The sequence below is a fragment of the Ptychodera flava genome, chromosome 13 (assembly GCF_041260155.1).
Source record: "Ptychodera flava strain L36383 chromosome 13, AS_Pfla_20210202, whole genome shotgun sequence".
Lineage (NCBI taxonomy): Eukaryota > Metazoa > Hemichordata > Enteropneusta > Ptychoderidae > Ptychodera > Ptychodera flava.
In genome coordinates, this window is record NC_091940.1 from 36030204 (window position 1) to 36141823 (window position 111620).

The 111620-nt window shown below is 36.6% G+C and overlaps 6 protein-coding genes and 2 long non-coding RNA genes across 10 annotated transcripts in view; 3 read left to right on the plus strand and 5 right to left on the minus strand.

Annotated features, from left to right (window-relative positions):
* Positions 1–251, plus strand: part of LOC139148772 (uncharacterized) — a 22193-nt gene extending 21942 nt beyond the window's left edge. The window contains exon 3 of the long non-coding RNA XR_011556005.1: positions 1–251. This exon is cut by the window's left edge and continues 280 nt beyond it. This is a non-coding gene — a long non-coding RNA (uncharacterized lncRNA).
* A 24541-nt stretch (positions 252–24792) lies between these two features.
* LOC139148304 (oxidative stress-induced growth inhibitor 1-like) lies at positions 24793–47763 on the minus strand. Of its 3 annotated transcripts, none has more exons than XM_070719673.1 (6): positions 47326–47763; positions 42722–42913; positions 36538–36671; positions 33178–33369; positions 32161–32252; positions 24793–31275 (listed from the first exon to the last, which is right to left on the minus strand). In XM_070719673.1, the coding sequence occupies exons 2-6, from the start codon at positions 42873–42875 to the stop codon at positions 30276–30278; spliced, it is 1572 nt and encodes a 523-aa protein (XP_070575774.1). In that variant the 5' UTR covers positions 42876–42913; positions 47326–47763; the 3' UTR covers positions 24793–30275. The 3 variants fall into 3 exon arrangements, with proteins under 3 accessions (XP_070575774.1, XP_070575775.1, XP_070575773.1); XM_070719674.1 differs by having other exon boundaries at positions 28330–31275; positions 47353–47730; XM_070719672.1 differs by lacking the exon at positions 47326–47763 and adding an exon at positions 43438–43544 and having other exon boundaries at positions 28330–31275.
* A 1965-nt stretch (positions 47764–49728) lies between these two features.
* On the minus strand, positions 49729–78814 carry LOC139148306 (cysteine desulfurase-like). Its single transcript, XM_070719676.1, has 13 exons — positions 78570–78814; positions 72252–72322; positions 71932–72048; positions 71314–71451; positions 67584–67682; positions 66914–67007; positions 64686–64820; positions 63869–64026; positions 61661–61766; positions 60905–60986; positions 51358–51441; positions 50975–51064; positions 49729–50822 (listed from the first exon to the last, which is right to left on the minus strand). The coding sequence occupies exons 1-13, from the start codon at positions 78673–78675 to the stop codon at positions 50759–50761; spliced, it is 1344 nt and encodes a 447-aa protein (XP_070575777.1). The 5' UTR covers positions 78676–78814; the 3' UTR covers positions 49729–50758.
* A 227-nt stretch (positions 78815–79041) lies between these two features.
* Positions 79042–80984, plus strand: LOC139148305 (pyruvate dehydrogenase [acetyl-transferring]-phosphatase 1, mitochondrial-like). Its single transcript, XM_070719675.1, has one exon. It carries the CDS (start codon positions 79304–79306, stop codon positions 80795–80797), a length of 1494 nt encoding a protein of 497 aa, XP_070575776.1. The 5' UTR covers positions 79042–79303; the 3' UTR covers positions 80798–80984.
* A 2110-nt stretch (positions 80985–83094) lies between these two features.
* LOC139148773 (testis-specific serine/threonine-protein kinase 4-like) lies at positions 83095–84298 on the plus strand. Its single transcript, XM_070720227.1, has one exon. It carries the CDS (start codon positions 83132–83134, stop codon positions 84077–84079), a length of 948 nt encoding a protein of 315 aa, XP_070576328.1. The 5' UTR covers positions 83095–83131; the 3' UTR covers positions 84080–84298.
* An 875-nt stretch (positions 84299–85173) lies between these two features.
* LOC139148308 (charged multivesicular body protein 1a-like) lies at positions 85174–94933 on the minus strand. Its single transcript, XM_070719677.1, has 8 exons — positions 94738–94933; positions 91869–91888; positions 91125–91202; positions 90666–90812; positions 89830–89898; positions 89247–89306; positions 88134–88324; positions 85174–87411 (listed from the first exon to the last, which is right to left on the minus strand). Exons 1-8 carry the CDS (start codon positions 94751–94753, stop codon positions 87390–87392), a joined length of 603 nt encoding a protein of 200 aa, XP_070575778.1. The 5' UTR covers positions 94754–94933; the 3' UTR covers positions 85174–87389.
* A 2418-nt stretch (positions 94934–97351) lies between these two features.
* Positions 97352–110937, minus strand: LOC139148309 (RNA-binding protein 39-like). The gene is made up of 13 exons (XM_070719678.1): positions 110752–110937; positions 109636–109727; positions 106660–106703; positions 105745–105801; positions 103630–103860; positions 103204–103324; positions 102514–102606; positions 101784–101981; positions 101532–101597; positions 100846–101050; positions 100259–100505; positions 99635–99819; positions 97352–99218 (listed from the first exon to the last, which is right to left on the minus strand). Exons 2-13 carry the CDS (start codon positions 109702–109704, stop codon positions 99115–99117), a joined length of 1620 nt encoding a protein of 539 aa, XP_070575779.1. The 5' UTR covers positions 109705–109727; positions 110752–110937; the 3' UTR covers positions 97352–99114.
* LOC139148310 (uncharacterized) lies at positions 107088–107741 on the minus strand. The gene is made up of 2 exons (XR_011555909.1): positions 107594–107741; positions 107088–107203 (listed from the first exon to the last, which is right to left on the minus strand). It is a non-coding gene; the product is annotated as an uncharacterized lncRNA (long non-coding RNA).
* Positions 110938–111620: the final 683 nt, after the last annotated feature.

Consider the following 111620-nt stretch of genomic DNA (forward strand, 5'->3'; position numbering starts at 1 on the left):
CGTCTTTTTTGCACTTTTGGTATTAAGGAAATATAATCAGCTTCAACTCTCTTTTTCTATAATTCACGTTATTAGAGCAATAAATACTGTTATAAAATACTGTGTCAGTGTTTAACATCAAATCGAGTAATTACCAGTGTGGTAGTGTTCAAATCAAGTTTTAACGGACATTGTCTGTGTGCTTCAGTGCAATCATGGGATCATGCCGTTTCACGTTGTAGCTTCATAGTACACAGCAATTCAAGAGTAGTCACCCCTATGCATGCTAGACTGGCCCCAGTCGCTTGCTTTTCTCGGTATTACTGACTGGGCCATCGTGTTACTGTAACCCAACGATCTACGCAACAGCTTACCACTAACGCGACAGTCTGCAGAGTTTCCTTCAATTATCCAGTTTTGATATTTATGTGCCCACAGATTTGGGGTAAGTCTGTAAACATGGCCCGGATACATGCATAATTTTCCGATTTCGGCGTAGTGAACATTTTGGTCATGTGTCATGATTCGAGCCCCAAATAGCGATATAAACAAGAATTCTGATCATTCATCTACGGTAAACCTACACATTCACTCCAAAAGAAATATCAAAATGATTCAATACGTCTAGTTCCGGACCCTCAGGCCGTGCAAGGATTACAAAAAACTGATGTAGGGAAAATGGCACGTCTTTCCAGAAAATCGATAGCGATAGGTGTCTTTGGCAGAAGTCGGACATCGAGAGTTGTATTATATCAAACATTTTGATCATACCACACCAACCAATTCTGAAGAGGAAATACTAAGCATTCATATCTTTTTGTCATAAGTCGAGCTAATGTGATAGTGTTAGGCTGCGCTCACAAAAAACAGGAGGGGCTGGAGGAATTCAGGGGGATTCGAAAATTTCGGGGGTAGTAGGGGGGAACTTGAAAGTTTTGCGCTGCCTATAGGGGGACCTGAAAGTTTTTTGATTCCCTTCCTTTACGATTCCAAGGTTTGATGGGTAATTCAATAAACATTGAATAACATTTCGATAGCATCCAATTGTTCAAATGTTAGTAATAATTAAACAAGATCTAGAACCATTTTGTCTATTTCGTTACCTTTGTCTATAAAAAAATTAAAAATTTATGAATTTTAGTAAAACAAACAAACAAGTTGGCCTAGTATCGCCGCAGAAGCTGCAACTGTTAATATTTCTATGCAGTATATCAAATACAGTTCATGCTGTCGCCCTACAGCATGCTTGAAACACACAATATTCAGTTTGTCGCAAAAAGCCTGCATGTATGTATATTGGTTGATAATTGCATGATAATTGATAATTGATAATTGAATTGATAATTGAGTCCAGACTGAAAGTCACTTGTCAATGATACAAATGCGGCGTACATATTCACAGGCTGTGATAGCAAGCTGAACACTGTACAGTTGAACACGCTTAGGAAGTCATTTAGCACCACATGATCGTCACGTGATCCTAACTTTTCATCAGCTACTTTAATAGCCAGAGCTATCTCTGTCACTGCTAGTATGCAGTGAGAGTGACACTGCCCGCATGGACAGTAGCTGTATTAACTTTGATAATTTTGACAATAAGTTTGTTCAGTTTATACAATTGAATTCTTGTTCTACAGTGAAACTTTCTTGTTCACAAGATCGGGCTTGAAAACGACACATTGAAGACCAGGAGTCTTGAAAGTTATCGGATATTTTTGAATTCTTGCATGTGAGAATAATCAAATATTAAAGAAAAAAGATAGGGGTAACCCTGCTTGATTTTCTAAATTTTCACATCTCATCGTAAAATAACACAAAAGTAAAACTTTGTATAGTAAAGACTCTAATTTAAATGAAAAAATGTGTGACTAAATGGAATTATTTTCATTTTACCAAATTTACCATTCTTACACCAAAAATGTAGCCAGGAACTCACAATTTGCATTCTCTCTCATGATCGTCATTTTGTGTGCTCGTCAACAGGTGCCATTGACCTGGCCAGAGTTGGATAAACTCAAGTCGACTGAGACTGATAAATCAAAAATGTCCACTGATGTGTTTAAAAATGAATCAATTTAAGAACTTGCCTTAGGAATATGGCTCTACAAACTGCTAATAACAGGTAGTGTTGAACATCTACGAGCAAAGCTGCACAATACGTGTTTATTTTTTTCTTTGCGTGCATCCCTAATAAATATGCGGCTATAATAATTGGGGGGGAGGAGACTTGAACATTTTTGATCATATAGATGGGGGACTTGAAAACTTATTAGGGTATCGAGGGGGGATCTGAGAAAAAATAAGATTTCAATCGCGATTTCTCAAGCCCCACCCCTAACCGTTATTTGTGAACGCAGCCTTAGCAATATCATATTAGCGGAATTGGTTTACCTTTCAAATTCCAAAGACCGATAAGACCCCACATAACTGTTATACCCCTGCTAGTGCGTTCGTTGTTCACTTTGTCAAAGTTAATCCGGTGATAATCTGGTAACAGCGCCCACAGATTAGTAACTTACTCTTGCTTGCTTTGGGCATAAGTTAATCAAACGCAGCAGATAGTAGACGCAACACAGTGATAAAATTTCGCGTAAGGTTTTCAAGGGAAAAATACATGACACAGTGAAGGAGAAAAAGAAATCTTTACAAAATCAGTGCTAACATGAGACCAAGACACCAAAGGTTGGTAGTATAAATCTTTATTGGCAATATCATAGTCCAAAGTATGAAAATAAAATAAACAATAGCAACAAGAAACTTTTACTTAGACCAAGACACGCCTATCCCTGCCCCCACCCCTGGGGCCGGACATGTAAACTATTCATAAATGGTACATGGCGAGATGTTGACCAATTGATTTAATCCCTTGATAAGGTCAACACGGTAGCTCATCAGGCAATGTTTACAAACAAGTAGCGGTGCATGGTCAACCAATCAAAGATTAAAGGAAGATGAGACCATTGATAAAAAATACACTTCTTTATTTGAAATATCACAGGTATCACCAAAAAGATATATGGACCGCATCTATTGTTTTATTGTTCTCTTCAATGTTTGAATCTTTTCACAGGACCAACATCACAGAGTAGGATTAGATACATACCTGGAGATTCACGTTGTGGTTTGCACGGCAATTTAAAGGGGCAATCACCTTTTGAAAGTAAGGATATATATTTGAATTTACATTACCAAAATTGATGAAACTTGCTATTTACATTAAAGATACTATGATAGAACATTATTAAATGTCATTCAGCATTTTTACATCAGCCATTCCTAATTTGCATATTTTATGAACGTTCCTAATTAGGGGTATTTATCTGAATTGATGAGACCAAAGTTGACGAAACTGGCTATGTACATTAAAGATACTATGATAGAACATTATTGAAAGTCATTAAGCATTTGAAGTTTAGCCAATTCCTTATTTATTTGCATAGTTAATGAACTTTCATAATCAGGATATTTATCTGTATTGACTAGACTAAAGTTGACGAAACTTGCTATGTACATAAAGATACTATGATACGACGTTACTGAAAGTCATTAAGCATTTTTACTTCATCCAGCTCCTAATTTGCATATTTAATGAATTTTTGAAAATGAGGGACATATATTTGAATGACATGACCAAAACTGATGAATCTTGCTATGTACATTAAGATACTATTATGTAGGCTAACATTATTGAAAGGCATTAAGCATTTTTGCTTCAGCCATTCCTAATTTGTGTATTTAATGAACTTTCCTAATTAGGGATATATACTTGGATTTATTGATCAAACTTGGCATAACATGCTATGTAAATTGATGATTATACCAGGTTAAAACAATATCAAAAGTCATTTCACATTTTCATGTCAGCTAATTTATAATTTGCATATCTAATGAGCTTTCACAGCTCTGCATTATGGCTTTAAGGACATGACCAACGCCAATTTTGAAAGTCATTTCGCACTTAAGGTTTCGTGTCAGCTAATTTATAGTTTGCATATCTAATGAGCTTTCAAAGTTTGGAATATATAGTTTGAAGGACTTGACCAAAGGCAATTACACTTGCTATATAAAGTGGTGATACAATGACAGCAGTCAAAGAAATTAACTATTTCAATTTCAGCTAATTGCGTATTTGAATACTTAATGACCTATAAAGTTAATCTGTAGTGAATATTGTTCATTATGTTGATCATAATACTTTTCAATGAAGTTGCAAACATGTGGCAAAGGTTCAAATTTACACATAACTTCAATATATAATGAAACGCGTGAGCATTTACAGTTATACTGGTTGACATTGACTGTTCATGCGATTTGAATCTTTTATCTTCTTTGAAAGGGGTGTACAGTTTGTCAATTTGCTCAGAGATGCAGCTGATAAAAACCCACCCCCTTTACCGTCAAACTTTTCAAACCAAATCGATGGAAAGTGTATCTAAAGCGTGCCAGACTTCAAAACTAAGCGCTGTAATCGAGCGTTGATGTATATAAGATGACGACAACCTTAGTTTTTGTAATTTTCAAATCATTTTTACAAAACACCTAGATTATGCAATATTGAATGCCCAGTCACTGCAGGTGTACTTGAAAAATATTTAATGGAAACAATATCAAATATTGTTTGCAAGAAATGCATTCACTGCTGTATATAATCAAACAATAAGAACATATTTACTGATCGATAACTTTGGATATTATAATACGGTAATTGTGCAATTAATACAAAAAATCCTAATTGACAAAAACAAAGGGATCAATTTGTTTTTGTTTTGTTTATTTTTTTACTTTTGAAAACTCACCACCAATAAAAAGATCTAAAGTATTAGCAACATCTGTTTCATTGCTCTCTGTCACAGTGCACAACCCCACTGTATCGACAAAAACAATTGTCTACACTTTGAATAGACCTAGGGCACTCCGGGTCATCAGCCTCTCAAGTTCACCAGAGTTAAAACAGTTTTAATGCATGACATGCTTTGCTGATTTTCTTGGCTTAAAGTTTTCCCAGGTGTGGAGGCTTTTCATCCAAAAAATGACCTACAAAACGGCTATCGCACGAATATGTCAGAGCTAAGTCTGCGATAAAAGGTCATTTGAAATTCAGGGCAAAACACAATTTTGAAACTTAAGTTTGGTGACCAGGGGTGACCTAAGGTCATCAACCTTTTTGGACTCATTTGGTTTCGTGAGAGTACCAGTACTATTTTGATCATAAATCTTAATGTTGGTAATAGAAATTGTAAATGTGGTACTCAACCCTGTAAAAATTAAACCTTCGGGGTTCCGACCCTCCCCGAACCCCGCCTTCCGCCGACGAAAGGTAATATGACCTCGATATTTGAAATTTACGATATATAGCAGCGTGATTGTCATTGTTTTATCACAAATATGACCTTTTCTGAGCTGAAAATTACATGTCATTGACAACGATTAGAGTGCGAAAAAAGTAGTGCTGCCAGAGACCGACAACCAACCTGTTTACTTAGTTTAAGCTCAAAGGTCAAACATGTTCAAGTTGGAAAATACATGACTTGCTTCCATCGACAGTGAGTCTGAGGAATGAGACCGCCTCGCCTCAGAGATTTCTGCAAAGAATAGTCGTCTAATATACAAGAACCACCCTCATGTTAAAGCATAGACAGTGGAGAAACTAAGTCAACGGGATTTCTAAACCTTGAGGGCGCACTTTTAATGTGATTTTCTTTGACGTATATTGCGATCCTATCCGCTGTGATTGACATTTTATTAATCAAATCTTAGGCCCAATTACTCACTTTTTGACGCCGAGGAATAGCCAAGAAACGTCTCTATAACATACATCAAATCTTCTCTTCTTTATTTTTCATAGCTAAACTGATAGCATTACCCTGTAAGGTTATTACATCGATCAATCATTTTGCCATGCCTTACGCTCAGATAACAATTAAAAGTCTAGCAATGTCGAATTCATGTACACACCAGTTTACTTCATTCATTGTCATCTCAACAAATAATGTAATGTCGGAATTTTTGATATTTTAGTGACAACGCATCAGCAATAATATAAGTGATAGGCATCTACCCTGTATTATAAATTGAGATTAGATATGTATATCTGTATATGTATATACTCTTGTATGTACATGTATAAATAATTATAAATTATTTTAGATCTCTGCAAAAGATGTATAAATTATTAGATGTATAAATTATTTTAAATCCTTTACGTCCAGAAAAATCTATAAATCAATGCATTATAGATGTTTAAAAATAAATATGTCTTCTGAGTATAGACTATAGTTTGCCTTTTCCTATAAAGAAAAAGAAAATGGCGGTAACGGAATTGATGTTCTCCGAAGATCTCGCACCCCATGAGGGTGTTACCGCCGGCAGGGAGGGGAAAGACTGCTCCTAGTCTAATGCCAAACCCCTTCTCCAGGGCAAAGCCTGGTAGCCCCAGCACGAGACCTGTCAGGACGCGCCTGGGATACGCCTGACTATCGCACAACTTCTAGTAAGTAACTCATCTGTATTAAAATCACCATGTGAACAGCTTAAACTCTATCTCCAGTTTCTGTAATATCATGGCCTAAACCGACGATGATACACTATATAAAACGCTGAAGAAATTGTCTCTCGCGATATGTAACTTGTGTCTACGCATGGAAAGTAGACAGGAAGAACACAGAACGCATAGAAAATATTCGTGGTCATGTAGAATCAGGAAGTTTTGTTCTAAATCTTCTTGTGCAGCGTTCAACATTAACATTGGACCTTTGCATAAATCTGCATGGCTAATTAGTCCCAAATTTAGCTGAGACACTTACACACTGCATACCTAACACCGAATTAATTAACACCTTGAACGGACACGGACACCTTCAAATGTGTCAGTGTAGTGCACAGTGAACTAATTCTGTACGTTTTTCTTTTCACAGATCACGACATCAAAGGAAAGTAATATTTCTATAACAAGACAACGAGCAGTCACCTCTCCATAAAAGAGTTTTATTCTTTCGTAAAATTCGATTGGAAGGAAGACGCTTTTCGACCTTCGTTGTTTGAATGAGAAGACGACGTGTAATATGCTCTTGAGTCACACAGCAACGATTGAAGTTTAAATACAACGTGTTTGCCGATGAGAATGAAGGCAGAAAATAAAACGATAACAGTTTGGCAGGAAAGAGATTCGTAAATTCCATTAGCATTTGGATTGGTGTATACTGCAGAATTGTTTTTTCGTTGCAAAATGGTTTAAGTAAGAGTTACACTTCGCCTTTCGATAATATCATTGCTTACATGGGTTTTGTCTGCAAAATTAATACTTGGCATTTGCTTTAATTGAAAATGTACTTCTTTATAAGAGAAGAAAAATAATTAATAACATATTCGAAAAGTTTCACCCAAAACGTTTTACTCAGTAAACTTGAGAGGCTGATGACCCAGAGTGACCCGTGGTCAATCCAAATTGCTGATAATTGTATCTTTCCTTGTCTTCTTTTCGTAGCCTGCCTAAACTTTTTTCCACTATCCATGAACCTTTGTGGAGATTAGTTCAACGTCAAGCAGAGTGCTTTGTTTACCCAAGAAAATAGTTACAAGCATACTATAGGCGATATGCAAAACAAAGTGTAGATGACCCTTGCTATAATTTATGCAGGCTTGTGATCTGTGTCAAATTTTTCGTAATAAAAAAACAATTGACGTATTTCCCAACCTTTGAAATAATGGGAACGATGTAGGGTCTAACTCTTGCTATGCGAAACCGTACAGGTTTGATGACCCGGGGTGATTTAAGGTCATCAACTTTATTGGACTCATTTTATTTCGTAAGACTTCTGGTAATATTTTGATCAGAAATCCCTAATAATTGGTAATATAAATTGGAAAATGTCTTTAACTCGTGTGGGACCCAACCTTATGAAAAGCTTCGGGATTTCCGACTCTCCCCCAAAACCCCTCCCGCGGATGAATAGTAATATAACCTCGATATTCATCACTACTACCCGATTAGTATAGTTAGGAAACATAGTTTTTCATGTAAGGCTAATCCTCTTACCATTAAATATAGATGTTACAATAATTTTGAGCAAGTTTCCTTGTAGATTTAGAGGAAATACCGTGGTCTGTGTTGGATATTTATGATGACCCAAACGATAGTCTAGATGCTTGGTGTAAATTATACCAGGATGTTTTAGACAAGCACGCCCCTTGGAAAGAGAAAAGGGTTAAAAGGGCGGTGCAACCTGAATGGCTCACAGAGGATATTGTTCAGGCCATTCAACAGCGTGACAAGGTTAAGTCTCAAAAGAAATATGATGATATGTGCAGAAATAGGGTGAATCAACTTATTAAGTCATCAAAGAAAGATTATTACAAATACTTATAGAAGAAAACAAACACAATACTGATAAGCTTTGGAAGTATTTAAGAGAGTAAACAGGTGTAAAAAGTTCTTCGCAGTCAACTATATTAAAAGTAAACAACACAGAACTTACTGACCCTGAGGCCATTGCAAATGCATTTAATGACTTTTTGTGAATGTTTCAAAGAATTATGTCTCTTCTGATAATATAAATAATCAAAGTATGGATGATAAACATATGAAGTCAAAATATCATGTATATGAACACTTTCAGCAAGTAAATAATTTTGAAATAACATATATGAAACCAGAATTTGTAACTAAGTGTTTGAAGGAATTATGCAATAGTAAGGCGACTGGGTTAGACAATCTGAGTGCTAAAATGCTTAAAATTATGCAAAATGTTCAATCATAGTATAAAATCTGGTATATTTCCTGATCAATGGAAAGAAGCCCGAGCTGTTCCCTTGTTCAGGGCTGGTTCAAAGCAAGACCTAGGTAATTACAGACCAGTTTCGATACTACCAATTATCTCCAAAATTATTGAAAAGCATGTGCACATTCAGTGTACAAGCATATCAAGCCGCTATTGAACAATTCAAGAATTTAGAGAGCATCATTCGTGCGAAACAGCCTTAATTAAACTTAGCAACATGTGGCTAAAAGCAGTGGAGAATGGAAATATTAATGGAGTAGTGTTTCTGAATCTTAAGAAGGCTTTTGATCTGGTTGATCATCGTGTATTGTTAGAAAAATTATCAATTTACAAGTGCGATGGTACATCTCTACGGTGGTTTAAGTCTTACATCTAAAATCGCATGCAATTGGTTCAATTTAGACATTTTTTACTCTACAAAGCAACATATTTTGACTGGCATTCCCAAAGGTAGTATACTTGGGCCTTTATTGTTCATCATTTACATAAATGATTTGCCACTTAATATTGGTAATAACATCGACATGTACGCAGATAATTCAACCATAACTACCAGTGCAAAATGTATTCAAGAAATTGAGACAACCTTGAACTCTGACTTAAATAATGTTAATAATTGATGTAAGAATAATAGAATGGCCATTAATTGCGACAAGACAAAGACAATGATTGTAACAACACAACAAAAACGTGGATATTTGAATAAACAAACTTTAGACTGTAATCTTGGTGAAACGGAATTGCAAGCAGTACACTGTGAAAAGATTCTTGGTACGCTTGTCGATGAAAATCTGTCATGGAAGCAGCACTGTGACAAGATTTTTATAAAAGTAAATAGTAATATCGCTTTGCTCAAGAGAATAAGACATTTTTTACGTACAATTACAAGAAAACTTTTTTACAATAGCTACATTTTACCACACTTGGATTACTGTTGTCATTTATGGGGAGCATCGCCATTTATGAAAGGGTTGCATAAGATTCAGAAACGTGTTATCAGAGTGATGTGTGATGCAAGGTATAATGCTTCGACCAAGCATTTATTTAAAACAATGTATACAGTGCCATTACCGGATAGAATAGTTTATAGGAATGTTTGTATGGTTTTTAAATGTTTAAATAATCTTGCACCGCAATATATGACAAGACTTTTTATAGGGAAATTGATCATAAAAGAGTTACAAGATCCAAGATGCAAAATCGTTAATGGTTCCTGCAACAAATAATGATTTCTATCGAAGAGGGTTTACTGCAAATAGTGCAAATCAGTTGAATAATGTTGATTTAAATATAAGATCTAGTAAATTATTGAGTAGTTTTAAAACTGCTTACCTAGCTTATCGGGAATAATTGTTGTGTTTTGAGTTTAGTTTTCTTGTCAAATTGTTTTAGTCATTAAGTGTGACTATGCATTCATTTTTCTCTTGTGTGCTGGTTCACTCCTGGCCACTTTTTTCTGTTCATTGTATTGTGCTAGCTTTGTTTGTCATGTTTCATGTTGTTCTGCTTTGTATCAGTTTGTATGTTCATCTAAGGGCCCTGGGGAAGATAAGCATCTTTACTGAAGCTTACCAGGCTACCCTCGTTAAACAAGGGTTAATAAAATAATAAAATAATAAAATATTCGCAATTTCAGGTAGCAGCGTGATTGTCATTTTTAACACAAACAGGACCTTTTCTGAGCTGAAAATTACTTGCCATTGGCAACGATAAGAGAGCGAAATAGTAGTGCTGCCAGAGACAGACAACCAACCTGTTTGCCTAGTTTAATGTCAAAGGTCAAACATGTTCAAGTTGGAAAAATCATGACTTGCATTTGTCTGAGGAGAGAGACCGAGTCGCCTCAGAGATTTCTGCAAATAATAGTCGTCTAATATACAAGCATAGACAGTAAAAAAACTAAGTCAACTGGATTGTCTCAACTTGAGGGCGCACTTTAAATCTGAATTTCTCAACGTAAATTGCTCCGATGAACATTTTATTAATCAAATCTTCAGCCAAATTACTCGTTTTTATGTGTCGAGTAATTAGCTCAACGCTACGATCGCGGAGAGCGGAGAAATGAACTAGCGGGTCTCTTTAAGCATACAAAAGACGATATGAAATAGACGTGTATATGACGCTTGATGTAATTTTCAGGCTTTTGATTTGTATCCAAATTTTCGTAAATGAAAAAAGTAATTGACTTGTCTTCCGAACCTTAGAAATAATTGAAACCACGTCGGGCGCGCCTTTCGCTATGCGAAACAATATACGTTTGGCGCAGTCGTAAGTTTGAAGAGCCAGGGTGACCTAAGGTTATCAACATTGTTGCACTCAATTGGTTTTGGTAAGATTACTAGTAATACTTTGATGAGAAATCCCTAATAATTGGTAATATAAATAGTAAATGTCTTGCTTGTGGTACCCAACCTGCCAAAACCTTCGAAATTTCCCGCTGTGTCATGCCACCCTGACCCAAAACCTCCCTCCGCCGACGAAAGCAATATGACCTTGATTTTTGCAATTTAAGGTAGAGGCTTTATTCACAGTTTTATCACAACTAGCAACTTTTCTCAGCTGTAATTGACGACGGTAATGCGAAAGGAAATTTAAAATAGTGCTGCAAGAGACCTACAGCCAACGGCCACCCTGTTTGCGAAGTTTAATCTCTAAGGTCAAAAATTTTCAAGTTGGAAAAATCATTGCCTCCTTTCGTCGATATTTAGTCTGAGGAGAGTGACCGCCTCGCCTCACAGTTTTTCCGCTATGGATAATTGAGGAGTTACCGCCAGAAAATGTAGTCCCTCTCAATGAAGCTTAGTCGAGTACTCGGCCGTGTGAGGGCGTTCTTGGCTACCCCAACTTAAAAAAGTCCATCGCAGCGCACAAAGTTCCTAAATTGGCCTAATTTCCCCCATTTTTTCCTTGAATTAAAATGAATAAACTTGCATTCCACATTTAGCTTATATTTTAGCATTTAATTGAGCTTTTTCAGACAGCCGTCTAGTAGTCCATTTTTTGGATGAAAAGCCTCCACACCTAGGAAAGCTTTACTCCAATAAAAAACTTTGAGCATTACATTTTTTTTACTGGAAGACATTTAGCTATGAAACAATCGGGCCTCGGCTAAACTTTGTCCCCAGATTTATCGCAACCAAACAACAGCAAAGTATGGCATGCATACAACTCTTTTTCTCCGGTGAACTTGAGAGGGTTGATAACCCTGAGTGACCTGAGGTCAATCCAAAGTGCAGACAATTGCTTTTGTTTTTGTAGCCTGTCTATACTTTTTCCACTATCCGTGAAACCTTTGTGGAGATTAGTCCACCGTCACGCGGTGTGCTTCGTTTACCTAAGAAAATAGTTATAAGGATACTATAGACGATATGCAGAAAAAAACTGTAGATGACCCTTGCTATAATTTATGCAGGCTTCTGATCTGTATCAAATATTTCGTTAATGAAAAGATAAGTAACTTATCTCCTACTGTTTTAAATAATTGAAATTATGTCGGCTTGGCCTTTTGCTATGCGAAACAATATACTGGAAAAAAACTATGAATTAGCTGCATGCTTTTTTAGCAATTTTGAATTTTCATCACCGGGTTTTTTATTTCCCCGAGAAGACATCTTTGACCATAGTAAATATGGGGAAAAGTTTAAATTCGCGGCATATTAAATGAGCGAATCTAAAGAATTTACTAAATTAGCTAAAAAAGGATGGTAGCTAAAAAGACTTGTTACACAGTATATTAAAGCTTACGTTTGGTGTAGTCATAAGCCTTGATGACCCGGGGTGACTTAATAACTGAAAGGTCAAAACATGTTGAAGTTGGAAAAATAATGGCCTGCTTCCATCGATATTGAATCTAAGGAGAGAGACGCCTCGTCTCATAGTTTTCTTCCATGGATCGTTGAGGAATTAGCGCCAGAAAATATGATCCCTCTCGGAGAAGCTGAGTCGAGTACTCGGTCGTGTGAGGGCGTTCTTTGACACCCCTAATAATAAAAAAAATCTGCCGGAGCGTATAAATTTCCCAAGTTGGCTGCATTTTGCCGGTTTTCCCTTGAAATTAAAATGAATAAACTGCATTCCAGACTTAGTGTATATTCAAGCATATAGTTTACCTTTTTCATCAAACAGACGACCAATGAGTCACTTTTGAGATGAAAAGCCTCTACACCTAAGCAAATTTTAATTCAATAAAAATTTGATTATTCCTTCCAGAAGAAATTAAGCTATGGACATAATAGGGCATCGGCTAAATTTTTCTGTATATTATTCAGAACCAAAAAAAACCAGCAAACCATGGCATACATGAAACTCTTTTAGTCCGGTGAACTTGAAAGGTTGATGACCCTGGGTGATCCGAGGTCAATCCAAATTGCAGACAATTGTTTCTTTCCCTGTCTTCTTTTTGTAGCCTGTCTAAACTTTTTCCACTATCCTTGAAACCTTTGTGGAGATTAGTTCACCGTCAAGCGTAGTGATATGTTTATCCAAAAAGATAGTTATACGCATTCCATAGACGATATGCTAAAAAAGTTTAGATGAATAATAGTATCATTTATGCAGGTTTCTGATTTTATCAAAATGTGCGTGAATGGAAACATGCCAGCCTCTGAAAGTATTGCAATCACGTTGGGCCCGCCTTTCGCTCTGCGAAACAACGATTTGGCGCAGACCTTAGTTCGATTACCTTTTTGAACTCATTCGGATCCGTATTGTAATATTTTGATCAGAAATCCCCAATAATTGGTAATATAAATGGGCAAGTGTCTGTAACTTGTGTGGTACACAACCCTGTGATATCATAGATATCATAAATAGTAATCTTTCTAAGCTCAAAATAACTTGGCATAGACGAAGATAGCGCAAAATAAAAGTGGCTCTACCACAGACAAATAGCTGCCCTGTTTCCCAATTTTAATGTCAAAGGTCAAACATGTGAGTCTGAGGAGAGAGAGACCACCTCGACTAAGAGATTTCTGCAAATAATAGTGGTCTAATATACTTGTCAAGAACCATCCTCATGTTAAAGCATAGACCTGATACAGTGGAGAAAATGAGTCAACGGGATTTCTAAAACTTGAGGGCGCACTTTTAATCTGATTCTCTGAACGTACATTGGCCATCCTAATCGCTCCGATTAACATTCTATTAACCAAATCTTGGGCGGAACATAGACCCTCGATAAAAATGTTTTCTCAAGGGTTTATTGGCCGAATCACTCACTTTTAGTTTGCTAATAAATTGCACATCGCTAGGATCGCAGAAGGCGGAGAAATGTACTGAAAAAATCTCTATAACCATACAATAGAATGCAAAAAAGTGTAGATGACCTTTGCTATAGGTTATGCACGGTTCTGATTTGTATCAAAACTTTCGTTTATCAAATAATAATTGACTTATCTCCGTACCTTTAAAATAATTGGAATTACGTTAGGCCCGCCCTTCCCTGTACGAAACAATATATACGTTTGGTGCGTTCTTACGTTTAATGACCGGGGCTGACCCATTTACATCGCGAGATGCAGTCTGTTTTGGTGTTTTGTCGTAGGTGAACGAAACTGCAGGTAGAATTTTGCTGTTTTTGCTGTGATTAAATACAGAGGAGCTTTTGCATGAACTTTGCGATGGTCAGACGTATCACAGGCGCGTCCTGACAATCTTGTATCGGGGCTACAAGACTTTGCCCTAAAGATAGGATTTGACCCTTCTCTGACGGTTGTATCACCCTCATAGAGTGCGACATCTTCGACGTCACATCAACTCCGTTATCGCCCGTGGTCAAACGCTTTTTTCTTCAAAGAAAAGACAAATTGATTTAAAATAGTAAAAGAAGAAACTAAAGATATATAATAAATAGCGGCAGTAAAATAACATATACCTTCTCTTCTCCTCTTTAATTTTGAATAGATAAACTGATGGCATTACTCTGTAAGGTTATTACATCGATTAATCAATATGCCATGGCTTACGCTCAGATAACTACTAAAAGTCTAGCAATGTCAATTCATCAGTTTACTTCATTCATTGTCATCTCAACAGATAATGTAATGCCGGAAGTTTGGACATTAGTTACAACGCATCAACAATAATATGTAAAGTGATAGGCATCTAACCTTTATTATAAACTGAGTTATTTTAGATATGTATATACTCTTCCGTGTGTATATAAGTAATTATTTTAGATCTTTTGTGGCCACAGAAGTCTACAAATTGCGTTATAGACGTTTAAAAGAAAAAAAAAATGTATAAATTATTTTAGATCCTTTAGGCCACGCCCAGAAAAATATATTGATTATAAACTGCGTTATAGACGTTTAAAAATATACATATCTTCCTATAAAGAAAAAGAAAATGGCGGTAACGGAATTGATGTTCTCCGAAGATCTCGCACCCCATGAGGGTGTTACCGCCGGCAGGGAGGGGAAAGACTGCTCCTAGTCTAATGCCAAACCCCTTCTCCAGGGCAAAGCCTGGTAGCCCCAGCACGAGACCTGTCAGGACGCGCCTGGGATACGCCTGACTATCGCACAACTCCTAGTAAGTAACTCATCTGTATTAAAATCACCATGTGAACAGCTAAACTCTATCTTCAGTTTCTTTAGCATCAGGGCCTAAACCGACGATAGTACGCTGAAGAAACTGTCTCTCGCGATATGTAACTTCTGTCTACGCATTGATAGTAGACAGGAAGAACGCAGAACGCTTAGAAAATATTCGTGGTCATTTTCTTTTGCAGCGTTCAACATTAAAATTGGACCTTTGCATAAATCTGCATGGCTAATTAGTCCCAAATTTAGCTAAGACACTTACACACTGCATACCTAACGCCGAATAATTAACACCTTGAATAGACACTTTCAAATGTGTCACTAAATCTTCTATAACAAGACCACGTACAGTCACTTCTCCATTTGCATTGTAGCGCAAAATAATACCATCAGTGGCCATCGTTTTGTTTTATCTACTAAATAGATTAATAATTTGAAAAGTGTTTCATTCGAACAATTCGCTGAAAATGATTGAAGGAAGAAACTTGTCGACCTTCGTTGCTGGAATGAGAGGACGACGTGTAATATGCTGATGAGTAAAACAGCAACCATGGAAGTTTAAATACAACGTGTTTGTCGATGAGAATGAAGGCAGAAAAAATAAAGTCATGACAAGAGATTCGTAATTTCCATTAGCATTTTGATTGGTATGTACTGCATAATTGCTTTTTTTCTTTTCGATAAAATAACACAATTATATTGCAAAATGGTTTAAGTAAGGGTTACACTTCGCCTATGGATATCATTGATAACATTGGTTCTGTCTGCAAGATTAACACTTGACATTTGCTTGAATTGAAGATGTACTCCTTTATAAGAGAAGAAAAGTAATTGCAACATATTCAAAAATTTTACTCACTGAACTTGAGAAGTTGGTGACCCTGGGTGACCCGAGATCAATCCAAATTGCAGACAATTGTTTCTGTAGTTGTTTTATTTTTGAAGCCTGTCTAAAACTTTTCAACTATCCATGAATTTGAAACCTTTGTGGAGATTAGTTCACCGTCACGCGAAGTGTTTCGTTTACCCATAGACAGTGGAGGGGCACTGTCTATGGTTTACCCAAGAAGATACCATAGACCATATGCCAAAAAAGCAGGCTTCTGATCTCTGTCAATTTTTTCGTAAATAAGAAGATAATTGACTTATCTCCCAACCTTTGAAATAATTGGAATGATGTCGGGTCCAGTTTTTGCTATGCGAAACCGTACAGGTTTGAAGCAGTCGTAAGTTTGATGACAGGGGTGACTTAAGGTCATCAGTCTTTTCGGACTCATTTGGTTTCATAAGATTACTTGTAATATTTTGATGAGAAATCCCTAATAATTTGTAATATAAATGGGTAAAGTCGTGTGGTACCCAACCCTGCCAACAAAAAGTTTCAAAAATTTTCCATAGAGTCACAGGAAGCTTGGCCAAAACTCTTAATTTGAGTGATGCGAAAAGACATATTTGTGGCCAAGAAGAAACACTGGAACACATCTTATTTGAGTGTAAATATGTAAAAGAAATCTGGCAGAAATGTACTTCTTTCTTTGTCAGAAAACACAACTTTGATAACAATATCAATTTTAAAAGATTGGCAATCGCAGGAATCGAAAATGATAATAATGCAACATCGGATATAAAGGAAGTAAAAACACAGTTTGAAATATTCGAAATTAGGTTACTCTTGAGTTTCCCTTCAATCCTGTGTTATGCAATTAAAATGTCATCTTTCCTCATGGATGAATACATTATATTTCACTTTATAAGATAATGAACAAAGCTGATGATTTTATCACAAGGTTTTCAAGCCTTGTAAGACTTGATGGAGAAGAATGCATCCTGAATGCATTTATATGATGATCTTTTAGTTCAATGACTGATTTTTTTGTCTTTCAGACAAGTTGCATTGTAATTTTGACGCATTCATAGTTATGTAGATTTGTCTTATTTGCCACTTTGTTGGAATAAAGTTATCTTTTTCAAAAAACAAAAAAGGTCCATCGGAGCGCACAAAGTTCTTAAATTGGCCGAATTTCCCCCATTTTTCCCTTTAAAATTCAAATTAATAAACTTACATTGCAGATTTAGCCTATATTTAAGCATATTATTCGACTTTTCCATCAGACAATCGTCTTGTAGTTATTTTTCGGATGAAAAATCTCCACACCCAGGCCAACTTTACTTTTAGCTATGAAACAATCGGGCATCGGCCAAATTTTGTCCCAACATTAATCGCAACCAAAAAACAGCAAAGTGTGGCATGAATAAAACTCTTTTCATTCGGTGAGCATAAGAGGTTGATAACCCTGAGTGACCTGAGGTCAATCCAAATTTGCAGACAATTGTTTCTGTCGTTCTTTTGTTTTTCGAAGCCTATCTATACATTTTCCACTATACCGAAACCTTTGTGGAGATAAGTCCACCGTTTACACAAGAAAAAACTCTATAAGCATATTATAGACGATATGCCAAAAAAGTGTTGATCACCCTTGCTATAATTTTTGCAGGCTTCTGGTCTGTATCAGATTTTTCGTAAATAAAAAGATAATTAACCTGTCTCCAAACCTTTGAAATAATTGAAATTATGTCGGGTTGGCCTTTTGCTATGCGGAACAATATACTGGAAAACACTATTTTCGTATATCTAGAGTTGGTCCAAAACATTCAAATCATTGTTCCCAAAACGACTTAGATATATTGCTCTGAGGGGCGATAGACCTCCACTAGAAATCGATCTCAGGACTCTCCCTCACGCAAACAGACTCGACCCTCATACCATGTCATCCAAGATTCAATCCATTCGTGTCCTTAAGAGTGTAGTGTGGACTTTGTTTTCACTCTTAACTACACGTAAATTCTGGAAAATTCATTGTTAGGATGATGCATGTTTGGTACGTTATCGAGGCGTAATAAGGGACTGGTCAGTTTCTTCGGCCCCCGGGGGGGGGGGGCAGTGGAATATTTTTTGCCGACGTCAAAAAGTGGCTGACACCCCATTCCAACTTTCGAAAACAGGGTGACCACCCTCCTGTGTGCAACAAAGGTAAAACAAAAGGTGGAATATAAATTCAATAAATCAGGATATATATATATATATATATATATATATATATATATATATATATATATATATATATATGTATGTGTGTGTGTGTGTGTGTGTGTGTGTGTGTGTGTATATTGGGGGTATATTTTAAACATTCTGTCATTCTGTGTTTTAATCAAATTGTTGTCATGTCAGTTGTAAGATGGGAACTTAAAAGTATCAATTCTAAAGTTTGAATTCAGTATTTTGAATGAGCTGTGAATGTATTCCACACTTTTTATAACAAAAATGTGATTGTGAAATTTTAGTGCATGATGCTTTCTGATACTGAATTCTCATAGAGGAAACAGAAAAGTATCAGGAACTTGTCATGCTTTTCATATAACTGCAGATTTCATAATGATTAGTACACTTTGCAAAACAGACTTTCAATTTACAGACATCAAGATATTTCTGACATATATCTCTGATATATTAAAATACTGCTTACCAAAAGATATTAAACATCCAGATATCTCTGATATATACATCTCATATGAAAGTCATGTGGATGAAGGGCATGCTGAAAAATATGTTTGATATTTTAAAATAACGCACCCAAAGGGCGCCCCGAAAAATTTGAAACTTACAGATATCTCTGATATATATATGTCTGATATATTTAAGTTTTGTGCTTGGAGGGGCTCTGAAATATATGTCTTATTGTTATTAAAGTTATGTGCCCAAAGGGCGCGCCAAAAAATGGCTGGCACGATGTGGCTGGCACGATGCATTTTAGGCAAGTATGAGCCCATGTTGAAATTCAAAAACACACTGACCCCCTATTGGGTATTTCAAAAACATGGTGACCTCCCCCTACCATCAATGTCAAAAACAGGGTAACCCCCCATGAATCCACCACGCCACCCACCCCCCCCCCCCCCCCCACCCCCCCCCCCCCCCCCGAGCCGAAGAAACTGACCAGTCCCTATAGTGACAAAAGCAAAATTAAAATTCTTTAAATGTTTTCTTTGGTATTCAATATGATGTGTCTTCTTTGCCTTTCAGCCTTTACTAAAGCATAAAGCTTCATTCAACATTGAGTAATTTCCTGTTCCTGTCAGATTTCGCCCTCAAGAGAGATTACATCAATCAATCAATAAGTTATTGCTTACACTCAGGAAACTACAAAGCATATGGGTTGTCACCATCAAGTCTAGAAAAACTCAAACTCCTATATTCTAAAACTCAAAACTCACCAATTATTTCATTTGTTGTCATCTTAACAGAAAAATAGCGTCAATGACACTTAGCTCCCATCCTGGACTATTTAGTGTTTGTTCTCTGGTCAGATATTTGAACGTGTGAAAGGGATAAAGTGCATGAAGTGAAAATACTTAAATGTAATGTACTGGAGACAGTGAAACATGTTTAATGTATTTATTCAGAATATAAAATGGAAAAAATACAGAATTAGAAATATCGAATACTGTGACACAACCATTAACTCAACAAGTCATTGACAATGACATAGTCCCCACTTGTAATAGGAGTATTAGTCTTGATGGGGCAGGGAAATGTGGTCATTAAGAAGTATCACTGGAGTGTATATGTTGAGATCTATGGGTACATAGGTCTATGTCATTGTTCCCAATTTGAAACACATGAGGCATGTCTAAGTTATGGTTCTAAATCGGGAAAAAAGATTAGACCTCTAGCAGTATTGGCCAGCAAAGAAATACATATGTGCATAATAAATGAGGTACAAGATGTGACATCTTAAGGTCTAATATCCTATCAAAATTGGAGGGTATAGAACTTGTGGTTACTGAGATATGCATATATATGTATAATCAAGGTCAAAGGTCATCGAGGTCACTTGACATTTTGAAAACAAAATTACATTGCTAATTAATCCTTATATGCCAAAAAATCAGACCTCTAGCTCTATTCGCTTGTCAAGAATTAGATGTGTGCATAATTAATGAGGTAAAGTGTGTGTTGTCATAAGGTCTCCCATCCTACTAAAAACAAAGGACATAGCACTTGTGGTTACTTATTTATTGACATAAACATATATTTTAGGTAAAAGGTCATCGAGGTCATGTGACATTTGGTCAAACAATTTCCCTCCGATAGTTATCCCTATATACCAACCAGATATGAACTGTAAATGCTCACGTGTTTCATTATACATGTATATTGCAGTTATGTGTAAATTTGAATCTTGCCACATGTTTGCAACTTCATTTAAAGTATTATGATCAACATAATAAACAATATTCACAACAGATTAACTCTATAGGTCATTAAGTATTCAAATATGTACCGGTAATTAGCTGAAATGAAAATAATTAATTGCTTTGACTGCTATCATTGTATCACCACTTTATATAGCAAGTGTATTGCCTTTGGTCAAGTCCTTCAAACTATAACTTTGAAAGCTCATTAGATGTGCAAAACTGCAAGCTATAAATTAGCTGACATGAAAACTTAAGTGCGAACTGACTTCCAATATTGGTATAACCTGGTATAATCATCAATGTACATAGCATGTTATGCCAACTTTGATCAAATAAATCCAAGTATATATCCGTAATTAGGAAAGTTAATTAAATACACACATTAGGAATTGGCTGAAGCAAAAATGCTTAATGCCTTTCAATAATGTTAGCCTACATAATTGTATCTTTAATGTACATAGCAAGTTTCATCAATTTTGGTCATGTAAATTCAAATACATATCCCTAATTTCAAAAATTCATTAAATATGCAAATTAGGAGCTGGATGAAGTAAAAATGCTTAATGACTTTCTTCAATGTCGTATCATAGCATCTTTAATGTACATAGCAAGTTTTGTCAACTTTGGTTTAGTCAATACAGATAATTATCATATACCTATATTCACGTGCCCGTGTAAATCTATGGGAGAAAGCGCCCTCAGATCCGTGCATTTTTTTTACGTATCACGCCCCGGCCCAGTGCCCAAATATGGGCAATCGTGTGCATTTCTGAACTATCTCGATTCTGGTTACTACGCGCGTTGCTATCCGCAAACGTTGCATTCGTACACAAAGCCATCGCGAGATTGGAAAACGTCTGCTCGCTCAGATCGTAGTTGCGCGTGGCGACAGTGGAGCCGTGCCAGTAACATCGGCTTTTATTTTCTTAATTCTAGTGAAATCCTGAGTATACTAAGTGCGAGCCTGTTCAGTATAAATTACAAGAAACTGACATCACGCTTTTGTCCTTCTTACACCTTGATTTCAGCCTCGATCTCTGTTTGTCAAGTATTGCTTTTGCGCGTTCTAGAATTCTGCAGGTAAACAAATTACGTCATTATGTATGTCAATCCGCGACGGGAAGCGGCCATCGTATTTATGAAAAACTGACACAAATGGCGATGAATTTTTGATATCGCACGCATTTTTATCTCCTAAACAATGTTGAATATTATGTAAACTACACATTTATCATTCCATAAGGTATATGATAAAACCTTCACGGCCCTGATACGGCTTTTGCGGCCCTTGGTCGTACGGCGTACGGGCCCTCGCACGCTCGGGCCCTTCCGCTGTACGACCTCGGGCCGCAAAAGCCGTATCAGGGCCGTAAAGATTAATATCCCTGATTATGAAAGTTCATTGAATATGCAAATAAGGAATTGGCTAAAGTTCAAATGCTTAGTGACTTTCAATAATGTTCTATCATAGTATCTTTAATGTACATAGCCAGTTTCATCAACTTTGGTCTCGTTAATTCAGATAAATACCCCTAATAAGGAAAGTTCATAAAATATGCAAATTAGGAATTGGCTGTAGTAAAAATGCTGAATGACATTTAATAATGTTCTATCATAGTATCTTTAATAGACATAGCAAGTTTCATCAATTTTGGTCATGTAACTTCAAATATATATCCTTAATTTCAAAAATTCATTAAATATGCAAATTAGGATTTGGATGAAGTAAAAATGCTTAATGACTTTCAATAAGGTTAAATCATAGTATCTTCAATATGCATACCAAGTTTCGTCAATTTTGATCAAGTAAATTCAGATATATACTCCTAATTAGGAAATTTCATTAAACATGCAAATTAGTAATTATCTTTCACGTCACCCCTTAATATCTTTCAAAGCTGATATATCTTGGTGTGATCAACATTTGTAGCAAATCTCATCAAATTATGTGCAGTCGTTGTCAATATATATCAGTTTTTTCAAAAATCATTAATTATGCAAATGAGCAAAAAGTAAGCAAGCCACACCCACCAAAAACTACTCAGTTCTTGCCATTTGCAAACTGAATCTATGTACCAGATTTGAATCTGATCTGATGAGCCGTTTTTGAGATATTGAGTACACAGACAGACAGACAGACAGACAGACAGACAGACAGACAGACAGACAGACATCGCTGCGACATATGCTCACGTGTGTCAACACGTGAGCAAAAAATCAGACATCCAGCTCTATTGGCTTGCTCAGAATGAGATATGCGCATAATTAAGGAGGTACAATATGTGGCGTCATAAGGTGTCCCATCATACCAGATATGAAGGGTGGTAGCACTTGTGGTTACTGAGTTATGGACAAATATGTATATTTGAGGTCAAAGGTCATCGAGGTCACATGACATTTTGTCAAAATATCCGAGATATCTGCGTGAACGGATGGACTCACGGATGGACAAACAGACGGACAAGACCCAATCTATAAGCCCACTGGACTTCATCCGTGGGGACTAAAAATTGTGTCACCGCATCCTTTTTGCAATATGAATACGATGAGAAACTAAATTTTTATTTTTCGTGGCCTTATACATGGGAGTCTATGGGGATCTGCCATATACATGGGAGTCTATGAACGTGGTAAACTAAAAATATGCAAATTTCACCACGATTTGCCAAAATTTGGGAAAGGTCACTCCTATGCACTTCCATACTAAGTTTCAAATCAATCGGACTTGTGGTTTCAGAGAAGAAGATTTTTTGACCAAAAACGGGAGAAAATTACAAAAAAATTCATGAAAAATAGCAAGTCCAACATACTGACCCAAGATGTGCATAATCATTTCAGGTCAGCCAAAAGTACTTACATGCTAATTTTTCATGTAATCTGCTCAGTAGTTATTGAGTTTTTCAATTTTGACTGTTTTTACATTTTTTCACTTAATTTGCATATTTTTGGCAATGACAACTTCATTTGAACAAAATCTCATCTACAGCCCATCATCCATGTACACACCAAATATCAAGATGAAATGTGCAGCGGTTTTGGAGTTTTTGATGTTGACGGACAGACATACAGACATACATACAGACATTTCCCTAGCCTATAAGAATAGCTTCCATTGCCATATATACATATGGCTATGGGAGCTAAAAATGACAGGATAATTGTTGATGGAGTGATCTAAGGGTTGTGTCATTTTGTGAAATAATGGTTGTCTAATACATGTCATACACAGTTTGATTTCCATAGAAATCCACTAAACCCCATGTCAAGAGAGAATTTAAAAGGCTTGTATGTAGATATGCAGACGAACCTGTCTTTGAGGTATATCCTGTACATAATAGTGTCGTCACCTTGTGGAGGTCCCATAAAATTTTACAAATTAAATGCCCTCTACTGAACACCCATCTCTCTTAAACTGGGCAAGTAATGCTTACTTTTGACGATTTTTTTACTATTTTTGTTTTCAATGTCACCTAATTTCTTGCTTTACTCCCCAAAACATGTTGATATACACAGTATTCAGCTTGACTCAGCCTGTACTTGTGTAAACTGTGCTGTTATTGTTGACAAAAGAATTCTAGAATTCAAAAGTAAACAATAACTATGCATTTTACACATATAGACGCTACGTTGACGAGCTAACTAGTGGATGGTCCACTATTCTGTTTGGAGAAGGATAAGAACTTGCAACAAGGATATTGCTGTATCTTTTCCGAAATTAAATTCACCACAAAGAAACACCATGCTTACCCAAAGTTACGCCACAGCCACCCTTCCTAATAAGGCAACCTCCATGTGTGACCACAATACACAGGTTTGACTGTAATCTAATAATTTCACTGGAAGGGCAGAAATGAAATAAGACCATCACACAGAACTCAGGAGTTTTGGGGACTCCATGGCCAATCAAACAATGTTTATGTTGTTTCAGTAGTTTCAGTAGTGTTATAATTGTTATCGCTTATATATGAACATTGTATTAAATCTGTTTGCCTAACATCACCTCTGTCACTTCATCACATCCTCAGAAGCTTTGCCACAGTTGGTAAAACAGTTATTCATTGTACCCTTAAAAGGGAGAACGGATTTGAAAGACTCATTTGCATATGCTCCGTGACCTCCTTGAAACACTAAGGTCACAGAGTCCATGCTCACAAGTGAGTGTTTAATTCTAGAATAGAACTACATCTGACGCTGATAAGATATAACTTTCTTGAACAGATACTGCATTAGAGATCATATCACTTGAATTCCACATTTTTATTACAGCCGAAAATTAAATCAGTGAACTGAGTTCAAAAAAATAACCATTTCCCATTTCATCATTTCAATAGATACAACAAACTACGAAAACTTTCCAATGTTGAACATCACCAAAACGTGTCAGTGAAGATGTTCTGTCTTAACATCAACAAAAATGACAATGATAAGACAGTCAATAACTGATCATCACTAAGGCTCTATTTATTTAAAGCCTTCCTTCTGTTGTGGAGAAATCTTTGAATCCTGTTCATATGGAAACAATGCTTTTTCTTTGTCATTGTTGCTTTTGATCACATGACAGTATCCATTTCAATCTCTTTCAGGGTTCTGAAAAACAGTGCCTTATTAAGTCAAATTGTTCACTGTATTCAAAAAGCTATTGATCAAATAAGGGAAGGTATACCATATCTGAACAGTTGATGACTGGACTGTCTCTAATGCTGAAACTTTTTTGTGACTAGAATTTCGTATATTTACAGAGCTTAAAAACAGCCTAAAAGTAAACTAAAATACTTACATCTACACTTTCCCTCCTGATTTCAGAATAAGTATATACATACCAAAAATGTCCTTAAACAACGTACAAAAAGTTACAATATTTGATATTCATGTGGATAAGGCTCTGTTTTAAAAGATCTTGAAAAAGTTTACTGTACTTTACATTATCCATAATTGAATTTGATGGATACAGAAAGATACGGTTTCTTGGTGAATTTGAAACATAAAGAAATTTTGGGAGTTGTATTAATTTTGAATATGCAGATTCGGATCCCCATTTTGTCTCATTGCTTGTTCTGACCATATGAAATGAAATGAAATGATGATTGGCCGTGGGAAGTGTAGCATTTTGTGACATTTTCAAATGATTTCATTGACAGCCCTACAGGATGGTTCCAGATGGAAAGAACAATTCTGACTGCACGTAACAACAATGGGTACATGTGATATCCTAACACGAGAAATATTCTCTCATCAACATCTTGCAAAAAGTCAAAGCATAATGTAAAAGCTCTGATTAACATTGATTTTTGTTCTTGAACATGCTCCTTCTGAGCATCCAGCTGCAATTTGAGGATAAACTTTGATAAAAATCTGTAAAGCAGAACAAGTTATCAGAATATGAATATCAATCTGTACAAATATTATAACTTTGAGGTAATCTGTAGCACTGCAATAACTTGGATAAAAATCATTGTGTCCCATACAAATATAAGTAACCACTGGTTGCAAAAGACTAAATGCAGGCTACTTAATTACAAATATGGCTATTATCCTATTGTCTACTTTTTTATCTTCAAAATGGATTCAATTATTTTGAAATCGGCACAAAAAGCACATGACAGGTTACAAATTGCATATCTCTGTGTGCAGTTAAGAAATCGGTACACTAGCAAAATTCTCTTTATTTGATAGTTGGTGGTTTATGATCACACAAAATGTAACTTCATGATCTAGGAAAGTTGGACAAATGGATATGAAATTTTTCTTACATTTATTATACCGTCAAAGCTTGAATAAAAGGACTATGTGCACATAGAAAGTAATACACAAACGCTAAAATATTATTCCATTTCCATCAAGATTACAGATGTCAATGATAGACAATTTAACAAATTAGCTTTTTCATTATTTAAAAATATAAGCTGTGACATTGTGTAAATGACATAAGCATCTAATCCATTAACGCAAAAAATACATATCTGAAAATTCTAGAGCGCAGGAAAAGATGACACACCTAGCAGATAGTATTGATACTGACAAAATATAACAATCCAGATTGGAAGATAGATCTGGACTCATAATTTTGCAACAGGAAGAGACTAGACTTAGCTAAGATTAAAACATTTGATGAGTCATTGCCATCTTGGACACATTTACTGTCAGTGTGCCTTCTAACAAACATGGATTACCGGAAACTGCACAAATTTTAGGAATTTTGCAATTTTCTTTGCATGGACCCTTTAGGTTCACATGTAAACCAAATCATTTACTTGCACCAAAGACAATTGTGCCATGGCATGCCATATTGGCTTAGAGGACAATCTGTTAGTTCTGAATCTTGTCACCCCATTACCTGTTCACAGATGCAGCCTCACAATTGAACAAACTCATCCAATAAGGTAAAAGGACAAAACCACAGGCCCTACAGAAAACTATGACTAAACAGGCCAGCACAACCAATGCTAAAACAATTGCATCTCTTGAATAATACTAATCTCTTTACGTTTTTCACAACCAGTGTTTTCTAATTCAACAAGCAGGTAAAATACCAGTAAATTGTAGCACACGTTTTTCTCTGAAAATTCACACATTTGTTTGGAGTCAGCATATGCATCATGATATCTTCCCTTTCTTTCACAAGTTTGTTCAACATCAATGTCACAATAGTATTCCTAACAACATGCAGAACATAAAAATTATTGATTTATGATATCATATCACTAAAATTGACTGCCTGTAAGGGCTAAATCTGCTCAGCAGCCTTGCCCCCATACCCTTAATATGCATAAAGCACCACTAGCTGCAAGAATTATTCATGATTTTTCTCATTATTTGTTGTTTTTAATGTCAGCAACTGTTTCTTATTATACTCCCATGAACATGTTGAGATAACAGAGTATTCAGCTTGTAAATTCTGCTTGTTCATGTGCTGACTGTATTGCTATCGTTTGCAAGGGAATTTAGTGTGGACTAAAATTCAAGTGTAAACAATAACTGTTCTTTACACATATGTGCCTTGTGCTGACAAGCTGAGTAGCGGGTATTTCAACATGCTTTGGGAAACAGAACAACAATTGGCAGTTGGTATACAAAATAAAAAGTTGAACAATCATCAAAATCCAAGCTAATGTCTTTCTAGAAGAAATATGAAGTAGCTTGTGTTCAGTTATGTGAATACAAAATGATTCCTAAAAAAGGAAAGTAAAAAAAACTTGTATCACCTCAGAATTTTCACTCAATGTCATGGAAAAGATACCATATATTTTGAAATCCTAAACTGTACATTTTTCGATGAATCAGTCAGTTAAAGCAAGGCCTTCTCTCATATAACACTTTGCACTTCATACGACACTTTATCCCTGACAGCATGACTACAATAATTCTGATGGGCTAATTCTGAGTAAGTGTTACAGGAATGCTGATTTCAAGGTTACGCTGATCATTTCATAAAAGGTTTATGAAATAAACCTGTACACTCTGAAACCATGATATATGATCAGATGATAAAAACAATTTTAGGATAAAACTCACTTGTGATAAAAACGGGAAACATTCATGTGACAGACATAATTCTTCACTTCATGACTCCTTACAGTTTCTAAAGTAAATACAATACTTCAAATTCTAACTTATCAGTTTATCTATCGTTCTCCAATAATTATTCTCTTAAAATATTTTCCATTTTTTTTTTGCTTACAAGTGTACACTTTTTATTTTCTAACAAGGACTGCAATATACCAGAAAACAGAGAGATTTACCTGTTTGGTCAAATGAAATCAAAGTCAATCGGAAAGTTTAAAATTAGAAATGTTAGGATATTTAATTCAATACTGGGTATAAAAATAATATTTTCTTATATTTATAGACTAGTAAATTCAATATACATTGTTAGTTAAGTATAAAAATCTGTGCCTTGTGCGTTGAATTATCGCTTGAACCGTTTCATCTTACGCTTCCTGTAAACCTCAACGATTGTCTTTGTACTCAGTACCATGAGACAGGCTGCAGGCTTTGTTCCAAAATTATGTAAATAAATGATGATACCGTACACATATCATTCTAATATGGTGTCTGTACACTAGATAAAAAGATGTGATGTCTCACCAGTATCACTGTTATAAAATCATCTCCATCCATAAGAATATTTGTTATTGGATGACATCGTGTAGGTAATATGAAATAGATTTCATCATCAAAAACAGAATGACGGAAATGAACAAGAAATGGCAGTACAAAAAGGTTAAATCAAAGCCTTGACATAAAAGACAAGCCCACACCATAGATATTGCTTTTTGGACAGTTTGGTGAAAGACAGTCTGGTGAATTTCTGAGTACAACAGAAAACAAGATTAAAAAGTGACTATTTGCTATTTCATCTCATGGTTACGGGAGAAATATACATGGCATGGCTGACTTGTTGCCAGTAACAGTAAAACACCGGGATAGGGTGATTAAATGAGAAAGAAATTCTTCACAGAGATGATGAAATACGCTTCAGTGTGTGTGAGATTGGAAGTGCAGTGTGGACAGGGTCTTGTGGAGGGAGTCCAGTACTTGGGCAGAAAGGTAGATAGGACACCTTATCTTCCATCGATCTATCCCTTCCAATGTACTAGTATCAATTTCAAGGTTATGAATGGTCAAACTAGCAACCATTTCAAACTAAGTGTATGCAGTGTCACAGAAAAGTAAACAAACACTGCTTTGTGACGACAGTGAAACAAATATGACAAAAATTACATAAAAATGCAGCAAAAAGTATTCAGCAAATAAATCATCAATATATAACTTGAAACTGAACAATTAAACATTCAAAACCTTTATATAAACCTGAGTAAAATTAATAGTTCTTGTTATTTCTCTGGTCGTCTGAGAAAAAATCACTTTAAGAAGTTACCTATCCTATCAATAAGAAGTGTTCGTTGTACATTTTTCCTGCCAAAGACTACTTTCGTTACTGAATTTCTTTCATTGAAATCAATTGCTGTGATTTGATCTCTTGGAAAGCTGCACTGACCTCCATGCTCTTTTCAAGTACCCAAAAATCGTGTTTGAGTTTTATCTCAGGCCAATCAGAACATCTAAACCTTTACTGCTAAACCTCCTTGTTTTAATCTAAAGAGTTTAAGCTAAACATTGGCTTGTTTAAAAGAGCATCAAGGGTTAGAGTAAACACTACAGTACCTGTAACTTTTGACAACTTTTTCCAGAAAACTTCAAAGAGCATTTCGATGTACACAGTATTTGGTTTGTCAATGCTGCATGTCAGTGTATCATGTGTATTGTAATTGTATACAACTGAATTCAAGTTCAGATCTGAACTTGAGTATTGTCAATAATAATGCAGGACACACATGCATAGTGTATGTTGACATGCTGAGAACTGGGTATTTCAACACGCTGCAGGAAGTACAAGAACCTGTTGCTGACATATGCAATGAAAAACTGACAAAGTTACTGGGCGTTTGACAAGAGCTGAACTTTGGGAAGTTAAGTGTCATTAGAGAGGGACTGCGCAAATTGTGTCTGCCTTGCAAGTCAACAAGAGTAGTACTTTTGATGCTCAGCAGCTACAGATCAACTCACACATTGGAGCGTCTGTGTCTGTAGATTTGGAAACAGTAGGTTGGACAGCATCACTGCATTAAGTAAAATGACACAGTCTGCTTGGCAGTGTTGACACCTAAATGCCTGCTCAGTTCTAGTGCCCACTTCACAGTACATGTCATAGCAACAAACATTAGTCTTCTGATCGCATCTTCTGCAAGTACCCATATTTGGTCAGATGGCTTACTATTGCAAGAGCACCTCCTGTCAGGAATCGTACAAAGTTACTTCCAACCAAAGCCCCCATGCCATAGATCCCAGGGGACACAATGCTCTCATTTGTGTACTGATCAGTGACAATAGGGTTGTTCTTTGAGATTGGCTGTTTTGGGTTCATGCCTAGGGACTGTCCATTGCAACAGAGGTAAGACAGGTTTGGTCTGGCACCAATCATCACCATGACCATTGAGGTTTTGATGGACATGCTGTGGCCAGCATTCGTGATGACAACTGTCTTGCCTTCTTGTATCTCTGTCACTTCACTGTTGTCATAACATTGATATCCACGCGCTGGGTCACCGCCTGTTTTCATCATTTCATACACTTCATGATACTCTGGGTACACAGCTGATGGCAGCTGTTTCAGTATGATTGCCTGGTCGTGGACGCTCCTCCTAACCACGTGTATGACTGGTACCCCTTTCTGACGGGCATACAGAACCACGTCTGCAGCACTGAGTCCAGCACCGACTACCACGATGGGATCAGAGGATGTTGTAATCTCCCCATCAGCGATAGCCTGCTCCAGATCATTGAGCTGGTATCTGACAAAAGGTAAATTTTCTCCAGGCACTTCTAGTTTGTTCGGTAGATCAGATATGCCACTTGCTAACACCACATTCTTTGCATGGATCTTGAAATCATAAGGCTGGCCTTCTCCCTCATTGCCATGCTGACAAATCACCTCAAACAAAGTATTCTCCAGTCCAGCCTGCTCTACGTCAGAGAAGCCTTCATTTTCTCCACTTTCACAATTGATATTTCTCCCTTTGATGCGTCTCACTGACTTCACATGAACATGGGACAGAAAGTTGTCCTTGATATTGGCAGCTTCTACAAAGTCTGTGTAATATTTGGAAACATCACTGAAACTAGCTCTTGTATCATCAGTGCCATCATCTGAAACTTCTTTCCTGCAAGATGAAAAAACCAACACCAATGATGACATTAACCCTTTCAGGCCTGACTTTCTGGTAATTTACCAGAACTACCTCTATATACAGGGATTTAGGCCTGAAAGGGTTAAAATATGACGTTTAAAAATTAAATATGTAGGGGTAATGTAAGGTATGTATTTCATTCTCTTCTGTTTTCATATAAACTTGACAATCTGTATCATTGTTAACACTGACAACAATGTTTTGTTTGTGGACTTAATGTTGTACAGGATACAGACAACAACTTTTTGATATGCGCATCTCAATAGGTCAGGTTTAAAAGCAGCAAAATATTAAAACTACATACTAGGTTTGTTGCCACTGGGGGCGCTGTTCTGAAACCCGACTTGATCACAGCTATATACACAGCATTTCCTTTGTGAAATGTCCCGATATATGAATTAACTATCATCTCATTATTTAATTGTAGTTTTGTTGGCTTGCAAGGGTGCAAACACTTGGAGCATATCATTGATTACACAAGGAAATATGCCAAACTATGTGCAACATGTTACGTATTATCTTGGTGCAATACCAGTACATTCTGTTGCTTGATCTGTAGACCCACCTGCTACTTGTATGCACTGTTGATTTTGGCAAGCTTCTGTAATTCACCTTTTTTTTCACTTTAATTAACAAACATATTTCCTTTCAAGAACTTGTTCTTTGACACTGACTTTGCTTACATCGTAAGCTATAAGCATGACTACAGGATTTTAGCTTTGATAAGTAATAATTCAAATTCCAAAATGTTATGTACTGAAGCAGTACTTTGTTTAAACTGCATCATTGTGATTTCACATGTCTGGGAACAGATTTCGTGAAAGTAGACCTATGGTAATTTTTAGAAAAATATCTTACTGGTGGTTTTCTTGCAACCATTCTGTGAAACTCAATCCTGGCATCTCCATCCAATTCCGAAGGCTGAGAGTCAACTTGGAATTCTTCATATCCTGCAATCATAAAGAAACCAAAAATCACAAAAAATAAACCATGTGCTTGTAAAAACATACAATATGGCCGCCATACAAACCTGATGATACAGATCTGCTCTGAACAAGCAGTGTCCAAAGTCCTTGATTTGTCAGACTTCTACTGATTTGAAGGAATCACAGTGTGCAAACCTTGAACTTATGAAGTACACATGTGAATAACACTTTTGCAGATGGATTATGAAATTTTTTTGAAAATTTGACTTGCACAAAATATCACTGAAAACTTTGCATTTCTGTTCAGATAGACTGTTTAGGAAGCAACCTTAATATACTATAGCTAAGCTGAACAATAAAGTAGTCTTTGGTAAAATTCTGCTGTATTATCATGTAATGTAAAATTGAGAGATTGAGAGAATCATGTAGATGTAGTTGTGATATTTCATAACTGGATTAGCATGCGCTATTTAAATATGAAAAAGATGTGTTTTTTCCAACTTTAACACTTGTATATCATTCACACAGGTGATGCGCTTGTCTTGTTTTTTTAATCTGATGTTTGGGATGACCTCTTTTGTGGAGGAGGGGAAGTTGCCAGGCTACATGTTAAGAATCACTGTGTTTAAAGAAGAAAACTGGACTAAGTACGCCTTAACACATCAGCAAAAAATTGCCATGATTAAACCTTGTCAGAAAGAATTGACCTCTTTCCAGAGGCGTTACCACTTGAGTTTTGCAGGAGTAAAGCCCTGGCTGGCAAGAATGTGATTCAAATTCAAATTAACAGATTCCACTGTGAGATAACGCAGCCCCAAGTTTTACACAGAGTGGAAACTAACCCACTTGTCAGTGTGATGTTGTTTCCATGTTGACGATTTTCGACATACAAATATACCTAAACAAATTTAAATCAGTAAATTAAATTTGTGTAGGATTTCGTATTTACCTGCCAAGCTCCTCCTGGAAGTCCCTTTCCCAATACAACATGAGGAATTTTATTCCTTGGATTATATCTCCATTCCAGGCAAGTCGGTTCACTGCATCCTAAGTCTGCATTGGGATGATGTAATGCATCAAATAGAAGCGACACAGGATTTGAAGATCGGCCTTCCAGTCCGTCGCTAAGATATTCCAAATCCTACATGCAATACAGATATCAACATATTTATGAAATAAATTTGCTTAAATCCAACAGTGCAGAAGAGATCTTATCACAATATTTATGAAATAAACTGGGTCATATCTTAGCCACATATGAAATAAATAACATGTACTATGGCCATTGAACTAAAGCATTCTTAATGTCACTGCGCAGAAAGACCATTGCTGTAGTAGTTTCTGTTTGATAGACTATCTGCAGTAAATTCTTTTACTAGTAAATAAATGGTTCAAGAGAAAATACACATTGTTACTCAAATTCTTCAATACATGCTGTCAGTAAGCTCATGTAGGCACTGAATATAGCAAACTCCACAGATACGCAAAGACACACACTGATGAAAAAAATCTGGTTCAGTCTACTTTTATTCAAACTAATTATTACCAAGTGGAGAACCAGAAATAATTTACACCAGAAAGGAACAAAGAAAGAAATTTAGCAAACAGTAAAGACTGGCTTGTTAAAAATGTTAAAATATTCAATACGATATTTTCTCACAACATACCCGATAACAACTTTTTTTACTTGGATAATGATTACAGCTTTGAAATTATTGCCTTATCATTGTTTATTTTACCTGCCAGAGATACTATTGGCGATGACAATCTGTTAAATTAATGTGTTTTCCTCGTGACTCACAGAATTTTCCAAACAAGATTGGAGTATCAGTGAGAACTTTGCCTTCCTAAATCTGAGACATTTACACCATCATAGGGTACATTTTAAGCCTTGGAAAAGAGTTTCACCCTTCAAAGATGGTTTATACCCTCAGAATAGATGGTTTCACCACATCCATTCTAAGGGTATAAACCATCTCTTTCACCACAATCCCTTCACTATGGTTTCACCCTTGAAAGAGATGGTTTATATCCTTAGAATGGATGGTTTCACCACAATCCCTCCCCTCACTATAGTTTCACCCTTGAAAGAGATGGTTTATACCCTTAGAATGGATGGTTTCACCACAATCCCTCCCTTCACTATGGTTTCATCCTTGAAAGAGATGCTTTATACCCTTAGAATGGATGGTTTCACCACAGTCCCTCCCCTCACTATGGTTTCACCCTTGAAAGAGATGCTTTATACCCTTAGAATGGATGGTTTCACCACAGTCCCTCCCGTCACTATGGTTTCACCCTTGAAAGAGATGCTTTATACCCTTAGAATGGATGGTTTCACCACAGTCCCTCCCCTAACTATGGTTTCACCCTTGCATGAGACCACTTCACTAGGCTTGACTCCACTCAAAAGTTTCACTCTATCTATAGCATTATGTTTCATTGAATGTAGTGTCTGTCTATGACAACAAAGTTGTCATTTTAGTGAGTATGACTTCATCTCATTACTGCTGTTTTTCCATGAACTTGACAACAGTACCCAACAACGAGAATCTGCTCCATTGACCAGTAAGTTTGCTATACGGAATATGCAAACTATCGGAAAAAGGTTGCAGAGACGCAGACATGGCTAAGAATGTGAAATTTTGTCCACGTAAAGTTAGTAACTTAACAGACACTTAATCATCCAGGAATGGAATCAACATAAAGCATCCACAAATGAAATTCAAAAGATATCTGACAGATACTTTTATATAAAATTTACACAATCATTGAAAAAAAAAATTAAGTCTAAAAGTACGAACATACATACATACATGTACATACAGACAGACAGATATACACCAAGTAATTCTGACAGCTCTTCTGCTGTCCCTAATACATGGAAATGGTAGCTATAGATAGACTCTAAAGAGTGATACTCTGAAATATTTCAGATTTAATTCTTACACAAAATACTATTTTTCACTGCTGAAGATGCTGTCCAAGTACACATTTACTTGAGATTATTCTCAATGTTCCACATACCTACATCAAATAGACACCTACAAGGGTGACTCAACACTTCTCAACATACCAACACACATACCAACACAAATACCAACACACATACCAACACACTCTAAAATGGGCAGGTAAACACTGCATGCAAAAACACTGCATAGAGTAGCCAACATTGAATAGCTTTACATACATACAACCACACAGCCTAAAACGTTTCATGAAAAAGACATTGGTATTAAACAATACAAAAGAACAATGCCAAGCATGCAGCTAAAAAGAAAGTTTGAGAAACTGCTTTGTTGCAACGTGTAAACAAGTGTCCAGTACTTCAAAGAAAACTGTTGATAGAGTTGTTTACTGAGTGAAGAGGAGGAACTGAATGATGTACATGTGTGTATGGTACAAATGGTGACAGTCACTGAATGATGTACATGTGTGTATGGTACAAATGGTGACAGTCACTGAATGATGTACATGTGTGTATGGTACAAATAGTGACAGTCACTGAATGATGTACATGTGTGTATGGTACAAATGGTGACAGTCACTGAATGATGTACATGTGTGTATGGTACAAATGGTGACAGTCACTGAATGATGTACATGTGTGTATGGTACAAATGGTGACAGTCACTGAATGATGTACATGTGTGTATGGTACAAATGGTGACAGTCACTGAATGATGTACATGTGTGTATGGTACAAATGGTGACAGTCACTGAATGATGTACATGTGTGTATGGTACAAATGGTGACAGTCACTGAATGATGTACATGTGTGTATGGTACAAATGGTGACAGTCACTGAATGATGTACATGTGTGTATGGTACAAATGGTGACAGTCACTGAATGATGTACATGTGTGTATGGTACAAATGGTGACAGTCACTGAATGATGTACATGTGTGTATGGTACAAATGGTGACAGTCACTGAATGATGTACATGTGTGTATGGTACAAATGGTGACAGTCACTGAATGATGTACATGTGTGTATGGTACAAATGGTGACAGTCACTGAATGATGTACATGTGTGTATGGTACAAATGGTGACAGTCACTGAATGGAGGCTGCATAGTGAAGAGATATTTTCTCATTGGAAACCTTCCCTTTTCAATGTGTAACTGCTTGCAAAGATTTTCTACTTCCAGAATATACATGTGAATGTGTCTGTCTGATTCTTAACATAAAGAAAAGACATTTTTTCACAGATAAATATGGTTTTTATCATCATTTTTGATAATTCAAAGAAAATTTTAATTTTTCGCATGATAACTTTCGACATTGTGAAGGAAATCTCACCTGTTCAAGTATCGACAATTCTGCTTGTTCTTTCAACCTCTGGTGGAGATACTGATTGGGATGATGCTTGCCATTGAAATACGGCCAGTGGCCAGACAGCATGTATGACAGGCAGATACCTGATGGTCCATTTCCTGTTGAATTGGTAAAATGAAGGAAAGAATGAAATATTGTTCATCTTCACTGCAATCATGTTGAGTACATGTACATCCAATCACCAAAGTTCACGCTCTAGTAGGTTTTATGTTTTTGTTTCTACCAGCTTAATAGACCAATGAATTATTTAGCTGAGAACTGAAATATTGACTAGTAGGCAGGTGGAACCAAGTCTGCATTATGGATCTTCTTTGGACACTGAGGGGTTGGGGATGGTAGGCAAGCGCATCTGAAAATGACTTGATCCTCAAACAGATAATGTCACCTTTGAGAACCATTCGTGTAGCTGAGAAATGAACAAAACACTAGATACTGAGACAAGGAATGAAATCTGAAATCCTTGATGGTAATCTTTGTATGTCAATCACCCATAGAACACTATCAGGCGCCACGACACATACATGTATACATCCTGAGCATATTACTACATCAATGACATTCTAAATTTAAATCAAAGAAATACGAGAGGATATTTTAATGTCATTCATGACATTTCCTGCATCTCCTCAGAACGACAAGTCAGTTGTTCCAGGTGTAACTACACACCTGTCCAACCGTGGAACCTACAACATGTGGTCTCACACTCATGTATTTTCTATCAACACAGAAAGGTGAGTTGGTAGGGAAATGTAGAAAAATTATTTTTGTCTGTTTCAGTAGGTACATGTGGACTGCACTTCTGTTAAATTTCAGTTCAGAATTATTTTGAGCAAGCCAGTGCTAAGGCAATGAAGCTTAGAGAATTTGTAAAATTGTGAATGTTTATTGGTTATATAATTGTACATGATTCTTATTGACCAATCTCATATCAGCCTGAGTGAGCTGTTATCCTATAGACAATGACATCTGCTGTATGTTGGTACAGCCTAAATTTACTTCTCACCATAAACCATCAGGTGCCATGGATTCCCCAGGCACTGTCCATAACAATAGATGACCTAGTTTCTGAATGGCCTTTGGTGATCACAAAAGATAAGTCATTCAGTAAACTCTTCCATGAAAACACTCCACACTTTTCCCACTCTATAGCATCTTTCCATGTCTTCCATGTTCCATATGTGATGGTTTGTGTAAGTTGATGGATCGTTAAATATTTTGGAGGGTAAAAGTTCAGTAGGAATGTTGGGTGAAACCCTTCCTGAAGTCAAAGAAAACCTGTACAACTTGTCACCCTAGGGGAAATAACCTTCCCTGCTACGCTCTGTGGGAAAATATGTCACATACACTTAACCCTTTCACCACCATGGTTTGTCCCAAATCCATTGTTTTCTATGGTAAAGTTGGACCTGTATACAGGGAACTGGGGGTGAAAGGGTTACACTAATAACAACTGCAGGAATCACTGGCCTCTTGCTTGTGCTGTGCATAATATTTTTACACATAACAATCAAGCCCTGTCCTCTTACAGGCTTGTATGTCACTGTCAGATTGTCTTGCAGGGAAATATACTTATAAGATTACAATTTCAATGGAAAACAAAAGACTATAACACTCCATAATCCTCTTCCAGACTAAAACAAACTTGATCCCGGGATCAAGTCCCTGGCCTTTAATAGCAATAGCTGGAGATGTTAATTAATACAAGAGTATGTCAAGATTTGTAAGTATTGATTTTAGGAATTTTATGTTGGTTGATGCCAATGTTACACAGTGTGGCCTCTGATAGACTCATACGTAGTATTTCTAAAAACTTTGTATGAATCTGAAGAATTGTAGGAATTTCTTTGCGTCAATCCTGTATCTTAACATGTTAACCAAGAAATTTGCTTAGTCACGGTCAATTTGTTTGCATAGTGGAATGTCATATTGGCTTTTGGGGCACACTGCCAATGTGGTTGATTCAAATGTGGTTCTTGGCGAGCTTTGTGGAGCAGAAATAAAGCCCTGACTCACAAGAATGACTTTATGAAACCTTAGGAATAAGGGCTGTCAATTTCACTACAACACTCACTGCAATGTATAATTGTAAATTTTAAATTCTGTTTGGTTGGAGAAAATCTTGCTGTTACATTTAATATTCATGTCTCTGGAAAACTAGACAGAAGCATGTGATCAAAAGAAGAGTTTTGAAGAGGTGTACAGGGTGCGTCACATTCGGGACAAAGTACCTGATGGACAACTCAGATAGTAACTAACAAAATACCATTTACACATAGTATAGTGCCAGAAAGACTGAAGTTGGCTGTGCAGTCTCCCTGGCTACCAGAGTTTTACAAAACAACGTATGGGTTCAGAATGACACCATTAAGTTGATGCTACATGATCTAGTGTGTCATGTTTGCCTGGTAATTTCTGAGGGCCAACTCTAAAGATCTCCTGTTATCTCTGGAATTACAAACCATGTGACTCAGGGGTCACAGCAGCCTTGATTTTCTCAGTAAATAATAATCAGCCTTGCCCTCTTTACTTTTATAATGAATGTTGCTCAAAAAATTCCAAAAAACTGACCAATATGCTAATTCTTTCACTCAGTATTGCTGATGTCATGACTTTCATAAACTTTTAAAATCTCACACAGGCATTATTTTGGACCATAAAATATAAAATACATGTCAATTGGGTAAAAAATGTTTTGAAAAGGTTCTTTGACCAAACCTGCCACAAAGTTACTTCTCAAATTTAAATTTATAACTTATGAGTATTTAAAATTTTCCACACAAATGGACAAACAAACGTTAAAGCAATCAAAAAAGTGATTTCAACAGTGATTATTTCAATAAACATGACGATGACAAAATTGCCAATTTCAACATTTTTTGAGGCAAATTCAAAACCACTCCAGTGGATCTATGACACAGAACATATGTCATACCACGTGTTGCTTCTGAATAAATCTTTCACCAGACATGACAAAAAAATTCCAATATAATGCCAAGATCTTTTCTCTGTTTGAGCATTTCTGAGTGAGACAATCCCTATATGCACCTAGTGACCAAATATCCTACAGCATTGACTAGTTTCTTTGGAAAAGACGCAGAAAACTGACGTACATCAGAACATGAACAATCCCTTTTTTGATAAGTTCAACAAACTGTGGACAATAATGTTATAATCTACATTTAATATAGCTGGTAGAACTTCCATGATCAGACTAGGGAAATGACAACAATTAAATGACAAATTAGCAAGAAAATTCAAAATCCCTGAATTAACTTTTTTGACAGTCTTGAAATTAAGAGAACATGAAACTCTTTGATATTTCAAATCTGTGTCCTGATCAGTTGAAATGTAGTTCACATTGTAAATAAGTATTCTGCGAGTGATCAATAAAACGGAGTGAGTTATTTATTAGGTATATTTATCATCTTGCTGCCCCTTTATTTGTTTCCCTGGGAAATCTTTAACTATAAAAAGCATGACCCTGCTGGTTCATAACCTGGATGTTATGAACTTTGGATCTGGAGTGTCAATTGTTCTACAAACAAAACATTCCTTGTTACATGAGACTTCAAATCAAGCTGACTCACTGTGACTTGTTTATAATATTTCTATTGTACTGCTACGATAAAAATGGCATATATTTATGTAAAATTTAAAAGGACATGTATCTTTTCACACTGAAAGAAAGCCTAAAATCATGCGCGCAACCAACCATATGCATCTATAAAGATAGAAATCCCTGCAACGTAGCATTTTTCACATATGTTCTCTGTCCTTGGACATTTTTGAGTAAAAGAGGCAGATGGTTTCAAATTAATAATTATGATAATTTGCAATGTGCACTTATGGTGCAGAAAAGGAGATCTGGTTTGGAATATTTTTTTTTTCTGTAAGTTGATCATTGATAAAGAATTCGTGATCTAACTTGATACCTCTGTGACCTCAATTACATGCATCAGTATTACACCATCTCTGACCATAGGGACATCATATCAAACCACTTCAATTGTGTTAAAATATTGGTACACAAAATTCAATTACAGCACTGTGGACAGAGTTTTTGAAGCGCAATTTAATAGTGAGGCATTTATTTTGCTGCGTTGTCTGTGAAAATTCAGAGGAACTTGCTGGCCCTTGCAGTTTATTGACCTCACCTGGTACTCTCCTCTTAGAAAATCACCAACATACTGTATGTACTAATCACCACAGTCACCACTATTGTGTAGAATGTACTTACAGAGGCAAACAGGCTATAGTGTCACTGCCATGATCATGATAAAACAAAAAGGTAAATTGAATGAATTATTCTAACAGCCACTTCGACTTAACTTGCATACAATAGAATAAGTTATCTATGAACAATCAAGGGTAAGCTCTCTGATAATATAAACCTGAAAACTATTGTTGATTTGCAGCATATATAACAGTCATGTAGAAAACAAAAACTTTTCATGGGAGGTTTACAAAAGATGTTGTTCAAAAAGCAGTGCATGCTGGTCCTTAAAGCAAATTCGCAAAGTTCATTCTTTCCATTTCTATATCATTGGATACATGTACACAATGAGACTGCCCTACAAGTTACATTAGTACAATGTGACATCACAGCGTATGAAATCCTGACATGCAAATATGGCAGATCACAGCTGACCTGCACACCAGCAAAGTGTAAATCAATCATGGAGGTACCACAACAGTTTGAAAATCACGAAATTTCACATTCTTGTTCAGACAGAATATATCTCTTCATTTTAATGATGCGTTCTGAAGGTGTTTATACTCATGGTAAGCTGGATAACAACAATGTTGATTATTAAAACGTTAAATGTCATTTAGTAAAAGTTGAGCTGAGATTGACTATTGGATGTAGCACATTTTCAATTCTTGAAGCTAATTCCACTACTCAAAATACTCAAGATATCATGTTAACTTCAATTTTCATTTATTTCATGTACTGACAAAATTAAAATACACATTTCTGATATGTCTTTGTTTGTTTTATCAGATCACTGATAATGCCATTTTTAAAGCAAAATTATCCACCAATATCTGGAATGATGAAGCACTGTGTATATGAGTAAACAGAATATTTCTATAAGCCATTCGTCCACACGGCACCAAAGATTTGTGACCTCCAAGTAGGAGTCCTTGCATAGCTAACATTGATGTTTTACACTTCATCAGTTTCACTTTTCAAATGGTCATGGCCATCACTGAAGGTCAACCATTACTGTCACATTAGCAACTGAAAAGACTTCAAGAACTAACCATAACAAAATCTTCTTTCAAGATGCAAATTTGAAAGAAAATATTACCTTATTTGGTATACACACACAAGCCATATTCATGTCACTTTTCACATCCAGCATATTTTGCCATCATGCAAAAACCAGTAGAATGAGTTGAGAACATGATCAAGTGGATTAATGGGACTGTATACAATTTTATAAATCAAAATGCAAGAGTTAATTTGCAATCCAAATGGGGCTGAGCATATCTAGTACAGGTAAAAGGCCAGTACTTTGATATTATGATCAAATTGTGCCTGTTTTCATGATTAAAAATGTTATGGATAATCAGTTACTTCATAGCCATGGACAGATTCTTGAGGATTTATGATACTGTACAGACATAACTGTTATATTGTTACTTGTTAAATCAAATCTGCTTACACCCCTATATCATCATGAAAAGATTTGATTTCACATTTTCTGTTTTTTGATGGCATTGGTTAACTAGCATGTGGTGAACCTGGTGTCAAGGATCCAATGTGTGGATATTTGGTAAATAGAAGTTAAACAAATCTTTGATGTTTAGGTCACACTTTTGCATACAATAAAAGCTCTTCAATATTGGTCACACTTTTGCACACTAAAAAATCTCTACAGTATGACATTTACAGACAACAAAACATACAGCAAGTATGGTGTTGAACTGTGGAATTATATAAATATTCTTATTTAATTGTAACACAATCATAAAATTTCAGGTTATGAAATACTGGACATTAACTTTTTCAACCTATTTTCTTTTTAAAGGAATGCTTTAATTTTTTTTACGAATTTGCAAAGACCATTTAAAAATGTTTAACATGCTTATGTTTTAATTTCGAAAATGGACTACCCAGTATATCGTATTCACAATGACTTACCAATGATAGCAACATCAGTGGTTATAATGTCTGGCACTGAGGGGGCGATGACTTGGTTGCTATGGTTACACGTCTCCTGCATTGTGGGTAAACTGCCTTGGTTACCTTGGTTACTTCTATATGTAGCATTCATTCTGTGATCCTCAGGAGACATTAATTCTATGTGGCAGGCTGTACTCAAGAGGCAGTACCCTGTGAAAGAAACATACCAGTGGTTAAATATATCCCCTATACTAATTAAACGTGAAAGAAACATACTAGTGGTTAAATATATACATATATGCCCTGTAATAATTAAACCCTGTCAAAGCCACATCATTTTGTCATAATGGGAATTTAAATTGTATGGCATTCCAATTATCAATAGAAATGAAATGTTTGCAGTGTTTCACTGTTACATAAACATTTTATTCTCACTTATACGTGAACTTTATGTAAATTTCAGTTTATATAATAATTCAGAAATATAAATAGTTATATTTCTGCAGGAATTGGACAACAATTTGGAATAAGGTCAGTCTGCTTTAATGGCTCATAAAATTACCATGCATAGCAAATGTAATGGCTCTTAACAAAACATTTTTGTGGCCTTGTCGTACAGATTCAACCAACTGTAGCATACATTCTTCATTGCCTGACAAAGTCCTGAACCTCACAGACAAATTATCTTTACCTCCATACTGAAAGTTGACAAATTTACCTTGAAAATAATTTACCTTGATGTGAAGCTGATACTTTAAAGTGTGTGTTTTTTCCTGCCCAGCACTTTTACCATGTCTCCTTGCCAGCTAGATCATTCCTCAATGAAGTATGTCCAGGTATATTAAGCCCTGTCCTTATACAGGCAAAACATCTGCTGTCTCATCATTTACAAACCTATTCCTGGAGTATTCCATTTGATTTTGTCTGTAGGGGATGCCATTACTGATCACACACTCTTGAAGTCAGGGAGTACAGATTAAATTGCTCCTATGGCATTCAATACTCTTACATTTATATCAATGGACTTGCATGCAGAGGACTTGCAGTAATAAAATAGTCGTGTACCTTGTGATGTGAGACAAAATTTAATTTTTATGTCGGTGGAATGCTTCAGGGGTTCTTTCAGTGCTCTGGCTGGGGGACTTTGAACCAATAAATATAAAGATCTATGCAAATTACTCTAGAGACTACAGGTAAATCTCAAAATTACAATTTATCAACAGCAATCTGTCAGATTAAAGGAAATCAGAACCAAAAAGTGGCCCACCGATAATCTCTCTGCTCCACTCCTTTCCACATCCTTATGAGAAACTAATAAATGGATATGATCACTTTCTTGTACAGACACTGACAGTCTCCGATAAATATAGACCTCTTTCACCGATTCAAAACCTAAACACACTCAACACAGGACATTTTATAACATTTTGTGATCTCCAACGCTAACTCTACATAGAATAATCTTATATACCGTCTATATTTTAATCTTGCATTATGCAATGCTCTATGTCACTGCATGTTCAGCAACTCAAAGGTTGGCTTGTTCTACACTGATAATCTCCACAAGGGAACCGACACACCCACCCCCGCCATCCCCAAATATGTGACATCCTTTCTAGACCCTTGCCTTGTTTTGAGTTAACACCACTTTCAGCCTTCTTTCTAACTTCTTAGCAGGAGAAACTAGGTTTCAACCACACTTTAATAGCGGATGTTGAGGTCAGAATAATATGCTGATATATCCCTGATTTTTGGCTTTTTCTTGGCATCACAGCATTAAACCTAATTCTGCACAAAAAAGTGCCAACATCAGTCACCTAACATTGTCAGGTTGTCTTGTCTAGATATTTTCACTTCATCGTTAGACTGGCTGTGAATAAGTACAGCAAGCAAATTTTGTGTTATGACAAATTGTTTTATCTTGTCATTGTCATACAACTTGAAGCGTGTCCTGTAAAATCACTTTGACCTGCCACATTCAAGAATGCTCTCTTTTGCCTCAAGAAAAACTTGACATATAACCTATGTTGGTATACACTACAGCTGACTAACAAACAAGAATTTCCTTATATGACCAAAACTTTTGCAAGCATTTTAATAATTACAGGCACACTGGCTGCTTTAGGAGCCCCATTTCTCAATAGACTGAATATATGCTGTAAGTGACTGATATTGCAGATCACAGATTTATACATGTACATATTCAATGGCATGTGATCTGTTGTTTGTTTGTCAATAGATTGAGTTTAAAATTACTTGAACATTTGTCTTCTTGTAAAAGCACAAAACTTTCCTAATTGAGAATTTCTAATGAATCAATGGTCATATGAATATAACCTCATTGTTGTAGCATTATACCTCTTTTACTTCAACAATAATTTGTTGAAAAGTTAATTCACCAACCTGCTGGCTACAATGGCCGTACACCATTATTTGTGTAACTTGTCGGTCGGAAAATTTACTCTTTGTCATTCACTTTTGCACACGTCATGAATAAATTGCTAACAGATGTCATTTTTTTTTCAGTATTTCTAAGTGTGTTATTCAAAAAGGGCTTCACATAGTGACAGTCACTGTTTTCGTAAAACGCTGCTCTACTGATAGACATGCACACAAAAAACGTATGACCTATGACTTAACTTGTCTTGCAACAAACTCAAGAAAATTCCCTTTGACGCAAGAAAGTGTTCCATGAACTGGTATACGACAACTCAAAGGAGTTTCAAAAAATTCCTGAATTGACTCAAAGAGTTAAGAAATTTCACCAGAGGACACACTGAATTTGGACAATTGCTGAAAATCTCCACATTTTTAGTAGTCTTTGAAAGTCCCGAAAATAAGTTATGACTCATTGCACTAAAAATGCTGAGGTCATGATGAAAATTTGCAAATCAATAATGGACTAACAGTTGAAAACCTCTGCAGCGCAGTTGCATAAATTTACATAATTTATTCATGATATGCCAATGTTCGCTATATGCATTTGTGCAACCTTCATATTCATGAACTTTCATATAAGGTAAAGTGAAGGTCAGAGAGGCCTGAAAACTCATGGATAACTGTCTCTCAGGGTCAAACTACAAAGTCACCACCAAAAAAGCCAACTGGAACATTCAGTGTATTGTTTGGCATCAGCGTATTGAATCCCCAGTGCATGCAATAGTTGTTTTCGCAAGTCATTGTGGTGGTGACCGAATGTCAGTTGACACTCCCCTTCATTATACAATAATATGTGCTTTCATTCTTGCAAAGTCATGCCTGAACGGTAAATTATCACTGTATTGCTGTTTATTTTACTTGTCAAACTTCTCTGGCAGGTCAATTAATTTAAGGAACAAATGCTTGCAATGGATTTTCCGTAGATTATTTTAGGTGTCTAAAATACTTTGATACCAGGTCATAGCAATCTTCGTTGATGTGCATGTTCTGATAATTCTTATGAACTGACAGGTTTACATGCAGCACTTATTTTCAAAAGAATCGTTTTGAAACAACAAAAGCGCTTAACATTAATAATTTAGAGTGCTTCTTTGTAATATCTATGCATGAACTTCATGATAAGCAATGAACAATTGATTACTTTCTAGTATTGCTGCATGTTTCTGTCTGCCACCTGGTTGTGTCCCGAGACAAACAAAAGTATTTCAATGCAAAACCTGTGAAATGATTATTGAAAATATTTTAGGTGAATGACGGGCTAAATGAACATTTCAGCTTTGCTAAAGCATATTACATGTTGAACTAACTGCATCATCATACAGACAAAATTCTAATGTCTCAATTCCGTTGGTTGCCCTCCTCCTCTCTCAATCTAATGGAAGTAATTCCATGACTAAAATGAAAGCTGACTCCCAATATGTGAATATTTGATACTGTTGAGTTGATGATAAACAACATTATTTGAGGATTCGATAACATGTGCAGATTCCAATCCTCGATACGTTGTACTGTAATTGAAAACAATGCAGTTCAAGTAAGGGTCATTCTGATAACAGTTTATTTGAACATGGTCACCGTTTACATCCATCTATATATATATATATATATATATATATATATATTTTGAAGTATACAGATGTCCTCGTGGATGGGAATATTACATATGGCTCAAACCTATTGCAGGTACTAAGGCAGAGATGGAACGTGTAAGACAAACTGGTTCAATCAGTCGGTGCGGAAAAAACCTATTTTTCTGGTTTTGCCGTCCGCCCCTACATACCCAGGCAAAACCTCGAGCTACAGTACTGCAGCTAACTATAGACACTACTGTCTATGAGCTCACAATACTTTGCTGCAGTTCAACAGTCCACAACTTTCTCAGGCGACTTTGTGTGGTAGGGATGGTTTACGTTTACGCATCACACAGGGAAATTTGTTGACTGCGGAACTGCAGCAACTGAGCAAGCTCATACCCTAGCTGCAATAATTGTAGCCATGGGCCGTGCGTCGGCTACTCCTGTCGAGCTGGCCAGCTACACAGCCAACACGACAGATGAAACCGACGCACGGCTCGTGGGCTAGTACAGGTATAGCCTAGAGTTGGCACAAACTCGTACTCTAGTACTGCGCCAGTAGAACAACACTATCATGCTATCAGAGCCAACCAACATACACACCCTTACCTCTGAACACAAGATAGTTGACATTACCAAAAAGAACATGACTGCTACCGGTGCTTTTACTGGAGTTGCTTATTCCATCAAAGACGAATCTGGCGGCCTGCCGTGTACGGTGTAGTTCTAGCACTAATAGTACTGTGTGCTAGTGGAAAACTCGTCGGTTATGATTCGCGATACAAATCCACAAAACGTGTCCAGAGTCTCCAGCAGGATGTGCAAGACTTTCGGTCGAGCATTGCCGGATCAGCGAAATACTGAGGAAGATACTGCTCCTCGTATTTGCACGACTCTGTCAAGGTGGGGTTATACAAACACACATCTTTCGAACGTCAATTTTAACTGAAAGCCGAACATTTTACTGTGGCCCTTTTGATGGTACATGACCCACGCCTGACATTTTGATATGCTAAACAGGGTCAAAGGTGAACACATTTCAGGCGTTCATCACATGCACACTTCGGTATGCAATATGAACTCTGACCGGCTACCTGACTGTAGAGGGCGCACATCTCACGTCGATTTGTACAGTTGGTTCATCTTGCCTGCGGCGTGGTGCTGCTACAGCGCTGTACTCGATACTTTCGCACACACCGAGCTCGGAGGTGACCTGTTTGTCTGAGGCAAAGTACTCTCAGTGTCTTTATCAGTCATGTATCTGATGTACTATCTCAACGAAAGTGGTGATCGGATGTACACCATGCAGAAAGTTGATCCAAATGGAAAGCCTACGCTATCAGCACACCCTGCAAGATTTTCACCAGATGACAAATACTCAAGACACAGAGTAACGGTGAAGAGACGTTTTGGACAACTACCAACTCAGCAGCCAAAGCCTGTCATGTGAATGTACATTGTCATTGCCAAAATCAAGCATATGCCCATGGATTGAATTATTGCCTTAGTCAACATCATCTGTTCTGTGTATTTGTAATATTCTCAAACCATGCAACCATGAAGTGATCAACGTGTACGAAATCTTATATTTAGAGGTGTGTGGAATATACAAGCTGGAGCTGATTTATAGGACAACCTGAGGTGCACTATCATCTATGTCAGTGATACTTCACAGTTAGAACCAAGTACCAACATGTATAAAACCTCAGACTGAACATGACTACCAAGGAAGACGGACTGGAATATCAACACTGCATTAAAATATTCTGAATACATGCCATGAAAAACTTCATTTGGTTGTCGAATATGAACTAACATTACATAGTGACTGAGTGACACTCAATACATCAAACACTGAAACAATTTTTTCATCGAAGACTAGAACCAATTTGGTGTGGCAGTAAATCTGAAAACCTGAAGTCATGTAAATTCATTCATCAATACATCCATGCTGCTTTGTAATGCTATATGAAATTGTGCTGAAACAAGGCAATAGAACAGCACTATAGTGAATTCATCTCTTAATTTTTTCGTTAAAATGTGTTAATTATGGAAATTAGTTCATCCTGTACCCCTTTACCTGCCAGACAGTATCACTTCTCCCATATGCCAAGTCAGTAAAAAAGCGGTATTGAGCCAAAACCATGTGTATTTTCACACCATTTTCACCCACTTGGCTTGATATGTTATAACCGCTTTAGTCAGTAAAAATCTTGCTCACGAGGGGTGGACTTGATTTGGGCAACCGGTGTAGACCAGTGCACGCAGGCCAACTAAGTTCGTTCTTTATTGGTCTGGAGATCCCTGACTAGCCCAATCAATTTTGGTTGGGAGCAGAGGAATACAATATGGCGGACACTTGATTGGAGAATCCGCCTGATGACCCCGACCACGTGACAAAGAAAACCGATGATGCTCCGGCCATGTAAACCGGGGCGCCTCAATCAAGTACACCCAGTATCTGTGTCTTCAGGGACCTTCAAATCTTCACGTCTCAGTTAAGATGCACCATATGGAATATGTTTTGCTTTACTAGTTTTCACCAACTTGATCTGATGGTGTAATATGAACTTGGCAGGAAAAGGGATACTGTAACTACTGTACAATTACATTTCACTTGTATTCTGTTAGGTGTAATAGATTTATTATCAATTCACCATAGTATTACCAATGGAGGTTCAATAGGCAATATGCTTTATTGAAATCCTTTGTATAATTTTAATTTTGAAAACATGTCATGGCTGATGACACAGTCCCCACTCACACCATCAATCGACATGCAAATGCGCACTACAATACAATGTCTGTGTGCTAAGTTTGAACAAAATCTGTTCAGGGACAGTTGAGTTATGGTTCAAAAACATGAAAAAATTTCAATAAAATGGCCGCCCGGTGGCCATATTGGATCGTATCGCCAAATAAATTGACATGCATTTATATGCCATAGTACTTTATCTGTGTACCAACATTGAATGAAATCGGTTCAGACAAAGAGTGACACATTTCTTTGGGTGGCATTTCAAGAAAGTATAGTTTATTTTTCAGCCTGTTGGCATGGTAACCACACAATACATGTACTTGACTTTGTTTGCCAAGTAAACTTCTGCATGGAAAAAATATATTTTACACTGCAAAGTCTGCAAAAAAATGTATATACTTTTTACAGTTTCTTTTGTTGGTTCTTGGTTCTTGTGTTAGGTTTCTTACACACTGATGTTAAGAATGTACATCTACATCCCTCCTAGAACTGCATCCTAGTAATCCGATAAATAGAACTGTTGATATAACATAATACTGAAAAAATGTAACTTCCTTAAAGACGGCAAAGATTGTCGATGAGATCATTGACAATTTCACTGAAAAGTCCTATCGGTGAGTTTGGTTGATGAAAGGTTTGTGCATGTTTTATAAGAGGTCAAAGGTTAACATTGATAAGGCAAGAGCGAGCCAATGAAATGGCTGTAACAGTGACAGTACTTCTCTAAGTGATATCTATTGAGATTAAAGAGTTGGCAAATCCTTTCACATTGTGAAACAGATCAACATTTTAATGTTGAAAGTTTTTGCAGCACAAATCTCAAAATCATTGAAACTTTCTTCTGAATACAACCACAGCAATCTTTTGGTATTTCCATATTGGGACAAATGTTTCCGATCACCACAGTAATATCTGGAAATTCAAACACTGTCACACCATATTCAGGAAAAAAATCTGTTTAAATGGATATACACTGCTGTAACTGTCATACATTAAAATGACTAAAACTTCCATTAGGTCTAATGTCGATGGAAATTATTAACAGACGACGATAAACATCAACAAACATCTGTTTTCAAGAGATATCCCAATATTTTATAACCTTGAAAGATTAGCTAATTAAGCAAGAGTGCCTAAAACCTCTTTTTTTGACAATTTCTTATGGGTTGTCTCAGGCAGGCAATACTTTGAGTTTGTCCTTGCGTAGGTGTTATCTGTTTCTTGGTGTTTCCACGGCCTACATGACTTCCATTAAAATCTCCATTCCAGGTTACAGGTCTGGATTCAGTGCTGAGTCCATTTGATGTTTTTGATATCAACGCCTTCCTGCACCATTTCCCAAAGTGGACTGTAACACAATAGGAAATGCAAAAATGTTGCTGAGAACAATCAAGAAGATAACACTTTTTCTGTAAGTTGGGAAAATTAGTTGATAAAGGAAGCATATTTTGACAAACTGTGATAAATCATGTCTAAAATCTGAAAGGAAAGAGCTTTTACCTCATTTCTCGCAAAGATGATACGTGTTTGATGCACTTTTCTGCCGTGTAGTCTACCTCTTCATCAGTAGTGAACCTTCCAATCCCAAACCTTCAGAAGTCAAAACACACATTCACAAATACAAAAGATAAGTTCAATACATGTAACACACACATATTGGAATAACATGAACATAAATTACAGATAATGTGAATTACGAATTAAAAAATGTCTGAAAAAGCAGCATCACTATCAACAGCCACAACCTGACTTGTATTGAATAAATTTGAGCATGTTAAAATTTCAAAGACAATTCCTTCATATAATTATGCTACATTTTACAATAGAAATGTCGGCCTATTGATGACAGTTCAGAATCTGACACATGCATAGGCAAAACAAACCTGATAGATGAGTGAGCAAGATCTTCATCAGCTCCTATGGCTCTTAACACATACGATGGTTCCAATGATGCTGATGTACACGCACTGCAGAACAGAACAGAACAAAGAGGGCCACTGGAGACAAAATTCAACATTCAACCTTCATTCTGGGAGGTTACCATTGTCATACTTAACTTTGTGGAAAATATGATCAGTGTTTGATGAACTTGCAGATCAATTGTCTTGCACAATTTTCATATGACTGGATAAATTCTCTCTTTAAAGCAAGTCATCGTTGATGACACAGTCCCCACTTGTTAATGGGTACTTTGATTACATGTCCTCAGAGAGGATAGAGTCCTCTTCATTAATTAGGTCTGTGATAAAAATACTTTGATACAGATGGCGCTCAATGGCCAAGAATGAGTTCCATGGTGATGAAAACATAAAACCAATGTAGGCCACCATCCTAAAGTTCATAAAATTAGTCAACTAGGAATTAATCATCAGATGTTGCAAAACATTTTTTTATACAATTCTATCACTTGACAGATTATCATTGGTACCATATTTCATAAAGTTTGATGCAGTATTTACAACACTATGAGATCAACATCTGTATCAAGTTTCATCACATTTGACGTTGTATTAATTTGTGGCTATATCACCCAAATTAGGAAAGTTCATTACTTATGCAATTACAAATTAATAAAAATGACACTGATAAATGTCTTTTTCAATGTTAAAGCAATGTGAGCTTAACATCAGTTAACATCTGTACAAAGTTTCATGAATTTGATGCAGTACGTATTTCTTGACATATCAGCCTACTTACGAAACTTCAATAATTGACATGTTACTGCTACATGACAAGAAACAAATTGACGAGCATGAAATAGGTCAATGTCCTTGTACCAACTTTGAATGATACTGGTGGAAATATGTCTGAGTTATGGCTCTGTACATTTGAAAATTGTAACAGAATCACCGCCATGCAGCGATATTTGATCTTACTGTTTAAAAAATCAACATGTATATGTATGACGTAAGTCAATGTACATGTACCAACTTTGAATAAGATCAGTTGAGACTTGCCAGAGTTATGGCTCTCGACATGAAACAACCATAACAAAATTGCTACCATGTGGCCATATTGGACCATCTCATGAAACCAATCGACATACATATGTATAAATAAGTCAATGTCCTTGTACCAATTTTGAATAAATTTGCTTGATACATGTCTGAGTTATGGTTCCGGACATGAAAAAATCGAAAAAACCAGATATGAACTGTAAATGCTCACGTGTTTCATTGTATATTGCAGTTATGTGTAAATTTGAACCTTTGCCACATGTTTGCAACTTCATTGAAAGTATTATGATCAACATAATGAACAATATTCACCACAGATTAAACTCTATCGGTCATTAAGTATTCAAATACGCAATTAGCTGAAATAGAAATAATTAATTTCTTTGACTGCTGTCATTGTATCACCACTTTATATAGCAAGTGTAATTGCCTTTGGTCAAGTCCTTCAAACTATATATTCCAAACTTTGAAAGCTCATTAGATATGCAAACTATTAATTAGCTGACATGAAAACTTAAGTGCGAAATGACTTTCAATATTGGTATAACCTGGTATAATCATCAATATACATAGCATGTTATGCCAACTTTGATCAAATAAATCCAAGTATATATCCCTAATTAGGAAAGTTCATTAAATACACAAATTAGGAATTGGCTGAAGCAAAAATCCTTAATGCCTTTCAATAATGTTAGCCTATATAATAGTATCTTTAATAGCAAGTTTCATCAATTTTGGTCATGTAAATTCAAATATGTATCCCTAATTTCAAAAATTCATTAAATATTCAAATTAGGAGCTGGATTAAGTATAAATGCTTAATGACTTTCAGTAACGTCGTATCATAGTATCTTTAATTACATGTACATAGCAAGTTTCGTCAACTTTGGTCTAGTCAATACAGATAAATATCCCTAATTATGAAATTTCATTAAATATGCAAATAAGGAATTGGCTAAAGTTCAAATGCTTAATGACTTTCAATAATGTTCATAGTATCTTTAATGTACATAGCCAGTTTCGCCAACTTTGGTCTCGTCAATTCAGATAAATACCCCTAATTAGGAAAGTTCATAAAATATGCAAATTAGGCACTGACTGAAGTAAAAATGCTTAATTTAATAATGTTCTATCATAGTATCTTTAATGTACATGATAGCAAGTTTCATCAATTTTGGTCTTGTAAATTCAAATATATATCCTTAATTTCAAAAGGTCATTAAATATGCAAATTATGATTTGGATGAAGTAAAAATGCTTAATGACTTTCAATAATGTTAAATCATAGTATCCTCAATATGCATACCAAGTTTCGTCAATTTTGATCAAGTAAATTCAGATATATACGCCTAATTAGGAAATTTCATTAAATATGCAAATTAGTAATTATCTTTCACGTCACCCCTTTGATAACTTTCACAGCTGATATATCTTGATGTGATCAACATTTGTAGCAAATCTCATCAAATTGTGTGCAATCGTTCTCAATGTATATCCGATTTTTCTAAAATCATTAATTATGCAAATGAGCAAAAAGTAAGGAAGCCACACCCACCAAAAACTAATCAGTTCTTACCATTAGCAAACTGAATCTATGTACCAGATTTGAGTCTGACCTGATGAGCCGTTTTTGAGATATTGAGCACACAGACAGACAGACAGACAGACAGACACACAGACAGACAGACATCGCTGCGACATATGCTCACGTGTGTCAACACGTTAGCAAAAAATGGCCACAAAGCAGCCATATTGGATTGTATCATAAAACAAATCAATGTGCATATGTATGACATATGTCAATGTCCTTGTACTAAGTTTGAATAAAATCGGTGAATAAAATTAGTTGAGACATGCCCAAGTTTTGGCTAAGGACACGAAAAAATTGTAACAAAATGGCTCCCATGCAGCCATATTGGATCATATCATGAAACAAATTGACATACATATGTATGACATAGGTTAATGTCCTTATACGAACTTTGAATAAAATCGGTTGAGATATGCCTGAGAGTATTATGGCTCTGTACATTAAAAATCGTAACAAAATGGCCGCAAGGCAGCCATATTGGATCGTATCACATAACAAATTGACATGCATATGTATGACATTAGTCAATCTCCTTGTACCAACTTTCCGTCAATGACGCTGTACCTTCTCTAATGTGTGGCCAGGTCAGGTAATTGGTTGTTGGCATGGAGTTATTAGTAAATAGTTGATGATGTAGGGGCATGAGGTGAGATATGGACCCAAAGAACCCAAAAGATGATTAAATACATCAATCAAAAAAATTCTAAGCTACAGTATAAACTGCCTAAAGATAGTTCAGTGTGGAAAAAAGGTTAAATAATTCAGAAATAAGAATTAACAGTCCAAAATAGTAATGACGCACTTCCCTACTGACTGAGTGCATGTGAAATACACAACCTGGCATCTGTAAATTAAATGTATACCAAGTGATCATTTTAAGTCCACTTTTAACTGTTTTTAAGGGATATTCCAAAGAATCCTGTGGAAATGATGAAAAACGCTTATCTGGTCTTGTGTTTGTAAAACCTCATGGCTGATAATTGTCATAGTATTCAAAAGAAATTGAAAGTGAAGAAATTACTTTTTTAATAGGCATATTTTCCTTGAAATACATGACCGTGTAAAGAATATGCTAAAAGTGTTTAAGAGTAAATTTCTTTTCAAAAAATAATTTAATCTGTGACCAAAGGATTTTTATTCTTTGAGTTACAAATTCAAACATTGCAATTTGTTCAATCATCTTGTGCAGTGCAAAATTTATAAAATGACTGAAAAACAAAAAAAATTGGCAGAATTACAGTCTTTGTGATATAAAATCATGGGTTGACATCACGATAATTGTTAATCTGTTCGAAGTACTTCCTATAATTTAAAAAGAAAAGTTCATGCAGAAACGGTAACATATCTTGTCAGCAATGTAGTGTTAATTTTGACTTTACATCAAAATATGCCTTTGCTGGATACCAAATATGTAGGGCGAAATATTAAATAGCCGTGTTCAGCAAAATCCACACAACAGCATTGATCCTTTTCTAATTTGATTTGATTTGCTTATGTTATCCTTGTATGACAGTCAGTACAATATGGAACTTGAACACAACACAGTGAATAAGTATGCTGTAAATGAAATGGTGTGGCTGCATCCACATGCAGCAATAGGAGTGCCTTTGTCTCTCACCCCTCATTTCCAACCTGTCCCATCCCTGAAAAAATAGTTTGGTCTTATATTTATAATATTAATAATTTCTGTATTTGTTAAAATGTGCGCATCTCAAAAACTTTTGATCATAAACATTTTCATTGTTTTTTATAGCTGACCAGTCAGTTAACCTGTTTATTTTGAATATTTGCGCATTTTTTCTCAGTATTTGACATTTTCAGAATAGCTTCTTATTCAATTTGTCATTTTCTAAAAGTTAAAATGCTCCTTTGTGTGGTCAAGCTTTCCACAAGCATCAAATGTTGTACTTCATATAGGAAGGTCTGCCTCTAGAGGGCGGGCATCATGAATAGTGTTTGTTAGTTATTTCCTCCACATAAACTTCTGATTGTACTGTAAACATTGAACATGGCCGACGTCCGATTTTCCTGTCTAAAACTTTACTCATTTTCGTTCATATGACTCTGAAACTCAAGGAAACGATTGGGAAGAAAGAGGTTTCTTGAAATATTGAGGTACTCGCCGATATTTTGCAAAATTAAATGAGAAAAAATGCAAGGAAAATGCCGACAGGCTTACACAATGACCGTTTTCAGACTCAGAGGCATATGATCACTCTGCAGATTATGCAACAGGCCCATATCACGTGAGGCCATGAGGGCATATCCACGCAACTCAGTACCAAACACTAGCGCACACAGGGTGAGCAAACACAAAGTGAGTACCCCTAACGTCAGCTCAGTAGTCTGTAATAGATCGTAGTCAACTAAGAACCTTGGAGAAGGCTTACATGTAACACTGTGGCTATGCCGCTAAGTCTCTTTTGATTTTTGTCACAGCTCAAAATCGTTCTCCTACACCTCAACCTGAACCATGAACACCCCCACCAGTTTATGATATGACCCATCACGATGGCATAACGTCAACGGATCTTGACAGACGGAAGTATTGACAGACGGAAGTAGTTGACACCAGCATACTGGTTTTCAACTCTAATACCTTCTCTGTCTATAAATAGACACGAGAAGGTAATAAAATCGGTTAAAACATGTCTGAGTTATGGCCCTGTACATGAAAAATTTGAGTCTCTTGAAAATGTCCGATTTGAATTTTGTACAGTGTTTTTATGCTTGCAAAATTCTCTTTTGCCCAATGACAAATTCATAACAAATCGACGTACATATGTATGACATAGGTCAATGTCCTTGTACCAACTTTGAATAAAATCGGTTGAGATATGCCTGAGTTATGGCTCTGTACATGAAAAAATCGTAATAAAATGGCCGCCTGGCGGCCATATTGGATCATATCACAAAACAAATTGACGTGCATATCTATGACATTGGTCAATGTCCTTGTACCAACTTTGAATAAAATCGGTTGAAACATGTCTGAGTTATGGCTCTGTACATGAAAAATAGCGTCAATGACACTGTAGCTCCCATCCTGGACTATTTAGTGTTTGTTCTCTGGTCAGATATTTGAACATGTGTGAAAGGGATAAAGTGCATGAAGTGAAAATACTTAAATGTAATGTACTGGAGACAGTGAAATATGTTTAATGTATTTATTCAGAATATAAAATGGAAAAAATACAGAATTAGATATATCGAATACTGTGATACAACAATTAACTCAACAAGTCATTTACAATGACATAGTCCCCACTTGTAATAGGAGTATTAGTCTTGATGGGGCAGGAAAATGTGGTCATTAAGAAGTATCACTGGAGTGTATATGTTGAGATCTATGGGCACATAGGTCTATGTCGTTGTTCCCAATTTGAAACACATGAGGCATGTCTAAGTTATGGTTCTAAATCGGGAAAAAAAGATCAGACCTCTAGCAGTATTGGCCAGCCAAGAAATACATATGCGCATTATAAATGACGTACAAGATGTGACATCTTAAGGTCTAATATCCTATCACAATTGGAGGGTATAGAACTTGTGGTTACTGAGATATGCATATATATGTATAATCAAGGTCAAAGGTCATCGAGGTCACATGACATTTTGAAAAAAAAATTATATTGCTAATTTATCCCTATATGCCAAAAATCAGATCTCTAGCTCTATTCGCTTGCCCAGAATTAGATGTGTACACAATTAATGAGGTAAAGCGTGCGTTGTCATAAGGTCTCCCATCCTACTAAATACAGAGGACATAGCACTTGTGGTTACTTATTCATTGACATAAACATATATTTTAGGTAAAAGGTCATCGAGGTCACATGACATTTGGTCAAAAAAATTCTCTCCTACAGTTATCCCTATATACCAAAAATCAGACATCCAGCTCTATTGGCTTGCTCAGAATGAGATATGTGCATAATTGTTGAGGTACAGTATGTGGTATCATACGGTGTCCAATCATACCAAATATGAAGGGTGTAGCACTTGTGGTTACTGAGTTATGGACAAATATGTATATTTGAGGTCAATGGTCACCGAGGTCACGTGACATTTTGTCAAAAAAATTGTATCGCTAAGTTATCCCTATATACCAAAAATCCGACCTCTAGCTCTATTGGCTCGCTCAAAATTAGATATGCACATAATTAATGAGGTACAATATGTTGCGTCATAAGGTGTCCCATCATACCATACATGAAGGGTGTAGCACTTGTGGTTACTGAGTTATGGACAAATATGTATATTTGAGGTCAAAGGTCACCGAGGTCACGTGACATTTTGTCAAAAAAATTGTATTGCTAAGTTATCCCTATATACCAAAAATCAGACCTCTAGCTCTCTTGGCTCGCTCAAAATTAGATATGCGCATAATAAATGAAGTACAATATGTGGCGTCATAAGGTGTCCAATCATACCATGCATGAAGGCTGTAGCACTTGTGGTTACTGAGTTATGACAAATATGTATATTTGAGGTCAAAGGTCACCGAGGTCACGTGACATTTTGTCAAAGAAATTGTATTGCTAAGTTATCCCTATATATACCAAAAATCAGACCTCTAGCTCTTTTGGCTCGCTCAAAATTAGATATATGTGCATAATTAATGAGGTACAATATGTGGCGTCATAAGGTGTCCCATCATACCATACATGAAGGGTGTAGCACTTGTGGTTACTGAGTTATGGACAAATATGTATATCTGTGGTCAAAGGTCACCAAGGTCACGTGACATTTTGTCAAAAAAGTTGTATTGCTTAGTTATCCCTATATACCAAAAATCAGACCGCTAGCTCTATTGGCTCGCTCAAAATTAGATATGCGCATAATTAATGAGGTACAATATGTGGCGTCATAAGGTGTCCCATCATACCATACATGAAGGCTGTAGCACTTGAGGTTACTGAGTTATGGACAAATATGTATATTTGAGGTCAAAGGTCACCAAGGTCACGTGACATTTTGTCAAAAAAATTGTATTGCTAAGTTATCCCTATATACCAAAAATCAGACCTCTAGCTCTCTTGGCTCGCTCAAAATTAGATATGCGCATAATAAATGAAGTACAATATGTGGCGTCATAAGGTGTCCCATCATACCATACATGAAGGGTGTAGCACTTGTGGGTACTGAGTTATGGACAAATATGTATATTTGAGGTCAAAGGTAACCGAGGTCACATGACATTTTGTCAAAAAAATTGTTTTGCTAAGTTATCCCTATATACCAAAAATCAGACCTCTAGCTCTATTGGCTCGCTCAAAATTAGATATGTGCATAATTAATGAGGTACAATATGTGGCGTCATAAAGGTGTCCCATCATACCATATATGAAGGGTGGTAGCACTCGTGGTTACTGAGTTATGGACAAATATGTATATTTGAGATCAAAGGTCATCAAGGTCACATGACATTTTGTCAAAATATCCGAGATGTCTGCGTGAACGGATGGACTCACGGATGGACGAACAGACGGACATGACCCAATCTATAAGCCCACTGGACTTCATCCATGGGGACTAAAAATTGTGTCACTGCATCCTTTTTGCAATATGAATACGATGAGAAACTAAATTTTTATTTTTCGTGGCCTTATACATGGGAGTCTATGGAGATCTGCCTAATACATGGGAGTCTATGGACGTGTAAACTAAAAATATGCAAATTTCACCACGATTTGCCCAAATTTGGGAAAGGTCATTCCTATACACTTCCATACCAAGTTTCAAATCAATCGGACTTGTGGTTTCAGAGAAGAAGATTTTTTGACCAAAAATGGGAGAAAATACAAAAAATTCATGAAAAAAAGCAAGTCCAAGATACTGACCCAAGATGTGCACAATCATTTCATGTCAGCCAAAAGTACTTACATGCCAATTTTTCATGTAATCTGCTCAGTGGTTATTGAGTTTTTTCAATTTTGACTGTTTTTACATTTTTTCACTTAATTTGCATATTTTTGGCAATGACAACTTCATTTGAACAAAATCTCATCTACAGCCCATCATCCATGTACACACCAAATATCAAGATGAAATGTACAGCGGTTTTGGAGTTTTTGATGTTGACGGACAGACATACAGACATACAGACATACAGACATACAGACATACAGACACACAGACATACAGACATACAGACATACAGACATACATACATACAGACATTTCCCTAGCCTATAAGAATAGCTTCCATTGCCATATATACATATGGCTATGGGAGCTAAAAAATCGTAATAAAATGGCCGCCTGGCGGCCATATTGGATCGTATCACAAAACAAATCGACGTGCATCTGTATGACATATGAAGTAATCCTTGTACCAAGTTTGAATGAAATCGCTTCAGGCATCTCTGAGATATCTGCGTGAACGGACGGACGGACGCACGCACGCACACACGCACGGACGCACGCACGGACATGACCAAACCTACAAGTCCCCCGGACGGTGTCCGTGGGGACATAATAAAGCCAATCACTGATCTGACATAGGTAGCTAGTTTAAACACGAATATCTCACATTTTGGAGATGCTTTGATGCAAAAGAGACGTAAAAACAAATTCAACTTGGTGAAAATGATTTAATGATCTGTAAATGCATATGTTCAACACACCTTTGGAGAATTTAATGACTTACATACCACAACAAACTTTTTGAATAGATATGAATAGGCATGTCAAATACTTTCACATATTTTTAAACTGTTCACATCATTTGAATGGCACTACTGCTATGATTTCAATATTGTCGTGAATTTTCAGTAAAACAAAATACATTTCAGAAAGTTTGATATGAAAGAGATCAGGTACTTCTTGAGAAACCTTTACTTTTTACAAACAGATTTCAATGTTACAAGTGTGTAAGCCTACCTTCCTGAAGACAAAGCAACATCTTTCAAAGCCATTAGTAAACTCTCCCCTTCCACATATGCAAATGATAAGTTGACACAACCTGCAAGAAAGATTACATGTATGTAAAGAAATCAACTGTTATTTTCAGCCTTGATGTAACCTTTGAACTTTACTTCTATAATAGCACCAGAGAAAATTCCTGGTTTTATTGGTTACACCTTTTTAATGCTCTTTCAAATTATCATCATTCTTGTATGACCACACATTTCTCAATGTTTTTCCAAAGCCATATTTACACCCTCTGATTTTTTAATGTTTTCATGTTACGATTACTGGGATTATGTTTGATAAAGTGCACAGAATAAGAAATGAATAAATATTGTTATTACTTGATAATTTTGTTCCTACTCATCAAATAGAATTTATTTGCGTAGCCTACTAGCTGTTTACGATGCTCAATGGAGCAAAGTAGAAAGAGATGAACTGGTTCACGGCAAGATATGGTTGATGGCAGAGACAGTGAGAATAGATTGTTGACTTATTACAGGGTCCCTGTGGAGGAACCGTGCTTACTATAACACCACTACAACTTCCCTGGCCATTTTTCAATGAAACACATCTGTATGTTGATACAAACACATCTATATGTTGATACAAACACATCTGTATGTTGATACAAACACATCTGTATGTTGATACAAATAGCTCCCCTACAGAGAACAGTTTAAAGACAGCCCCTCTCACAACTCGTTAGCAAGATTAGCTGTGCATTACCTGGGTAGGTTTGTTCAGCGTCTCCATTCCTGATAACCTGTGGCACCTCACTCATGATTCTGTTGACCAATCTATCTGACAAGGCTTTGATGCGTTTGTGGTCATACTGTGGACAAAGAGAAATGCAATGATTAAATCAGTACAAATAAACCTTTAAAGCAATGAAAATTACTGGCAAACAGTTTGACTTTTGATTCATATCAGTTCATGGGCCAGCAAAGGCAAGCTCTGTATTACCGGATATGAACTGAAAATGCTTTCGCGTTTCATTATATGTTGCAGTTGTTTGTAAATTTTAACTTTCGCCACATGTTTGCAACTTCATTGAAAGTGTTATGATCAACAACATGAACAATTTTCACCACAGATTAATTCTAAAGGTCATTAATTATACAAATATGTAATTAGCTAAAAAAATAAAAGTACTAAATTTCTTTGCTGTCATTGTATCACTACTTTATATAGCCAGGGTAATTGCCTTTGGTCAAGTCTTTCAATCTATACATGCAAAACTGTTAAAACTCATTCGATATGCAAATTATAAATCAGCTGACATGAAAATGCGAAATGACTTTCAACATTGTTTTAACCTGGTATCCAACTTTGATCAAGTAAATCCCGGTGTATATCCCTAATTAGGAAAGTTTGTTACATATGCAAATAAGAAATTGACTGAAGTGAAAATGCTTTGCAACTTCCAATAATATTATATCATACCGGTAGTATCTTCAATTAACATAGCAAGTTTCGTCAATTTTGATGGAGTCAATTCAGATATATATCCCTAATTAGTAAAGTTCATGACATATGCAAATTAGGAATTGGCTCAAGTAAAAATGTTTATTGACTTTCAATAATGTTGTATCATAGTATCTTTAATGTACAGGGCAAAGTTTCATTAACTTTGCATGAGTCAATTCAGATATATATCCCTAAATAAGAAAGTTAATTAAATATGCAAATAAGGAATTGGCTGAAGCAAAAATGCTTAATGACTTTCAAGAGTGTTGTATCATAGTACCTTCAATAAAGGTAGCAAATTTTGTCAACTTTGGTCTAGTCTATTCAGATATATATCCTTAATTAGGAAAGCTCATTAAATATTCAAATTAAGAAATTAGCTGACATGGAAATGTTTAATGACTTTTAATAATATTATATCATAGTATCTCTAACGTACATAGCAAGTTTCATCAACTTCTGTTGAGTCAATTCAGATATATATATCCCTAATTAAGAAAGTTCATTAAATATGCAAATTAAGAATTGGCTGAAGAGAGACTGCTTTGCAACCTAACAATAATGTTATATCATAGTATCTTCAAGTTACATAGCAAGTTTCGTCAATTTTGATAAAGTCAATTCAGATATATATCCCTAATTCGGAAAGTTGATGAAATATGCAAATTAGCTATTATCTTTCATGTCACCCCTTCATACCTTTCACTGCTGATATATCCTGGTGTGATCAACATTTGTAGCAAATTTCATCAAATTGTGTGTAATCATTCTCAATATATATCAATTTTTTCTAAAATCATTAATTATGCAAATGAGCAAAAAGGACGCAAGCCATACCCACCACAAACTAATCATTTCTTGCCATTTGCAAACTGAATCTATGTACCAGATTTGATTCTGATGTGATAAGCTGTTTTTGAGATATTCGGCCAACAGCCAGACAGACAGACAGACAAACTCACACCGCGACATCAGCTCACATGTGTGAACATGTGAGCTAAAAACACAAGCAACTTCTCTTTGGAGAAACCTTTAAAAGTATTATATCATGATGTAGTACTCTCAACAAGAAAACTTTTCAATTGAATTTCATGAGTGCTGATACATAACAGTGTGAGAATGATTCAGAGATCTCCCGTCATGTCTTTACATCAACATGATGCATACATGTCATGAACGAATCATTTCTCTTCAAATCTGATGTCACCTTCATTATTTCATGGATATGGGATCAGTGATACTGAAGTCTCCTGCAAAATCACTTAAAAAAGATTAACAAGGCAAATAATTTTGACTTGCAAGGACCCTAGTGATCATTCCTTACATCAACTTTGTTTGTGATATTTAAAATATTTCACTATTTATGACAATAAGGTACATCACTGAAAGGAACCATCGTTTTACTTGTGTTCTAGTCACTGTACAAAACAAGCATCCCCTGAGTACTTGGAACATTGTGAATAGTACCTCCATTTCTTCTTGTGCAATTTCGCAAGCCGCTCCAAGTCCAACCACTAGAGGTGCTGGAAGTGTGCCACTACGCATTCCTCTCTCCTGACCTCCACCGCTTTGTAAAGCTTCAACACGTACACGTGGTCTACGACGTACATAGATGGCACCAATACCTTTGATGAATAGAGAAGGTTGTATATACGTCTAAGATATGCTGTATCAAATGACAAACTATATCAACCATAAAAGAGATACCTGACATTTCATAGATTAAAAAAAAGGCCAGTCATAGACCCTCCAAAAGTTTTTTGAGGGTCGATGGACCAGTAGCTGTAACTTTCAATGTTGTTTTCTGTGTCAAGTTCTTGTACTTGCCAAAGCATGTTGAAAAACCTACCAGTACTATGGGTATTTAGCTTGTTGACACAACATTTCTATGAGTTAAATGTCCTGTAATTGTTTACAAGCAAATTCTAGTCTTGACCAGAATTCACTTGCAAACTATAATGATGTGCTTAATAAATGAGTTGTCAAGACAAACACTGTATATCTCAGCATACTTTCACATCATGGTTGTATAGTCATGGATGTGCAATCATGAACCTTGAGCAATATCCAAATCACTGGCAACATATGAAAGCTTGTGCAAGATATTTAGGTCCGTGTATGTTCTCTATCCACAATGACTTATTTGTCAATTTGCACACTCAAAAATTGATCATAACTCATTGCATTAATTAATGCATTTATTCAGAATACCCAACATTAGATGGACACCATTGACACTAAAAAATGTCGAGGCAATTGGATTGATTGAACACGGGTGACTTACCTTTAGGGCCATAGATTTTGTGACCACTGATTGACATCAGGTCTATCTTCATTTCATTCACATCTAACGGTATTTTGCCAACAGCTTGTGCTGCATCTGTGTGGAAGAATACCTTCTTCTCTCGACAAAGGGCTCCTGTGAAAAAAATTTGACCAGTCTCTTTATTACTTGAACAGAAACAGTGAAGCATGGTGGTCTAAGTCACCAGGGTTGACAATTTACTGTGGTACCATAATTTGTTATCAAACAATGATGATATGAATCATCAAACTGGTGGTTTTAAAAATGCTGCAGTACAATCAAGATATCAGGATACTCAGAATGTATCAATGATTTCATAAAACATAGGGCCAAAGTCCCTGAAGCTACTATAGACATGGATACAAAATTAAGTATTTCCTGACTGTATGAAATTATCTCACTTAGGTCATCCTAGGGACATGTAAACCAAATATTAAAGCTGTCTGACCAGCGGTTTTGAAAAAACAAGCGACTCAACAGTTGACAGCGCTCTGCTGTGTTATGTAGAGAATAACCTTTTGTGAAACATGTATTGATGAAGAAGGTGGATATCTTTGATAGCTCATTTCAGGATGGCCTGACCAAAAATGGAAAAAAATTCTGTAAAATACAGATTTGCATATTTCATCAGACTATATTAGTCTATAACAGCAAATAAACGAGAGTTAATTACATTCTAATTAAAGTAAACAAGACTTGCTTAAATCAAGATTTACGTCATAAAAAAACAGCATATCTGTCAGGTTATAAAGAATCTTGAGCTTGTTATCTTTTAATATCAGTATTTTCATCCTACTAACCAAGCACATTTTAACTTTCAAATTAACATTGTAAGTAAGTTCTGTTGAATAAGTTGAGACTGTACGTACTCAGAGAAAGCACACTGAAGAGACAAATGTTTGAAACTTAAGAAGTTCAAGGTCATCAAAAGCATTATAAGGAATCATGTTACACTTTCATTGCACTGTTTACACAGATTGCATAATTGCTATAAATAGCACGAGGAATCTTACAGCCAAGCTTTACCATAAAAACCCTATCACTTTGACCACTCTTTTAATTGACCACTCTATTTTTTTCCTCAAAAAGTAATCTTATTTTATCCTTACCAAGTCAACCATAAATGGAAATTAGAACTTTCTCTATCTCTATTTATTTGACCACCCTATCATGACAAACTATTATGAGCAATTTCTTTTAGATAACATAAATGGTGGTTCAGAATATATCAAAGTTGGGATTCAGGAAAGTTGCCTTTACATGTTTTAATCCTCAATTCACGATGAACTGTCAAAAAAAGTTGAACTTTCTGATAATTCCACACTAAAATTATTTTGGCTTTGATGATTTCCTAATTAATTCAATTATTTAAAATCATATTAATTATTTTTTTTCTGGGTGAATTGATAGGGTTTATACAGTACAAGAATTACATACAATGTAAGTCAAACTTTGACCAAAAATGACAAAAAAATTCCTTAAAAATACACATTTGCATATTTCATCACAATTTGAACAAATCTAAGTTGGGTTATCCCGAGGGACCTGTATACCAAATAACAAAGCTGTCTGACCAGCGGTTATGAAGAAGAAGATTTTTTACCAAAAACACCTTTTTTGGCATTAATTTGCCTATTTTCAACAATATCAAAAAATTAAAAAAAATAGTTTCTCAAAATCATATTTTTCATCTACTCAACAAATATCAAATCAGTAAGTACTGCGGTTCTAAAGATATTTGAGTGGACGGACGCCTCACAAACGGACATACATACATACATACATACATACATACATACATACAGACTGACGACGGACGCCGGACGGATACCCATCCCAATAGCTTCTATAGACTATAGTCTATAGTAGCTAAAAATGTAAGGCATCAGAAATCATGTGACAAAGTGCCTGAATAGTGCATCACACATCTGTACTGTGAGCCCTTGTTTACTCTTTCAATGATATGAGAATTACAGCCCACGGCATAAGAAGAAAGAGCTGAGTGGTTGGCAAATGTCATGGTTATCTCTCGACCTTTTCCTGGTGTATATTACTTGGGATACGTCTACAAAGTTACAAAGAGCATAGATGATGTGGGACTTTCAGTGAATTGAGACTTGCACAATTTTATACGAAGGAGATAATGCTGTGAGTACGAATTTGCATTTCAAGGCAAACTTTATCTTGTGAATCATTAAAGCCCCTACCGATTTCAGCAACTGGTTGCTTCACTCCAATTTCATTGTTGACAGTCATAACTGACACAAGGGATGTATCTGGCCTGATAGCGTCTTCAAGAAGCTAAACAGACAGAAAATAAATCCAAAAACAGTCACTTGCCATACTACAACTTTCACATGGAGAAAGTTTGATACAATGTAAAAGACACTTGCACTGCTGAAATATCTGGATTAAATATGGTGGTTTGACTTGCTCACTTGTGGTGTATAAGATTCTCTTCAGGTATGATATGATATAACAAAAGATTTTTCAATGTGAAATAATGCATTTATCATTCATGATGTATACGATATCAGAAACCAAACATTTGTCTAATTAATAGTTGACAAACTGTCCTTACACAACACATCAACGGTATTTTTCTAACCAAGAACCAGACTAATAATGTTGTCAAAACTGACAATATTAAATACACATCTACTTAATTACAGAAATCTTCTTTAACAGTAAAATCTATCTTAGAAATATTCACAAAATAAACACATTTAATTAATATTTCATTCTTTCTAAGTTCTTTGGTTTTCAAAAATGTGATGTGTAATTTATCAACAACTGAATATATTTTCATGATGTTCCATAAGCATTGTTCGACAACACTAGCTCTTCAACTTCGACAATGTATAATATAATTCCTACCTTCATATCAAGAATACCATTTTGCTGCACTGGTAGATAAGTGACTTGGAATCCCTCTCCTTGCAGAGCTCGACAGGAGTCTAGTACACACTTATGTTCCTGAAATGGTAACAAACAAGTCATCGTTGTTAATGGGTACTTTGATTACAAGTCCTCAGAGAGGATAGAGCCCTCTTCATTAATTAGGTCTGTGATAAAAATACTTGATACAGATGGCGCTCAATGGCCAAGAATGAGTTCCATGGTGATGAAAACATAAAACCAATGTAGGCAACCATCCTAAAGTTCATAAAATGAGTCAACTAGGAATTAATCAACAGAATGTTGCAAAACATTTTTGCATACAATCCTAATACTTAACAGATTATCACTGGTACCATATTTCATGAAGTTTGATGCAGTATTTACAACAAACTATGAGATCAACATCTGTATCAAGTTTCATCAAATTTGACGTTGTATTAATTTGTGGCTATATCACTCTAATTAGGAAAGTTCATTACATATGCAATTACAAATAAATTAAAATGACACTGATAAATGTCTTTTTCAATGTTAAAGCAATGTGAGCTTAACATCTGTACAAAGTTTCATGAAATTTGGTGCAGTATTTCTTGACATATCAGCCTAATTATGAAACTTCAATAGTTGACATGTTACTACTACAAGACGTGAAACAAATTGACGAGCATATGTATGAAATAGGTCAATGTCCTTGTACCAACTTTGAATGATACTGGTGGAAATATGTCTGAGTTATGGCTCTGTACATTAGAAAATTGTAACAAAATCACCGCCATGCAGCAATATTTGATCTTTCTGTTTTAAAAATCAACACGTATATGTATTACATAAGTCAATGTCCATGTTCCAACTTTGAATAAGATCAGTTGAGACTTGCCAGAGTTATGGCTCTCGACATGAAACAACCATAACACAATTGCCACCATGTGGCCACATTTGACCATCTCGTGAAACCAATCGACATACACATGTATAAATAAGTCAATGTCCTTGTACCAACTTTGAATAAATTCGCTTGATACATGTTTGAGTTATGGTTCCGGACATGAAAAAATCGGGAAAAAAATGGCTACACGGCGGCCATATTGGATTGTATCCCAAAACAAATCAATGTGCATATGTATGACATAGGTCAATGTCCTTGCATTAAGTTTGAATAAAATTGGTGAATAAAATCGTATGTGCCCAAAAGACGTGAACAAATTGTAACAAAATGGTTGCCATGCAGCCATATTGGATCATATCATGAAACAAATTGACATGCATATCTATGACATTGGTCAATGTCATAGGTTAATGTCATTGTACAAACTTTGAATAAAATCGGTTAAGATATGCCTGAGTATTATGGCTCTGTACATGAAAAAATCGTAACAAAACGGCCACACGGCAGCCATATTGGATCATATCACAAAACAAATTGACATGCATATCTATGACATTGGTCAATGTCCTTGTACCAACTTTGAATACAATCGGTTGAAACATGTCTGAGTTATGGCTTTGTTCATGAAAAAATCGTAATAAAATGGCTGCCTGGCGGCCATATTGGATCGTATCACAAAACAAATCGACGTGCATATCCAGTGTTCTCCCCAGCGGACAAATAGCGCGGCGGTGCCGCCACGCTTACGGCCACACCCGCCACGCTTTAATCAAGGCCGCCACGCTTACCACTTGGCCCGCCACTCTGTGATCACGGCCCCGTTCTTTGTAACATCTTTTCATTTTCACCGACATTCGTTGTTTGAACGTCCTGTTCATTGTCCTCTTTTTTGTTTACGTTCTATAGGCCCTAATTATCACGTTTACACCTCGTTTTGTCAAGTTCAATTTCACAGAATCTTAATTTTGAAGGTGTTATAAACGCAATTTGATGGTGTAAACCGTTTACTGACGTAAATAAAAGACGTTCAATAAAAGACGTTGTCACCGCGGCCAGCGGCAACGCTGATTACTTGGCCTGGGGGTGACAAGGATGGCGGTAAGGGTACGGGTAAAGTACTTCAAAGACTTTTCGTTCGAGACGTGTTTTGAGTTTTATTCATTCGTCCTGTCATGGGACTAGTTGTCTTGAGATTTTTTTCGCGATTTTAATAAACTAAATGTCAGATCGGTTCGATAAATGTCTTTCGTCAAAATTGATTCGTGTGTTTCGAGGGCGCTCGTGCCGATCCGAGCACTGTATGACTGGAGGAGAGTACTGGAGAGTACTAACTAACAGTTCAAAGTGAGAACGCAGAGATCGTTCGGTTCGGCGTGGTTTCTGATATCTCTCATCCTTTCAGGGGAACAAATGTAGGTCTCCTATTCTAGAAAGTTATTTTTAAGTTTCAAATGCCACCGTAACTTGTGAGTGTTGATAATTGCTATGTCTCTCTAGAATCTATCGTGCAGGGCAGCGGCCATTTTGTTTCATGTCTGTTTACGTTTATGGCTGTAGGCCTTCAATAACAATTTTCACTGGAACGAACGGCTACAGCGTTTTGTAAATCATCGTCGCATTCCTTCGTTTTACGTTTTATGACAAAAATATTGCCACACTATCAACCGAAAATAACAACTACAAAATTGTATTAGCGGTGTCATTTTTTTGTGGCTGGTAAGATTACATTAACTTTCGTGTCACAACCAGACCCAAGGAGGCAAAAACTTGGGGGTAAAATCGAAGTGTCCGGGATACTTTTGTTATTGTACAAAGTGACCTTTTCGTATTTTCTTTTAGGAATGCTATGCAGGGCATGTCAGAAGTTCAACATTAAGTTTTTGATGTCCTCTGTTTGAGAATGTTAATAAAAATACTGATCATGTAAAGCAAATGCGTCTTGTATTAAAAGTAAGATGTCTTCAGTGTAGTTGCAGTTGCAAGTAGAGATCCCATGATACATATGCAAAAATCATGCAAATGATATGCAAATGATATGCAAATGATATGTAAAATTATATGTAAATATTATGCAAATTAGCCACCACCCTTTTTCAAAATCCTGGGGAGAACACTGCATATCTATGACATTGGTCAATGTCCTTGTACCAACTTTGAATACAATCGGTTGAAACATGTCTGAGGTATGGCTCTGTACATGAAAAAATCGTAATAAAATGGCCGCCTGGCGGCCATATTGGATCGTATCACAAAACAAATCGATGTGCATCTGTATGACATATGAAGTAATCCTTGTACCAAGTTTGAATGAAATCACTCCCTGCATCTCTGAGATATCTGCGTGAACGGACGGACGGACGCACGCACGCACGCACGGACATGACCAAACCTATAAGTCCCCACGGACACCAATGAGTAAAACCAACAGGAGGAGTATCTCATCAAACAATAATAAACACTGGATATTGTGTACTCATTGTATTATTTCACACATTCACAAGAAAGTCAAGTTCTTCATTCATTGTTTTTTACTTTGTCATTGAATCTTTACATTTTTTTGAAAACAGTAAGTGTAGGGAACACTGTCAGAGACTTTGGGCAAGATATACTTTACTTACAAAACCACATAAACACAAAAACAAGACAAGAAAAAAGACAACAAAATGTTTTGAGCTGTCAATCACCCAACAGGCAGAAACCTAATTACAGGGTGATGTTCCATATTCTCTTGATACTGAAGAAACAAAGAGATGTGCTGTGCCTTGGTCAAGGGCATAAAATCATTCTCTAACAGTGAGTCAGATGAAGCATTTTCCCTACCGTTTGTGTAGTGATAATATGTTGCTTCTTCTTCTTATAGAATCTTCCAACTCCTTTCACTGCAATGTTATTGGACTCAGTTGCTCCACTGGTGAAAATGATCTCTCTAGGATCAGCTCCGATAAGTTTTGCTACTTGCTGAAATGGGTATGTTATGGTTTCATCAGAAATAGAATTCTTCATGAAAAATCTCCAGGTCTTTCAGTAATTTTAAGAAGTACACTTATTGATAAACAAAAACATTAACCTATGTTTCACCTAGACATCAGGATTGTGGGATTTCTGCAATTTGGCACATCTTTCCAATTGTCAATGGGTGCCTTGAAACTATAACTGAACACTCAAAGGCATCCACAGAAGACACTGCTTGAGGTGCCTAGAAACAGTCCAACATTGCAGAATGGGTGGTCCATATAGCTTTTTGGTGCACATAACAGTATATCAGCATAGATGGTAATGTAAAGTCTGTCTGTTTATTTTGGTAGTCAAATTGATGAATTTTTATGGCATTTTAAATCTATGATATTTTTGAATGACACAGCAATGCTTGGATAACAGCTTGGATATCTGAATATAACAAGACTGAAAGTTTCTCAGTCACATTCACAAGATACATACCATTCTTGCCACTTCTACTGCCTCTTCAGTCTCCCAACCATATGTATGAGTTCTTGAATGTGGATTACCATAGTAACTTAATTGATAAGGCAGCATGGCATCAAGAACACGAGGATCCTAAAACAGAATTTTAAATGACAAAGGAAACTATCAATCACATCTAAAGAAATTAACTTTTTTTTTTGGTATACTTTTTTCGCTGAAACAAAGATTGATGTGCTTAGAAGATTTAATAAGATTAATCCCCTCCCAAAAACAGTTCTGACAAAATTGCAATGTTTCATGATAATCACGTAAGTTAAGAAATACATTTTTCTCACCAAAGGCGTCGTGGATTGTGCATCCAGATAAAGGGCTTTCCCAGGAAAATCATTTTCTCTTGATTTCACCTCTGAAATGAATGTGAATGAAACATTATGCGTTCAGCAATGCAACAACAGAGGATAAAACTTTGGCTAGTATGAATGCTCAATGATAAAACATAACACTGAAACAGTGAAGCAGCTATTCGGACAATTCAAATAAAACTAAGTTCCCATTTCTAGTTATGCTATGAACATTTACCTCAATGAGTACATGTCATACCAGAACATACTAGCAATGTAGTTCTGCTATGTTACAACATATTATTGTAATGAAGTGACTTAGTTGGCACACTAAGGCAGGTTCAACTGCTGGATGAAGTCTTAGGGTTCTAGAGTCAGGGCAAAAGCTATAAGGGGCGATGTCAAAAGTTCAATATCGGATAAAAAACTTAATCCTTTTAGTTTGAGGGTGAGGGTTTTGACCCAAAATGTTGCGATCCAACAAATTGATTAAAGATAAAAGTTGCAGGGGGTAATTTAATATTTTGAAATACGCACTTTTGTGTTGAAGGCAGTGGACAAAGTTTTTTTCAACACGTACACAACCACCCCTGTCCAGGCTAGTGTAAACAATGCAGGCTGTTGGCCTCTCATGCACTTGGAATTTATAATCATATTTTACTACATTTTTTAGTGCACATGTTGACATTTTACATGTTGATGTGACCTGGTTTTGAGGACTGCACTTGTGTGTAATCTCACAAAACTTCAAGTTAGTAAATGTTGTTGTATTTACATTGGATGATGCACAAAATTTAGGGGTGTTTACATTTGTTTTGGTGGCAGCATTTTGAGACCAACTCAGTACATAATTTAACAACACGGATTTATTAGCATTGATTATTTGTAACTTTTTATATAGGCAAAGATTACATCTTTTGTTTATGTTAGAGTAACTTCATGCTCTGGCAATAATCAACCATGACATTCCAAATTCTTGGTCCTTGCTCTCAAGGGTTCAAATAAACTTTGAAAATTGCCTGTTACTTTGTTTCCACAAGGACACCTGTATACTTTGGAGAGTATCAATATATACACACACACACACACACACACAAATAACATACATATATATATATATATATATATATATATATATATATATATATATATATATATATATATATATATATATATATATATATATATATATATATATATATGTATGTATGTATGTATATACACACTGAAACTATGACCAAAACACACACACACTATGGTGTCCAATCCATGCCAAAATTACTACTTTGATTTTACAACACAACATGCCATTCCGAATTCTGTTTTACAATTCAACATGCTATTTCACAACACAACATGCACTTCCGAATCCTATTTTACAACTCAACATGCTATTTCACAACACAACATGCCATTCCAAATCCTATTTTACAACTCAACATGCTATTTCACAACACAACATGCACTTCCAAATCCTATTTTACAACTCAACATGCTCTTCCCAATTTCATTTGACAACACATCATGCACTTCCAAATCCTATTTTACAACTCAACATGCTCTTCCCAATTTCATTTGACAACACATCATGCACTTCCAAATCCTATTTTACAACTCAACATGCTCTTCCCAATTTCATTTGACAACACATCATGCACTTCCAAATCCTATTTTACAACTCAACATGCTCTTCCCAATTTCATTTGACAACACATCATGCACTTCCAAATCCTATTTTACAACTCAACATGCTCTTCCCAATTTCATTTGACAACACATCATGCACTTCCAAATCCTATTTTACAACTCAACATGCTCTTCCCAATTTCATTTGACAACACATCATGCACTTCCAAATCCTATTTCACAATTCAACATCCCATTCTAAAGCTAGCTCTGCGGAGCAGGGCAGTGCTACTGGCTATCGAACAAGATTCAAAATGGCGGACGCGAAATGGTCCCCTCGCACAGAGAGAGAAATGCGAACTTTGCACAAGTCTAAAAATGCAGCTTAGCACATTGTGTATCTAAACAAAATGAGCGTGCTCGAAAACTAGGATCGATCACGATTATAATTAAAATTGGCTGTTTTTGGAAAAGAACTGCGCGCTGCAATCAGCAGTTTTGTCTATTGTGCACCGTGCGTGGGAGGCTTATCGTGAAAGACCGAGATTTACTATATGGCGCATCTGATACGGATATGGTCCCATCGCATAGAGAGATGACAGTGGGCTTTGTATAAGTTCAAAAGCACAGCTTAGCTCATCGTGCATCTAGACAAGTTGAGCGTGCTCAAAATAGGAGATCGATCACGATTTTGGGTGAAAATAACCGAGTTTTCGGTGGAGAAACTGCGCGTTGCAACCAGTGGTTGGTTTTGCCTATGGTGGTCAGCAGGGCTGTGGTGGGAGGCCTTTAGCCGGCAAGGGGTGGACCATTGGGGAGTGGAAAATTTTTGAAAAAAAAATTCCCCACAAATTTCAATAAAAATAATCAGCCAAAGAAACTTGAGAAAAACAGATGACGCACTTAGGTAAAAGGAAAAAAAATCCGTCAAAAGTTACTTTCTGAAACATTTTTATTTTAGTCTGCATCAGATATACTATGATTCTTTGGCAAAAAGGGGGGGGGGAGGGGAGATCTGAAAGGTATGATCGTGGCCAGTAAATGAAGTAACTTTTTATTTTATAACCTTTTGTTCTGTTTATCATATTTTTCTTTCACTGAAGTTTGGCATCGTAAAGTAATTCGAGATATAAGATAATGTAAAAATCATATCTGTGATATCGATTGTTAACAACTGTATTGTGGGTCTTTACACTATGATTAATTAACAAGAATTCAACAATTCAGGCAGCTTGCATCGGTACATAAAATGGGAAATATTCACCAACCATATGACAAACAATCACTTTCTTTGTATTTCACTATTCAACGAAACTGATTTCCATTGTAATGTTCTAAACTTTATTTTACAATTAAACATTACAAATCCGTATTTTTCTTTTCAAAATTTCATTTGTACACTTGTCTTGACGGTTGAATACCGTGCGTGTGAAATGCAATAGTGCAGAAGAATACGGATAGCGACATTACAGCCATGACAACTGACAACTAAGCCTCAGCAAGCGGAGATGTAAAATACGAATATGGGGCCAGACAAGGGTCAAAGCTCTGTTGGAACGGATTTCGCGAGAAAGACTGTGTGGATAACAACCGATAGAGGTCGCTAGTGATTGTTTGTCATATGGTTGGTGAATATTTCCCATTTTATGTACCGATGCAAGCTGCCTGAATTGTTGAATTCTTGTTAATTAATCATAGTGTAAAGACCCACAATACAGTTGTTAACAATCGATATCACAGATATGATTTTTACATTATCTTATATCTCGAATTACTTTACGATGCCAAACTTCAGTGAAAGAAAAAATATGATAAACAGAACAAAAAGTTATAAAATAAAACATAGGGCCAAAGTCCCTGAAGCTACTATAGACATGGATACAAAATTAAGTATCAGTATTTTCATCCTATTAACCAAGCACATTTTAACTTTCAAATTAACATTGTAAGTAAGTTTTGTTGAATAAGTTGAGACTGTACATACTCAGAGAAAGTACACTGAAGAGACAAATGTTTGAAACTTAAGAAGTTCAAGGTCATCAAAAGCATTATAAGGAATCATGTAACTTTAATTGCACTGTTTACACAGATTGCATAAGTGCTATAAATAGCACATGAGTAATCTTACAGCCTAGCTTTACCATAAAAACCCTATCACTTTGACCACTCTTTTAATTGACCACTCTATTTTTTTCCTCAAAGAGTAATTTTATTTTATCCTTACAAAGTCAACCATAAATAGAAATTAGAACTTTCTCTATCTCTATCTCTATTGACTATTTTGAGCAATTTCTTTTAGATATTAAACATACAGGGCACAATAAATGACAGTTCAGAATATGTCAAAGTTGGGATTCAGGAAAGTTGCCTTCACATGTTTTAATCCTCCACGATGGTAAGCATTTCACTATGAACTGTCAAAAAAAGTTGAACTTTCTGATAATTCTACAATAAATTATTTTGGCTTTGATGATTCCCTAATTAATTCATTATTTAAAATCATATTAATTATTTTTTTCTGGGTGAATTGATAGGGTTTATACAGTACAAGAATTACATACAATGTAAGTCAAATTTTGACCAAAAATGACAAAAAAATTCCTTAAAAATACAGATTTGCATATTTCATCACAACTTGAACAAATCTAAGTTGGGTTACCCCTAGGGACCTGTATACCAAATAACAAAGCTGTCTGACCAGCGGTTATGAAGAAGAAGATTTTTTACCAAAAACGCCTTTTTTGGCATTAATTTGCCTATTTTCAATTATATCAAAAAATTAAAAAAACTAGTTTCTCAAAATCATATTTTTCATCTACACAATAAATATCAAATCAGTAAGTACTGCGGTTCTCAAGATATTTGAGTGGACGGACGCCTCACAAACGGACATACATACATACATACATACATACATACATACAGACTGACGACGGACGCCGGACAGATACCCATCCCAATAGCTTCTATAGACTAAAGTCTATAGTAGCTAAAAAGTTACTTCATTTACTGGCCACGATTATACCCTTCAGATCTCCCCTCCCCCCCCCCCCCTCTTGGCCAAAGAATCATAGTATAGGCTATCTGATGCAGACTAAAATAAAAATGTTTCAGAAAGTAACTTTTGGCGGATTTTTTTTCCTTTTACCTAAGTGCGTCATCTGTTTTTCTCAAGTTTCTTTGGCTGATTATTTTTATTGAAATTTGTGGGGAATTTTTTTTTCAAAATTTTCCACTCCCCAATGGTCCACCCCTTGCCGGCTAAAGGCCTCCCACCACAGCCCTGCTGACCGCCATAGGCAAAACCAACCACTGGTTGCAACGCGCAGTTTCTCCACCAAAAACATCGGTTTTTTCACCCAAAATCGTGATCGATCTCCTATTTTGAGCACGCTCAAATTGTCTAGATGCATGATGACCTAAGCTGTGCTTTTGAACTTACACAAAGCCACTGTCATCTCTCTATGCGATGGGACCATATCCGTATCAGATGCGCCATATAGTAAATCTCGGTCTTTCACGATAAGCCTCCCACGCACGGTGCACAATAGACAAAACTGCTGATTGCAGCGCGCAGTTTCTTTTCCAAAAACAGCCAATTTTTAATTTATAATCGTGATCGATCCTAGTTTTCGAGCACGCTCATTTTGTTTAGATACACAATGTACTAAGCTGCGTTTTTAGACTTGTGCAAAGTTCGCATTTCTCTCTCTGTGCGAGGGGACCATTTCGCGTCCGCCATTTGAATCTTGTTCGATAGCCAGTAACACTGCCCTGCTCCGCAGAGCTAGCTTTAGAATGGGATGTTGAATTGTGAAATAGGATTTGGAAGTGCATGATGTGTTGTCAAATGAAATTGGGAAGAGCATGTTGAGTTGTAAAATAGGATTTGGAAGTGCATGATGTGTTGTCAAATGAAATTGGGAAGAGCATGTTGAGTTGTAAAATAGGATTTGGAAGTGCATGATGTGTTGTCAAATGAAATTGGGAAGAGCATGTTGAGTTGTAAAATAGGATTTGGAAGTGCATGATGTGTTGTCAAATGAAATTGGGAAGAGCATGTTGAGTTGTAAAATAGGATTTGGAAGTGCATGATGTGTTGTCAAATGAAATTGGGAAGAGCATGTTGAGTTGTAAAATAGGATTTGGAAGTGCATGATGTGTTGTCAAATGAAATTGGGAAGAGCATGTTGAGTTGTAAAATAGGATTTGGAAGTGCATGATGTGTTGTCAAATGAAATTGGGAAGAGCATGTTGAGTTGTGAAATAGGATTTGGAAGTGCATGTTGTGTTGTGAAATAGCATGTTGAGTTGTAAAATAGGATTTGGAATGGCATGTTGTGTTGTGAAATAGCATGTTGAGTTGTAAAATAGGATTCGGAAGTGCATGTTGTGTTGTGAAATAGCATGTTGAATTGTAAAACAGAATTCGGAATGGCATGTTGTGTTGTAAAATCAAAGTAGTAATTTTGGCATGGATTGGACACCATACACACACACACACACTGACACTATATGACAGAAGAGCAATAATCGTTCGGGAAAGGAGTTATTTTCATAGTATTTACATCATTGCAGAAGGACACCATCAAAGATAATTAATTATACCTTACAATTACATAAACATGATTTATTAGGCATTCAACTGCCGGATGTCTCGTTGAGTGCAAGTGACGAACAACTTACCATCGTCTGTGGCAATCTGTTGCAAAGATCTGCTATGTGTTCTGATACCTCGTCTCAAAACCGTAGCAAGAGCCGTTAGACTTCTGAAAGTCGACTGTGGATGCATGACGTTTCGAAATGTTCAGTGTCCGCAGAAGTACTTTGAATTGAAGCGTGTACGCACGCACGTCAAACGCACACACACTATAATTCAATTCCGGGTGTTAAGTAAGGAAAACTACATGCGCAGTATGGAGTTGCGCAGTAATCTAGAGCGCCCTAGTTTTATGTCATTTATAATGTAAAATTCTGCCTTCAGTATTTAATAATAATCACCAAATATTGACCAAACACCGTTTGGCGATTTTTAATATATTTATGCTATCCCAAACGGCTAAACTTTAATCTGAACATATTGGTCATTTGTACAGTTCGATAGTGGTTGTTTCCAAAAACGAAGTATTTTCACTTGGCTAGGGCGTCAGATATGTTCCGGCGGTGAAAGGTTAATCGAGCAACCGAGGTCAATAATGCGATTGTTCCATGAGGCATCCTCCGGTTCTGAATACTTCAAATGTGTCAAAATTTCACAGCGTTGACATGTTGACAGTTATGAATAAGCAGTGAAGTTATGAGTGTATACGGAACTCCGTAAATGAGTTTGACTTTTGTCAAGCGTCCGAGGGTACTGGACAGTGCATTTCGCATGCTGCAGTGACATCGACATAGATTGGGGCATACTTTGTGTACGTGCAATGGCAAGTAGCCGGCTGTTACAGTGGAAACACCTAAGTTACCTCCGCAACTCGATCAATGTTCTCAGTCATTCGGGAAGATGGAAAACAGCGAGAGTCTTGCATCTAAGTAAGAGAACGTTTTATACGAGTGACCTTAAGTGTGCGATACTTTCTCCGTCTGAAGTGAGTAAAAAACTGCGGCAAAATGAGATGTCATTTAACTTGAACCCTTACGAAGGAGGTATTGTTACTTCTTTCGACACTAACCAGCTAGCATCAAATGCGCCAGTCGAGGACAGACGGGCAGCTTCTAAGTGCCTCCGTACAGGTGGGCTTTTATACGGCGTGTTTGATGGACATGCTGGGACTGCGTGTGCTCAAGTTGTCAGTGAACGATTGTTTGAGTACATCGCTGTATCGTTGTTGCCGTACGATAGGCTTGTAGAAATCAACGACGCCCTCATCAACAGAAGGCAAAGCCTCCAACTTGTCAAATGGTACCGCAACCCGAACGACTACCTCAGTGAAGAAAGCTTAGAAGGTTATCGAAAAAGCCTGTTTCGGTTTGTCACTGACAGTCTCAAGATGAACGTGGAGGATGAAGATATTTTCGATGCCCTTGAGTTGGCGTTTTTGAGGTTAGATGAGGACATCTCGTCTGAGGCCAAAGCGTTTCTGAGTGGACGAAGTACCTTGTATCAAGATGCAGTGGATGTGGTCCAATCAGGATCGTGTTCCTGTGTAGCTTACATCAACGGCGTTGATATCTATGTTGCCAATGTTGGTGATAGCCGGGCGGTTCTCGGTAGGAAAACCGATGGAAGTACCTCTGGATGGGTTGCCAAAGCATTGTCTCACCGCCATAACGGGCACAACCAACTCGAGCTCGAAAGGATCAAAAGGGCCCACCCGAACAATGAAAGTAACTTTGTGATTAAGAATGGAAGGCTGCTGGCGGAACTCGCACCATTGCGAGCGTTCGGTGACGTTAGATATAAATGGACAGTTAGCAACTTGAAAGCTTTTCCGAACTGGCACAGACTGGTCACGAAGCACTACTACTCTCCCCCATATTTGACGGCTTCCCCAGAAGTGATCCATCACCGTGTGTCGCCACAGGATAAGTTCCTGATCATCGCAACTGACGGACTTTGGGATGTCATGACCAAAGAAAAGGCCGTCCAGCTCATCGGCGATCATATCAGTGGCAAGGAAACCCTAGAACCTTTCAGACGAAAGGAAACCACCGGCAAAAGGAGGCAAACTTTGACGGACATCAACAAGAAGCTGAAGGAACGTGCTGTAGGTCTTGCATCAAGACCAATCGATGAGAACGTAGCAACTCATCTTATACGGCACGCGCTTGGTGACACCGAACATGGAATATGCAGTGTTAAGTTATCCGAATCGCTGTCCCTGCCTGATGGAGAAGCAAGAGCTCATAGGGATGACATCACTATATACGTCATCTTCTTCGACACGGAAATAAAGCTACGGAAATACATTATGTGACTTATACCCGTCTCAGGCATTTCGTTGAAGTCAATAGTTACCGGAGTGATACCAACAGCATACAGTAATTAAATGAGATTTTGATAGGTGTGTGTCGTGTAGAACTCGCATGGATTTTGATTTTTGTATAATTTAACAACTGATGATGGTGTAGTCATTTTAATAAAATATTTTTTTTTACTTCCAACTGTGTGTCATCCTGTCAAATGTAATCATTTCGGTAAGTCTAACCATAGACCTAAGATAAAATATTTTCTTGGAGTTATGGTCTCACCAATTTTACTTTGCTTTCATGTTTTCTTGCCGTCACATTAACCGAACAAACAAGAATACAACACAAATGGGCTTGTGCACACTATTGCTTGATATCCAGCCTTTGGTGACAATATTGTTGAAACATATTTTATATAATTCCTCCGTGTTGAAATTGAATAGTAACTTACGACGTTATTTGTAGACTATGCCTACAAGCCAGTACCAACGTGTAGTCAACAGTTATAAATGTGAAAACTATATATGCCAGGTAATAAATACACTCTCCAAGTTGGTCGTGCCCGCGGGAGCGTTCGATGACTTCTTTGAGTCACAGCCCCTCCATCCACTATCCACAGTCCCTCTATCCTCTATCCCTCTATCTGTGTTTGAGCTAATTTTTTTTTTTTACTGAATATTAATGTGAGAGTAGATTTCAATTTTTGTATACCGAGTTTAGTTCATTAACAGAGATAACCACCTTTCGCATGGAAACTTCAAGACCGAGATGCATTCTTAGAACTAGAAACCGTTCTATCTCCCACCATTGCTTTTCGATTTGAAAGGGATCTATGACGTGTACAAAAACAATAGAGAAAATAGTAAAGGGACTAGGAACGGGCCAACTTGTTACCAAAACACCAAATGTAGTAGATCTAAATTCTAGCTTTTCCACAGCCATTCTAGTTAACTCAAATATTCAAGATGATTGTATCAGCTAGTAGAGTTCTCTCTCGGAATCGACGTCGCAGTGACAAACATATTAACTCCAAGTGATTTGTTTGCTTGCATCTGCTGTGAGATTCTTTGTCAAATTTAAAGGAAAAATTGTACTATATGCCTGCTTGGAAACAGCAGACATCTATATTTTTTTCGTTATATTTTATGATGAAAAGGATCAGTACTTTCTTACTTCCATAAGATACCGGTCAACATCGTTACTCAGTGACGTGCTTGTCACGAATGGACTTTGGTGAAAAATAACCAAGAACAAGATACACAATACACCTGTGTGTATTTTTTCCTGTCAGCCTTTACTCGTGTCGTTATAAATTTTATTTTCCACTCAGGAAATAGAACTATGCTGCACAGAGTAAAGACAACTTCTGATGAAACATTTTATACTCAGCTTTCTGTTTCTCGGGGAAAATGCGTTACGTGCAAATTGAGCGGCATAGTAGCCCCAAGTCGCTGTTAATGCACTGTCTGTGTATATGATATTGTTGCGAGCGGTACTGTTGGTGTTTAATTGGTATAGAAATCATTTACTAAGATTTTCTCTGTAAGAGAGACGTGAAAATCGTGACAGACTGTGTTTATAGATAATTCGTGAGTAACCAGAGTACACGATGTCAGCACGATGTCAGCACAAACATGTCGGAATTAGTCTTTTTCATGGCGATGTTTTTCTCATTCCACCGACAGCATGGAGGAAATACAAGGGGTATCGGATAGCCAAGCACATTTTGTTATCCTTCTACACCTTTCTAGTGAAAGAATCATGATTGGGTTTGTCAATCATGCTGTTTTCTCTTTAATTGAATTATTTGCACACCTGCGATAAGTTAATATAACAACATCACTCTTTTGAAGGTTAGGCCTAATGCATATCACATCAAAATGGTCCACATGTCAAATCGACGAGAAAAGTTTCATGTTTAAACAGTTTAAAATCTAGGAATGCAAAATATATTGATTATTATATTAGTTTATGTAATTTTCAGATTATATTAATAAGCTTGGCGATGTCGTGCAAAGAAATGTGCTGACTGCAACCCATCTTGTACATCAAAAAATATTCCATTCGCTCATCTCGTAGTTTCGCGTTCAGCGCGTTGACAGAAATTCGAAGGGGCACGACAATGGCAACAGTAAAACAATGGATGAGAACAACAGTATCGTAAACTAGGCGTGTGCTGAAAGTTTCGGGACAGGTGCAGTGGAGTTCCCTTTGGCCGAGTCAATGGAAAGATGACAACAAAAGCAAAAGAGAAAGAGCAAAAGGTGAAGGATGAGAAAGACACTTCTTCGACCGGGACGAGAGGAAAGCCCGCGTCCGTACTGGAAGTGCATGGATTTACCATGGGCGAAACGCTAGGACATGGAAGTTATGCTACCGTAAAATGGGCAGTTTCGGCAAAACACAAATGTAAAGTTGCAATCAAAATTGTTTCGAAACGGAAGGCCCCGGAAGATTACCTGGCAAAATTCTTACCGAGAGAAATTGAAGTTATAAAACATTTGAAGCATCCCAATCTGATCTGCTTTCTTCAATCGATAGAGACTACGAGCAGAATGTATCTGATCATGGAGATGGCGGAAAACGGTGACCTCTTAGACTATATCAAAGCGCACGGTGCGATACCAGAAACACAGGCCGGAATATGGTTCCACCAGTTAGTTGACGGAATTGAGTATTGTCATTCCCAGGGAGTAGTGCATCGGGATTTAAAATGTGAAAATCTTTTACTAAACAAGCACAATAATCTCAAAATTACTGACTTTGGTTTTGCGAGGGGCAACATGAAACCAAGAGAAGGGAGGATCATTTTGAGTGAAACTTACTGCGGGAGTTACGCGTATGCTCCGCCAGAAATCTTGCGTGGGATTCCATACGATCCGCACGTTAGCGACATTTGGAGCATGGGTGTCATTTTATTCACCATGATATTTGGACGTCTTCCTTTCGATGATACCAACCACAAAGTACTAATTCAGCAAGTCCAGACCCGTGTACAGTTTCCCAACAACAAAACCATCTCCGAAGAGTGCAAGAACCTGGTGTGTCGGATTCTCAGCCCTGCAAAGCAGCGCATCAACATACATGAGATTCATAAAGATCCGTGGTTCGTTCGTATGTCGCAGTACTATAAACTTAAACGTACAAAAGTTGGAGCCGCCCAGCTGCAACAGCAGAGCAACCCAGGAATTAACCCATCAGCAGTCTCCCAAGTTGACCAAGTAACGGGAACCGCGCCAAAGGGCGAGCCTATTGTACCACAGCAAAGTAACCAAACAGTTTCAGCGTAGTGAAGATGCAATAATCGAGATTCCGGCGATTTCAAGTTTTTGCTTTTGGGAAATTTATTTTGACAGATTGACATATATATATATAATGTGCTACTTCTGTGTTGAAGATAATGTAGGGATTTGTTAATCAAGATAGACGTCATTAAGATGTTGGCGGATACTATTCCGAGTTCCTCTATAAACCCAAGTAGTTGTACAGTGATCGGTAACATTGGTAAACTTGCAGAACGGAATAAAATCGAAGTATAAATGAATGTGTTCAATACTGTTCAATTTTTCCGATACCTTTGATAGTTCCTTTGTGATGAACCATCATGAAATTTGTGGTATTCACACTATGGCGGTTCAATGTTTTGTTGAAATCAACTTTCAGAAATACTTTAACTTGAATAAGCCATGGAAATATGGGCGATATTTTTTTCGGTCTGGAGGAACTGTAGGTGCTCGGGTATATATTGTCTTTGAAAAACCACCTCTCTAACACGAGTACAGGTGTACCAGCCCCCTGGGGAGGGGTATTCCCATGGAAAGGTAAACACGTTTACGTACCGCCCGAATCAGTCACTTTTTAGCAAAAAAATCCTTAAACATGGGTAAACTTTTCATCCACCCCAGTGCACCCCTAAACATGGACCAATAGGATACAAAAGACCGGAAACGTCCCGAGCCCAATCCCCCAATTTATCAACCTGAGAAAATTCCTTCAGTGGGTCGTACTTTTGGAGTACAAATTGGTAAATGTTTTCATCTTTACAGTACCATCCCCATACCCCGCCCCGGGTACTAGTTTTCTGCATACGACCCACATAACCGGCCACATAACTATATTTTTGTTTTCAATATGAATACTTTGTCATTTCTGCGAGTGCATACAGATAGGGGGCGCACATCACATGCAACAATTTCGATGGGATTGGCGTGCATGTTACCGGTATATACCTTGAAATCACCCTATTTTCTCAGACATAAGGTCTACCTTCATATTCAAAACAATGCATCTATATCAACGTCTAGCAGTAAAGAATTAAATGCCAATGATGTTGACCGCAAAATTGTTGACTGTAACGTAAATGGGTTCAGAGTGGGAAGACATATTTGATTGTAATTAGTGGATATTTATTGATAAAGTCTATGTACATATAAATGACGAAAAGGCAAGGTTATCAACTTATGCCTTGTATCTCCAACTTTTGAAAAATTACTGAAAGCTTTGAAAGAAAGTATTTAAATACAAGCATTCCGGACTGTTTTGTTTAATATTACATGGTTCCTTTTCAGAACTGCTGAAACAAAATGATTAGGATATGCACATGTGCTTCACAGTAGTTGTGAAATTTCAAACCACCTCATTTGGTAGCTTCCATTGTCATGGAGGTAAAAGTGGTGGAGTTTTATAGTCTAAATTCAACCCAGGAGTCAAACCTTGAAAAGAAATTTGATTTGACTACACTTTGATCGATTGTTGTGAATTAATCTCAAAGATGCACAAATAACATGAATGACGTTGACACATTCATGAGGTGTGTATCTTGAAAATGGAGTTTTCAACATTTCCACATATTTTGTGAAAAATTCTAAATCACCAGATCAGTACAGAAAACAGATTGCGTCAAAGCTATACTGGTTAACTTGTTTTTAGTTGTATATGACTGTTCTTTTGCATTGAAAATTTGAAACCAGAAGATTATCAGAGATGATCATGAATATTTGAACAAGGTTTCTGAGCTAACTTCTATAGCTTTGATGCAATTTTTTTATATTTATTGGTGGTCTGGTTGGACTTTAATACGGAAGCTGTATGTTTGAAAGTTGCAGGTCAGCATACTTCCCAGAAAATTCAAATGACAATTCTATTTATGTCTGAAATGATGGCAATGGGAGACCAGTTGAAACTATACGAGATGATTTCCTTTGTGAGATTTCTGTGTAACATCACCAGTCTATTACCTCCATGGTAATACAAATGGCTGACTAATCCCTAACATGCAACACTCTGACTGGCTATGACAACTTCCATACATTTGGATAAAAGAAAGTGTTAACATTTACAAAACTGACATTCAACCTCTACTGTCTGCAAAAACTTAAAAGTCGACCATGGTTGTAGCAGTTGCTTATAATCAAAATGTTCTTCATCAGCGGCAGACATGAAAAATCTACATAAAGAAAGAGTATGTGGAAATGAAATTCTCTGAAAGGTAAATGAACAGTTTTACAAGATACATAATTGTGGTCATTCCGTGAATGGCTACCTAATCAAGTTAAAAACCTTGGTTACTGAAATAATAATAAGTTTCATGGAAAAAGCACCTGATTGCCAGACAAGAATACTCCGTACAGCTCTATTTATGAGAGTGATTTTGTAAATAAGAGAGTCCTGAACTCTGTCTTATAAGACTTGATGGTATGTATCTGTGTAGTTCCCTTGATACAGCAGACTTCATAGAAAGCACAGACCTATGTGTTACAATGGAACAAACCATGAACTATCACTTTGAAATGTTTACCTTTACAAAGGAGTACAGTGATTAGTGATTCACTGATTCACAAGTATTGTGAGATGTTTGATTACTCCGGGTGGTTTCTTTTCATGCAACATCAGATTTGGAACAGTATCTTACCAGTAATTCTTCAAGTTTCACCTCTCTTAAAATGATGCAAGTTGAAACAATTATTTTATTTTATTTTATTTTTTTTTTTTTTGGGGGGGGGGGGGGGGGGGAGTGCACGGCTGGAAGATGCATTAAGATTCCAGTCACTGTAGTAATTTCACAGTGATCAGTGCATGTTTCATTTTGTTACACTAAAATCAATCTCTCTCTCTCCTTACATTACATCCAATAAAGACGCAAAACAACTATCAATGATAAAGTTTTGGAAGTGATTTTCAACACAAAAGGTCTACTTTCTAAACTCTAGGCATTATATAAAAGATACATTTAAATTTCACAGACATCATTTACACAATGTTTACATGAAATGCTGGCCATTAAATAAAATTTGCCGATTATTGTTGATATTACGTATTTACACAGAATACAAGCATACTTTGAATCACTTCAGACCACTGACTGAAGATCTAGTGTAAAAAAAATCCAAAGAAAGGGATTTTTATCTCGAATGAAGCTGTTCATATTTAGTCTATCCCTTCAGTAAATGATCACATTTTTGTTGGTGTTCAGTGTCAGACATAATCACCATGCATCACATCATATTTTGGCAAGGTCAACATTCAGAGGCTGTTTGTAATGCCATTCATCTTCCTTCATGTGGATCAACGTAATTGACATATATACAAACTTTTCACATCTTAATTTCTCAAGGCTTGCAACCTGTCAATAGAAATAGAGTAGAAAACATCTAATCTTTATTAAATTTTATTTGACGAAATCATACAACAAACCAAATTATGATAACAATAAACAGAATGAGACACATGATCTATATTGCCAATGAACTCTTTAAGGTAGAGACACACGTTAGATGATACTTATTTTGAACTCACTTTTTCTCAATAAATTTCACTTTTAGACCCCACACATTATATATTTTCTGTTAGCCCTATATCTCAACATTATGAAAAATATGTTTATTTTCCGAAATCACAGTGTTTGTGACCATTTCTCTCAAAAATATGTGTTTTTGAGTTTTTTTACCTTAAAAAAAATTAGGTGTTACAGGACTATGGCGACTTGAGATCTTTTAACAGAAATCAACAATTGAGTAGTCTGGGGAAAAAACGGTGTCTCAGATTTTCGGTAAAATTGATAGAACAAGAGAAATTCTTGCTGAAGTGAACGAAACCCGGTAATTTATTCAAAAACCCAGAGTTGTTACTTTCACACCTTATTGTGCTGAAACAAAATGGAATAGAAAAAATCTGGGACACCTCACTGAAAAGATTTTTATCTGTACCACAATATAAGCAAATCCTTCATATTTGAGCATATTTTATATGATATTTTATATGATAAAAATTTAATCTGTTTTAGTATGTATGATGTTGATATTTTTTGAAAACAGGTTTGTTATAAAATGAAAGAGACAAACTTACCTTCTTGATAATGCCTCCTCTTCATTTTGAGTTCTTGCCGAGGCAGAGAGCCCACCTGTGGGTACCTGTACATCATTCAATTGTGTCATTACTTCCAAGCCATTCTCTTCAGCTACCTGTTTTATGAGGTCATCGACCTGATCTGTTGGTGTGGTTAGAGTTGTTGCAGTTCCCATGGAATCTTCCAATACCTGTTATTGCAAAACAACAGACAAATGAAAGACAGCTGGGCATGGTTTACATGAAATAAATATATGACAATAGTACAGAACATCCGATGGGGAAATCTAACCACACATGACTGAGTTTCTGTCTGAGATGTAGTCTCTTTCTCCCCATTTATAATGGTTCAGCTTCACAATTGAAAACAATGGTATTGGACAATACCATTTGTGGTGAAGGGGTTACAGTAAAGTCGGTGGAAGATTGAATCAAAAAGATGACCTTTGACAGAGGCAATCAGGTCAAGTCAGGAAAATGATGTTTTCTAAATGTCTCTAATAGCAAGACACATCACTGATACTGTTTGTGACTGTCAGTGTATTTTGGCATCTTCAACTTATAAAGTTAACCATATACATTATACACTGGGCACATCAAGTTTATCGAAATGACAATTGTATGGTACATGTTATGCTTTGTTGATTTCAACCTACTTGAACTGATGGTGACCTGACACACTTTATAAACAGCAAAACAAAGCATTATTGGTTGATACAGGAAATGGTCTCAAAAGTGGTTCATTTTGGGGACAAAGTCCCCATCTTTTTACATTATTTTACACTGCTTTAATCTTATGTCACATGCTCTGTCATCAACTGTCAAAATGCTGCTCTAAATCAACAGAAATTTTCTTTGACTCAATCTTTAACAATTTCTCTCCTGAAAAGAGCAGAGTTGCAAAGCAAAATGTACATCATATCAACGAAAGTAGCTTGCCTTCTCTTGTCAGAATTGATTAAAATGAAACCTATATCAACCCACCAATTTTATTTCTGTGATTGTCATTACCAATGTATTATGTAAGCAACATAAGGCCGTCATTCAGTCTCAACTACAATGTACCAGTCTCTCTGTAGAGGGACTGTTGATGTACACGACAGCTATACTCACACTAGTATGAACATCCAAATCTTCAAACTGCTTCTCGAATTTTTCCATGACTGCTGAAACCTGAATAAGATAACAATGACACTGTTTGAATAAAAGCTATACAATTTAAAACATTACCATCAGCTGACAGCTACGTAATACCTTACTGTGGCTGAATTTTGTTGATAAGACTCTTCATATCCAGGCTTCCTTCAGCACAAGAAAGTAGTCACACTCAAAATATACTCATGCAATACCGATTGGTGACTTGAAAATGCCCAGTATGATTTCGATGCAAATACTTGATCCCTAAAAACTAGTTTCTTTGTAAATATCAACTGATGGATAAAACACTGGGTACCGATGCAGAGATCTTGCACTTTTAACACTCATTTAGAGGTAGAGGTAACTTATAATCGGCAAGTTGAGGGTATTTGGTTTCTGATATTAGACTTCTGGGGTGAAAATTAGCATATTTGGCAGGAAATAATCACCGAGCCAAGTGAGTACAGATGTGAGAATTGCTATTGATCTACCCATCTGTAAATGATGTATGTTAATGACAAATATGTAATTCAACAAGACCCAAAGTCAATGGAATTACCTTTTGCAGGTCCATGGAAGCCATGGCTTTGTCAAGGCCTTTCACAACATGACCCATGTCCTTTGTTACCTGCAATAGTGAAAGTGAATAGATATGTAAGTCTATGCAAACAATAATGTTGACAAAACCACTGATACAAACTTTGACCTTTGACTGCACATCTTCTGTATATGTGGTTATGTAAAAGTGAGTTGTCCTGTGGGACAGAGCATAATGGTGGTTGGTTTAGATGTGTAACATTCTTACTGTGTGCCGTAAGAATTACTGCTGTGGAAGCCCATTTCTAACACAAAAATCTTATTTCCTCGTATTGTCATAACTCTTTTGCCATGCAATTTCAAGAAATAAATGGTATTCCTTATCAGCACAATAATGTCTGCATCATAGGGAATGACAAATCAGAAGATGAGAATTAATGAACTATTATCAGAATACATTTTTACACAATGCCATGGAAAATCAATATCCAAAATACACATTACAAATTTACTGTCTCATCTTCATTTTAATACATCAATCTGAATGACATATCATTGATGTGATTACTGAACAAATATCCTACAAACTTTCTCTGTCATTTCATAATTAGTTTTTATGTTGTTTCTCTTTGATCTGCTACTGTTACACTTTCATGACCATTTTATTGTACTGCAGAAACAAATGTTACCAAAATGGAATATACAACCAAATCAAGTGTTGTGATTGCCCGTTTGGCTTTAAAAACAGTTGTTGACTGATCCTTGGTTCCATTCTGACCTCATGTGGCATGACTACATGTCACTAAGTTTCACGAAAGGGTCAGGTTAAAGGTAACTGATCCAAGCTTAGTTATTTACCTGTTTCATTGTCAATGCTGTTTGCACTTTTGATGACACTGCATCCACCCTTGATGCTAATCGTAGATAATTTAGACTTTCACTTTTCTTTCTGATGGCATTCTCTGCGTATATCTTGGCACCTTCCACATTCTTTTGCTGCAAAGCCTACATAATGTTGGGACAAGAGACACACATAGCATATAGCATTGACCATCATTTGATGTTTCCTATCTCATGAGAATATTTCAAAGGAAACAAAATAATGGGTCCAACTATTATATCCATGTTTACATGGAAAGCAAAGTGATGCAAGAATGCAGAACATGATTTTCCAATATCAAAAAGTTGAAAACCAGTCTTTCTTATCTGCAGGTGGGTGCAATAGGTGCAATAACTCTAGCCTTATTAAAATTCAGAAGAGAAGAAAATAATTGTTTGCTATTTCAGACCAACCAGATATTTGGAAGCATTACAAACCTTTTTAACTTTTGCGGTTTCCTTCTTTTGATCTTTTTCTGCCTTTGTTGCCAGTCTCTGAAGCTGCTTTGTTGTAAACTGATAAAAAAGTGAAATATTTTAGTTATCATACACAATGCCTGTCAACTTATCAAATCTAAGGGCAGCAAATGAACCACAGAAAATGTCTCAAGATCAGGAAAGTGATCAACAGGATCATATTTATTCTTGTTCAAAAAACTTGCAGTAGATCTTAGATTTCATTGCAATTGCTATTTACTAAGTAACATGCCTACTACAATAAACCATCGCCAAACTTGGCATTTGATGGAACCCAACAGGAAAACACATGGCATTTTTTGGGAAGATGTAAGCAACAAGTATAAGCTGTGGCATACAAGATTCTTCACCTATTCTGTAGCAGAGTACAAAGCTAAACCATTGACAAATTTGGATGACAAATGGCTGGATAGGAATTCTACAACAAGGCAGACATCCTAGGTACATAGATGGAAAACATAACATGGACATAGCATGGACACTGATTGAAAATCATACAATGTACAGGCTAGTGCAGTGTTTTTTACTTAGGTTTGGGAACGTAGATCATATTTAATACCCCTGATATTAGAAATAATGATAGCATTGATAAACTATAGGGAACCCCAAAAAATGTGATTTGGGCATCCTGGTAATGTTACCTGGTACTGCCTTTCACAAAAACACAGTGGCGATTTTGTAAAACACTTGCGCTCTTCTACTTACCCTCAACTGGAACAGAGTATCTGGTTTTTATTCAGGATTAAGAATTCAGGGTGAAAGGGAAGAGAAGAAGAAAAAAAAAAACCAATTAATTTTTGGTGTATACAAATTTGTTTTTTATTTTTGTCCATTTAATTTTCTGTTAAAGGGACAAAGTCGGCCATTTTTATGAATTTTGTTTGATACTACTTATATTGTTTGACATGTTGAAAGATACTGAATAAATTGGTGACCATGCATATATTTGACCCCAGTTTTAGACACGCTACATGAAACCATGGTGAAAATGAATTAATGGTCATGACCATTAATTCATTTTTGCCATAGTTTCATTTGACTAAAGCCGGGGTCGAATATATGCATGGTCACCCATTTATTCAGTATCTTTCAACATGTCAAACAATATAAGTAGTATCTTGCATCAAATAAAATTCATGAAAAATGGCCGACTTTGTCCCTTTAATTGGTTTTGAACAAAAAGAAAATTATTTCGTAAATGCTTTTACTCACTCACAATCAAATCACTACGACTGTAAGCAAAATGACTATCTACATGGTGATGCAGATCTGAATTACCTCAACTCCTGAGGAAAGCTGCTTGTACGGTGGTACCAAGCAGTTTTTCAAAACTCTACAGGAAGTTATCCTTCAATAAAATGTGGCTACAAGTACTGCTACAGCTCGAATGATTCCAGTTGTTTGAGAACTTTGGCATGGTTTGTGTACCAATTTTGAAAAGTATTTCATGTTTCATTGGTGAACAGGGAGTAGTTGTGTTCATTGGACCTGCATTGCATCACCACATACCAATCATAACTTTCCCTGCTGTTCAGAGATAATCTGAGGGTTGCTAGTAACATATTCCACATTAGCAGACTTTGGTTCAAATGATATCACTGGCCAACAAAAAGCAGTATTAATACATAATATAACCATAATAAACCAAACCCTGTTTGCTCAGTTTACATTTACTGATGTTGGAAAAGAAAAAAAAAAGATTGGTGCTGTAAAAGGCATGGAAACGATTACAAGACCACATATTGTTATGATGAACAATGTTTAATTCGTTGGTCATTCAAACCATGGAGGTAGAAGAAAAACTCATTTCTACCTCTGTGCTTGAACTAAAAATAGTCAATACCGTACATGATATGAGTCATAGTACTCATACCTGAGTGCTTGCCCTAACACATGATGATTAAACAGATATATATTTATTTCATTTATTTATTAGCCGTGTTCACAATAATGACATTGGCTCAGAAAGAAAGAGAGAAGGGAAAGAAAATGTATAACACTGAAAAGTTTTCAGATTCACTTCATTCAAATTAGTAGACTTGGTTCAAGTCGGTGAATTTTAAAAAATAAAATCATTTATAATAGTTTCTTTTGTGTCTCTCCTATTTCGGACAAACCTATCCGGAATTTGGCAGCTCACGCCAGGTTTTCCCAGCGATTGAATGCGTCACGTTTGAGTCTGCGCAGTAGTGAGTTAGTTTCTGCCGGATTCACCGACTTGGACTTCTTGCAAGTACAGGCGGTGAGACGGACTGTGTAACAGTGACGTAGAGCAAATACAAAATGATTGACAGCCCCCGCCGTTATTCTGGCCAATAAGAAGAACGCTTGCTCATAACCTCTGCATGTATTAAAAAGTTTGTTGTCATCTCCGTGCAAAGCTGGACATCGAGTACGTTTTATATCTGGGCGAATAATAGCATCAAGTTCGTACATCCACCGCGTTTTACACTGATCGGTCGACCACCGCTAATCATGCGAGATTACCAAAGAAAGCTTGTTGAGAGTTACATTGAGGGAAAAGATGTGTTCGTCTGCACACCAACCGGCAGCGGAAAATCACTGACATACGAAGTCGCTTCACATTGTTTTGATTTCCATCGCTTCGGGCACGTAAGAGAACAGGCTCCAACTGTAAGGACGGTGTCTTTTTCCATCCTTGAATAACCGGCCACGATTTTCGCATTTTGTAACATGGGCCCCACAAACAACACATATTTTCACGCGTTTTCGTGATAGAACAGAGGTCGTGCTGACTTTTGTGGGAGTGATCGCACTCGACATTTTGTCAACAACGCCATGTGAGTTTTATGCACGTCTCGTTTGGGGCAATTGGTAACTCCTCCCAATGTGTAAAATTTAGTGATGTCATCTTATGAATAATATATGAGTAAAGAAAACGTCATCTCATGAATAATTTATAGCAACGCAAACCCTGCAAGAAAGCCAAGTCTGTGATTCCGGGTGAAACTCCGCTGTATAGCGCGTTCACCCTACTCATCGCGTCCACTCACGCGCGCGTTTCACATGAAAGCAAATACAAATCATTGCGTTCACTCCACTCAAACATTCACAAATCACAGACTTGAACCAAGTCTATCAAATTAGCTCAGAAGTGATTAAACTTTCTGTCTGAAAATCTGAGCTCGAAGTTTGGCCAGGATTTGAAAGAACAAAATTAAGTCTCTTCTAAACGTGCATTACTCTACTGTGATGTGATGATTTAATGTCGACCATCCTAATTGCCATTCAATCTTATAAACACTAATATTGCTCATTACTATGACTAGTAGTATGCAATTCAAAACAAGGGGTACTTATGTATGGGTTGTCCATGGTCCGCCAGTGATGACATGAGATATTGCTCTTGTAAGCCCCGCCACATTATGTTATCGAGAAAAAAACACGTCTATCGTAACAAAGTAAGCAGCAAATACCACCCCAGTACATCTTATGTTGATTAGATCGTCTGAAAGTTTGCTTTCAGTTTCATGACACTGTCCTTATTGCCTGACCTGGCGACGTACCATTTTCAGACGACCAGTAGTACAGTGATCACGAAGATAACACGTACCTTCTATTTTTGACATGGTTGACGGTTTCTTTGACACCGGTAACTCTTCTGTTCGTCAAGAATGAAAACTGGAGCTAATGTCTGTTTCAAGAAATGTATAGCTCGAGAGACTGGTAACAGTTGTGTGGCGGTGGATGATTCTTCTGATCAGTATGTTTTCTGTTCCGGGTTGATTTGTTGGGTGACACTTCACTGTAAGGATTTGCTTGCGCATGCGTTATAAGTTAGGTCACGAGAAAATTTGTCATCGGAAGACGGACGAGGGCGCAAATCAACGGCAACAACGCTAGTGTCCGTGTCCTGAATCCATCCCACGCTTGCTTGAGATGGCAGAAGTTGAGTAAAAAAACCTTGGACGTAGGTACGTTCATGGAAAAATAAAACTGGCCAGTTGTTTTTGGCCCGTTGCTATTAGCACATAATGTGAACACCCTTTTTGCCTTCATCAGTTCATTCGATCAGCAAAACAGATGACAGGCAATAATTCTGTGCCACAGTCCCTCTATAGAGGGACTCTGTTCTTGCCCATCCTGACTGCCCACGGGGGGACCCAGAAATGTGGTTGTTGTTATTGTTGATTGTATTGTTGTTTATGTTTATATAGTCGTGGTGTTGTTGTTGTTGTTGTTGTTGTTGACAAATAAAATTTAACAAACATAACTTGTGTTATGGTTGTTTCAAACGTATATGTAGATGTCATCAGAACGCTACAAGGACACTATCATTTAATATTTGACCCGATGAAACTCTTTATCCAGAATGGTGGTTGCCTAGACCCTAGACAACTTGCGTCCGTGCCTCCGACCCAGGGGTCACGGAGGCAAGCGGAGTCTAAGGTCTAGGCAAGAGTGGTAGTACTTTACATTGATAAATACAATAAGAAAGGTTCTTTGAGAACCTGTGTCCCCAGTAACAGGGTGAACATTGGAAGTTTTAAGATGTTTTGCTGATCTTGGCAGTTATCTTTATTATCTTAACACTGCACTTGTCTCACTCTGAGTACCATGGGTCAGTGGTGATGCATAAACACTGAAGTAGAGACACCATGGTAAATGTATTTGTTCAGGCGAGTAGAGAAAAATGGCAAATCAAATAGGGAAACCAAACTCAGAATGCAAAACAATTGTTGGAAAGTCACACCATATATGTACAGGGGAATATCGATGTCTCATCTCTGATGTTCATACATTTTTGTATATATTTATCTAGAAGTAAAGTCTATCATTTTAGTATTCATCACATGTATTACATGTAATATGTTTTGTGTATTCATATCATTAAATTTGGGTTTGCACTATTGAATGACATTAAGGTAGTCAACATAGAAAGTGAAGACACTGCTCAAACTTTCCTCCATGAAACTCAACTGTTCTCTTACCAAATCAAAAATAAAAATCAGGGGGTCAGCGTTCAAAGTTTGGAACTAGCGAAACAAATTATTCAACATTTTGCAATATTTGAAATTCAAAAATGGCCAATGTCCCTGTGTTAACTCTATGCCTGGGGGAACTAAATTTTGGTTTTTCAAAAAACAAGACGGTTAAAGTTTGTTTCTCCTATAGCTTTAAAATGAACACCCACAAGTGGTGGAGCAGAAAAGAATTGTAGAATTTGAGTCTGAATATGTCCCAAAGGCACGTTCTACCTTAGTAAGTTTGTCTTTGCCCTGAAGTAATATATGTATTTCATCTTCTGATTGATACAGCGATCAGGTTTCATCTTTATACCTTAACACCAACCGCAGTTGGGTTTACATTTCATTTTGGTAAAATTCGCTCCATGTAGCACTTGACAAGCTAAATACCCTCCCCTTTATTGGTTTCCGGATTAACCCTCTCTGCTGGTTTAGGAGCCCATTTTAGCACTGCTTAAACAGGATTTTGGTATGGATGGAATGAACTCTCATCCATTCCAAATGGCGCACTGTCGCCTGATGTAATATAACTGATACTTCAGTCTTAAAAGGATTATCTGAGATGCAGAGGTTATTTTCATTTATACTTTTAATCACTGATTCAATAGTCTTTGTACCATTTACTGTTTAGGTTTTTGGTAAATACAAAAAGGGTTACTATAAATCTGATTGTAATATTGTACTAGTTTTTGTGTAAAAATTGCAGTTGGATATCTTTAAGTATAAATTGCTAGCTTTAATATGAGAATTGGGAATTTTCAATGAAAAATGTCATTTCATGGGGTCAAAATTATTCTAATCACTGACAAAATGTGCCTGTACTATTGTGGTTGAAACCAAAGACCCCAGTTTTGTGCAAATAGGAATATGACATTCAAACCATAAGTGAAATACATGTCACAACGACAACTCTCATCATTGAACAAGTTTTGACAGCTGATAAGTAAATGCCATGAGAGTCACCTTAGGAAGATGCAGGTACTCAGTGTCTTGGAATGTCTTGAACCAGGAATGTTTTCACTTAGGTTTATCAAAACCATGACAGTTACAGGGTAGCACAGGTAATGCGATTTGAAGCAAATTTCTTGGCTAAAGAAAAGCTGATATTGGTAGTATGGCAATGGGACTACATCCATGCTCTTTCACAAAACAACTTCACTTGCACCACAATCCACAGCAAACAGCACAGAAGGTCACAAATTTGATATCTGAAATTTTATTTGAACAGGAAAGAGCACAGGTATGTCATTTGTGCCTGACATCAAAACAGACACAACAAAAGAAACATCCTTTCTGTCGCACTTCATATAGTCCTGTCACAGAGTACAATTTTTTAAAATGTGCAAACGGACATGCCGAATTCTATTCTTCACAACTGATAAAATGCAAGTCTATCATCCAATCTAGGAAATTAACATACCAAATACTGACATGTATACCATTGCTGGAAACATATTGTTGAAGATGTCTCATATGCCGTAACTTGTTGAAACCAATATAAATGTACATGGTGTGACTGGTGTCACTGAAATATTCAGTCATGTGTGCAAGGACATTCTGATGAGGAACAATATTGGTATACACTAAATCCACACAGAAATAAAAATTTTACAAGGAAAAAGTACTGGGTTCTGTGACCTGTAATCGACAGTATACTTACAGCAAATCATACATTTGCCTAGGCTTTTTTGAAAAGGTTCTGAGAAACTTGAAAATCCTTAGCAATATTGCAGGAACAGTAACCAATAAAACACCTCATACTGCCGACTTTCTGATTGTCCCTTCGGTCACAACTTTGAAATTCCAATTTCTGCCTTTTCTACAAATTTTGACTTTCTTTTCTTGTAATTTTCAAGGACAACACAAAAACTACAGAATAAACCTACACATTTGTCACAGACTATGACATCCCGAAACAGATCTTTGCAATTAAGAAATACTAATGAGCTTGTATATACATAGTTAAAAAGCTTCAGACAATATAGTCAGGTATAGCAACAAAGTCCCCTTACCAATTCTATAGAAAGCTATCATACAAAACAAAGTTGAAATGTCTTGATACGTTCATGTCATATGTATTACATAAATATGTAAACAAGGATTGAAACAAAATTATTTCACCCAATGACGGGGAAGGTAATCTGGACAAAAAGCTGGATGGGCTTTCAAAATACATCAACAAACAAGATTTTACCTTATAAACAGATGATCAGCATGTTATTTCTCAAAGACTTTTTCTCATGTCAAACCATTAAATGATAATTTGGCAGTTTTGAATTTTGTAGACCACCAGTGCCACGACTTAGCTTAATGGCAACTACACTGTAATTCATATGCATACTCTCAACTCTTTGATGCATATTGTAACACTTGAACTATCATGCTCACTGGACTAGCACAACTTGAATGTGCCTTAAACAGTATTGTTCTTTTTCTTCAAGTAAATTTGTAAGTCCAGTCTTGGACCAATTTTTTGAAAGACGGGTAACAGTTGGCTGTCCAATTAAAGGTTCAAAATAGTCAAAAGCTTTGCACTACGTGACAAGTTACACGTCACCAAATGACTGACTGTCACATAGAATACTGTCAATGTTCTAAATCGTCATTGCTTCTGTGCCTTATGGCATATTATTTTCACCCTTGCCCCATCAGGTTGGCTTGACTTGCAGGTTCTTTGATGAAAGCAATGACCAGCTGCCGAGCTAGATAACACGAGGCGAGCACAATCATGATACTTGATATGATGTACTACTTATCACCATTGCCTGCTAAAAGCTTCTGAACTCTTTCATGGCATTGATCTTATAAAACATATATGGAAAGTATAACATCCAAATTTCTTGACAAACATAATTCAATAAATGTTGTATCTGAATGGACCTTGTGGAATTTTTTTCTATGAAAATATACATCACAACTAGTCTTTATAAATAACGAGTGAAAACTGTTGTTTTGATCTGTTATCACTGTTGAGATGATGGCAGTAACTGTTGGGTCATTGTGATGGCTTGGGGGAACAAGGCGTGGTAGTTGGCGAGGGGAACGTATGCAGCTGTAATCATTTTTCCTGGAAGAGAACAGACAGTAAAGTTAGTTACTGACAGCACTTGCTAGATTGAACATCATTTTGGTGAAATAATTGGTCCCTTTGTTAAGGGGCACCCATGGAAATTTGGACTATTTTTGCATAGCAGAGTAAAAAGTACGTAATAGTTGTATAAATGTGATTTTAAAAAATGCAGAATATTTTTTGAACAGAATATTTCTTGCATTTTTAACTCTGACTGAACAATGTTGCATGTAATTTTTCTGGTTCCTTCTGACAAAAAGGAATATATCTGTTGTACGTACAGGCAAAGGAGTACCCCCTATGTTGTACATGTCAAACACATTTAGAGTTGGGGAAGTTTCTCAATTCTATCATAATTTTCTAGCCAAGTTGTCTCTGTTCACAGCATATAGTCTATACAGGGTGTTACTAACCTGCGAACCACCTCCCATGTAGTGCATTGACAGCAAGCTGTGCTGACTGCACATTAGCACATTTCACATACACAATACCCTGTGGATTGGCTTTGTCTACATATATGTGTACACAACCACCGTGTTTCGAACACTCTTCTATCACATCATCTCTGATTTCCTGGTCCCAACCTTGTGTGGTTTCACTGAAACACAATCACAGTTTTTTAATACATACTATAATTACAAACACAAACGTCACAAAACGCATCTGTTCATAAGTCAAAAGATTTATCAGGGATGCAATATTTGCCAACTACAACAGAAATCATGTCTGAAGGATACAAGTGGAAATGTCAAAAGTATTCTCTTGCAAGCTGTCCTGAATAAAGTGCTTAATCTTGTCTACTTGAACGTTGATAAACATACCTGCAGTCTAACTTAGACACCTCAAAAATATAACAACCTTGCAGTTTAAAACAAGGAATTCCTACATTTAACTTGGTATTCCAAAACCAGACAAACAGGCTGGACAAAATCTAATGGAATTTCAGTACATTTTGATCTGCACCTTGCTGGGTATTCTTAGTTTTGACTCCATGCAACTCAAAAGATAGGCAGATAATTCTGTACCATGATACTTACGTTGTTGGATCAAACATATTTGAGAGTACAAAACAAGGTGTTGCAATTGCTGGCATTGGTACTGCGCTGGCTGGTTGTTGATGAAGTGCTGCAGCTTGTTGATGTGCTTGCTGCTGGGCAGCAGCTAATGATGCCTGCAGATTTAGAGTAGATTGGGGCCCTGGTACTGATGGCAAACCAACCCCTGGCAGGTTTGCAAGTGGATTGAGTGCTGCAGCTGCTGCCGCTGGCATCTGGAAACCAGTCCCTGTAAATTCATGACAATAATCTTATCACTGGGACTTCCTTATGGCCTTCAAACATTTATAGTCCCCAGTCTTCAAGTATACAAGTTATGAATGCAAGTGTGAATACGGAAGGATGGATCACAAATATGACATTCATAGTAAGACAGAGAAGGGGACAGCACAATCGACAGTATTATCAAAATGACAGCATTCTGTCTACGAATTTAATTCTGTTCTTTGAAACAAGGTAATGTTTCAGTGGCTACTTTTCTGGATCAAAAGGGTCTATATTGTCATGAATTTCTGTAGTATGAAACTTGAGGAAGTGGTGGTAACTTGCTGTGGACAGTAGATACCTACCTTCTGCAAGTTTTGCCATGAGCTGCAACCTTCCCGTCGTACCCAAGTCAATTCCTGACCTTTCAAGTTCATCACTGTCTAAGAACGAGGCGTCTGTGGCAGCATCTGACCGTTCAGTCACATGACCCACTTTCATGGGCCTGCCAGCAAGTTCAAATCCATTCAACTGTTCAAGTGCCTTCTTTGCATCCTCCGCATCATGGAACTGTCAAGCAAGGAAGACAATCCAAAGTTAGCCAGCATGTGAATACCAGTAAACCAGGCTATGCTGGGTGTTTTGTACGCAAAGTACAAATAAGTGTACAAAATAACTCTTACACAAACAAGGAGACCTTGTTACTGAACTTTTCCATCAATTTGTATCATTCTGTAAACAACATTGGAAACTAACAACTCTTTGGAAGAATCTTATATGAATATATACTGTGTCTCGTTTACACAGAACAGTGCACACAAAGTGTTAATATTTCTGAATGCTTTGAGTCAATTTATGAAATTTGACTTTTTTTGGGCAAGTCCTCTACTATTACATATAGAAGTAAATTTGTCTACATTAGGATATTTTTTCTTTTCTCTGCAGCACACTGATTTGGCTTTGAGGACAAACTGTTTGTTGACCACTAAAATCTGACAATCAATAAAGCTGAAGGCTACATTGGGCACCAAACGAAGTAGTTTTTACTCACTGTGATGAAACCGTATCCTTTCGATCTTCCAGTCTCATTGTCTTTCATCAGCTGAATGTTATCAATCTGGGAAAAGAAAGACATAAACAACTTTAACACTTCATTTAAGCCTTAGGTGGATTTATGTTGTTGAAAAATTTAACTCCTTGAGTGGTGCAGCCGCACTTCAAAAAGTTGACAGTGATGTTCATGCAAGGCATTTTGATGAACTTTTTTGAAAGTCTGTCAATAAAACAATCTGCTACAGCTTACCTTGCCAAACGGTTCAAATATTCCCCTCAGCATTTCTTCTGTGATGTTGAAGTGAAGAGAACCTACATAGAGCCTCATCGGTCCTGAGTTGCCCTTCTGAAGGTTTTGTGAATTCTGTGCAGCTCTGTTCTTTTCTGCCTGTGAGGCTTGCACCATGATTGGCACACCCAGAATCTTTTGTCCACTCAAACCTAGAGCCTATAAGCAAACCAACCAACAATTTGCTTGGTTAATCTACATTTTTACTAAGATTTGAAACAATGAATTTGTACACACTCTTTCCTGCCTGTGACATCTTCAAAGATTTTCACATGCAAAACAAAATCAAGTTGAAAACTTCAACTGGTAAGCATAAGTTGAAAATCTCAAAAAATTCACGTTCAGATATTGATGGACATTGGGAGCTATCAGTGACTCCATTATTTGCCTCCTTGAGCCCATATTTTTGGTCTGGAGTGTAAATGTTTTCACATGATGCAGTCTCACCTCTGATATAATTACAGTAAGATAGTTCAATTCACATTGCATCTAAACACTTGAATCAGTTCAATTCACATTGCATCTAAACACTTGAATCTAGTGATTAATAGCACAATGAATGGATTACAAATCAAATGGACTTTGTGGGTTTGAAATTATTGAGCATACTGCTTTCATGAACAATATCTGAGGAACAATAGATTGCGACGGAACTTTGGAACATTATGTTGAGGAGTAGTTATTTGCTTACCAAAGGAACACAATCTTTGCTCGTAAACTCAACATATGCAATTCCTTTTGAACGCCTTGAGTTACGATCTGCTATAAGACGAACATCACGTACCTGTTGAAAAAATAGGAAAAATTTGATCACTTATTTGTGACAGAGAAGTTGCTGATGAGGAACTAACAGGGAATTCATCATACGTTAAATCTGACAGAATGATAAGATATACTGAGATTGCTGGATCAGAGGGCAAAATATTGGTACATGTAATCAACACATAATTAATCTCTTTCTCTTCAGAATTTCTTTGTCAAAAGGTGTAGAAATGAAAGATAGCAAGTTAAAATTTCAAGACAATGACACAAATAACAATTTGGGTAATGCGTTTTCCTTGAAGTTCAAAAGTAACATTTGCCCCTCCGACGGCAACTGCCATTGTTGTAGAGTTAACCATGATTAACATTAGAAGTGATATTTCACAGCAAAGGTCCCAATATGTACCATCACATGACATCAATTTTTGTTTTTGTTTTCCATTTAAGCTATGCTTGAAATCTTCCATGAAACAAATAGATATCCTCCAAGCCTCCAGTAATGGGCATGGGTATATCATCATGTAGCTCATTGCCATAGTGAGAAATCCATAAGATATTTCATCTATGTTTGAATGATCCTATTATGTGTGTTTGTTTTTGAAACACGAGTGGTACTTACTTTACCAACAGAAGAAAAAAACTCCTCTAAATCCCTTGGGCGTATTCTTTGGGACAACTGCCAGCAAAACACTGTCCTAGCATCACGTTCCTCTGGGGGCAGTTCTGGTGAAGCTGCTCTCCTACAAGGGATTACAAAGAGAATGGGTGATTAGTACAAACCAGGCGGCAGGAATGGACATAATACAATAATGTCCTGAAAAAGGTTTTTTTGATAGTGATAAGATATCCTGCTTAAAGATTGCTATTTCTGCAAGTGACTTGCTATACCATATGAACCTTATGGTCGTATCTATCACTCTAACCCTCTTCGGTTGAAAATCTGATGTGGCTTCAAGGAGATATATCAACACACACAGATTTCCATGTTCATCACTAACAAGCATTTGACACAGCACCCATATCACTCAATTCCAGAATAGCTTACTTTGGACTTGGACTACTAGTCTTAGTCCTACGTGGTTCTGCCCTCTCAGGTCTTTCATATCTGCCCCGTGACCGGCTACGATTCCTCCTTTCACGACTCCTTGATCTGCTGCGTCTGTTGAAGAATCTGTCCCTATCCCTATAGCGGCCTCTGCTACGACTCCTACTCTTGCGTCTCTCTCTGCTCTTGCTACGACTTCGACGTCGTCCTCTGCTTCTACTGCGACTTTTCCTATTGAACAAAAACGTATATTATATCATTAACTGACATGCTTTGATAATTTATGGCACATGCATAAACGAGGATTACTTAGCACAACCTTAGGATATGAACTTGAAGCATTTTCCATGGGAGCCTCATGCTATGTCCCTAACCATAGTGATTCCCAATTTTACACTAATGTAAATGCTGCCAGTGTCCACTGATGTTCACTTTGCTTTTATACTTAAGGTGGTTGGAAAGGCTATTTTTGCACCAATTCTTTTCTCAGAGTTAATGTCAAGTTTCAAGTGTTAGAATCAAGATATTTTGTTCAAATTTTCAGGATAACTCCCTTAGTTAATATTTTCTCCAAAGAATATAAAAATTGTATATTTGCAGCCATGATTTTGAAATATGACACCAGTAAATATTAAAATTTAATTTTTCATATATTTTTTACATATTTGAATTTAATAATAATTGGATAGTATTAATATTACCAAATTAGTTATAAATATGTTGACACTATTTATTGTAAGATTTGTACGGCAGGATTTGTAAATAAAATTTGTTTTTATGATTTTACATTGGTTTATATATCAAAAAATTATTAAAAATTCTTTCAAATTTCAAAATGTGATTTTTCAAAAAGTACTTCAAATACAGGAAAATTGTGCCGTACAAATCTTATCTGTAACCTTGTTAACAGGCTGTAAAAATTCCATGTCCATATCTCATTTCAAAGTTGGATTAATTTGGTATACAATTATGTAGGAAAACTGTTATTCTGTCAAAAATGTTGAAAACAAGCCATATTTGCACCCCTCTTTTGAAGTCATAGAGCAGTTTTTTTTGGTTAATCTCACTTTTGACACCTCTTTGACACTCAAAGAATCTAAAAATGCATTTACAATAGCAGTCACTCACTCTGAATGCCAGCACCGCCTTGTCAAACTTTCCTGAAAAACAGCAAATAATGACTTTCCCTTTTCAAACATTTTATCAAAAGCTAGGGGACCTCTACCATAGTTAATACACTAAGGACTCCCCAACTTCTTTTTATTTGGTCAGTTTTTCAGAAGTTTTAACAGGCTATAACTCTGCAATGCCTTTGTGCCCAAATGTCTAGTTTTTTTTATTCCACAGAGAATGTTGACTACTTTTATATTTTAATAGTTTTGTTGAAATTTATAACTGACGCTCTAGCCTTTCCAACCACCTTAATGCCCAAGAAAATAACAGTCACTAATAAAGTAATGGGAAACATCACATGTCACTGTATTTATTTTTACATGTAATATGACAGCTGTAAAATGTCATTGTATTCATTTTGCCCATGTAATGTCAAAGTGGGGCTGACCCCATAAGCTAAGGCAGAGTAATATTAGAAGTGTGTTGATGGCCTCGCTTGCGACGAGTATGTCAGCTTGCTGAGCCTGGGTACCAATTCTTTGCACCTGGACGGTGACCCTTCATGAGTCATGACGGCTGCCATCTAATGATGTTACATATTTCATCAAAAAGGAATATATTGGTGCCATTGTATTATCTTGGCAACGTTACAACGTAATTGTTTGCAAATCTTGATCAAAGTAAAAGATATTGCAGGGATTGCGATCTGCGAAGTAGCAATCCTAACCAGAGTGGGATTGCAATGGCAATGACTATGTGACCAAGGAAAATGTCTTATTGTCCTTTAGTGAGGCATGGATATCAAGTACGCAACGCGAGTCCATCGGCCAACCAGCTGCACAAACTATTACTCACATATTTTGTAAATGCAACACTCTAACATGAAAGCAACTACATTAACAATCAGCTCAAGAATGAAATGGTTCACTTATTCAAAAACAATTTTACAGTGTACATTCAGAACACAAAGTGCATGTGGAGAAAAATACTGATCATCTATACCTGCGCCTACGGTCCCTATCTCTGCTTCTGCTCCTACTCCGACTTTTTCTCTTGCTCCTGTTAGTGAGAGAAATTAAGAACTGAGTAAGAGCAAAGTTGCTGTAAATAATACACAAATTATGGAAATGATAAATCCAGTCCTGTACAATCACAAGTCAAAGAATAAATGGCTGCAAATCCCAAAGGTGAAGATTTCAGAAAGGAAAATAATTAGAAATTTGTTTCTTTCTTCAATGCAAATAATGCTACCTTCCATGCACACCAGATTAGTCAAATTGTAATCAAATGCCGAACTGGAGAAAACGAAAAAGGTGTTGATGCAGAACAAGGGGTTGAAGAGTCCATAAGGAGGTGGTGATGTTGGTAGCTGGAATGAGACTGTACCATCAAATTTGAAAAACCTACCTGGAAATATGTAGCTGCTTTCTATTACATTGATAGGACAAAGGAAGCTTCAAAGTACTGACCAAGGAATTGACTGCGACCTAATTATAACAGTCACACATATGGATGGTTAAATCTGATTCAATATCAACTTTTTGGGTCACAAATCAGACTGTGTTTCCCGTTTGAAGACAAGACGGTTTATTTTTTTGTTTGTACATCTTTTTACTGATAAATCTGTAGCAACAATCATATGAAGACATGAGCCACACATAACAAAAATTCATGTGTATCTCATCTCCGTTATTAAATTATATTTCTCTTTTTACAATGTTTATATGAATAGCTTGGTGACAGTGGGTTCCTTTGTTTATGAGGAATTATACATAACCATGTCTATAGCTGATAACCTTGACAAAATTTGTCTTGTCAAGTCAACTGAGTTTTGTTTTTAGAGCTCAGTGTCTCATATGATGGATGCACAAGTGAAATTGCGCAAAATAGGATAAAAAAAATGAAACTAATACTCACGACCTCTTGCTGTCTCTGCTGCTAACAGCTTCCTTGGTATCATCCTAGCAGGGTCCAAACAAAACAGCAATGTGAAGAAGACAATACAGGCAGTACAGGAAGGGATAGGGAAAGGAAAAAATAAAAGAAAACAGAAGAAATTGATCAGATCACTATATCCTACATTTGTAGATGGTATTTCCCTCTTGACAGCCACTTTGATTGCGGGGCACTCTCCAGCAACACTGATGGAATGTACAGGGACTATGGTGTTTACAGTGATATCAAGATGGACTTAGATGACAGGGGGAAAAGATTGTCAATAACGCAAGCATTGTTTGATCATCACAAGGCCCATTTTTTTTTATAATTCCTGATAATTGAGACTCATAATGTAGCCATTTTCGGGCAAGAAAACGGTACAGCAGCAGGCGATTGCATCCTGCTCCAGGCTGAAATTATATAGTGTAGCTTGTGGTTGATGGTAAAGCTGAAGTCCAGGCTAAGCTTCCTTCACCTTCTGGTCTTCATGGCAGTATACTGACTGGTACCACTACTCATGCCCCTAAGATGACGAGAGTGGGATGGTTCTTTTAGTTTCAAATTGTACAATAAACAGTTCAAAATATTCCTAGCTACTCTCATTTCTTATGGCCAAAATGACTGAAACCTACATACATCTAAGCTTTTATCAATATTATGATTTGTTTGTTTGCATAGTGGTCTTTTTCTTCGTCTTATGCTATTTTATGACAAAAGTATGTCTTATCATTAAATCAAGAAAGCTTGCCACATCATTAATAATGTGAGACGATTTTTGACAATTTCGAAAATCTTTTCATGGCAGAAAGGTACAATAAAACCTTTTACTTTCATTCCCGTAGTCTGTTGATCATTGGCTGCACTTAGTGTAGTTTATTTTTGCACAAAAGACAAAAATCCCAAAGATGACTACCTCATTGAGCCTTGACTGCTGCTATGCTGTAATTCAATGGTTCTATAAGAAATCAAATGGGCAAGACACAATGTCAGAAATTTGTGAAAATTAAACAAAAAAAAACAATGGCTTTTACAGATTCAAGATGACAGTGAACAACTTTCAGTAAATTTACAGTGAATATTTTTGAATATATTTTAATTGTATATCATTGATTTGGTTGTGGTTTTTACGAATGCATACGTACTTTATAAAAAGGTCAAGAGCATGCAGAATACATTCAGTGACAAAAATAAGAATTTTGTCTGTGTGGTGGTTGACCAGTTAACACTGTCCATTCATAATGACTTGAATGCAGGATGCATTGGAACATCCACACAGGAATGTTACCTAAAGAATCACCATATCAGGAACAACCCATTTCTATGGTCTTTCCAATGCCAACACATGAAAAGACTGCATCATCAGCATCATAAACCAAATGAGATCCACATCAAAATTCCGTAATGTTTAGGTGGGTTTTCTACCATCATGACCTGTATCAAAATAAAGCTATGTCACTACTCAGACCCCCTTCATCAAAAGTAAAACTGGAGTTAGGAAACATGATACAGCTCTGATAAAGCTTGTCTGTTAACTAGAAGTTGGAAGAATCTAACGATGTAGACTTCTAATTTGAAATTCCATACTTGCCATGTAAAAGAGTTCTTGCTATGCTCATTTCAAAAACATTTAAAATATAAGATGCAGACTGTGTTACTTAAACACTTCTCTTAAAGGAACTGGTTTCTCAAGTTCATGGGAAGTAACTAATTTGGGTTGGCTTGGGTCAATGGAAGCAGCTTGATGAGCAATGAGACAAACTCCAGCGAATTTAAATTTTTTTGCACGTTTTGCAGGAAACGCATCTAAAGAGTTACGAAGTCGACTTGTCCCTTAAAAGTTCTTATAAAGTTCTTTCAGGCACCAAACAGAAATAGGCAGAGAAATATAGAATGTGGATTTTGGGACAAATGACTGGGATACATAAATTTTTAATAGCATTTCAATATGCTTTCCAAGTGTACCTAAAGCTCAAATAATTTTTCCTTTCCCATGGTTGCGTTTAAAGAACTAGCATTTATTGTTCATGGTGCTCGAGCTTGGCCACTTGTTTTTTGTGATCAAAACGCTAAAATGCCTATTCTGGTATTCCTCTATAGGCTATTGTGCAGTAAAAGTAAAAGAAAACTGCGGTGATGAGTTTATACAAAAAGACAGACAACATGAAATTTCAACACTGTATCTCATTGCAAAGTAACAGCGTCAGCGCAGTTCACCTAGCACTAGGAAGAATATTAACAGCACAGGTGAGAAAGTATGAGGACAGTCATGGCGGTATGTCTAACAATTATTAACACTACAATGCCATAATTTTACATTAAAATGCAATTATAATGTCAGTACTGGCTGCATTCAGAACTCTGCTGGTATCAAATACAACCAGCTGCATACAACCCCAAGATGAGTAAAACTTCCTGTTTTTATTGAGTGATTTACTGATCCCCTTCAGATTACACAGACCTGCAATGTTTAAAATCCAAGATTTAATGTTACAGAAATGTGAACAACCCTATTGGTAAGATCCAGGTCACACCACTTGGTAAATGTGTGTGTCACAAAATAGAAACAACAGAATAAGGAAGATTTGATAATTTTCTACAACTTTAGTCTCATTTCATAATTTGGGTTATCATTTAAACAGGAGTCAAAGGCATACAATTAGTCAACTTTGGAGACCAACTTGTAACCTTGAGATTGTCACAGAGATCAAAATCATATCATGTGATCAATTTTTAGCTTTGACAGTGTGTGGTCTTCCCTCATGCAGTTTTTTAGGAAAAACAATCAGAGTCAAAAAATTATGATTCTTCATTCATGTATTCCTAATAATGCAAAGAGTGGGATACTTTTATCTTTCTTCTTGAACTCCAGATTTGACATTTAAATTTGGTCAAATAGGAAGAGCATTTTGTCTACGGGGCAACATTTTCATATGAACACTAATTACAGGTGCTTACCTCCTTTTTGTAAGGAGCTTCCAACATAGCCTCTACATCAAAATCTTCTGCCATTTCTGTATCCTTCATATATTGGCAAGGTGTTTATCAATCTGCAGAACAAGATTCAACAAAATCATTAACTTTCACAGGCATTTGTAATTTCCACAGTGCAAGTGGTTCTACAGGTGGTTGGAAAAAGCCTCAAGATTTTTGTTCCACAAATAGTCCCTGCAAGACTGGAGTTTAACATCTTATCTGCTAGATTCAATTTCTTCTGGTTTTTTACTTCAATCTTAAAAAAATCAAATAATCTCTCCATTACTCAATCAATCTTGATTGTACTTGACAGTGGCAACAATTATTTGTCAGTACTGCACTGCCCCACTTGCAGAATACACGTATTACAACAACTACTTGCAATCCTGTGATTTAGAATTGTTAAATAACAGTATGACAAATACAGCCTGAAAAAAATAGTTGGATTTTTGAGATCTACCCACGAATAGCTCTCTCAGTCAAGGTCGGTTTGAATTTTGGATGTTTTAGTGACTGTATGACTTAGAGGGCGCCATAGTACTGCCATTACATGGATTTTTAGTGATAATGGTGCCGTACAACATTTCGTTTTGCTGTTATGTTACTGAAACTCACAGGTCCCCTGCTGTCGCCTTCATGTATTTTACACAGGAAAACCATCTCCCGTTTTATTTTTGAAAAATAACACGATTAGCGTGATGACTGAAACTGAAATACACCAGTGTGGCACCCAGTAGTAATACATTTTGTTGTGGTGTTCAACTAGAAATAGAAGTACAATTTACAAACATTGTTGATGGGGAATGGTTTTGCAAGAAGTAAAATGCAGTGGAAGCATCAAAACGTGCAACTATAAGTGACAATTTCGAAGTACTCTAACACGAAAGATTTCAACATGGTGGCATCAACATTTTCTCGAAATGCATGAAAACTGATTTTCGTGATCACAACGTAAGCACGGCGTTGCAAATTCGGCTTCCGCCTATGGAGTGGCACTCGACATCGATGCCGTACATTGTCATTTAGAAACTACTCTGGTACGTGTTACAGTGTAAAGCTAAGATTAAACAAAAATAACTAGATTGTTCGAGTACTTACAAAAATGCTTTCTGTATGATGATGGTATTAAAGAAGTCGAACGCTTTCCTGCTTCTTACTGAATGTAATTTGTGGAAATTCATGCACTTCGGAGATATTGAACAACACAGCGGCGCTTTATGTGCAAAATTCACCCTTTTACGGGTTTCCCACGTTGAAAATCAGGAGTAAGCGCCCTCGGCTCAGATGACAGGCGCGTATACACGTGCGGTCCAAAATATTCAACATCCCAAATGCGTATTCAAACACTGGCGGCGCTCTCAGAAATCGTATTCTTGACCGCGGAGTGACGTCACTTTCACCTCACGCACGCGAGTGAGGTGAAATGGGATTTGACTGTACAGGACAGTGAACAATGCAGAAATTATGTGACAAAGTACAGAACTTAGTGTTTATCATTGACATAATGTTGAAACTTTGAATACTGTTGTAAATGTTGAAAAATCCACACTTCAATATTTGTTCTCACGGCAGTGTGACGCAAAAATGACGTAAAATTCCGCAAGTTCCCGGATGTCCGCGGTCAAGAATAGGCCAATTTTCTCATTCCACTAAAAGTCGAAGTATTCAATTTCTTTGAATTTTCATTTTCTGTAAAACAGTATTGGTTCCGTAAAACAAAGGAGCGTTGCAAGATGTAAACAGTCCGGGTTATGTCCATAGATAGGATATTAAGATGACCAATCAGCGAACCTGCCGCCACCAACGTCACGAATAATTAACCATGCAAACCTGGGCTCGTACATTGCAACGAGTTTGGAACTTTTCGGCTTGATTTCGCCCTTTACTTTTAGCACTGGGTAGTTTTTAAATGTAGACGTTACTCACAATGTTTAGTACGGTCGAGATGGTGACCGATACAAGTGATT

What these genes read in the sequence shown, in the direction of transcription:
- LOC139148304 (XM_070719673.1), bottom strand. Translation starts at nt 42,875, where the DNA reads ATGTCTCCTGAGGATCACAGAATGAATGCTACATATAGAAGTAACCAA. An exon ending in TTCCAGGAGGAGCTTGGCAG is followed by an intron (nt 32,253 to 33,177) that starts GTAAATACGAAA and finishes TTATGATTGCAG; the next exon opens with GATATGAAGAATTCCAAGTT. An exon ending in TGGTTGCAAGAAAACCACCA is followed by an intron (nt 31,276 to 32,160) that starts GTAAGATATTTT and finishes TTCATCTTGCAG; the next exon opens with GAAAGAAGTTTCAGATGATG.
- LOC139148306 (XM_070719676.1), bottom strand. Translation starts at nt 78,675, where the DNA reads ATGCATCCACAGTCGACTTTCAGAAGTCTAACGGCTCTTGCTACGGTT. An exon ending in ACAGATTGCCACAGACGATG is followed by an intron (nt 72,323 to 78,569) that starts GTAAGTTGTTCG and finishes CATTCATTTCAG; the next exon opens with AGGTGAAATCAAGAGAAAAT. An exon ending in ATATTATCACTACACAAACG is followed by an intron (nt 67,683 to 71,313) that starts GTAGGGAAAATG and finishes TTACCATTTCAG; the next exon opens with GAACATAAGTGTGTACTAGA.
- LOC139148305 (XM_070719675.1), top strand. Translation starts at nt 79,304, where the DNA reads ATGGCAAGTAGCCGGCTGTTACAGTGGAAACACCTAAGTTACCTCCGC.
- LOC139148773 (XM_070720227.1), top strand. Translation starts at nt 83,132, where the DNA reads ATGGGCGAAACGCTAGGACATGGAAGTTATGCTACCGTAAAATGGGCA.
- LOC139148308 (XM_070719677.1), bottom strand. An exon ending in CAGCATTGACAATGAAACAG is followed by an intron (nt 89,899 to 90,665) that starts GTAAATAACTAA and finishes TCACTATTGCAG; the next exon opens with GTAACAAAGGACATGGGTCA. An exon ending in ATTTGGATGTTCATACTAGT is followed by an intron (nt 88,325 to 89,246) that starts GTGAGTATAGCT and finishes TTGCAATAACAG; the next exon opens with GTATTGGAAGATTCCATGGG.
- LOC139148309 (XM_070719678.1), bottom strand. Translation starts at nt 109,704, where the DNA reads ATGAAGGATACAGAAATGGCAGAAGATTTTGATGTAGAGGCTATGTTG. An exon ending in GCAAAGATTGTGTTCCTTTG is followed by an intron (nt 101,982 to 102,513) that starts GTAAGCAAATAA and finishes GTTTGCTTATAG; the next exon opens with GCTCTAGGTTTGAGTGGACA. An exon ending in AATATGTTTGATCCAACAAC is followed by an intron (nt 99,820 to 100,258) that starts GTAAGTATCATG and finishes ATTGTGTTTCAG; the next exon opens with TGAAACCACACAAGGTTGGG.